The sequence below is a fragment of the Zophobas morio genome, unplaced genomic scaffold (genome assembly GCF_036711695.1).
Source record: "Zophobas morio isolate AGI-343-1 ecotype UQ-CSIRO unplaced genomic scaffold, CSIRO_AGI_Zmor_V1 ptg000308l, whole genome shotgun sequence".
Classification (NCBI taxonomy): domain Eukaryota; kingdom Metazoa; phylum Arthropoda; class Insecta; order Coleoptera; family Tenebrionidae; genus Zophobas; species Zophobas morio.
The window spans coordinates 10,248-154,426 of NW_026972412.1; the positions used below are offsets into that span (position 1 = coordinate 10,248).

The window sequence follows — 144,179 nt, forward strand, 5'->3', positions numbered from 1 at the left end:
GCCGAGATACTCTTCGTTATTACAGTTTGAGTTGTACGAGGAAGATAATTTAAAAACTGAACCAAACTTTTTCCTTAGGCTAATTTACAACGGTGTAGAAACTCCTTTTCCTTTTTGCGGAAAGTTTTCTATCCAAAACTCGCATCATTTGTGTCCTTGGGAAGTCGTTAGAGACTATTTAGATAAAATAACTCCTACTAATATTAGTGCTGAGTGTCAGAATGATAGAAACCCAGGCGAAAACGACACGAAGGAAGACTATTCTTCTCGAGTTTATAGTATTAACAAGTGGGAAGTGGTGACTATATTGCTTGCTATACTACTGAGTGTAGGCTTAGGGGCTTTAATTGGTTATTATTTTTTCAAAAAAAATAAAAACATTCACCCTTACAATGACGACCTTGTGGGAGAATCGGAAGAAAGTTGGGAAAATAATTTAATTTAACTAAAATCCTACGAAGAGTTTCCACTACAGAAAGTTTTCATGAACTTGGAAAATATTTACATATCCTATATTGATTGTACCTTTAATATGGACAGACTTGCCAGTCCTTATACTTTATTGGCTATAATAAAGTTTAACAAATTGTATTATTTATACCTTTGTTAGTTTCCAGTATTTTCTTATATGGCACACTTTTTAAAACTAGAAATTAAAAAGTTTATCTTTTTTTGTAAATAGTCAGATCCGTTACGGCGAGCACATCTTCCGAATTATACAATTTTTTTGTAATTTTGCTTCTGTAGATGCCCCATTTTGTTCGCACAAGCTTTGAACCCTTAATCCACCTGTTCTGCCGCTTTATTGTATAAAATTCTTCACCTTTCGTATCAATTAGATTTTTACCCATAATATCTTTTAGATTAAACTTTGTATAACCGTTACTGGAAGAGTACTTAACTTCCACGTAAGCTTGAATCCACTTCCCTGAAAAAGCGGACATGGGCCCAAGTTCATGAAAGTTACCAAAATCCGTATAGTAAAATTTGTCGGCGTTTGATTTTTGTTCAATTGTTAAAGTAAACATGGGCGTCCCATCCACGTCACCTACAACTTTAAGCTGAAATATATGAAAAAAGTTTTTGCTTGCTTTTACATTTCCGTTTATTTTAAACCACCACATGTATACCATAGTTTCATCTTTTAAAGCAATAATCCTTTCAGCTGATTTTTCGGAAGCCTTAAACTCAGTTCGCTGTCTATCTTTTAGGTCTCCGCTACCATCCCCGTCTAGATCCCGGTGCATTATAACGTTAAGCACTTGTTTTCTTATTTGTGGATCCCACACAACTTGCAAGTGGTCGTAAACGTGGCCTGGGTGTTCTTCTACTTCATTATTCCATGGGTATTTATATAAAACTTTATAAGGGTTGGAAGCTTTGGGAAATGTAGCGTGAATGCCTTGCTTGAAATCAGTAGTTGAGATGTCATAGTTAAAAGTAAATAGGGTGACACAATGATCCTCTTTTAGTTTGCTGGTTTCATTACAACCACAGAACTTTACTCCATCTCCTATTAAATTATTTACACACTGGCATCCAGAAGTTTCACAAGAGGCTAGGCTATGGCATTTAGAGCAGTCCTTTTTTTCTGATAGTATTGCAAGTTCAGGGCACCGATGTACGCAAGCTTCCTTTTTAGTTAATTCAGGACATAAAGCACCGTCGTTAGAAGGGTAGGTCGTTATTGTTCGTTCAGAAACTACTGTTCCATTTACAGTTCCTGTACCGCAGTGCGCTTTGCAGGATCCTGTAACCCATTCAGTAACTTCGCAGTCAATAGTGAGACACCTTCCTTCACACTCCTCTGTTCGTTTTAGCAGGTCCGGGCAGGGCTCCCCACCTCGACTCGCAGGTCTAATGATAGTTCTAGTTACGTTTCGAAACCCTTTGACTGTGCCCCTTCCACATTTAAATTCACAAGGCCCATGGAACCAATCTGATACTCTACAATCTTCCGGGAGCAAGGGACTGTCATCTCGAAACTTTTTGTATACTGTTAAGTCTGTATAATAAACTTCTTCTAGTTCGTCGAACTTTCGCTCTCTGCTTTGGATCTTGTATATCCCCCATCGAGGTCTAAAAATAATTAATATAATGCAACTGCAGCCTTCATGATAAGAAATCAATATAACCTTATAGAACGATAATTATCTTCCCAGCAGTTGACGTGGTTATCAACAAAGCTTAAATCATCTACAAGTTCCAATAGTCTGTTCCCTTCCATGTCTTTTAAATCAAATTTTATGTAGCCGTCTTTTTCATATTTAATCTTGGTAGTTTAGATCGTTAAAAAAGATTACTAACTGTGCTGAGGTCTACATACTTACCTCAACATATGCCTGAACCCACGCATCATGATAATTATTTAATGGTCCTAAATCGTACATTGAGTCAAACCTTCTGTAAAACAGATGGTTTTCACCGTTAAACTGATTAAGTGAAAAAGCAAATATTGGTAAGTCATCTTGTCCTGTGTCCTCTTGAGTTGCTACGATTTGAAATATGTCAAAAATATTTTGAGACAAATGTGTAAGTCTGCTAACTTTAAACCAAAAAAGGTATATCATGGTGTCGCCTTCCGCGGCTAATATTGTTGTATCATTATTAGCTGTACTTAAGATTTTGATGCTGAATTCTTGGTTATATGGTTGTATATAGGAGTTTAAACTATGATTTACGGTCATTTTTAATACGGGTTTTTGCAGATCATCATCGTAAATAATCGATAAATGATGATTGTTGTAATCTTTCCAAAAGTTTTCCTTAGTTTTGAAAGGATACTTCGAAAGTATTTGGTAAGGGTTAGACCCCTCTGGAAATTCTGTCCTTATGCTTTGATAATAAATACTGCTATCGAGTTCATAATTAAAAAAGTCCAGATCGTAGCATCGTAAGTTACTCATTTTTTGATCTTTAGGGCAAGAACATTCGCTAATTCCATCGCCGATCAAATTATATTTGCAAATACATTTAGCATTATCTACGCATTTGGCATGTACATGACACATAGAGCAAGAAAAATTCTGATTCATCATTATATTCAAGGAATTTTCCGTTAAGCTTGCCTCCGTTCTTTTGTAAACTTCTATACTGGAGTATGATATATTAACACTATCTTTAGTCATTTGTTGCTCATTGAACGACTCGTAAACTCCCCAAGAAGGCCTAATTTAAATAAAAAGTAATGGAATAATGCCAAGCGATAAAAGTATTATACCTTACAAATTCCTCTGGTATAGCTAAACTGTATGCAAATTGATCATAGTACATTTCTTGTTTATCATTAAATGTAAATATTTGTTTATCATAAATGTCACGGAAGTCAAATTTAAGATAGCCAGAGTTTGAAAAATTAATTTCCACATAAGCTTGAACCCATTTATATTTAAACTTCTCAATTAATCCCAGGACGTACATTTTGTTTAATTCTATAAAACTAAAGTAACGATGGCCATTGTTTTCCCTTTTAATTGTAAATGTGATAAGAGGCCTTTCAGTAATGTCATTGATTGATTTTAGTTGAAAGATATGAAAAAAGTTATCATTTGCATGCAATTCTTCATTAATCTTAAACCACCACATGTAGGTCATGGTATCATCCTTGAACCCCAAAATTTGAGAGATTTTTGAGTCATAATGCTCTAAAAGTTCTTTAGGCTTCACAGTGTTATTACTAATATACCTGGTAGAAACTTTTAATACATGTTTCGCAAGCTCATCATTATAAACCACTGTTATATTGCTGCTATCTATAAAACTGTAAATTTGTTGGTTTAAGGGTAGTTGCCATATAAGTGCTGCCAAAGAATCGGATTCATTGAATTTAAAGTCAAGTAATTTTAATGTGTTTGTTTGATTAACTTCGTAAAAAAACTTTTCCCTAGGAACACAAATCCCTGCTCTGTTTTTTTCTACAGCTGAACAGTGTTTTTCATTAATTAAACCGAAGTGTTTTTCTTCAATGGCTATTTTCCCATCTCCAGAGCTATAGCTGAATAAATCTAAGTCAACTGCATCATTTAAACCTTTATTGTTAAGCACATTTAACTTGTAGGGCGTTGGTTTACTCCAAGACATAACGTCGCCATCATTACTTGTTGAATAAACCTTGTCCTGATGTTTATAAAAACGTTTTATACTTAAAATAAACTCTTTTTGGGCACGGTTAGCTTTGACAGACCTATTATAATTATGTTGATCTAAGGTAGCCAAAAGTTTAGGCTCATTAGTATGCTGTTTACTAAACTTTTCAATATGCTTAGTGGATATAAATTCTTTTTTTTCTTCGCGATTAGAAATGTACTCGGGTTTATCACTTATGTTTTTATGATCATAACGTTTTGCATGCATCACTTCTTCTTTTTTCTTACGGTTTTCAGTGACAGACCCTCTCAATTCATGTATATGCTTAGCGAATATGTTTCGTCTTTTATTATCGCTATAAGTGCTGTATCCGGGATCATTACTACGAAAATTATGTTTCGCATCCATGACTTCTTTTTTTTCCTTACGATTAACATTTTGCATATTAAAATTTTTTTTTATGTCACTTTTATAATTTTTATGATAACGCTTAGATGCTAGAAAGAAATTTTTCTTAACTCGATTATTTATATAATTGTTATTTACAGAATCGTCATCTTTAAGGTATCCGGAATAGCGTTTGGCTGATAAAAGCGCTTCCTTTTTAGCACGGTTACTATCCTGCGACTTTTTTAAACCATATCTTATTGCTGATATAGCTTGTTGTTTTCTTTTATAATGATCTTTATTATTTACTTCATCAATATCTTTTGATATTTTTTTTAATGCTTTCGTTTCAATATTATTATCGTCCATAGTAGGAAGATAATTTCCGGTAAAGGATTTATTATTATTGGGAATATCGCCTTGTAAGAGGGAGGCAGATTTTCTTCTAGAAAGTTGTGGTGATTTACTTCTAGCATATTTTACGGTAACAATAGTTAGTGCAGTAGTTAAACCTACAATTAACACCACTAACACAATAAAAAGTAAGATCATAACCCAAAACCTATGGTTAGAGGAAGATTTTTTACTTCCACTTTCTTGGTTTAGTGCACTGGAAGAAGTAGACATGTTTAATTTTATTAAATAATTGGAAAATATTCACTGTTTTTTTAAACTTAGAAAAGTAAAATGTCTTTAAAACATAAACAAAGAAACACTATAAGCCTTAGTTAATACTAATAGTATCAAATATAGTAGCTGTTCCCGTACCTGGCTTATGGTCTGATAAAAATTTCGGTCTCTTTAGCTTTAATTAGTAAGATATTAACCGAAATTTTCTATTTAGACATAACTTGATGCTAAATTTAATTGTTCAAACCATAAACAAAAATTATATCCCTAAAATAGAAAGAAAGTAAATGGTAACTACCACTTTTGGAAACGGAAAAACTAAAAATAGTTTCATCTTACCTACGTTTAGAAGATATTAAATGTCAGATGATAAATTTAATAGCAACGATGAATTTTTAGAAGCCTTACAACTGCATATATTATATATAATATTATTTATAAACGAGCTAACTTGGGAGTATCTATCTTAAGAAAATGGCTTCTTCTGTAGTGCAACGTCGTAGGTTACAGAGCTTTAAATTAACCTTTTTATAATTAAAATGCACTGTATTGAACGCCATTGTAAAAGCATACAGTTAAATAGTATTATTCCATAATTACTAAATTCTATCTTTAAATCAATGCTGTTTTGTGGCATATTTGCTTATAACCGTAGCATTAAATTCAAAGGTTTATATTTTTGACTATTATTAATACGCTGTGTAGTCCGTAATATAAAAATAGAGACGTTTTACATTAATTAAAAAAATTAAATTTTAATGCACACAATAAAAGTTAGCTAAATTACTATTATACAGCTTAACTTAAAATATATAGTTAATTAGAGGGGGGTCGAAGAAGGTCATAATAGCGTCGAGTCTGATAAACTTATAAAGGTATCCTTGGAAAGGAACTGGAAAGAGAAGAGAAGAAAAGGTGAAAAATTAAAATAAAGTAGAGGAGGGTCTTTGAACTTTCTTATTTAAGGGAAAAGTTTAAAGTTGCGCATTAAATTATCGATGCTAGTTTTGACTTTCTGTACTGCCATCTAAGTTGTGTTGCGCAAAATGTTGTCATCAGCAAATTCTAATCGAGATTTCTTATATTTTTTAAGTGATGTTATTAGCCTCATTGGGGCATTTAAATTACTTCAAAACATGCTTATTGTACTCTTATTAATGGCAGCTGTCCTTACAGCATGTGTGAAATTGATACTCGTGACACGGTTTTCTTGCAATAAAAAAACGTACATTTTTAGCTCTGCGCTTTATTGTTGTATTGCATATTATTTTTATCTAAAATTTTGTTTATCCAAAACATATTTTTACTGAGTTGTTGTAGGAAAATATGCATAAATAAGCAACTAAGGAAAGTTTAACTTTACTGTATTTTGCAACCCGCTAAAAATAACAAGTCAGACACCCTTGGGTCTTCAAAAAAAAATATCCATATATCAAAAATGTTGTTTAAGGGATGCGCTTGGATTTGCAATAAAACTCTGAAGAGCATAATCTGAAGAGCATAAAATTCTGTCGAGAGTTATTGCGACTTTAAAAGGAAGCGTTCCCAGTTAGGTGCTGTTAATCTGTTATAAAGATATACATGTACGACATTATGACGGGTAAGTTTTTCAGGTTTCTCTTTAATTACTAAACAAGGGCGTAGCTCAGAATCTAAGGGCGGTCTCTTCTTTTTTTCTTGGACCCTCTTTTGGTCCCGGGAGTCTTCGACATGACCTTCAAGCCAGTTAAGAGGTTCGAGTATTTCCTCTTTCCGGAACTCTCTTGTCCTGAAACTCTGACCCTGTCAGCCTCGAACACGTGCCCCTATAGTGCTGGACTTAATCTGTCGAGATTATCTCAACTCTTTAATTTCATTATGCGCTTTTTGCGTGCTGTCTTGTAGAAATGTATAGAGATAAACCGCAACATTATTAGAGGGCGCCCCTGGTTGTGTTCAATTAATCCGATATAAGCGAAAGAGGTCAAATACAATAACTCAAGTCCCTAAATAAATCCCCTTTTCGAAAATAATATAAAAAATTAAAATACCCAGCAAAAAACAAAGAAAGTTAGTTACAGCCCAGAAATTAAAAATCATTAAAACATTTATTTTCACGTGCACTTAACTATAGAAAAACAGTTTTATCTCCTGAAAACAAAGATTAAACCAAGCAAAAAGGAAACTGACTAAATATATTCAAAAGGCGAGAAAAATGACCAACAGCTCAGTTAGATACGGCGAATAAACTAATATCATAACTGAACTTTTTTTTTTTAAAGTTTGCATACACCTTTATACGGATTTAAATAATTTTTAAATTTTTTAATGTAGGCTAAATATTTAGGTTTCTTTCTTTTTAAACCTTTATGCCAAATTGAAGTATCTGTTTGGAGATGTTTTAATATATGAGTTCGAAAGACAACAAGAAAACTAGAGAATTGGGCAAAAAAAAGTAATTACTTCCTATACGTACTCTTTCCCTAATTAATTGTAAATAGTACTATTTGTATTAAAAAAACCACTAATATAGGGCTCGCCGCGGCATTCTAATATATATACTAGCTAATAACACTATTCTCATAGAGTGCCTGTACCATATATCAGACTATATACTATAGGAACAAGTACTATTGGATCGAGTCTAAACTCAGCCAAATTCGTTGAACATAGCATAATCTAATATAGGATACAAGCACTATATTTCAGTGGCGAGTCATCTGAACTAAGTACTATGCTATGCACATAGATCAAACTTTCCTAGAGCTTGCCACCGGCTACAGATAATAGCTAGTGCCATTCGATTACTCATTACATACGCCTTCCTAACAAAAGTCTTCGCAGGCAGTTAGTGACTTGCAAGCAGGAGCACGGATGTAACTTAGTTGCTAACCTAACCAGTATACAATAGTTAACTAGTTAAGTGTCACAGCTCGTTCATTGCTTTTCACAGAGGATTGTCTCTGGACGGCAATCGCTAGTATATCGCACGAGAGAACATGATGTAATTTCGTTCCATAGGTCAGCCGGCTGGCTATTTTCTACAAAGCTCGTACCGTCGAAGATAGCACCTAACTCACATTAGGCTCGGGGCAATAGCAAAAGACCATCGAGTACAGTAAGATATAACCTGCCTAAATGTACCTATCTGATACGGTGTTTTTACCAATATTAAGAGCATGTCTTCCGACACGTAACAATAAACCTTCGTCTCTCCACAGTATTGCGCGTACCTCAACGTGGTTAGATCAAGCAGGGTAACCATTTTCACCACAATTGTTTGGTAAGGAATCTCGTAAGGTTCAAGTACTATTACCTTCGTCTTAGCCTACAAGACCTAATCGTAGTAGAGTGATTACTAACCACCACAAGATGTTATGAAGTCTGCACACGAGCGACAATCCTTCTGTGGATGGCAGTTTCTTTTCTTCATTCTGTGTCAAACACGTACTAGTAGACTTGAGGAATAACAACACGCATCAGTCGCGCTAGAATGGGTACGATCTTTTTCGTACGCTATACGATAACTAAATAACTAAACTCTGTTAAAGTGTGTTCACTAATTGACGAAAGCATCGAGATATTGCTAACAGTCGAAGGAATTCCAATACTCCTAATGCCTCCACATACAAGCAATGACCTACCCAGTTTGCTTTAGTTGTTCTATTGATTGAACAACATAAGACTAACCTGCTGAAATAACAGTCACTTAATGGAACTTTTTAGGTTCGAGATGAAGTCAAGCACTCGATTGACTAAATTATCCAGAGTTATTCAGCACGCTATTCTATATACGAGTCAAAAAGCTCCTTAAATATGTATAGTAAAGACACTTATTTGACAAAACTCGTTTTTTGCAAAATTGTAAAATGCAAAATCGATGGTGTAATTAGCTCATGGCTCTTGCTAAGTACATTAACTTAGATAAAGGAAGCTAAGTTAGTTTCTCCCTTAATAACAAGGCTAGGTAAGATAAACCTTGATGCAAACTAAAAAAGATCTGTTAGAGGTGGTTAGAAATAGTAAGATATAAATTTAAATAATTCATTACCTCTAACAGATCTCTCAACCAATAGTCAATGTTAAAAAAGAAGCACTAGATTGCTACACGTTAGCTTCGCACAGTAGCAGAGTCTAGATTTTAACTACGGTTAAAATGCTAAAACCAAGCTTACTTCCTAGTTTAAGGTCACTAGTTTCTTCCTACTCGATTTAAAGGTAGTTTAAGTAGGTTTTTTCACCTTGGTTTATAAACCCTAGCACAGGAGACTAGAAGACAATTCAAAGATATTAAAAATATTACAAATAGTAATCTCCTATGCTAGGGAATAAGGTTCTACTTTGGTGTAACAAAAATAACTACCACTCTAGAAATGGTAATTAAGTCATTATACCAAAGTGGAAAAAAAAAGTAAGAGTAAAGATTTCCTCTTTTCTAGTTCTAGTGATCCCAGGAAAGGCTTTAGCCTCGGGGGCGACCTTAAGGCCACCTAGTACTTCGCTCCACTAGGTCATCTAGCGAAGCAAAGAGGAAACTTTTACTCTTACTTTTTTTTTCTACTTTGGTATAATTATTTAATTATCATTTCTAGAGTGGTAGTTAGTTTTGTTATACCAAAGTAGAAATTGCTTAAGTAGTTAAGTGGTATAATCTTACTTCTTTATCGTAAAGTCCATGGTTTGATTCCATTCTTAAGCATAACTGCCTAAAGGAAACTTACTTAACCTTAACTTATCCTTTGGGAGGCTAATTGACTTTTAAACCAAAATGAAACAACCTGTTTACAAACATCTAATATAATCTAACAGGAAGAAACTAGACTAGTCATCATTTTAACCAATAGGAAGTAATCTTGGTTTACTCAATTTTACCATAGTCAAAATATAGACTCTGCTACCTGTTTATGAACCTTATGTGAGTTGTACTAATCTAGTGGCTATTTTAGACCATTGACGATTGGTAGCTACTTTGTAGCTCAGGTTAGAATAAAAGGGTTAGCTTAAGTTAATACACGAATCAGTTTAAGTTTATCTACTAATAGACCAAAGTTGGTCTAATCATTTAACTTTATATACTAATATAATAGACTAGAGTTTAGAACATCAGTCGCTTTCGACTCTGTCACCGAAGCTCAAAGTAATAATATAGATATTTTATAGTTATATACTTTATAGTTGTAATTTAAATACTAGCGTATTGCCTACTATGTTAATGAGTTGTACAAAGTAGCATTATTGACATTGTATCTAGATGTTAATTAACTAGTTGGAAACTGGTAATGTGTTATATTTATAGAAAAACCTTTACATGCCCTGCCTGATCTAAAAGTTATATATAATTATACACTACACACGCACAGTAGCGCTACTTACTAGTATGTACTTTATTTTTATTCGTTACTATTAAACAAACAAAACTGACAATCAAGTAATGAGCTTAGTGAATAATGAATAAATTTAAATAAAATTTTATAAATAGTTATAATACAATACAATTAAAAATAACTTTTGTTAAAAAAGTACCTTTATATAGAATAATTAAGGACTCAATTGACGCGTATATAGATAGCGAGTTGATTAACTTGTTATCAAACAAAACAACCGATCGTGTGCATGAATTCATCACGAAACTGTGACGATTCCTTGTCTCACTTTGATTCTAGCAGGTCAGTCTTATGTTATTCAGTCAATAAATAACTAAAGTAAACTGGATATATACGTGCTATGAGTGGTAGCATTATACATTATGCTTTCGTGAAACATTGTACACTCTTTGAAGGAGCGAGGTTTGCTGTTTGACTCTAGGCTATTATCGTACAAGTGCTTGTGACAGAGAAGCCTATATATACACGCTGGCTGCGTATGCCTTGCGTCTCATGGTACGTGTTTGACACAGAATTAAGATAATTGGGAGCCATCCGTTGACGGATTGGCATACATGTGTACATGCGCTAAGGTCTTGTGGTGTATAGTAATCACTCTATGATTGTAGGGTCCTGTGACCTTAGACGCATTCATAGTAATTGAATCTCACGGGAATACTCACCAAACTACTTTTATGAATATGGTTATCCTGCTTGGTCGATGCAGGTCGAGGTATGTATGCTACTGCGGAGAGTCGCAGGCTTATCGCTTCGTACCGAAAGGTACCCTCTTAATATTGGTAAAAGCTGCGCAGCGAACAGGTACAGCTAGGCAGGTTCTATCTTACCTGTGCCGAAAGACTATTACTATTGTCTCGAGCCTGACGTGAGTTGGGTACTAGCTTCGACGCTATGAGCTTTGTATAGTATAGCTTGTCGGTTTATCTGTCGGACGAAAGTACCTAATGTTTGGCGTGATGTATACTAGAGTCGCCGTCCTGCGACAATCCTCTGTGAAAAGCAAGGGACGATCTGTGTAACTCCACTCGTGTAATCGACAAACAGGTTGACGGCAGCAGCTAAGTTTCATACGTACTTATGCGCATAAGTCACTAACTGCGTGCGAAGGTTTCTGCTATAAAGGCGTATGTAATGAGCGACTACACTAACAGTATCACTGGTCAAAGGGATGCCGGTGCTGGTGCTACATGCTACTAAAACGAATGTATGTAGTTAACTAGCAGGTCGTTACGATCGAGCTGGGGTGGTATAGTACTGGTACTATATGCTTGTCGAAAGCTATTAGTGCTTGTAGCTATAATACCTACCTCGCGCGAGCGTTGGTTGGGTCCTAGTGAATAGTACTAGTTGCTATAGACTATTGGCTGTAGTATGGTATCGGTACTATACTAGATAGTGTCAGTACCTAGTATATATATATATATAGCGGGCGAGCCCGTATTTTTATAATAGGAAACGCTATAGTATGAAAGTAGGACGTATATTTTCTAAGTCAAATTAACGAAATTCTCGCAACCAGTAGCTATGGTAAATTTTCCTCACGTGCTTCCGGTTCTCAAATGCCTTTAAATTTTTATTTTTTGTCTTTACTGATAAAATATGTGTTTATCTTTCTCATGCTAAAAATATAGCTATTTCTATTATTTGTTGTCATAAATTGAAGTAATAAAAAATGTTAAAATTTTACCATTGAGTACGTCAGGACCTTATTCATAATAAGTTCTCATGTTATAGAAACGTACGACCTTTTATAAAAAGAGGCTACTTCCAACACATTGTCAATAGCCAGAAAACAGATGTTGCTCAAATAAGTAAGACCACTCCAAACTTGGCATCTATTTAAGTTTCTTAATTAGCACATTTCCGGAAACATAGGACATACTCTAGAAGAGAGAGATCAGTACATTGAAGCGGTGGCTACAAAGTTAAAACTGTCTTTCTCACCTACATAATGGATACTAAAGTCGCGTTAAACGGTAAATCATTATAATGACTTAAAATGCAAGACTCTTTTGTTACTAACTAGAGTCTTCCTCAATTTGGACGTCTACCATCCCACTATCTCTCATCGTATGGGCAAAATAGCGAGACAAATAGCCATAGGATGACTGCAGAAATCAAAAAAAAATACTCGTGGTACATCAGATTTTAAAGGTTTAAAAACCTTTCTCTTACTGCAATCACTACCTTGCAAGGAGCATTAATTTAATTTTAAATTAGATTATTTTCCGTTAAAGTAACAACAAACTGAAGTTGTTTTGTTCCATGAACACTTTCCCCAAGCTATTAGAACTTGTTTTTGAAAAAGCTTAATCATTACCTGGAAGTGCGAGCTGCACCGACGAGAACGAACCCGTGACATTAAATTTGCAAGTCAATGCTTCAACTACTGACGGTGACAAATCGCACTTCTAACTGGTATAAGTTTTGTTTCAAACAAATAATGACTATTGCACTGTAAGCTTGCTTTCCTACTAGGAAAAGTCGCAGAAGCCGTGTTTTTTTAAGGTTGCAAATGTGTTGACGACAAGTAACCTACTCCGGTTTTAGTTTAGGTTTCTAGATACCTTTTTATCACTCAACAAATCTTAAGGTGAGCGAGAACCTCAAGTAACGCCCTCAACTACACTTATAAAGCTAAAGATATTATGTAATTTATTCAAATTATCAAGTCAATTTTCTATTAGTACGCATTACGACTTGTGCAGGAACAAAACCAGGGTATTTATAATCACCTATTTTATTCTCCCTATACGTTAATGGTGCCCTCTTCTACCGCTTAAATCCTCTTAACTTTATATGTCGATAACAACGTTATTTACATTAAGTTAACTCTTTACTTCTTGCAATTACTTATTCTACTTTATTAGAGAGATGGTTCACAAACCGAAGAGCCCCATGAAAAACCACGCCACGTCCAACTGACCGAAAAGAAAAGATAGTAAAAAACTTAACTCTACTTAAGATACTTTTCAACTGGAATAATCTAGCCAAAAACCTCACTGTCATCATAGGTAGCCAACTAAATTGCAAGACCCGCCTGAAATACTTGGCTAGGAAAAATTAATACGACTCAAGACCTACACTATGACTCACCCAATTTTAATTTATTCTTTTATACTGCAGATGTTGCATAAACTTCAGCTAATAGTTTTTTTAAAGTGGTATGTATCAGGAGCACTTATAGGGGGTTTGTTTATTTATAATGAATTGTGGGAAGAAGCCCTAGTGTATTGGAAAACGTTCAGAGATTGCAGCTCTACACTGGGAAGGTAAATCAGTGCAGTACACCGCCGAAAAGTTGGAGTGAAAAAATCTACCGCCATCTGAAGATCCGCCGATTTCAAGAACGCGGAAATCATAAAGATCTCGATCGCCCTAATCCATCTCGGCTCACCTCAGCAGTCGACGACCGAAGAAACAAATCGAGAAGTAAGCGTAACAGACGTCTTTCGGCCCCTGAAATTATTGCAGATTTTTACTCGATGAGAATGCGAAGTTTTTATTAATTTCATAAAAAGGCGCTTACAAAAAACCATTTACAAGGTCGGTGTGCTGTACAAAAACCACTACTTCGACGAGGGAAAAAAGTAAAAACGTCTTCAGTGGGCCAGAACACATGAAAAATTGGATATTGGATGACTGGAAAAACGTGTTGTGGACTGACGAGTTCAAATACGAAGTCTTCGGCCAAAAAAGTAGAATTTTTGTACGAAGAAACCAGGAAGAAAAAAAGTGTTACTAGCATGTGTAGTTCCAATAGTAAATTATGAAGGTATCTCCGTGTTAAAATGGAGTTGTTTCTTTTATGCCGACGTCGAACATTTGATCAACATTACTGGGATTATGGTTAATGAAAATTATCTCCAAATCTTAAAAATCAATGTGCAGCTTTCAAGAGGGCGATTTATCGGTAAAGTTTTAACTTCATGCAGGACAAATATCCTAAACACACCGCTCGGGTGTGCAAAACGTCCCTTGCCAGCAAAGAAGAGGAAAACCGCATCCAAATCATGGTATGCTCCCCCCCATCCCCCACCCCACCAAAGTCTGGACTCTAATCCGATCGAAAAATTATGGTTGAACTCAATAGAAAGTAAGAAAGGATCAAAGGATAAGTGTAGAGTTCTCCAGAGATTGGAGCGATATCTGGCAGGTATTCTTTGAGGAAACCAAAATTTAACTTTTTTTTTTTGATTTCCACAGTCTTAAAAATACGATTTTGCTGTAATATGGTTATCTGTTTATTAGAGAATATAACACAAGTAAACTTTTCTTTGGCTTGATTAAATTGCACCAAGTACTACCGCGTTTATTAACTTTTATCCGTAGTCTATACTTCCTTGAGCGATAGTGCATATCGGCTAATATGCAAAATATGCGCTTAACCTTGATAACAAATTATTTTTAAATCTATTTTAAAAAATTGAGTTACGCTAGTTAACTTATAATAAGGACTGCAATTAATACAAAAAACAGCCTTTTTAAAATGTTTACAGACGCTTCTTGTTATAAGGACCAAGCAGATTACATATGGGTCACAAATGTTTAATCTACAACACTTGCGGGGGTGTGTTTTACATAATCAAAAAATTAGTTGTATAAGAAACTATTGTTTTAATGTTTATAGGGCTTAATATGATTATATAGGTCAATAATGCTTTTAATCTTAATCACTTTAAAGAGAAAGAAGTACTGTAATAATCCTTTTGATAACCTGAATTTCGGCTAACCTGACTAATTACTAATAAAATAGTAAAGGGTTGGAATAACTTTAGTGGCATACAATCTAATGCTACACCTCGGATCCTTATGCTTCAATTTAGTTTAAAATATTTTTTGTTTTTTGTTAAAGTTTTAATATATCAACTGTTTCTGGGTTCTTGAGGGATCATGTAGTATTTAACAGGTTTTTCCTCTTTTATTGTCTTTAATTTTATTTCATCTTTATTTTTAGTGAAAAGTGCAGTGATATGTTTAGATTTAGCATCATAATAACATATTGGTAGTCAGCAAAAGAAGTCAAAACCCATCGCAAAATATATACATACAAAAGTTGACCAGGTAATAGAGTGCGATGGATATAACTAATTTGCTTACTTTCTTTTTTCTTCATTTTACATTTGACATGTATTTCGTACTGATGGGTCTTAAAGTGTTTAACTTTTGGGACAATGTTTTTAAGATACTTCTAGCTAATATGACCATAATTCTAGTGTTCTACGGGTGTCTTGGACTGGGTACAAGAAGGCCTTGAATCTAGAGGTTTGTTATTAGAGCGTACAGATCCCATTTTTAGAGATCCTTCTGCAACTTATATTTTGTTTTTTTTTTTATCGTAGCACGCATCGAGCCTAATTCTGTAGTGTATCCATTCTTACCTAATTTTCCTCCTGAGATTAGATGAAAGAAAAAAGGGCCGTAGACTACCTTGCCCTTATCTAGAACTTTTAATTAACCAGCTTGGTAAGATTATAAGTCTTCCATATTTTAAATGAATTTTTTTCAGTGTCTATCTTAAACCAAACAATTTTTGATAAAATGTGTATACACCGCAGAGACAATAACTAAATTCCGATTAGGGTTCGTGGCTTCTGGGCTTTTTAATAAACATACTTTGCCAAGGTGGCCTATCGTGCCACAAAAGGTGCACTGAGTTTTTAAAAAGGGACAATTACTTCGTAAACGACGGCCATTACAACCTTTGCATATGTAATTAGGAGACACGCGTCTGACAGTTGAATTTTTCTGTACTGTAAGGTGACGTTACCCTAAGTTATTGATTTCAAAGATGTAAATGCAGTTCCTTCTACCTTTTCTAGTCTCTGCTTGTAATAACGAATCTAAGGCATAAATATAGCTCAATTCGTTGGAATTATTGGTGTAATGTTGCCCTTGATATCTTGTCGTACTTGTATTCACCTCCACACCTGTAAATAAAAGTGGTTTGTATATAATCACGTAGTTTTATAGATATAAGGTGTTTAATCTTTTATAGTATAGTGCTCCTGAATTTCTCGAGCTAAGTGATCAAATCTATTAGCAAAGTGTTGAATAGTCTCTTCTTCTCCTTTCAAGTAATACGAAGGTTTCCCATTTTTACCATAACTGTAGCAAGTGATCTACGGCCACAAGTATTTTTTATTGCTTCAGTGACTGTTTCAGTCAGTGTAATATCGATATTGCCTATTTTGCTTTAAAATTCTTCATGTACGCTACCATAAAAATTAAGTCAGGTATGGTATGCCAAAGAAGGTCAAGGCCAGTTTGATGACAATTAGTCATTGACGAAGTTTTGAAGGTTCCCGGAGCATTTGAGCATTTCAGGTAGTAGAACCTGCTGGTGATTTCACATGCTTTTTTAATCATTGTATTAAAGATGTAGAAGCATGAGTTAAAGAATAAAGGCGCTAAAGATTGGAAAGAGTTTCAATTATTTAGTAGGGATGTAAAGAAGAATAAAAATAATAAATACGGAATTATTTGGAGTTTCACAAAAGAGTAGAAATAGAGAAAGATTGAAAGACAAAGTTATCCAGTAAAATATAATATGGAATGGAAAAGGAGATAAAATAGAAAAAGACAAAAAGAGCAAGCTCGTGCTTGTATTGTAATAAGAAGGCAAGCGAAAAAAGGCAGAGTAAGATTAAAAGGAAAGACAATAATTGAAGAAAAATCTGTTAGTACTTGCCTTCTCACACTCTTACGCACAAAACCCAGAAGGAGAAAGCATAAGAGATCGACTAAGCTACTATATACGCTTGCGTTTCACGCCTTTATATTTGTTGAGGTTTTACGTCAAACTATTCAATTGTTCACATTGCTGTAGTTTTGTTACGAGCTTCAAAGCTCAAGTAATATGACTTTGACTGTTATTACTTTAAACTCCTTTAAAAGAATTTGGGGACGTTATACTGGTTTTGGTTTTCATACTCATAAAAGTACTGATACAACAAATAATTTAGTTTACAAAGTTTGAAGTTTTGTTAGAGGTTACTTTTGTACAGAATGTTATTAACTTTCTTTAGGTACTTTTTCTATTGGAAGAACTCTTTCGCCTAAACTGCATTTAAGGTAAGTTAGCTCTTTAAATAAAAATTTTAAATTAAAAATTAGCAATTACCGGCAGGAATTTACATCCCGAGTCCTCTACATGCGAAGTAAACAAGCCAATTCCTTTTTCTAAAACTAAAGCCGCTTCCTTTAACATAACCGATTTAACTAAAAGCGACCGCGAAAAGTTCTTCGCATCTTTCCTCTTTTTTATATATATAAAAAAATAATACTTGTTTTTATCACAGAAGAAGAATTAATTGGGCCGGTTGGCTAAACATTTCAATATTGCTGCTTGTTTGTTATTGTATGTACTACGGCCAAGATCCTGACTGCGATCTTTTTCCTTTCATAACAAAGTTTGTTAAAACCGGTAGTTACCTGTGCATCTTGTCTAGAGAATACGTTTATAACTTGTTATGAATAGATTTGGAGCCTGAAATTTTATTTAATAAACGGGAATAAAAGGAAAATCTTCTTAAACAATAAAAATAAGAATGGAGATTTTTTTTGTAAGTATACTACACTTTCTTTTTTGTAAACACGCTTTTCTTGTAAAGAAACTAATTTGAATTATTAATAAATCGGTTTTATATAATTGAAGTATTGCTTAATTCATTCCGTTAAGGCTGCTTTATTTTGCTTTGATTATTTTAAGATGGGGAAATTAAGATAATTAAAAAATATAATCCCCAGCTTAACGAGTAAAAGAAGGAACCATTTTTTATTAAACGTAATGGTTTAAAATAAATAAATTTCATGAGTTGGTCCCTTTCAGTTATCAATGCAATTAATTTATATAGAAAAATTTATATGTTAGCAATTCTGCTTTATATAAACTTAGAACTAAGATATCCGTTCTTCTCAGGATTGGTATAAAAATCCAATAGTTTGTTTTTTGTAGGTGGAAATTCCTTAGGAAGAACCTTAAACTACTTAATAAGATAGTTAATTAAATCAAAATTATAGCGCAAAGCTCCGTAATCAGCACCTTTTCAGGCTTAAGCAAAGCCCGTAGCGTCAAGGGCGAGTAGTACTTCGCCACGATACGGCCTGCATAAGAGTAATTTAATTAAATAAATTTGAAAATTATATAAGAAGAGGGAGAAACCTCCGTTTCTTTCAACAGCTTCAATCGCTGTTTTAGAGGCAGCGGAAATTTCTATGTCTATTTTACTAACAAAGCCAAGAGCGCCGTCTCCTACAGACAAAAAGGTAACACAGAAGATATGTACTTCGTTAGAGATAAAAAAAAAACCTAAAAGTTTAACGCCATATTTTGTTCTACTACACAACTTGGAATCCTGCAATGTTTTCAAAGTTATTTTCTTCGAAGGATCAATCTTTCCTCTATCAATCCAGACTTGTAATTTCCTTGTAAAAAGTGTAGAGATTTAAAAGATAAAAATAATATTGCTCCATTCATTTAAATAGAGCAACCCGACATTAAGTCGTAGAAATTCTCCTTCTCTTGGTTTAGGCGAACGCATCTTAGGGATCAGCCTCCAAAAAGGGGTGTTCCCTCCTTGAAAACCAAGTTTATTTTTATGGTTAGGAGAATCTCCTCTACCACACTTTCCCCCTATACTAAAAAAATATATAACTTCTTCAACAAAGAAGGCATATTTGCAACCTCTGTTCCCTCTTCTCCTTATTTTCTTTTTACATTTTAAACTTGGAAGATTATTAAGAGCAATATCTGGAAGTTCTCTCAGCGCATCAATACTAGGTGGGCGCAAGGGAAGACGCATAACAAGAAAAATGGGAATATGATAATTTTCTGTATAAAAGTAGGTAAGTGGTATAGAGGTTAACAAAATATTACGTTACGAAAAAGCAAGGGGGAACGGGTTGGATATCATGTTGAGCAAGAGGACCCAAGCTACTTCTGTCCCATTTGAACTTTATCTCAAAAGGTTAGTAGCTTTTATTAATTATTATATAACCGTTAAAACAAAGTTCGAGGGGTATTAACATTAATTATTCCTAGAAAACTTCCTTAGTAACCTTTATGCCGAAACTTTTAAAACCATGTAATTCCTTAGTTTTAGTTAATATTGGTAAAAAATTATTCCACTAGTCAACAGCTTTGAGGACTTGGGGAGCACAAAATTTTTTACGAAAAGTTGTGTGCTTTCTAAAAATGTTTGGCTAGTTAGTTTATTCCATTATGATTATCTTTATAAAAAAAAAATTTATGTATATATTTTAATATATATAGTATGTTACTGAAAAGTACTAACTCTTCGTGCTTCGAGTTTTCTACCTGGCTACTTCGAACATAATAGAAATAAATAAATTTAATTCCATTGATTTTTTGTCCTATCAACTCAACATCATAAAGAGCGTTAATATCTAGTATATCTCTACCTTATTAAGATAAAACTTTTCAAAATATCCTTAAAAGACTATTAGTAACAATACTGTTCAGTACTAATTGTACGACATTAAAAGTAAAAATTATTATTAAGTTATAATGATAGTAGTAATAACAAAAATAAAAAATTATACAAAACAATAAAAATACAATACTGTTCAGTACTAATTGTACTACATTAAAAGTAAAAATTATTATTAAGTTATAATGATAGTAGTGATAACAAAAATAGAAAATTATTCAAAAAGAATAAAAATACAAGTGAATATATTTTATACAAATATAAATTTGATCAAATAAGCCAGAATTTTATACAATAAACCATCTTCATGAGTGCGATATGTATTGTGTGGTCTCAGTGCCTTAGGTCTTACCCCTTTTAAGAATTTGTGTATAATTACCACAATCAACAGAGTGCTCAACGCCTTACACCTTAAAAAATATAAGCGCATTCCATTCACTCAATTAAAAGAAAGTTGGTTAGAAAAGAAGTTAATAATCTTGATTGAGTTACTTCTCGGATAATTAATTATTTCTAATTATGTTCTTAATAAAGGGGCGCGTCTGTAACACTAAAACCGCTTATTTAAGTACATCACTCATGTTGCCGTGCCTTCATATCTAAACCTTACTGAAATTTTTTAACAATAATAGAGCAGCGAGTATATATGAAAAGATGAAAGTAAAAAAAAAGCACCTCTTTTACAATTTTCTCGTTCGACCTCTCTAATTATTAAAGTACACAATACATTCTTTACATAGAGATATTTATAAACCTATTAAAGGTGGATTGTACGTGCGCATTGTAATGTATCATTTTCTATAATTAATCATCACATACATGACTTGTTATTATATGCTTTGCGCACTTAATTTTTATATGAACTAAACTTACTTAACAAACCTGAAGTAAATATTTGGAAGTCTGTTTTCCCATGTAATTTTGTTGATTGCAGGATGCATTAGAGATAGGGCATTCGTGTTCTCTTCAACTATATGCCTGTTTTCCGCTTGTAATAAAGCCTTTGGTGCATAACGTTAATCCAGGATTTCTGGATTATTACTGTAATATTATTCTAGTGATATAACATCGTATTTAAATTCTTCTTAAACCCTGTGGTAAGGGCTATGATTTTATGTAAGTTCGTAATTTCACCAATATGCGGTAACAACCTCTTGGTTGTGCACTGTCCTTCTATTTGACTTGAGATGTGGTCCATGGTTGGCGAATTGTTATATATGGAATCCTCATCTTTCTTTCTTGCATTGCATATTTCATGTATTTTGCTCATGAATGTTACGAGTGACTTCCTTCCAAAAGCATTTACAACGTTTTAAATCATTTGTTCTGGAGCGGTCATTAGTAACTTTTCAGTTCTAGACTTAAGCTCGGGGTGTAGACTGTTCATTATGATTTGTATACTAACAACCGCCTTTTTTAAGTTTTTCTGAAGGAATGAGTTCAGGTTTTCCAATTTTTTCGTAGGGAAGAATATGTTATGGGTCCCTTGAGATATTAATGCTAACTTCACGTCTCAGTTACTGTCTTTAATGCGAAGCATCCCATAGAATTCGTCCATTACATGTTGCAGGTTGAAAAGAATTGCGTTTGTACTGCATAATTATAAATATCACTATATAGTGTCGCGAATAATAAAAGGTAAGTTAGCGGAAAAAATTAAAAAAATTAAAAAAAATGAAAATTTATTTAGTAAAAATTATTTTAAAGAGAAATAATTAAGGATTTATATGCAAATTGTAATATATATATATAGTCAAAAATTGGAAGAATAGATAAAAAAGATCCATATAAACATAGCTGAAGATCCTTAAGCCATGTGGCGGCTAGGCGCTGATAACGTAATAGAATGAAACAAAGAAACAAAGAATAGGGGTTAACTTTGTACACAAAATTTATTAAATTTTTGGGAAAATTAAAAAGGTTCGGAAGTATTCTTAATTACATGTAATTTGAGATTTTGGTAAATTTTTAGTTACCTTATTAATTAAGCATGTAGCATATTGTTATCTTCCTTAGCTTCTATTCAACCTATTGGTGCTACTTCTGTGTCTTTGCTACGATGCTTGTACTAAATTTTTTTAATCATATTAAATTTACCTAGATAAAAGCACTAGCATAAAATGTAAAAGGATATAACTAACTTTATGAAAACAGTGTACTTACTATAGGTATTTTAAACGAGAAAAACCTCGTATATAGAGACAGCTTCAAACCGTCTCGTTGCTTTCGCACGTCCTGTGCGGTCATTTAACTTACACATCTTACCTTTATTTTACTTTTTTGGCGCGGGACGTGCGAACCAACCTTGGCTCAGCTGTAACTGCAGTTATAGGTCCCTTGTGTTATATAGTTATACACATTGGCAGCTGCATAGGGCGACTACGTTATGGGTAGTCTCGCAGCTGGAGCAGACTGCTCCGTGGCGTACTTGAACCGTTGTGCAAGGTAGTGATCGGGACCTATCGGCCTTCGTTGAGTCATGTACATACTTTGACTTTAATAAACGATCGCCAAACCGCTTTCTTAATAAACAGTCATCGTACAAGCGCACGAACAAGATCGTGCCATGTAGTACGCACTCGCTACGTATGTTATTCCTAACGTGCTTTGGTAAACGTTCTATTATAATTAAAGTTGCTTGCCATATTGCACCAACATATGGAGTGCTATTCGGTCTCGCTAAGCAATCGGTGTTGCTTCCAAAGAATTAATATAATTTCGAAAAAAAGGAAAACTCTTACTCTCCCAATGAAGCGCACTGCACACCCACCACTGACGCTAAACTTTACAAAAAAAGTACATCGGTGAATAAACTGTCATGGCGTCCTCGTGTAACTACGTAGCGTCAAAGGTCTAGGTTGGGACTCCAACTTTCTATCGTTTACATTGTGCCCCAAAGCAGACCCTGGTTGCTTAACAAACGACACTTGTACGTTTGTTCACCGGCTAACCACGATATAAGCGTTTCCGCCTGGCCTACGTTTCGTAGGCAAACAGTCTCCTTGCTTTAAATGAGAAAAAAAGATACTAAGTGACTATTTGAGCTTTTAGTCTCTTTTACACACGCCCTTTAGATGTTAAGCATCTAATAAACTATCCTATTAAGAATTATTGAGGACACTCTGTTCGGCCCTGTAGGCCAAAATAAACATATTAAACCTGATCTCTAATCAAAAAAGCTTAAACTTCTTACAACAATACGGACTGAAAGAACGCCAAAAACAAAAGAACAAAACTTGTTATTTATTAAGGTTAAAGTGAAATATATATATAATTTTAATACTAACCATGATAGATTAAACCTACCAGTTAAAATTAATTAAACCGCAAAGCGCATCCCCTCAGTTGTATGGAATCTATCTTATTTAACTGCGCACTGAAAGTGCATCATACCATCAACCCCCCCCCACCCAACCCTTACAATACGCACAAACCCTATTGACTCCGTTAATTTCTGTTAATTTTTAAATCGCTTAAGGTTTTAGTGAGCGCGTCAGCCAGCATCCTCACTTCTTCAGTATCAAAGAAATCACCTCATCAGCCAACTATTCCTTAACTAACTGTAATTTCACGTTGCAATATATATACAGGGTTGATTACCTATCTTAAATGTTTGCTGGTGACAATAAAACCACATTTCGTTTAAATGGGTTTGTATCCACCTAACATTGCGGACACAGAAAAGAGAGCGAAATATTCCGCTTCCGCAGAGAAAAAGTCAGTAATTGTTTGTCTTTTCGATTCTTAAACAACTGGACACCCGTCTAAGAATATTAAATCCCTTCCTGCTTCTTTTCTCATTTTCAGAGGCAAAACTAACATCTAAGGATATATTGAAAGTAAGCTCACTCCCTTTTAAAGCGATTAATATTAAATCCTTTTTTTGTCCCAGAGATATCTAAGTATCTGCTTTCCTGACTTCCAGTATTCCACGCCATAACCTTAAAATGCTGAGCAAATTTACAGTAAAGCAATGTCGGACATAGTTCCATTATCTAAATATTATAAAGATCTACAAGTTCAATTAAGGACAGAAGAAGGTTATACTTAGACGTCACCCGAGGAAAAAGACGTAGTTTAGAATATTTCAAACTCTCGCCAAGTATAGTCAATAGCGGTTTGTCTGATCAAAACTTATAGGTGTAGATGTTTACGTTATGCCACCTTATGAATTGTCACTATTTCTTTATAGCCAAACCCAATATTCCCAACAATTCCTCGTTGGTAAGGATGCGGAGGTTATCCACGTAAAAGATAGCAAGATACCTCAGACGCCCCTAACCCTTGTAAAATAAGCATAGCTCAAGTTCGGATTACGTGGGTTCACATTTTTTCGACCCTTTCGCAATGAGTTCGAACCAGAAACCTTCCAGGTTGTTTTGTCCCATAAAGAGCCCTATTTAATTGTAAGTGAAACCCTATGGGTATTTTAACTGCAAGGTCAACATTATTATAGGCATTTTTTAAGTCAAATTGTATTTGTCGCAACCTGTTAATACGCTACTGTCATTAATAGCCTGATAGTTTTCTTGGATACAAGGAGCTCGTGGTCTCATATTAACCGACTCCCCTAATTTAATTAATCCCCCCTAAAATCATATCCTTGTCTTGTACGAACCATTTTTCTATTGTTATAGAAAAACACGTGGTACCCTTTAAATTTTTCTCATTACAGTATTATGTTCCACGTGTTTTGTCTATTTAACACAAAGTTCGTGAGTCATCGCTTTGCACCACTTCTCGTCCTTCAGAGATTCAAGTGTTACTAGGAAGGACACAGGATCTTATAGTCGCAGTTATTACTATAGGTTTTATTTCATCTGGCTTAATATCCTCATAAATTTCTCCGCTACTGAAAGTCGTTTTCTTTTTATCTAAGTTATAGCTTCAATGAATAACGTAGGCTTTCCAATTACGTTATACTCTTCATGAACCTTTTTGTTCTCATAAAACTTGGAGTCATCACTAGAAGATGGTGTGTCTTCTTCTTCGTCATAGGCTCTTATATTGCTCCTTAAAAAGGGCTTTTCTAAGTTTCTTGAGATTCTTCAACTTCGCTTTTCCAATTCGCTACCTTCTGAATTATCGGAATTGTAGCAATCATCCTTGCAGACCTCATCGCCCTTTCCGAAACTATTATTTGGCTTGCAACTTGATGCTGTTCTCTCAAGTTCCTACTGCTGACAAGTTTGAGCTTGTAATGGCTATAAATCCTCTACAAGTTTCGCAGGCTTTCGGTGTGGGACCTAAAAGGATATTCTGTACTATTATTAGTAAGCTTGAGGCTTAATCTCGGGATAATAAACTATCGAACCAAATTTCCTTAGCTTATCTTGTCTAAGAGTCCTAGAAAAAAAACCTTCTCTCGCTTTTAAAGTCATTTATAATGATTGCAGGTTAAGTCATTGCTTTCCCCCGAAAGGCTCAATTGCGCTCCTGTTTACAAGGTCTTAGTCATTGACTTTTTTAGTATATTTCGGCTATCGCATTGAGAGAGGGAGTATATAGCGACGCGTATGTAGGTGGATACATTCAATTTTTTACATTTTTCACCCTATTATTAGAAATAAATACTCTCTTTTCTAAACATATTCGCTTAACGCCCTACCTACCTCCTAGGACGTGATCTAAAAACTCGCCCATTTTAACATAAGCTTTACTCTTATCCTTAAGGATCAAAATCCAGGCAAAGCGTGTACGCTTACAAACTATCGACATCGCATATTCACCACCGTTAAGGGAAGAGGGATAAGGCCCATGAAGGCTCAGATTTAATTCTTCATATGTTTCTAAATGGCTTTAGTCGAATTTTACATTTCTCCCTACTTTAAATCTTAGTCAGATTCGATTCAGCCCAAGCGTTACATACAATAATAACCATACTATCTTTACATTGAAGTTTGCTTCCTTTTATTACTTTAATAAGTTCAATAAGGCTCAAATGTATTAGAATTCATGACGTTCATACTTTTTTTTTCAAGCTACGTTAACCAATACTACCATTACCTTTTCTCTCGGCGGTAATTTTTAACGATAACCTAAACTATTTCGATTAATCTTCACAGTCATCCATAAGTAAAACTTTTTATTAAATAAAACTGCCTTCTTGTATTACGCAGCTTACCAACACTCAAGAATTAACGAAAGACACTTTTTTGACCCAAGAGCTAGTGACCATATCCTTAAAAGCAAAATATATTTTAAAAATTTTGGGCCCCCTCTAAAGGAATAGTCAAAAGCTTGACAACTAAAGTTATTCCAGTCGGCGAAGGAAAGTATTGCGAGGCAAAGACTTTATACCACCTAGGTCTTCTAAAAATTATTGAGATAAATTGTAGACAAAATAAAATGATTCCCAGGGTTTTTATGAACTATAAACTAGAACTGCCTGTGTAAGTGCGAAATGTGGATTAGAAATTTTGCTTTTACAATGTCTTCCGATTTGGCTAATGTTTCTGGACTTGAAGCATTTCTCGCCCTTAAAAAAGATTGTGTCTTCTCTGTGGCCAAGCTTTCTATATCTGTAACAGACTTCACTTTTTTTTTAAAATAAGGTCGTTACCCTTATTTTTTTTTTTTATATTTTGAATTGGTGTTTCTCTCAAAGTTGTTAGACTAAGCGAGTTTGATCAGAATGGAATAATTTATATTCTCCGCAAAAGTACTCTTCTGTATCAATGTATTACCCTTAAAGACCTTCCACAGTCTCCTTATAGTAATTCCGTTATAAATCGATCAAATTTCACTGAATCAGTGACACATTATCGGAGAATATGCTACCCACCAGCTTATTGAACCCCTGTCTTCATATTCAATACTCTCACGTGCTTCATCGTAATATCAAATGATTCCCTTTTTAGAGCAATTTTGCTCGCTGGGTTTTACAATCTAAGACGACTCAACTGCCTCTCATAAAAATTTTACTTCGTTTATTATGACTTCTATTTCGTTTTTATCTCTTTTTCTCTAAGTTATTCCTATCTAATGCTGCTAACTACAGTACCCCTAAAAAGAACCTTTATTCTCTGTTCGCTGAATGTTGAAACATAGAGCGCTTCTGAGGCTTCTTTTCTATTAAATTAAGCAATAAATTGAATTTTTCAATTGAGATAACCTTTTTGTTCTATAAGTTTTTGATTTAGGATGAATACCCATTTTTTTATCGGTTGAGCAACAGAACTCTTCTTGTGTCTAGATTTACCGCCACACCAATAGAGGGCCCCCCACTTGACGAGCGATTAATCCTTTATAAAGAGGGGCGTTGCAACAGGAGCGCCGTTTGTTCATTACAATGCTAGGTATTAAGCAATTAATTATAAAAGTAGAGCTCAGGTACAAACCATAGGATGGTGCACGCTAACGTTGTCCGCGCAGTGCACTTAAAAGTTTATAGTATTCTTAATAGCGTCAGAGCTTATTTTAGACTCACGCTTGCTTGTACTCTATCGCTTTGTCGAGAGTTCAATAACCCTTTTTTTTTTTTACCGTTCGAGCGCCAGGAGGTACCTTCTATAAATAATTAATTAAAAAACTGTTTACTTTCTCAGCGCGTGTAACGCATGCAAAAGTTTAAACTTACCATGTAATATTAGTAGTTGAGAAGTATACCTTTGATGCATTATAAAAAGCAACATTAAAATTATTAAAAAAAGGATTATATAAAAAATTTATAATATAAGTGACCTGCAACCTTATGAACCTACAATGAAAACAAGACAACTATTGTTAGACTCTAATAAATAGTAGTCATTAAAATAAGCGCTGTTGCGTAAAAACAGCGATGAGGTGATCATAAATCTTTCTTACTATTGCTGCATGCAAAATAAAAGAATTTTTTTCTTATTGCTGCCTTCGTATTGCTTTGTCCTTCTCTTTATACATTAATCTCTGTGATCTACTCAAAATTTCTAGAGATAATGAAAGGATGAGGGAATTGTTTAAACTCTATTTGAGTACGGTTGCAACTTTTTCTTTGCTATATAGTTGTAATACATATGCTTATTATAAAAGTTATGGTTAGGGTTATAGTTTGAACATTTTAAAGTAAAGAAATATCGTTTATGTTAATCAGATTATTAGCTTGTTTTATGGCCTTGTATACTCAGAAAGAATGCGAATTCTTAACTAATTTTTAATAAGTAACTTAAAAAAAAGTTTCGTTTACAAGGCTCTTTTAAAAAACTCAAAGTAGGGCTCATACAACTAGCTCCAGAAAAATTCATATCTTTTTTGGAAACAAAAAAAAAAAAGTTTTTGTTTTGCTATAAATCCACGAGGTGATGTTCAATTTAAATTTTATCGTTTTCCTTACTATTTGACGCTTCAAGTATGAGAACAAGAACTAATTTAAAAATCCCCTACAATTTTTAATGCTACTCAGGCTGGTCATGCAATAATTAGTTATTCAGCGACTGAAATAATTGCAAGAGCAGCGACCACAACCGACATTCGGCAACTACTACCAGTTTTGGAACGGACCGTCAAAGGATCTGGAAACCATCTGTAATAGTTTTTTAGCTTACTACGAGTCGCCACGTACAAATATTGTTCTAGATGCTAAGTAACACTAATTAATGCTGCGTCGTTAGTGGAATCGCAGCACTAAATAGCACTGCAAACTCAAAGCTAGTCTAGTTGAGCGAAGTGGAACCATAAGTTTAACAGGGGTAGTGGCTTGATTGCATTACTTTTAAAACCCTGTTTTGTCATTCAATGTTGTAATATTGTCCTTGAATACTATGCGCAACACAGTCGAGTTACACGACGAACGCGGACGGAGAGTTCTAGGAAGCACCTAATGAGGCATAATGGACATAATAGATATTACCTTTTTAAAGGATATTATACGCCTTCTAAAAAGTATCGAGGCGAAGAGTCAAAGGATCACTTGTCTGTCCCGCTCGAATTGAGCAAAGATAAAGAGGCTTAAAAGACACGAAGATTTTCGTGCTGTTTACTAAAGACACCGCGACCGACCTCTGAGTCTAGTAAATCACGAGTCAGCACCATGTTGGCGGAGGTTGACGCACATTCCTCCTTACCTGAGTTTCATATAAGAAATAAAGGTCAGTAAATGATCCAGCAACTTCTTTGCCTGGACGAGTAGAAGTCACTATCGCTGACTATAGATATCAAGAAGACTTCTAATTGAGTATGGCGCGAAGGGTCTGCAACGCAAACCGCAAACAATCACTAGGAAAAGCTATTTCTTAAGTTTCTCCCACAGAGGCCGTGAAGCTACTAGTGAAGAAAAACCTTCGTAAGTTTGTATTTATTGATTTAAAACAAGAGTTCGATTTGCTACATTGAATAGTAAAATAAATTTTTAGAGTGCTTAAAGCTTCCCTTACGGGGTGTTTACTTTAATTTTAGCTCCACAAATTTTCGGCTTTCTTAGAAGCTTCCTCTTAGTGTAATGGCATATTTGCTAAAGCAATAGTTACTGCTTTAGCTATGCAACAACAAACATTTTAATCAACCGGATATCCCGTTTTACTTAATGTCGGTTTATATTTTTATAACTGAGGGAAATAAATCTGGTTGAAAAAATTGTCGGTAAAACCACCCTTATAATAGTTTAACCTACAGAATAAGCTTTTTAACTTATAAGATGAATGAGTGTTGACCTATAATATTATTAAAAAACCTTTTTTTTAAAAGCCTACAACTTTTAATTTAATAATTTCTACTTTTAACCTCTTTGCAACATAATAAGAGGCTCTTGTAAGTTCTAAAAAATTGTTTGTATTTTAGTAATAAAAAAAATTATATTAAAAAAGATTAATCAGATAAAGTGGCCAGTAATAAAAATCATTTAACATTGGCTACAAATAATAAGTTATATTAATAATATTTAATCTATCAGTTAGAGAGATAGTATTATATAGTAATTATTAATTTAAGTAAAATATAATATTTTTAAAATCACTTTTTTAGTTCTAATGCATTCGACCTAGTTTTATAAGGCTAAAAACAGTTACTATTATTCAATTTCGATTAAAGTTAGCAAATGTTATAAATTAAGACAGCCAAAAATATATATAACACTAGTTAATAAAATAGATGGATTATTGCTTATATAAGGATTTTAATTGTTTTATTATTAAATGGTGATATTATAACTATATCCATTCTTTTTAAAAATTGTTTCGTTCTCTGTAGACCATAGAAAGTGATAATTTTTCACGGTCCTATAAAAAAATTTAGTTATTGTTTATCCCTTTTATCACAAAAAAAATTACTTAGCGCTATTGCTGGGTCAAAGTCTATGCCATCCTTTACAAGATGTACGCTCATAAAAGCTATAGAGTGCAAAGACCAGAGAGCTCATGTAATATATGGACTTAAAATTTAATAATTTGCTTTTCTATATTGTACCTTAACTGACTAAATAAATATTTACAGATATTTATTTATTTATTTGCATATTTTTTCCATGTTTATTTATTGAAATTTTTTTTTTAATCCAATAACTCTTTTGTTTTATATTGATTATTTTTTAATATGTCCGCCTCGGGTCTACAAGTTAAAAATATAAAATTAGAAAAAATTATTTTTTAAGGTATCTTACAAGTTTTTTTGTGCTAAACTTTCACATACCTTTTGGAAAATAAAATCTATTAAATCTCTTCTCATTACCATTAAACTATATTAAAACGCTTAGTCATGAACTGGATAACCGCAATAATATATAACAATTAAATTTTTTAGAAGGCTAAGCTCAATCACCCATATAGGTTACTTCATTACGTAATGCGTTCAATGTAGGGGTTTTGAAAAATTTGCTACCTAGCATTTTTCATATATTGTAATAGTTACTACTATAAAAGAAATAAACAATTTAGTTAACTATACAATAATATTATAAATAAATGTTTAAAATATATTCATGTAAAGCTTAAAAGGTATATACGCCTTTAGTATATAAATCAATTCAACTCTCTTATAAAAAATTCAAGTTAGCATTTCGACCAATCAGAAGGTCAGCTACGCAAATATTTTCCAGATAATTTAAATTTCTACAATTGCTTTAAATAAATATCACTTTACCAGGAAAGATAGATTTTTTTGTTCGAGATGACCTCGTTGACGCTGCTTCTTACCTGCTCAGTTATATTTGCATATAGCTTCTTGAGTAAAGTACTTTATGAGCAACATCTAAGTTATTGCAGGAATAATTTAAAAAGTTTTAAGAAATGTCTTGTATTGTAAGCTTTCTAAACGTATATTATGGATATTATTCTATTATATCTATTTTATTAATAATGGTATAAAATTTTATACCCTTAACTGGTACTCCTTATTTCTGCATAAATTTGTTTTATCAACAGTTTTACTAAATATTTATAGAGACTTATCTAACAAGGGTATAAATTTTATTATGCCAAATGAATTCCAGGAATTTGTCAATTTAGAGGAGTTGTAAGTATTTGTATATTAATATGCGAATGTGGTTACTACAAAAGATAAAAAAATTCTTTAATTAGTTTTTTACTCAGTTAGTTTAAAAGTAGGAAACTATTTTATTATTATAAGTTATTTTAATTTTTTGTTCTAAAAATACATTATTACACTATTTACTTTAATATATAAAACTACTAAGGATTTCTTATAAGATGGTGTATTTTAGTATTATAAATTTCTTTCTACTTCATGTTATAACAAGTTGAAGTTAAGGACAAATTTGCACTTAAAGCTGCTTTCTCTGTAGTGCTGTATAATTAGCTAAATGTATCGCTATAAATAGTTTATATAACACTAATTGATAAGATATTGTATAGAACTTTAGAGCATAATAATATAAAAGCCATTTTTTTGACGCCTTTTGGAATCTTTCGAAGTTAAAGATATTGTAAGTTTTTAATATATTTAATAGTAATATTTAGAAAACCTTATATGGGCTGATCTAATTAGTTTAGTAATGCACTTTTAAATTAAAATTAAAAAATCTTTAAGAAGTCCTTTTTTACTATTTTAAAAATAATCAAACTTTCTGTAACAAAGAAAGGATGTGGGATACTTTTGAAGTTGCGGTATTTTAAATAGACGTTTAACTTTCTTAGAAAGTAAATGTTTCTCAATGATTGAATTTATACTCTCTTTACGAATGGTAGAAATTATTAAATTCTCTAAATGAAACAGTATAATGTTTTCTTGTTATAATATATGTAACTTACTATAAGTACTTTGAAAAATTTATTTTTAAATTTAACTCCTTCTTTATTTTTTAAGATTGTTATTTAAATTATAATTGTACTTGTAACTTACCTTTAATTACTAAGAGTATCTATTAAGTCGCAGTATTTCATATAAATGTCCAACTTTTTTAATAAAGTAAAAGGTTCTGCATGATCTTTTACAACGGCAAAATAGTTAGTTTAATAGTAACATCCATATATAATAATTTAAGCTTACTAAAAATTTCCAGTACTATACAAATTATTTATAACCCCAAATTTGTATTAATGTCCTAAGATTCTTAATTATATAATTAATAAACTTTTAACAACTAGTTTTCACCAATCAGCTCATTTTTAAATTTTATAAGAAATATATTAGATTTCAATATTTAATAGCAAAATTATTATACTAAAAGAGAATAGTGTGTACAGCTTCAATAAATTTAAAAGCTTTTTTAGTACAGAAATCTTTTTTTAAAAATTTATGACGCTTTATTAAACTAGTATATTTTATTACTATAAATAGATAAAGTAATTAAGTTCTTTATAATTCCATTTATTTAGAAATTTGGCTCATAACTCAATTAAAACTCTTCCTCCGAGCATATTCCGCGATCTCTACAGCTTAAAAATATTGTAAACACAATCAGTACAATAACAAAATAACTTTACTAACTGAATTATTGTTAAAAAATTAACTAACTTGGAATCTTTGAAAATTGGAACTTGACTTATTTTTTGCTTATTTCTATAACTTTCTTATTCCTTTATAGGAATTTATCTAATAATTACATAAGTTCTCTAAGCTCACAGGTTTTCCGAAAACTTAGTTCTTTGAAGTTTTTGTAATAAACAACTATTATAAAGCGACTCTTTTTACTTTTTATCACATTTTTTTAAGTAGAACTTTAGCCAAAAACTCACTTGAAACCATTACCCCTTCATCGTTCTCAGCACTTTCATCTTTAGAAGTTTTGTATGTTTTACTTATAACTAACCTTTCTCAACTCTTCAAAGACTGTAAACAATAAATGCATTCGGCTGTATGTTTTTTTTTTAATATAAATGAGTCTAGTTGTTATACTTTGTGGCTCACACTTTAGTGCTCTTTCCTTCTAATTACTATTTGTAAAAATTTATTATAATATACAGTTAAGTATGAGTAAAATAAGTTATAAAATTACTATAACCTTTTAAGTGTTTAACACTTTTGTATATAATTCCACTTTCTCTTAACGCAAACTAGTGTTTTAGTATCTTAAATTTGGTCATAGACAAAATAAGCTGTTTATTTTTATTAATTATATTCAGAAATCTTTGTGAAAATCCAATAACTTCATATTCTAATGCCGATTTTGAAGGTCTCACATCGCTTAACTCTTTGTAAGTTTGTAACAACCAAAATTCAATATTTTCATTATTTAAAAAAAACCTTTTTCAGAACGTTAGCTGGAGAGCAACTAATCTCCGTTGAAAAAGGAGCTTTCGATAACTTAAAGCGACTAGTGGACTTGTAGTTTGCAATTGTACATTTCTTTTTATTTCATTATAAATTAACTTGTTTGCAGACGATTGCATTTGGGCCCACGGTTTTCTTGCAATTCAACGATTGAAAACGAAATTCTATTTAAAAAGTTTAAAATTACCGTTAATTCCTGCTTTGAAGAAGGAAGAGTTAAAGAGTTAAATTTATTAAAGAATGACACATAATACTGGAAGCGAGAAATATAAATAAAATTATTTTTATAAAAATTTTTTAATAAAAATCATTTAAGATTCGCATTAATTATAAACCAAAAGGAAATCCCCAAACATTTATAGTAACTTTAAAGGTATAAATAAGCTAATGCTCAAATTTACTCAAATCTTAATACAATTTCAAAAAGATATTAAGGAAAGTCGTAAAGCACGTACGAGCTATTTTAAAAAAAAACTTTATGTTCCTACTGAGTATTCAGGCGATTTGCTTTAATTAATATAATAACTATAAATTGCTTATAACGAGCTTCACTATAAACAAGTTCCAAAATATACTTATCGTAATTATAAAAGAAAAACAAAAAAGAGACCAGATTAATATTTTAATGCCTTTAAGTCAAAAAAAGTTTTATAAAAGAGCTGATCTATCCAGCTCATATATAGGGTTTCTTTTCATCAACTATTTAAGTTCATAAGTACTAGACGGGAACAAAAAAAGGTTCGAAAACCAAAAAAGCGTAAAGAGTCTTTGCTTAGATTTTTTAGGTTAAACTAATTTATTATGAAAAGTTGTAACCTTCGATTTATATTAATAACTTTATCCCTACACCGGAGAAGCGACTTACCACCGCCCTCCTCTTTAAATAACAAATAGTATATCGCAAAAGGAATACTTTTCACGGATAAGAAACTTCACAGATTTCCAAATATCATGTAATATATTTTGAATTTGTTTAGAAAATATAATTTATAAACTTTATTATTTGCATTTTTAGTTTATTAAATATTGGAGGTAGCATTTATATTTTTTATGGTACAAATGCTTGGTACTTCTATATTACAATTACCAGCATTATCTAAAGAGGCTCGACTACATATAAAGGTTTAGATATACATTAACAATTTTTCGCTGTATTTTTCTTCAATTAGAAGTAATAAAAAAAATTTTTTTTGTTAATATATAAAGTTAACTTCGGATGTCTTAAACTTCGTCCTACGTACAAGACTATAAACTTTTTGAAAGAAACAAACAGAGTAAAATTTTTAATGAAACTGAAAAATATAAAATTACCTGTTAAAGTTATGGAACTCTACCCTTTCTATTAGAAATTCGTACATACTATAAATTATTATTTTACTTTACTATATAATACCCGCTGTCTCTAAGACTTTGCAAATTTATTAGGGACACACAAAAAGTTATAGATGTTTTAAGCATTTTTTTAAAAAATAAATTTTACTCGTAATATAATATAAAAGTGACATATGCTACAGTAGTAAAGTAAGGGAAGTTCGAATAACGTAAGAATAAAACATAATGCCCTCAGTTGTACTGATTTTGAAAAGTTAACACTTTTTTACTAAACTACAAATATTAGTTTTTTAAGTGTATATAAAAAAGAGACTACATTTATATAAAAATCATGTAAGAGATAGCGGAGCTGGAGTTTAGATGCTCAAGCAGATAAAGATCTTGCGCTAATTGCGCGACCATTATAGAACAAAGAAGAGTCACATCCGTGGGAATCAACCCACGATTAGAAGAGTTTACGTCCCTAAGCTTGTAACCGCTGAGCAACCGCTACAAACTTTCTATTATGCATATGATGACATAAACATTGTTATTATTCCTTCACACCTGTCTTTAGCTGATTTTGGGTACCTTTATGTATTTGATTTGCTAAACTCTAGTATCACAACTTAAAAAAAATAGATAAAGTTGCGCTTTTCCTTTCAACAACCGTTGCTCTTTGTTACAACCTTTTCTCAGTAAAGTAGTTACCAGTATAAGAATGTATAAGCGTTACATTGTTATAGTCTTTTAATTAAGTACTCTATCCATAAATATATTAAATTGTTTTCTAATAGTTGAAGTAGATAAGAAACTTAAGTTTTGCGGTATCCTCTTTTTGTATAACTTAATTAAAAATATCAATTTGAGCTATGCTCAAACTTAACATTGTATTAAACAAAAAAAAATAAAAGACTGCTTTTCATTCTAGAAACTTATTACTTACTTAAGTAAGGGACTAAAAACATAAAGAAGTAATCTATTTCAAATATAGGACCTGAGGATACGCCAGGGTAGTTATCATTTCATACTTTAAAATTCCTATTAAGGGTAAGTATACTTTTACGAAGGAAGGACGTTAATAATAGGCATTTTGTAAATTCTAAATAGACATTTCAGGCAGGAAGGGGCTACATTGGCCTGCTTTATCATATTGAGTCCTCCATGCCTCCTACATAGAAGTAGAAAGGGCTTCACGTTAGGAAAAGTGGAGCTAGAATTTAATATAAATGTAACTGATCAATAAGTAGTATTACTTTTATGGTGTGGGGTGAAGTTTTGTAATATAATAGAATTTTTTATGATCTTTATCGAGACGGTTAAACGGACAAAATTTATTAATAATTAAAAAATCCTAGAGCTCGTAAATAGAAAAACACGTAAAGAGAATAAACGAACTTTGGGATGCTAAGGTAAGTCAAAATGCATATATATCCATTAAAAAAAGTGTAAAAGTGATTATGCAAGTGTAAAAGGCACAGAGGTTGAAAAGATAAGGAGTTCAAACAAAAATAATAAGTAGGTATCCTAATCGCTTAGTAAACTTCCATTGCTTTCTACTTTATATATCCTCTTCTAAAATATAAATTTATAGAAAAAAAAAAAAAAGTGTTTTAATATAATATTTTTTTAAAATAAATTATATCTTTTTAAGGGGTCAGTTGGAAGCAGGCATGGTTACTTTTTACCATTGGCGTTGCCGAGGTTTAATTTTGGTCCTTTTTTAAAAATAGCTGAAATGCCTTATTAAATGTCGATTTGCTATTCTAATAAATTCTTAACACTTATCTTTTGACCATTGACGCATATAGTTAATAAATAATAAAAAAGATGAGAGTAATAATATGGATAAAACTCTTGCAACCCGCCGTCTAGTGGCAAATTGTTGTATTTTTGTATATATCCAACATTACAATTGAAGCAGATATCATTTCCAAAATTTAACATTTTGCCGACAATATTCAATTTGTATTAGTTTATTATTGTAAAAAGAAGATAGTTTTAAACCTCGAAGAAAATGGTTTTATTAAGCCAAATAAAAAAAGAATCATTTGCTCGTATCTTTGCAACTGCTGCTGAATCTAATTAATTGCTTTTTGAAAGTCTATGAAGGACTTTTTGCTTTCACAAAGACAACCTAGAGGGAAACAAAAGAGTTGACCATTTGAAAGTGGTGATTTTTATAGGTGTTATTCCTAGGATGGCACTCTCGCAGGTAGTGGCTATAAAAGCGTAGATGTAAGTATACTCAAGGTAGAAACAAATGTATAAATAAATATATTAGGCAAATTATATATATAACAGGTAATTAGGCAGCCCCTCTGTACCACAACACTTTCCACGCAGGAAACAGACATGCTACAGCCAGGTTTCTCTTTTTATAAGGGCTCAAATTCTGCTTAATCTAATTTTTTTGCGGCGTAACATCGGATGAAGGAGTACTCAGGTTAATTAGGTGGTCACAGGAGCATCAGACGAAATCAAATTGATGTCGAGGTCTCCTGTATTTCTTGTATAAACTCTTATCGTAAGTCGCCCCCTTCTTGAATAAATAACGGATTAGAATGAGCCAAAAACTTTACATAATTCTCATTGACTGTACGTTGAAAAAATTACGGTAGAGCTTCAATATTTAAGTCGCGGTGAAGAATTAAGTTTGGAACAAACCATTGCTCACCTAAACTAGTTCTCAGCATAGAGTTTTGTAAAAATTGGAGTGGCTGAATAATGGCAGGGGGACAATATGACCACGACACAGATGCGTAGGTCATCTTGTGTCTAATAGTGATGAGATTGGATTGAAACCTATTGCCTTTAAAGAGGCGACTTTTCTGGAAGATAAGCGGGTATACTAGTTTGATCTCTGGTTTAGCCTTTTTCGTGAAATGTTCAATATGGTTGCACCAAGAGAGTCTGTTTCCTATGATGAGGTCCAGATAATTTATGTTAGTGCGCCAGGAGACTGGTGTACCGTGAATGACGATTGGTTGAAGATAAAGTCTTTTACATCTTTTAGTAATGATTATGGCTGCGCTCTTTGAAGGGTTAATAGTAAGGTGGCACTGGGCGAACGAGAGCTCGATCCATTCGATGTATGCTCGCACATCTTACTGCTAGCGGAACTAACTTAGAAATAGCAAAGATTGTTATGGCATCAGCGAATTATGATAAATATGATGAGGTATTGGTCGATCTGGTAAAAAACCTTCTAAGGTGCAGAAATGATTGAATAAGGGAGAGGAGGTAATCTGGTATACTTAGGATGTTTAGTTTAGTTATGAGACCCGCATGCCAAACTTTATCAAAAGCCTTTTCAGTATAGCACATGTGCACTTGTTGCTGTAAAATCCCTTTGTCACGTGTTCCGTGAACCTCAGGAACTGCTGCGTAGTTGAATGGTGGCCCCTTCTGAATCCAAATTGGTTTTCAGGGAAGATATGGTTTTCTTCTACATATTTCTGTAATTACCTGAGTATATCTAACTCTGCTACATTGCCAGCACAGGATAATAGACTTACTGGGTGATAGTCCACTTGTTTGAGGATTTTTTAATTTGGGTAGAAAAATAAGTGGCCACTTTCCATCGATCTGGAAATAGTTAAAGACTAAGAGTGGCGATAATGATAAGAGTGTGAGTTTTTAAGGCTGACTTTGGTAAATTTCTTGCATGAGGTTTTTTATGCTGTCCGGCCCTGGTGAGTTAGTTGGGAAGGTGTTAATAATTGACTGTACCTCTTGGAAGTTTGTGTGATCCTTTAGCGGTACTTGCTTACTAGAGGATAAGAGTTGTGTGAGGGTAGTTGTCCTATTTGCAGAAATCGTTAAGGATGGGCACTGGGGCAGAAGGTACTAAGCAAAGACTTCCACTTTCTCTTTGTCATCATAAACAGTCCCGGTCTTCAAGTTTAACAGGAAGCTGTGCTGTTTATGGCGGTTCTTTACCGATTTAATGATATGCCGATAAGAAATCGAGGGCTTTGTTATTTCCTAGATTAGAAAGCTTATACTCCCATTCACGGTTGTGAAAGGTGAGGAGGTTTTTTTTGACCTTTTTCTCAAGGTTTTTAAGTAATTGTTTATGTCAGGGGGGCCGAGTTAACGCAAACTTCCTCTTTTGCTGTTTTTGGATTGAAGAAAGGACTTCAACTTTAGCGGAAGGTGTGGTTTTAAATATGATAGTTTCATAGTGATAGAGACCTTTTGGTGTGATTGAATGATCGTGCTTTCACAGTTAACTATTGAATCACTGAAAAGTGGGGGCGAATTAGGTCTCAAGGGGTTGTCTTTTAGTTTTTCGTCTTGAACATTCTGAAAAAGTTTCGAAGTGAATTTACGTAATAAAGGCGAAAGACCTACTTATGGGGAGCTTATTTTAAAAACTACAGGTAGGGGATCTGAGGAGAGCTCATATAAAATCGCCTATTTAACTTGGAGAAAATTTTTTTTAAAACTGCAAGGCCTAATACATCAGCAGTACCCCACTTGGTAATGCGTGTTGAGTTGGTTGGGCCTAAAACAGTTAACCTCTAATTTTCGGCGTACTTGTTGATAAATTCTCCATTAGGGTTCCCATTCTGCTATTCCATAATGAATTTTTGCAGCTCAGCTCCCCACATAGAATTACGGAGTTATGATAGCTCATAACGAAGTTCATTTCATAATTTACTAGGGGCTTCCCAGGAGCTTTATATGTAGAGACAACCGCTACGTCGCCTTGACCGTATAGATTTAATTTAATTCCAGTTGCCTCGATGAAAGCTAACTGATTAAACAAATCTCTGAGTGGGCAAGGTGTGTGTCTTCTGACCAATACTGCTATACTCCTTTTCTAAGGTTAATTCTGTCTTTACGGGATAATGTGGTTGAGCAATTTAAAGATATTTCCGGGTTTTGGGTGGATTTCGCTCCCAAGGACTATATCGATTTTTTCTCTTATTAGAAGCTCTTCCGGCTCTTCTCTTTTGGGTCGCAGGCCATCTGCATCCCAGCATAGAATGAGTGTACTTCAATGCGTTTTGCAGCACAAACATAACGATTTGAGAAGGTCATTAAGCAATTTGGCTGTAGTGAAAAGTGTATTTCTTAAATTTAATTATATGTAACTTTACCTTCAGAGCGGACCCTTCCATTCGTTGAGGAGGTAGAAATAGTTTTTATAAGGGATGCTTCTGGTCCAGGTACAGCGGTGGTGGGTGTAGGTTGCATTTTTTCTTAAGTATGTGCTTTTCGGATAATATATACATTCCCTATAGTTTGCGGAGTGATAGCCCTGACAGTTAGCACATTTTAGTAGAGTCTCCGGTGTTTTTGTGCGCCGTATAGTTTAGTGATTTTCACCACATTTGACGCATTCGCGGGCTGAGGTGCACTAATTGAGTTATGGTTGAAAAGCTGGCAGCGATTGACCAAAAACGGTGCTGATATTCAGGCTTTTTAAAGAGATTGAGAGATAACAAACGGAAGTAACTTTAAAAATTGGATATTTCAGATCTTGGTAGATGCACGAGAACAAGAGTGGAAGCAGTTTTTATCTTTTCTAAAGCTTTTCAATTGAGCGACTTTTAACGGGTGGAATCCCTTCGTCGCGGATCTTCTTTGATCTTTTGGCAGTTCAATTCTGGAAATATACCTCTTAAAAATACTTTAATTGCTTTCTTTTCCAGGTAGTCGATAGGAGTAAAATTTATAATTTCTTTCAAAGAGAAGCTTTGTGGTTTCTCGAAAGTCGTCAAAACTTGAGAGGAAAAATTTAATGCCAGTCGAGAGATCCTTCAAAGTTAAGTCGTTGATGTGACTGTTTGATAAAAGAGAAACTACTTCCGGTCATTTATGCTTTTCACATGTAATTATGGGTGTTGTTTATTTTTAGGGATATGTTACTAGTACTGTTACTAGTACTTTACTAGTACTGTTGCTAGTGGTGGCTTCGATTTTTTATTTTTGAAGGTGTTACCACTACCGCTACTGCTCTTAGTAGTAGGGGTATAACTGTTCTTATATTATTATGGTCCTAATCACTATTGTTAATAGTATTATACTTACTACTATCGTTGCTGTTACTATATTTGTTATTACAGCAAGTAATTTTATTATAGTTATTACTGTTAGTAGTGATATCATTCTCGTTATTAATGATAGTAATTTCGACTTCATCTTGAGCGCTGAAAACTTATTAGAATTAGATTCCCTACAGCTAAAGAATCACCCTTTGTTTTTTCGAAGCATTAAAAATGGGGTTGTTTACCCTACTTTCAAGTTTGGAAATCTTTTTGTAAGCAAAATCTAGTTTTTTAGTTAGTTCCACAAAGGTAGCTAATAATTTGGCCACCATCTCAGGCGAGATGTATATTAACATGGCAGCTTGTTCCCCCGGCCACATCTAAAAACGGTGAGAGGACTGCGCAAGAAAAAAAAAAGAACTCCAACAAATCCGGTTTCCACTATACTATCTCTATTTATATCAATGACATGCTAACTAGTGGGGACCAGTAGCTAGCACAAGCACTAAAGAAAGTCCATGTCAGCACTTACAGTTACTCCATGTCAAAAGCAATACCAACTTGCCGAAACGTAATATTTACCTAAAAAGCTTTTTTCAAACCTTTAAAAGCCATGAGAAAGGTATCTAAGCATAAAAAGTAGGTACCACATAAACTGAAAAGAGCTATCGAAAGAAAAAAAGCTATAGCTGAAATTCTACTTGCCAGGCAAAAAGAAAAATATTTTTATATCAAATTGTTACTAGCTATGAAAAATGAATCTATTTTGATAACCTCAAACGCCGAAAAACTATTTGCGAGCCAAGACAACCATTAACAGCTACGGCAAAACGCAATGCACATGGGAAAAAAGACATGATTTGTATAAGGTAACCTGGCGAAACAGCTACAAGGAATCTCTACTAACAAAAAAACGTTCCGTTTAAGCCAAGCATTGCGAGAAAAAAAAGAACAGAGTATGAAACAAGACAGCATTAAGTAATTTTGGCTTTATGATAAAGCTCAACAGCACGTCAATAAGGCTGTTAGGGAAAACACGACACACTTCGCTGGGAAGTACTACCCCTTGCAGCTTATTTACCCGACTTTGTCCCTTCCGAATATCACTTGTTTCACTTAATGGACTCGCGCTTGTTAAAAACTATTTGACTCTCAAAACCTCGAAATATGGGTCTTAAAATGTATAGCCTCCTAAGATGAGTCTTTTTTTTTTTTGGAAGGAAAATCCGTTTGTTTCAAGGAAGATGAGGAAAGACACGGTGCTTTATAAATATTAAATTTTCGCGAAATAAAGCGGTTTTAAGTTATATACCTAACATAAAGGCGAAAAAGTAAGAGGTACTCGCAAAAAGGCTTGGTGTAATTAAGCAAGTCTAGAATTGCATAAAAGTCAATATAAAATAGTAACCTAACCCAAGTGTTAATAACAAATGTTAAAGTTTTTAGTTTGCTTTACAATTTCGCCTAACTCGCTATGGAATTTTTAACCCAAAGGTAACCTCGTCTCCTATAAACAAAGCGGCGGGGGAGTAGTGATTTTCATGCTAGAGTCAATAAGTGGTTAGTAGGAATATTGTCACAAGTGCGTTAATACTGTCCTGGAATACAATAAAGCTATAGTTTTTCCATATTAACTATATATGCCCTTACCTTAAAACTTTTTGGTGGAAACACATAAGTAATAAGCAATTTGGCCATGTTTAGGGATGTGCAATCTTTTTCATCTTCCATCCTTCAAGTTACTTGTGTTGTTTTCGGTTTTTAGAGCTGAAGCACGGCCAGCTCAAGAGCTTGCGGTGATCAAAGAGAATATTTGTGAGGATTCTGTGTTTATTAGCACTATAGATGGTACTTTTTACGCTGTAGAATTGCGTTCGGGTAATATGCTTTGGTCTTTTTCGCTGAAAAGTAAGTTACGTGAATTTTAGCTGTTTTAGCTATATTTATACTTTGTTATTCTAAATGAATTTATTAAGTTGCTTATACAAATTTATTAATTGTGGTTTGCTCAAGAGCCTTTGCTAGTGACCGTAAGTCAAGCCAGCGATATCAACTTCATACCAGATCCTTCCGATGGCAGTTTGTATTATTCTGAATATGGACGTTTAAAAGTATTGTTTACTTGTTAGATAGAAGTTGGTCAAATACTAGTTTCTATATAAATAAATAAACCAAAAATTAAGCTTATAAGTAATAAAAAGTTATTTCATTGATTCTTCATGGATAGGTTGTAAACTATATAAAACTAGTTTATTTTATACTTCTCTTCAAAAAAAAAATTTTAAACATAAAAAATATATATTTTCTTATTAATGGATAATACTATAAGAAAATGCCTCTGAACATTCCCGAATTAGTTTCCTCAGCTCCTTTTAGAGCAGAAGATGGCACCGTTTTTTTAGGTTAGACCTTATGCAAATAAGATACTAATATTTATAAACTCTACATATATTTTTAATTTCATATTTTTACCTAAAACTCTATAATTTTCAAAACTTATTTATAAGTTATGCTATAATTTAATTTTTATTTTATTAAACTCTTTTTAGGTAGTAAAAAAACAGAGCTTATAGCACTCGAATGCGCTTCCGGTGTTCTTCAAAGAAAGTATAAATTAAAAACTTTTTCAAATCTCGGCAATTTTACGCTGAATACGATGTTTATTGGATTAGTTGGTTTTAATATAATAGTCAATTTTAAAATTTAATATTTTAACTTTTTTAAAAGCTTTACAAAACTATAATATTTACTATATAAAACTTATATTTATTATAAATTGCCTTAATAGTTGATATCTCTTTTCTTTTTGTATTTTTCTATTTTTAATTCACTTATTTTTTGATTAAACATTTGGCTCTCTGCTAAAAATAAATTAATGTAATTTTGAAAGCGAATTTTTAAGAAATGACCTATTTTTTTTTGTTAAGTTTCCTACTTTTTATCTGCGGGAAAGTTTTAAAGCTATAAAATCTTTAAAAATCTATTATATGTTAAATTTTGAGATAGGAAAAAAAGCTGCATGGGTTGTAAATAATGAATAATATATCATAGTTTAACTACTTGGAATTTAAATTAAATCTTGTAACGTTTAAATTTTCTAAAAAAATTAATAAATTTAAGTTTAATTGAACTTAAATAATATTTTTAATTTCACCATCTTTTTTTTAAAATTATTTCCTTTCCTTTTTTTGAAGATTTTTCTTTAACAATTCGAGATGAAATGGGGAATCAAAGGTTAGCCTTTTTATTTTTTTATAAAAAAGTATTGCGTATTTATAAAAAAAAAATTTATATAAGCGTTAAAAAAGCTAACTTACAGTGAGTGAAAAAAAATATTATTACTTGAATCTCCTTAATTTTTTTTGTCTATTATGATTATATTACACTTCTGTAAAAAAAACTTTAAGGTGGAACGTTTCGTACATCCAGTTTTCCTCTGTTAATTTTAAAAATCTCACTTCGGAATCGTTAAATTTAAGTAATTTTTCTATACCAAATACGGGCATCTTAAATTATTTTTTCAAAGCTGTGGATTTTCTTTCTTCAAGTTCGCACACCCTCGCTGCAGTGAAAAAATCTTCTGGTATTTTTCTCGAGCTGTGATTGGCTCTTGTATTCACTGACTAGCCAGTGATCTTCTTTATTTTATCTGCTTTGTTTTTTAATTAACTTATTGTTGGTCTGCGCTGCATGGAGTCGCACAGGAGTGGCGTTATATTCAGTTTTATTAGTTATCTAGATTTCCTTTTTTTATAAATTTTTTTTAGGGAATCTCAAATGGCTGCTGCATTTCGCATCACCCGTCGTTTCCACTTTTTTATATAGTCGAGGTCGTGTTAATTGTATAATTCATATAATCTATATTGTTATTTCTGTTGAACAGCCGTCTTGCTTAAAGTTCCTCTAAAACGGCTTTCCATGCTTTCCCAAGACAAGAGTTTTAGGTCGCTGAGTAATTCATAGTAATCTCTAAAAAAAATTGTGATTTGTAATTTTAGTTTTTATGTAAAACTGATCCTTGGATACTAAGTACGTGACTTTTACTATTTACTAAATAACTGTTTTTTGCATCCACTAAATGACGGCTTAAATTTCAGCGTTTCCCTTAATTTTTTTTATTTCGCTTTATTACTCGTGTGAATGGATCGTTGCAAAAGCATATTTTATTTAATCCAATAATTCGACACAAACAATTCTTTGGGCTTGTATTTTTTATCCAATGACAATCTTACTTACAAATATGGATTGACCAGTGAGTTGACCATCCGGCGGTACCTGGAAACGCTGTACTGCACAACTTCTTTATGCAACCACGTGGACCTTGATTTATCGAAAGCTGTCTATGAACACGTGTCCTTTGACCTTTTTTTAAAGAATCTCTTGCTGTTCTTACTGCTATTAATTTTAAAAGTTTATTGTCCTCTGCCCCACATGAAGGACCCAAAAAGTCGATACGGGCTGTATTGCCTACGGAATGCACGCGTTCTTCTTCCAGCTACCCCAACTGTTTGCTAGGCGCTTACCTCGTGGTTTCTTGCCCACCCAATTAGGGCAAACATCTATACATACAACTGCCAATAGCAGGGCCCTATTGATTCTAGCACGTTTCCCCCTCGTCTTATTGAGGGTTACTCCCGCCCCCGAGAAGCCTCGCCCCTGTCCTCAACCTTATACTTGCATCTTCTTATAATTCTTGTAACTTTACTTTCAAGTTATGTCGGTAACTTTGCTGCATAAAATAAGTGGTAGTTATGTGTATGGTTAGCGCAGGCTTATTGGTGCTCTCTCTTCACTTCTTCTGTCTTTCACAACATTGCGTTCCTGCCTCTCTGGAGCGCGTGCCTGATATGCTGGAAGTCCGTAAATTTACGGAAAAAGGCAAACCCAAGGTATTTTACTGAATGCTTATTGGTGTAGAAGGTCACAAGCACAATTTCAGAATCCCGAGCTGATTGGCAAGATCAGGCTAGCTAGTGACGATATTTTGGGTTCTCTTTTTTAATGAGACTCAGACTATTATTATCTATTATTGCTATTGGCGTAGGCCACGGCAGCCACGGCACAGTGGTGTTCCGAGGGTTTTTTGAGAACCGGCCAGTTGCAATAAAGAGGCTGTTAAAAGAAGTCAGTTTGTTGGGGGTTCATTGTACTGGATGTCATTCGTTGCTGATTGGTTCATCGGGATAGTTTTACGAGATTGCCAATCACGAAGTGGATTTACTGTTGCAGTCTGACAATCATCCTAATATAGTTCGATATTTTTGCAAGGTTTTTGAAACTACTCTTGTTTTCTTTATTTCTTAAAAAATAATCTGTTCTGATTCATGTACAGGAAGAAAGCGAGCAGTTTTGCTATATTGCCCTAGAGTTATGCGAAGGTTCTCTGGTAGATTTCGTAGAGCAAAAAGTTGCTGTTGCTCTCTCTCATCTCGATATAGTTTTTCAGTTATTAAATGGTAATGATATTAATTATTAACATAATACTATTAATATTAACAATAATATAATAATTGGTTTCTAAAGGACTGAATCATCTTCACAACTTAAATTTAGGTTAGCTTATAAATTTCTCACGGTGGTTAACTTTTTTTTTTACGTTTTCTTTTTCTTTTTATTTACTTTAGTTCATAGAGATATCAAACCGCAGAATGTTTTAATAACACGGCAGTTTGGTTTAAAATAACTTATTAACTGTAAACAACCAAGTATTAAACTGATTTACTAAATTAATAAATAACAAAGGGGTTCAGAGAATTATTATTTCAGATTTTGGCTTTTCCAAAAAGTTGATAGAAGTATTTATTGATAATAATAATAATATTTTTGCTGTTATTTTATAATTTACAGGGACAAAGCTCATTCGCAACTCAATTTTCCGGTAATATTTATAGTAACGACTTCACTATGTTTCATGCGTGTTGTAGTGTGTTTAAATTCGCGTAAATTTCTGTCATAATAGCTTTTTTTCTGACCATTTTAAAGTATTTACTACCGTATTGAACAATAGGTACGCAGGGGTGGGTAGCCCCCGAAATGTTATTCGGTCAGCGAATGGTTTTTACTAAATTTTTATCCCGATGTTGTGATTAATTAAAACGCTGTTGCTATGAATTTACTATAAATTTTTTTTTTACCACATAAAACTTTTATATACTGTTATACTTTATTTTCCATTGTTGTAATTTTTTTCTTGTAAATAAGACGAAATTTGTTGATGTTTTCTCCACCGGATGCGTTATTTATTATATCTTGTCAGGTGTAAAACTTTTTACTTATTACAAATAAATTATTTTCAGATATATTAAAAAAAATATTTATTGGTTATGATAATTAAAATACTTATAAAGTTACTATTAAATATATTTATTTTTATTAAAGTTTTGTAAATATTATTACAAATTTAATAAAAGTAGCACGGGGATTCACGTTAACAAAGTACACAAGAAATTATAAATGTATTTTCTGCTAAATGTTTATGCAATACATGAAAAAATCAAAAACTTATAATTTTTTAGCTTTGAAACCTAGTAAGAATATTAGAATTTTTACTTTAAAATATATATATATATATAAATAACTAATATAGATATAAAAAACTCACTGAGGGTATAGCAGAAAATATTTTTTTAAATTTTAAGTCCCCTTAGTATAATTATTATAGTTATTTAAAGTTTATATTTAGTAAATAAACCTCTATATGGTAATTAAAGGAATAATATTTTGCAAAAAATTTTTATCAATGATAGACAAAAGTTTTCATTAGTTGAGGTTATACAAGACCTCGTGCTTATCTTTTCTTCTTGATAGGCGGTTCGCATCCCTTTGGCCGGTCGTTTGAAAGAGAATGTAAAATTAGAACTGGTATTTTGGTTTTTAATATAAAAAACACCTTTTACATTACTTAAAACCAATGAAAATCGTTTAATGTACTTTTTTTTGCGCCATCGCTTTTACCCAAGGAACATTACTAAATATTTAGCTAGCCTAACAAACTTGACATTGGTGAATCATAAGTAACCTTTTTATTTTTAGGGACATACGAGTTGTCTTGTGTGGAGAATAATCCGGAAGCTTTAAATTTGATAGCTAAAATGATTAGCCTTGAGTGTAGTGAACGGTTTATTTACTAAAAATTAAAACTTTAATAGTTAAAATAAAAAGTTAATCACCATAATTAGTCCGACCATTAAAGAAGTCTTAAAGCATCCCTTTTTCTGGTCTAATAAAAAAAAGTTACAATTCCTTACGGACTTAAGTGACTGGGTGGAAACCGAAAAGTTTGAATCGTCTTCAAATTTGTTATCGCTTTTACAGAAAAATGCCTCGCAAATATGTGCCTTTTAATAGATAATATCACCGTTCTCTTTTATATTTTCTTCTACCTTGTATAGATGGCGCAAACTGGAAAACTTTTTTACATGAAGAGCTTGTTGAAAATTTAGAGCAGTTCAGAAGCTATCACGGTTGTTTATTTATTGTAATAATAATAAAAATTAATCTTTCCAAAAAAAACTACTAAAAAACTTTGAGGTAAAGTTTTTTTCTTAATATAGCTAACATGTAATTTGAATAATTCTTTAAGGCTGGCGCTTACGGGATCTTCTTCGTTGCATACGAAATAAAAAAAGTCATTACTCTGAACTCAGTATTGCTTTGCAGCAAATTCTCGGACCTATCCCGGATGAGTACAGTCGTTACTTTACTTCGAGGTTTCCTTATTATTATTATATTTACATTATTGTTATACGCTTATTTCTAGGTTTCCAAAATTACTCATTTCATTGTATCTTTTTATCTTGGAGAACAACCTAGCCTCGACCGCGAAATTTGAAAGATATTTTTAGTGCAGAAATTTTTAATAAAATAATATTTTTTAAAAACTTGATATTTATAATAAAAAAGTGTATGCTGAACTAATTTTGTTTTTAAAAAAAAGGAATTATAATGCCATTAGTTGAATGTCACTTAATTGGAATTTAGTTTAATAAAATATGCTTATTGGATATAGACTGACCAGTTAATACTCTGTTCTTAGCTTTAGCCCAGTTGTGGCTTTTTTATAAAGTATTTACGAAATTCCTAAAAATTTTAGATTATAAACACAGTTATTTGTAATAATTTTTAATAAACATAAATAAGATTGTTTTTAATTTCTTTACTTTTACTATAGCTATAATTAAAATATTTTAAAAAATTAATATATTGGAATTATTTATAACAATTTCGTATAAAAAGTTTTGTATTGTAGTTGTGGCGCTGAAATAGATGCCAGCATTCCTCCTTTTCCCTGCGCAACTCTTTTTAGCCCTGTGAGGGAGCCTTCCTGCTAGAATGGGTATACAATACTTTTAAGCATTGAAAATAAGGCTGTTTTTATAACTGAGAAAGAGTGAGAGAACTGAAGGAAGAAGGAAAAAGTAAAGCTATCATAGACATATTTTTCAACCTCTTTTATGAAAATTGGTTTCCCTGTGTGAATTTAGCTCAGTTTTAAAGAAATTTTGAAAATGAATGAAGGGAGAATAAAAGGGGAGGCGTATAATAAAATAAAAATATACCAGAATTATTTGTTACATTTTTTCGAAGTTATTTTTTTCTGGGACTTGCCAACTTTACAGCGCAGAACTAAAATCTTGCGCATCTAAAGAGAAATTAAAAAAAGTATACTTTTCAGGAAGTCGTTTGGGAGCTACTCAATTATAAAAATTTTCTTTGTTTTTAGTAAATTTATTGGCTAAAGTAATATTTTGGTGTAAAGCAACTTTTATAAATTGTTTTTCCTTCGGCCTAATTTTACAATCAGTAAGCTTTATAATCTAACCTTTACTACTACGCGCAGCCAAGCTCAATATCAATAAATAATTGAACTAATTTACCCTTTTAAAGGAAATTTTTAAAGACTGTTTCTATATAATTTATTAGTTTAATTTACTTATTTTGGTCAAATGAACTTAAGTAAAAAATTAAATAAATTTTTTCAAATTTTGTTTTTTCTATAGTATAAAAAAGATTGTACAGTTCACTGCTCAACCGTACTGCCTATATTAAAGCCATGATAAAAGGGTGGATTGCTATTAACAATATCAACTTGCTCTGCACTCAGATTAGCAAAGATGTTGAGGCTAACTGTGGTAACATACATATATTTCATAATTTTAAAAATTTTAAAAATTACAAGTCCACTGTGTTGGTCTACATTTATATTTTAAACAAAAACGTCCCAGAATTCCGGAAGCTACCACTTTTCTCTAATAATTAAAACAATTCGTTTTAAAAGTTGCAGACCTCTTTATCAATAACTACAGTCAAGTCTACGAAATAAGTTATACGCGTTTTCAAGTTGTATTTACCTGTTATTGAATTTTTCTAATAGATTAAAGTATTTAGTACATTATAGTAACAACTTCGAGAGTGGTAGTGGCGAAATATAGTAAGTGTATACTAACTGACATACGAAAATTCTTATCGTAGTTATTTCATTTTGCAGCAAGTGCACAAGTTTCAATCTAAATTCTTAAATTTTGTCTACATGTTTGCAATAATAATAAGTTCCACGACTGACGGTAAAGAGACCGTTATCTTTATTTAAGGCTAAAGCTACTATTAGTTACTCAAAACTAAATAATTGACAATCAAACAAGCTTAGTAAGTTTAACTTGACATTAACCAAGCTTTGATTATTTCTTCTCAGAAAAGTATAGTTTTCCCAAAAGAGCATATGTCCATCCAAAAATCCATCCCATCATGAAGATTACAACAATTCCTACTACGTAAACTACGAATTGTAACTGAGGAGGATCGGATCCGCACTCCGTAGTAATATTTTCAGGAGTAATTATATCTAAGTAATGTACAACGCGTGCCCAAGGACAAAGCTTACCCGAATTATAATTTATAATGGAGAAATTTTCGCAGAAAGGCAAAGTCTCTTCCTTTCCATTGTAAATCAATCTTAAGTAAAACTGTGAATCAATTTGATGTGCATTTTGATAAAGCTCCAATTGAACAACTGAAGAATAAGCAGGCCAGCTTATATTTTTTTTAAAGCCTAAAGCCGCTAGTAAGGCAAGAATCCCAAAATCATGCCCGCTATAGACAGCAAGTTTGTGAAAGGGATTATTCCCACCATTGACCACTAATTTCCAGCGATCGTACCATTCTTTTAAGATAATTCCAAAAGCAACGCGAGATCTTTCTTCAAGAGAAGGATAATTATAATAAAGTAACATTCTTTCTGCGCGAATCGAACCAAATCGATTAATAAAATCTACTTGAAAACTTTTATTTAAGGGAGTTTCATAGTGATGGCAATTATAAAAAATCATGCATTCCCATAAATGTAAAAGCTAAAATCAAAATCTTTTAAGTAAGTCAAATATAGATTAAATAATGTACATCATTATAGTTTATAAGAGTTCTCATCGTGTCTGCCACTTGTGATTCAAGCTTATCAAGTTCTAACTTTCTCGAAATAGCCGCCCTCTGGAATTCAGCAGAATATTTGTTGTATTTGGGACAAAAGAAAAATGAGTAAATGGGATCGGCATCCAAATCCATCACATCATAAACAAAAGCATTCGTTTGGGATCCAGGAAACAATCCATTCATTAAGCCTTGCAAAGAGCCAATAACACGAGATTTCTAGAGAAAAAAATTTCAAAAATGCATATAAGTAAATAAATAATGAAGACCTCATCTGCTCGTAAATAAATCTCAGTGGAATTGTAAATAGGAGAAACAAATCTAAGTGGGAATATAAATTATAATAACGATAAATTCGAAAATAACTTACTTTAGCTCATTTATTGTACATATAAATTTATTAAAATACTTGTACAAGAATATAAAGATCATAAAGTAAAATTTTATTAAAAAATTAAACGCAAAAGTTGAAAGAAAAAACTTAAGGATCATTAAAAAGGAATTTGTTAGTAACTTATAACAACCAAAGTCAATATAAAACTTATAAAAAGCGCATAATTTGTATAAATTATTTATTGAAATTCATGCGAATTTTACTTTGTGGCCACATAACTTCGGCGCAACATGGAACCAACACTGACTTGAGTTTCATAACCCATCTTAGTTAGTTGTGCTTAATTGTACAATTAACATAAACGAGAAATAATTACTTAATATGCGTTAAACCTGGACGGCATCCTTTAGAAGAAGTGGAATTTACATTAATATAGTTCTCAATCATGGCTTTGTGCTTCAGCGATATATCCGGGGAAGGGAAATCATAAATCATCCCGGACCGAAAGTTGCAATCAATACTTTTTTCTTGTATATCACTCTCCCAGCATTTTTTATTTCCTGCTGGTACTAGAAAAGATGAAACAAATATAGAGATAAAAGTTAAAAAAATATATATATAAATAGAACATCTATCTCCGTGCCTATGAAAAATAGTAACTTGCTTTAAAATATAATCTGAACCCAAAGGTACGACTGTAGAAGAGGGATAAAAATCACACTGTGCTAAACACAATTGTTTCAAAATAATTAATAAATGTACTAGAAATATAAGCATTTTGACCAAGTATGTCCTTTTTTTTAACAAGGAAACCTTTACCATACTAAAGGAAAATGAATAAGTTGTGCACATCACGTGACTTGTGCACGCAATAGGCTCTGCTTATTTTTTTTTTTTTAACTAATTAAAAAAAAGAAAAACGTTATTTTACAGTTATTATAAATTTAACATTATGTAAACCTTTAAGTTTAACAAAGTCTTTCAATATTTACTTGTTTTAATTCTGATAGGATCGCCAAATTGCTGCTTTTAATAAAGCCATACTTAAAATTATGTACAACTGATTAAAGTTTACTTTTGTAGAGCTCGTTGTAACTGTTTAATAATGTATCGTGAAGTGTTCCATTGTGAGAATGAAAAGCCTTAACTGCTCCTTAAGAAAAGTACTTTTTGTTGAGAAATGGTGGTGAGGAGTTTATACCCCATAACTCCTTAATTGTTAGTATAAACAAACCAAATAAAAGACAAGAAATAAGCACAGATAAAAGACGAAACAGGGCGACATAAATATAGGGAAGTATATTGTATTATATTCGACCACACGCCGTAGTTCTTTGAATGATTGTAATAAAGAAGCTTGATTGTAAACAAGAAGTATTGACATTATGGGCCAACACAAGTATTTACACAGCCGTTTAGCTTACAACAAAAAATGGCCTAATAAAAATTAACAAATAAAAAAAGGTTATTTTAAAAATATATAAAAACGATTATAATTACGCACATGAACTGTAAAAAAAACTAATTAATACCAGGAATTAAAAACTTCTATGGAGGTTCTATGTTAATTTTAAAAAAAAAATTTGGTCATGATTTCCGTAAAAGTATATAAATAGACTAATAGAACTGTTAATAAATTTTATTGCTGGCTATTTTCCTTACTTTATAATAATTTGTGCTACAAATTTTAAAGCGCTAAGCCGTGATACGGACGGCATTTATATAACTTGTTCTGAGTAATTCCTAGAACACTAAATAGGTATTACAGATTAGATGCTCATCAATGAAAGCGTGTTACTCTTCTGTAGTTGCATTATAGAAATATTGGCTAAGTTCAATACTAGTAATATTAATTTTACAAACTTTTTTTTAAACTTTAATAATAGTTCTTTTAAGCTTGCTATAGAGATTTTTATGCTAAGTATTATTATATAGGTTAACAGGCACTTGGGTAATAATCAAGTTTAATTTTACTTTAATATTCGCTTCAACAATGACTAAATTTTCAAATTTAGCACATTTTAGTTCGATATGGATTTAAGTGCAAAATTTAACTTTACAATATCGTTCGTTTTCTTTTATTAGATTTATTTTTTTCTTTAAGAATAAAATTTACGTCGTGTATTTCTTCTGCTAACTTTCTAAGTTCTTTAAATTTTTTCCTTTTTATTTCCTTTTTTTTTAAATAAGAACTGTTCAACTCGTCACATTTCTTAGCAGTATTAGCACATTCGGCGGGAACTATACCTTCGCAAGCTATGTGGTAAAAACAAACATATAAATGACCCTTTTGAAGGATACATACTTATTATTACCACAAAAATTTTATATATAAAGAGTTTAAAATTTACTTAAGCATATATAATAGCATTAAATACACCTTTTTGAATTTCGTCGTAATACCCGTTAACCGCATTTTCATAAACTTTACATAGATCCTCAGATTTAAAAAACGCATACAAGGGGCCGAGTTCGCTGTATTTTAGATTCCACTGGTCCCTAACAGTTTGACTAAACTCTTCAATATTAAAGCTGATCTCGGAAATGGGGATTTCAGGGTTAACGCTATAATTACTAGCAGTAATTATACTATCTTTGCTATGAACAAGACTTCGGCTTTGGCTCATATTCGACTTTGTTTTCGCAAGAATTGTATTGGGTTCTGTGTATCTTTTAAGCTCATTATACTGGTCAATCAATTTATTATACCTTTTCCTTAAACTTTGAATGAACAAATTTTTTTCTTTTACAGTTTTTATTAATAAATTTTGAATTTCATATAAGTGTAGGGAAGTTATTGCTAGCGGAGCTATTAAATGTTGCTCGAGGGATTGAAGTAAAATTTTTTTTTTTTCTTCAGAATTAGTGTTACAAGGCTGAATTACCGTTTCAATTGTAAATAATTCACCTTCAAAATCCCATATAAAGTATATTGGACCTACTTTACATTTAAAGCTGAAGATACAAGTGCTTGTGTAGAAGGTAATTAAAAAGTAAATGCTTAAAGAATTAATTTTTTAAAGTTTATAAATATATTACTTGTAAGTAATTGTGTCACATATATTTTGCGTATCCCTCGGATTCATGAAATTTATAAAATATTCAGCACTATCCCTTTGCTCAATTATATGTTCACTTACAATATTAATGCAATCCTTAATTTTAACTTCTACAGCGGGATTTAATACCTAACAAAAGGTTAGAATGGAGAATAGGATGGTGCCGAAAAGTATTTATGATGTGGTAAACCTCTAATTTTATTTCAAAATCCTGTGAACTTAATTTTTGTACCCAAATGTTTTTAAGGTTTGTTAGCATAAAATAAAGTTCACTTCGCTCCAAAAAATATTTTGTTTTTATATAATATATGTCGCCACTTATAATAAAAGGTTTCCAACTGACAGAACGTAATTGCTCCATTACCTAAGTGATATAATAAAAGATAAATTTAAAGTTAAGTTAGGTAAAAAGCCATGTATAGGAACACCTAATTTTTTTTATAGTACGTGTTATTAAAAAAATAAAAGGTATTTTCTGAGCATTATTAATGCATTATATTAACTAAAATGAAAAATTAATATCACTGGTAACCTTAAAAAATATATATATGCTGAGATCTAAACGAGCAACTTAATGCTAACGGCGACAAAAGACTTTTATATTTTTGTAAAAAATTAAATACAAATGTATATAAAAATTAAAGTCTTAATTACAGCAATAATATAAATAATTTAAACGGACAACAAAATGAAATGCAAAATGACAAATTGCGAAAATATTAAATAAAGAGATGAAAATGACCATCTGTTTATAATATATTTCTACGTGTTACTAGGTGTAAGCATTAAAATAATAGAATTTTCTCTATGCAGGGCTTACATAGTAATATAATACCACCACCGTGAACAAAATATGTATCATAAATAACTTAAGGCACAAAAAACCGTCATTCCACCTAATTAAATAAAAGTTTCCTTATTGGAAAGGTTACAACGTTATCGTTTGTTTCTTTTTTTAGCTAACCACACCTGTTATTCTATACAGCTGAAAAAATTTTGAGTAAAAAGAAGGAACTGTAATGATTTTAAAAATCATTTATAGAACAAAAAATACTCTTTCTAGCTTAATAACGCAAGTTATTAAAAATGGCGAGTGTATCTCCTACGCCAAATAATTTAATAATAGGAGATAAGTTAGAAGAAAAAAGATAAAAATGAGTAGGAAAAGGCACACTAAACTAAATCAAAATTTTAAAGTAATTATCTAAAACGGTTTTAAATACCGCTGAGACAACAATTTTATATTATTTAGTTTATATACCGATAGAAATACTTACATTAAATCACATTAATATAACAATGACGGTATCACATGTCTAATAATCTCATTACATACTATATATATAACAAATTCTTGTAATTATTATCTTATTCTGTTTTTTCGATTACTAAAAGATTTCAAATTTTTAGGTTGTAATTTAGCGCAAATTAATAAGTGTAAATAAGAAGTGTAAATAGAACTTATTTCTTAAATTTTATTCGAATTATGAAGAATTTGTTTAATGAGTTAAAAATTTAAATAATAAAGCACCAAAGAGAAACAATTTTAAATTATCTTTTTATTAGTTAGTATGTTTTCAGCGTTAGCCTTATGTTAGTTTCAGTTCCGTAGACTTTTAGTTTAAAAAAAATTATATTATTAAATAAGAAAAAATAATTTTTTTTTTTCAAAAATTTTTAGTTTTGACTCATAGTTAATATGGAGGCAGAGATTTAATTTAAGTTCTTAGCGTATACTTCTTTTCAAACTCTAAATAATAAACATTGTAAACAAAATGTTATATAAATTACGTAATCATTCACTACATAATGAGACTTAGAGAGCAACATTATGTATATAAGCATTGTTACAATATACACACCAAAAAGGGTATATGAGAAAGCTTAAGCACGATTCAGTACAGTTTGTACGCTACCATTCTGTTGATATAACCAGGACACAGCATTAATATAAAAAACATATATTTAATAGTCCGAAAAGGAAATCTAACTTTTTGTTAATGTGATCAGTTCAGAAAATATTTTTTAATTAGAAATGAGATAGAGCCTATAAAATCGCTATATATGATTATTATTTTAACTTTTTAGGGGGTTACTTAGAATTAGTCTTACTATATTTTGTATAAGACAAAGCAAGGTTAGACGTTAGGGGTTCTCCTTGTGCCAATTAGCAATACATGTAATACAATTAGTAAAAAGGATTAGTGAAATAAGCTTAATTAGCCTAAGTATCTTATTCATAGGAAAAACCTCCTTTCGCCTTTCGCAGTTTAAGAAGTCATTAGTGAAAGGTCGTGTTTTGGGATTATGGAATTGGTTAGAAAAGAGATTGCAATCGTTAATTACTATATTAAGCTTAAAATGCGTTTTATTTACCAAAAATGCATCTTTAAAACCGCCCTAAGCCAGTTAGCTACGTCCACGTACTTCTCAAAAGCGTTATTAATATATATTTTTAGTGCAGTATTTAAATTTCAAGTTTAAGTCAAACATGGCATCTCATCTAGTAGAGGTATATAACTGGAGATTTTTTAATGACATAATTAACAGCTTTAAATTTATAGGAAATGTACGACGGTGAGGGACACGGTTATTCCGTCATCATTTTATTCCTATAACACATGCAATGCATTTAGAATTAAAATATTTTCGCTTCCATGGTTATTCATATATTTGTACCATGCACGGCCTTTTAAAATAAGTACAGTTGTCTATTGTTGTCGAAACTCTTCCTAACCAAACATTCCCCACTTTTTAAAATTTTTAGCATTTTTTATTTTTCTCCAGTGTTAACTTTGATTATAAAGGTCATAAACCGTTTAGTATTGCCTCTCTTTAATTCTGTGCTTCAACACCCCTTAACAACCTCTTGTAGGGGCGGGGCGCCTTGAAATGCTATATTCGCTGTGTTTTTACTAAATAATTGTGATTAAAATCAATCTCTCGCCTTTTATACTCTGCGATTTGACTCGCACCATCTTTAAGAAACCAGATAAAATAAAGTGATACATTGGTCTAAAATAATCTTACATTATTTTAAGATAAGGGCCCTAGTAAAACATATTTTCCCAATTAAATAGTTGTCATAAACAACTTATTATAAAACTCTTCCAATTACAAAAATTATCCCCTCACACCAATTTAGTCTCTTAGGAGGAGAGAAAATTTTTATGGATAGTAGAGAACAATAAAGAGCTTTTAATAACAAGAAATCAACAGTTTTGATATAACCTTAGATATTGAAAAGACTTTTAATAGAGTCTGGCATGAAGGACTTAAAAATTAATTACGTACAAGTTGCTAGAATACGTAAGGCGAGCGCTGTATTCGTTTTTCTGCAGTAGATCACTTGTGTACAAATAGAAGGCTGGTCCGCTCTCCGGCTTCTTAAGGTGGAGCCCGCTGGGCACTCTACTATCACCTTAATATCCTTCCTATAGACATGCGACATTCCCTCATCCACCAAGAAGGTATTCATTGTTTTATATGCTGACGACACTGCCATATATTATAGTTGGAAACTTCATTAGCTATCCTCCTACAGTTGATAAAAGTTTTGCAAAGTAAAAAGTTACGATAGGCACCAGCAACTGCCATTCGATGATTATTTCAAGAAAAAAAAAATTTAAAGTTCTATCGCTATCGCAAACATCGACATCCCTTAGTGCAAGCAAGTAAAGTACCTTGGCGTAATTAATGACTCTAGACTTAACAGGAAGCCTCATAAATTTTTAATTGTTAAAAATTACAAATTTAACTTTTGCTTTATATCCTCTAATATGCAGAGAAGCTATTTGAGACTTAAATACTTACATATAAAGCTATAGTTAGACCATGGTTAGTTACGCATCTGTCTCATGGTCTTAACTGCTCGACTTTGGGTATAAACAGCGTTCGCATCCTTAAAAAATATCTCCTTAGAGGCGCGCGCCTTGGTTTATGCGAAATTACCAAGTACATTATGAATGTAAAAAATGAACTTCCTGCTTTACCTTAAACGGAGGGCTATAATATGTTTTATTCCTTATGAAGAATACCCTAACAATTTATTAACTAACGCCTTGTACTATATCTTTGAACATTTTTCAAAGTATAAATGATCTGAAAATTATTTGGACCTACTTTAGAAATGGGTGTATAGCAACGGCTTAAGAACATTAATTAGATTATAATAATACTTTAAATTTGGGAGGGTGGGTGAACAGGGGTAATGTAAAACGGTTAAAAAAATTAACTCATCGCTATCTTTACGTTATGGGAGATGGGTCGAGAGGCTTAAAATTATGTAAAGGAGGCTACCCTTCTCAACCCTCTCCATAGTAGATGTAGCGACTGTGGTATCCCAAAACGAAGAGTATTTAAATAAATAACTTTTGGAAAGCATTATTAAACTTCTATAATCAATTTTCGAACACTAGACTTTAGGTAAAGTTAAATAAGCTATTTTAATTTCCACTCAACTTATATAGTTTATTAAAGTTTTCAATTTATAATCTCCTCCACTTTTAAAGTTTTCACTTTTATTAATTTCTTATCATACGTTAGTTTCATTCTATCCTGATAGTATCCTTTTTCGCTTTTAAAACATGTTCCATTAACTTCAGTTTGCTATTAGTTCCTTTTTCAATTATTATATTTCATTTTTTGAGGAATTCGTAACCCACATCGATTATCTATGTCTTAACCTTAGCCTGTGACATCTACTATTTTTTGGTGTCATGGTTTACTTTCCTCGGGTGCAACTTCTCCTTACGTTACCCCGGAAAGTTACTTGTATTGCAACATGGGTTTAGAGATCCTACTTGTAAGACATAATTGTATATCTGTTGCTGGAGACTTAGCTCTTCTCTGGCTCTAGGTATTCTTTGGAATAGTGTTCTTACCCAAATATATATAAGTATATATGCACAGCTCCGCAGGGGAATAAGAAAATAACTTTCTTCTTTTACCTACACTTTACCCTTTTAGTAAGGCAAAAACTTAATTAAAAGATTAACTTTTTTATACAATAATAAGGAGAAAGTTATTATCTATATTTACCCAATGTATACAAGACTTTAAAAAGCAGTTGAACTTGGTTTAGAAAAACTTCATAATATAGCAGCCGGTACATGACCTAGAAAGTTATAATACTAGTTTTATTCTAATTATATTGTGCCTTTGGAATTTTAAAAAACGCAGGATAGCAGGTCCTCTGCAATGCTAAACACTTTGTTGCTTTATATAATATTGTTCAAGCCTACATGGCGTTGATCTTATTTATTTCTGAAATTTAATTATTTTCTTCACCACAATTAAAATATATATATAATAGCTTTACTGCAGGTAGTAAAAAGTAGCTAAAAAATAATCGAGGTCTATCAATTTATTTCTGCATGGCTTAAAAAACTTGTTCTTCTACTAATGTTTATAGTATGAAGAACAGAGGGCTGTATATGTTCATATGAATGCAGCTCATCCATGCTCTGCTACAATTTTTTTTATCTTGTTACCATTTTCTGTGGTTGGTTTAGTGCTCAAATAAATTTCTACAGTACTTTTAGTTCTTCGACCTCATAATTATATTACTTTAAAGTCTATATTATACTTTGCTAATATATTATATAACGTAGTATTTTACATTTACCCTAAACGACTTCTGGCCTGTAAAAACAACACTAGAGTAAAAGTAGTACACCCTTTACCTTTTTGCCGTATACCTGGAGTACTTAATATTATTAATCCTGCCCACGCACTTGAATTGTAGGATTGTTTTGTACCTGCCGTCAGTGTTGTGCCACTAATTGCAGTTCCTTGCTTGTCTTAAACTACCCGTATATATATAAGGGTTAGGATTCTAGGTAATTTAACAGTTCGACATTTTACAGTCTTAACTGGGCATAATGAGTTCTATGTACTACTAGGAAACGTGATTCTCTCCTGTACTTTATAGTGACAAGTTCCTTGAAAGTATAGTTAAAAATAGTTTATAAAAATTTTTATTACTCACTTCTTAGAAACAGTTAGTTCTTTCTTGTGTATTAACCTTAAACTCAATGTTCTACCTATTTACGCTTCATATACGCAACTTATTAAAAATAAACAAAAAAAAAATTTTGCCAATTTTTACCTTTGAGCAACTAATGTATAATAAGCTAAAAATTTTGAAATAAAATAAATAGTTTACCTCTTTTTTAGTTAAGTGTACCTTTTCTTTATATGCAAATACGGTAAAATTAATTTGCCCCACAAGTGCTAGGAAAAATACATGTAGTAAATTAACTACTTTAATGTTTCCATGAATTTTTTCCTCTAAACCTTTACCTTCTCCATATTAATGAAGTTAATAAGTTATTACGTTTGAACGCGCTGTACAAGGGTATACACAAACTTCCCTCCTTAATTTTTTGCCTCATCTGCCAAGTTGTTATTAACTGTTTATTTAAAAAAAAAAATCATTTAACTTTAAACTAGAATTATCCTAAATACTTATTTAACCTCTTTTTATCGTGCCTTCATAAAAACTGCTATACGTAATGTCTCTTAGCTTTCGCTGTAAACAATCTTTTCAGTATACTGGAATTCACGTTAACCCTCTTATAAAAAATTACCAACCGATGTAAATTTAATTAAATCTATTAAATATTTATAGGGTAATGCAAAAGTAATTAGAATGCGCTCTTAAAGAAAGGAAAGACAACCTCTGCTCTTTTACTCGTCAAGTTGCCTAGACGCTTAGAAAGAATCTATTATTTAAAAAGTATAGGGTATAAGGCCGTGTCGGTTGAACCCCTAAAAAGAAGCGGGAAGAGCGGCCATTGCCATAGTGTTAACTATTTGGGCATACAGAGAAATACTGTAAGTCATGCAACAAATGCATCAAATTCGGTGGCTTTCACGAGTCTAAGTCCTGCACTAAAAGCAAGGATGCAAAGCCTACCTGCGCCAATTGCCAAGGGGAGCATTCTTCAAATTATATAGCATGGAATGTACTACCCGAAAAACGCACCTATGAGGAAAATTATAAAAATATATCAACTAAAGCTTCCAAGAGTCCTGAAAGTTCGTTGAAAAAAATATAAGCTACGCACAGCGTACTAAAATGAACTTATCACTTGAAGCAACTAATACAGTTCCTCTAACGGCATGATTGAATAACTTTGTAGCAACAATGCGATCAGCTCTCATGTGGAAAAGCAATAACGGAGCTCAATTGTAAAGTTGAACAAATCGAGGCAAGCTCTAGTTCCTTAAGGATTCTGGCATGTAAATGCTAACGGCGTTCGATGCAAGAAGCAAGAACTACAGGAACTTATTGCCCGAATAGCTTACACATGATTCTCGTCTCTGAAATACATCTGAAGTAAGGTAACCGATTTAGAGTACCCAACTATGCTGTATAAAGGTGCGATAGGAAAGATACTGGAGGAGGAGGTTAGCTGTCCTAAATAAAAGAAAAATTAACCACCAAGCGCTCTATTTTTTCGACTCGATAAGTTTAGAAGCTATCGATGTAAATATAGAGCTCTTTTCACAATGGGAAAGTCGATATAATTGCTGCTTATAAATCACCTGATAACGTTATGCATAAAGTTTATTTTGATAAGATTTTTGTGGGTTCCTTCAGTAGCTTAACGACTGGAGTTTTAAACTGCAAAAGTCCTTTGTGGAATAGCAGGCGGGAATAAACCAATGAAAAGAGGTTTGCCGAAATATCCATCGGAAAAGGCTTAATAGTTATTGGTCGGAAGGACCCAGCGCATCGCCCGGTGAAAGGGGCTTGTGACGTTTTAGATACCACGGTAACACAAAATATCTACGTACCTGCCAACGTCTATACGCTATATGAACTCTCTTCTGGTCATGATCCCACCCTTAGAGATAGGAGATAAGTCGACCTCGAGTACTTGGATTAAAGAGGTAACTAGTTGACCCACATTGCGGAGTCACATAGACAAAAGCATAGATAACATAGGCGCACACTATTGAGAAAACCCCTTATTAGACACGGCTGTTGTGCAAATGGAAAGAGCTATAAAGGAGGCCTATACTAGGTCCACTTCATTTGAAGAACGCAAAAACCAGCAATATGACCTACCAGATCATATCAGATAGCTGATTAAGAGAAGGGAAAGTTGAGGACAAGATATATGAACTATTGTTTTCCAGGCGATAAAAAACCTTCCAAGATAAATACTCGAGTTAAGGAGGCATTAAAAGATTGATTTTACGAGAGTTGAGCAGAATAAATTACTCTTCGGGGCCAGAGAATAATTCCCTATGGAAATAAGCAAGGGCCGTCCGATCTACTGAGACTAGGGATATAATATTGCCCATCCGTGAACGCTGGACGCTCAGCGACGACACCCTCCGAAATAGTAGAGGCTACTGTCGACTCACTGGAAGCCCACTCAACTATAATAGAGTCCGACAATAACGAATAGCATCCCAAGGTCGTGCGCATTATAGTTACTGCTTACCTTTTAAGGCCTACCTATGTAACAAAGTTAAGCTTACCACCAGTGAGGAATCCATAACTATTATGCAATCCCTTAATACAAGGAAAGTCTCGATTCACAACAGTATTTCCAATTTAATGCTTAAAATATTAACTCATGAACTATTTCTCTGATTTCAAAATTAATTAATCAAAAACTCACCACTATCTACTTCCCTACACTTTGAAAAATAGCAGAAGTAATTTTTATACCTAAAAGTAGGCTCTCTAGCCGTTTTATCAAAAATTATCGTCCAATAAGCTTGTTTTCCTGCCTAGGAAGAGTGGCAAAAGCGGTTACCGTTTCTAGGTTACAAGAATTTTGTGGATGGTATGTGCGTCTTGCCTAACTTTCAATTTGGTGTTTGAAATAATTACTCCCCAATTCACCAGATATGCAGGCTTACGGAAGAAGCTAGGAAAGCTTTTAACCATAGAAAAGTAACAGGTGTGCTCTTTTTAGATGTTGAGAAAGCTTTTGATAAACTGTGATACGATGGTCTAATCCTCAAAACGATTACCGCCAGCTTTCCTTTCTACTTAACTGCGATACTTTACTACTAGGGTAAATTCTTTGAAGCCCCTTTAAAAAAAAAAGAGGTGTCCTACAAGGTTCCTTGCTATTCCCTTACTTTTTTCTATCTACACGTCCTATAATGCCACAATTGTCAAAAAAAACTTAGCTCAGTACTCTGATGGCACAGCTTTATTTTATAGTTTCAAATCTGTCTGGCTGGTATATTTTTAAAAACATACAGCAGTCTTATTTGATAGTATTTGAGGCATGGTTTTCAAACTGGAGCTTATATAACTAACGCGTCAGAAAAGTAGCTTAATCATAATAACAAGAAGGAGGTTATTCCCTCCGAACCCCTAATCTCTCATTAAACCAAACTGTCATTCCTCGAAGGGAGATAGTTAAATATCTCGGAGTTATCTAGACCACAAACTAAACTGGACTCCGCATCTTTCTTACGTCCTTTTTAAAACCAGACAAGCTATGGCCGTTTTATACCCCTTACTACGCAGGAAAAACAAACTGTATTTAAAAAAGAAGCTTCTGTTATGCAAACTGGTTATGCGCCCTCTAATTGCCTGGGCCTACTCCTTAAGCAAACATATGCACCGACTACAAATGCTACAAAATAGCGTCCTGAGAATGAAAGTGCACGCCCCTGGGTTTGTGCGCACCAGTCAATTACATAGAGAGTAAAACCTCGAGCCTATTAAGCAAATCTAAATAAAATTTTACTCAACTGAATTACTAGAGCCAGTACTCACCACCACATACTAATTAGGCAGGCACTTGATTATGTCTCTCGTTAGTACACCAAGTACCCGCGGTCAAAACATTTCCTAGATCTATTAGAGGGGGAATTTGGCTGATTATAGTTTATTTTATTAACTTATTATATATATATATCTATTTATTGTTTAGTAATATAACGGTATTAAAACTTAACTATTTTATTACATGTAATTTTGTTATTGCATTGCCGTACACCTTTATTAATGTATACTATTTAGCTGTAATGATAAAGCGTATCCGTCCTTCTCGTTGATGGCGCAATGAATCGTCAGGAAAGTTGTGGCTCCCGCACCCTCAGTTAATAGAGGGAACTTAAATTAAGCAGGAATTTATTATAGATCACGCCTGTAGAAAGCCATTGCTAAAAAATATATAAATATATAAAAACAGGTGTGTAGATGAGCCCCACCCTTCTGACGAGGAGCTCAAAACCAGGGAGACCTAGCTGGTAGCGGTGCTGGTCGAGGTCCCGAGATGACCTCGGGTCTTGTGTCTAAGACTGCCTCTCCCGGAGGTGGTGGTTTTTGGCGGTTTTTCACCACACTAGACAGAAAGGCGGGAGACCGGGCTCAATATTTTCCGCTTTTCAGTCCTTCGGGACAGCTATTATAGATTATAAAGAGCGTACACTGGTGAGCAATTGTGCCCCAACCCCTGCAACAAAGGGATTCAGATTAAGCGGCTTTAAGTTCTTAAGAAGACCGGCCGTAGTACGCCAGTTATAAAAAATAATCACGTGTGCCTGTTTTTCATTCTCCTCTCTTTTCTTCCTTCCTTATTCCTTTATGTATATTTCGTTATGAGCATACTAAATATACGTCCTTTAGATCTTAACTGGTTTATTACTTTTTTATAAACTTTTATTAGCCTTCTTAATTTTTTTTTTATTTAATATTTAAGCCACTATCTTTCACTTTAATCACGTCTTATATTATTACCTCTCTTCCACACTTTAGCTAATTATTTTTTTTTATTAAAAATTTTGTATTTCTTAAATTTTTTTATTTTAATTAAAACTACTCTATTATTAACTTTACTTTCATTACGTCTTATATTATTACTTTCTTTCACACCTTTTCTTTTGACGCAGAATACCTTTGATAAGTGCACCCAACCACCCTGGCAAGGACAATTATTAAAGGATACCTCTCAGCTTCGTCAATGACTCATAGACGTTAAACTAGCTTTATTCACTCAGGGAATCTTTGACTTCTTTTTTATTGAAGGAAAAGTAGTTGAACCGGAGTTAAGTTCTCCAGAGAGACTGAAAAAGTCAGCACTGGGTATTCAAATAATTATGAACAGACTCCATCACGATGGAAATAATAAAATTAACGAAATTAAAGTTAAAGCATCAGAGCGTGCTATCCAGGACATTAAGGATACCTTTGGAAGAAAATCACTTGTTACCTTTACGAGCAAAGTGCAGAATTCTGTAACGCCACGGAACCCCGTGATGAAACGGTTCAACAATTCGCCTATCGGCTTAACTACCTTTCAAATGAAATTGAAGAACAGTGTACAGTAAAAATTAATCCCTCATGGAGATTGTTAATCATAAAATTATTTCTCTCATTCATCGAACCGGAGATAATTTTAAATTAAGTTATAACTCTAGATCAATATTATAGCAATAACTCCAATTGCCTTGACTATAAATACGCTCTCAACACACTTCTCCAAGCGCAGACAAGATGTTCTTCTTTTAGTGGATTCCAAGAAAATAATTCTAAAAGTAAATATTTACCTAAATCACATCAATTTCATTGAAAAGACTGCGGGATCGCCGCTTGAGACCACAATGTCCTTTTATCAGAGAAACAAGCAAATTTTGCGGAAAGATTGGCATACTGAAACAGCATGCCCGCTTTAATTCGGACAAAAGTTTGAACAACTTGAGATAGTTGTGGACAGGAGCGCCTACCCCCACTTTGTTAAAGGCAAAGGGCAAATAATCAATGAACTTTAGACAAGAACGTTATTAACACATAGATGGCCTTCAAAAGCTTATTTAAGTAGATATTTAAAAAGCCTTGATCACGATAAAGCCATACTTAGTAACAACTTTAAACCTAACCTAATATCAGTAGGCAAGCTAATGAAAAAAAGTTATATTGTGTACTTTAAAGATGACCAAGTCTTTAATGGAAAAAAAAATAACATTGGAACTCAGAAAAATAATAGAAATGACCTGTATATTCTTAACACTGAGAATGCAAACAAAATTTTTTCCATGTCGGCAACGACTAACAAATCTGTTGTGACAATGTTCTAAGAGAACACTACGAGTTCGAGCACATTGGTCATTACTATTTAAAAAAAATTTGTCCAAACAGCTTATTTAAAAACGAAAATTGTGAAAAATATGCTTAAATCTAAAATGAAGAAAAAGAAAGTTAGCAAATTTTGCGGAATCCAAGGCTTTCGAAAACCTGGAAAATTGAATATATATATAGACACTTTAGACTGGGATATTACTTCGTACGAAGGGTAAAATTATTTAATTGTTTGCACTGACGCGAAATCGAGCGGTGTTACAATATTATTGCTAAAAACAAACAGGAAATTAAACATATAATTAAATGGAGTCAGTGGCACAATAAATTCTTAAAGAATTTTAACATAAATGGAAAAATTACGACGGTTATTATAGAGGAAATAAGAGACTGATAAAAGTAGCGAATTTTATTAACTACAAGCTCAATCAAGACATACAAGAATAGGGTATTAAACTATCAACTGTATTTCAAGATACCCCTCAATACATGCTAAGTGAAAGAAGCAATCAAAGCTTATATAACATGACCCCGTATATATTAAAACAATCTAACCTTCCTTAAAACTATTGGAAAAAGGCTATCTGTGATGCAGTTTTAATTCTTAATAACATACCAAAAAAGGGAGAACAACTTACAACTAACCAAATTTTTGATTCAATTTCAGATTTAAATCTTATAAACCTTTAGGCTGCAAAGTCTTATATTACGTTAGGGTATTTAAACCTTTACTGATCGTTATCTAAACCTCTAAGCTCTTTAAAATTAATTGTAAACAAATGTATATATAGAGAGAGACTTACATATGTGACTAAAACAAAAAAAGCACTGAAAAAAAAATTAGCATTACTGCCGGTTTATTTTTCGTGAACGTTCATTATACTGACAACCAAGCAATCAACAATCTAAATAATAATCATAAATTGCCTAAAATGGTAAGTTGCGTTAAAACTTATGAACTAGGATCTTTTCCTCAAAAATACTATAATTCAAATTAAAAAAGGAAATCTCAAGATCGTGCTTTCGTCTAAATTAATGATTCCACTGAGGGCGAATATAACATAATTAGTGATAACACAGGTAAATGTTGTAAGGAAGTGCTCCATTTTGGCAAAAGAAACATAATTGAAGCTACACTTAATCCTTTATCTATTCCTATAAGCACAAAGAACACGGCCTACCAAACAGCTTTTCCTGTGAACCCGAAAGTAATGTACAGACCTAATACCGAAATCAACAACGTTATTAATACAATTAACGAGAATAAAAAACTTGAACTAATTAGGAAAACAATAGATCATTTCGAAGAGCCTGACATCAGATTTTTTAAATAAACTCACAGTGTTCGGATCAGTAAATAACTAACATAAAAAAGCAGTTACCCATTATAATGCAAAATATAAACCTTACAAGAAACAGTCGGGTAATTTTAAAATTTATGAAGATTTTATAAATACAAATATAGTATCAGCTTTAAAAATGCTTTTGAAGATGAGGAAGAAAACGATTGCGAAAAAGAACAGCTGCTAAATGATATAGATATGCACTACAGTGAGAATAACAAACAGGAAGTGAAACAAAAGACTCTTTAAATGTGTTGCGGGCAACATGCTAAAGAAAACAAGGTTATCAAATACCTTATTAACTCATGATACTTAAACATATTCTGAAGCGATTGCATCAGCAGACAAAGACTTGTATAAATTAGCAGCTAAATACAAACTCACAACATTATTAGAACATTTTGGTTTCGAGATAATTATCATGGATTGTATTCCTGATGAAAAAATAATATTAACTGCAGGGAGTTACATATTAAACCAGATACTCAATACAAACAATCTAGCCTGGTCACCACGAAATATCGCTGACAGTACTAGACTGACATAACATATGCCACTTCTATACTTAGTTACCTACATTACAACGGTGATGAACACATGAGGTGGGCGTTTCAGACGTTAAAGTATTTTAACAAAATTAAAGAACTTTCTCTAATTTAAATTATAGAGATTACCATGAAAATAAGGTATTAGTAGAATGCTACCTTGACGCTTCATGGGCAGACACATGTGCTATAAAACCACCATGGGGTATATCATACTTATTAATCACTGCCCTGTTTAATGTGCCTTTAACTTAAAGAATAAACAATAATATCTTCCCGTGAAGCTGAAGATATCAAAGTAAACAAGGCATTGCCTAGCACGTTTGCAATTAGAAATATATTAACAGAGACTTCCTGTTTACGGAAATGATATTAAGATCTATATAGACAACGAAGCGGTTAAGGGCATAACTAGAGGCGATGCATCTAACAAAAGGATTATATCTATTGATAGAGCTTATCATTACATGAGGAATGCCATGCAAAGGAAAGAGTATGATATACACCAAATGCACTCGAACTACAATATCGCAGATATATTTACTAAACCATTGTCTCTATATAAGCGTAACCCTATTATGAAATATTTATTTAAGGGACGTGATAACATGGGGTCGTAATAAGTAAATATACGTGATCAAGTGAAAAGTCGGGAGCGATAGAAGTTTTTACAGAAGGAAATATGTTTAAACTAGCAAAAACTAAAACACGTGTAGGTTGCTGTTCCTTCTCCTCTCTTTTCTTCCCTCTAAATTCTTTACTGTCTATTACCATGCACGTGGTCGCTACACACGTGACTCTCGTTAGCGCTATTTTTTTGTCTGTTAATAATTGTCAAATATTACAAAGACATATCAACTAGAGACCTCATAAGAAAAAAAACACGCGGGCAAGAGGAAGAATTAAAAAGAGATAAATTTTATTGAGCTTAACGAGAAAAATGTATACTAGTATTGCGACTAACTTAGGACAAAATTAATTATTACTACAAGGATTATATGGTAGCAGTTATTGCTCTATGGTAGTTATTATCACAATTATAGTGACACCTTTTCGAATTGAAAGCCATTATGTAACAAGCCTGCGATCCCTCCTAATTGAGAGCTCGAGTACTCGACGTTTTTTGTCTCGGTCGTGCACCAGGAACTGTCATTCATAAGAAATTATTTCTAAATACTTTCTTCATTTTATAAAATAATTCTTGGCTAAAAGTAACAGTTTGAATAAAAAAAAAGATGTCTACGTTATTTATAAGCAGAAATGCGAGTTCATCTTAGTTTAGTTAAAATTTTATTTGTAAATTACTGTTGAAAGTTTACATTTTTTGGTCTTAGAGTTAGGTGTACATTTTAAAAATAGATTTTGATCATAACGAGGTTGAGAGCTGTTTAGCATAGCTCGGAGTTTGAGGATTGATAAGCATTTTCAGAATACTTATAAGAACTTTTGATTTATTAAAGTACTAGTATTGATAGGGTAAAGACTACGAGAAAGAGGCAGGACAAGTGTGTAAATATTAGTGCCATTCTCATTAGATTTCCATGAGATACTTTTCTACTTTAAATTGTGTTACTTATTACCAAAAAATCTATTATATGGCCTTATATTATTATTTAATAAAAGTTACTAGACCGCTATTAGTTTATAAAAGAACAAGATTACTAAATATAATTCAAAAACTTTAAAGTCCTTACTAGCTGAAAAAAAATACTCTCGACGCTTATAATATTTTTAACTGTTGTTCCATTCAAGGATTACCTTATAAAATGATTAAAAAAAAATTAATTTCTTGAACTTCACAACAATGGTTATTTAGAATTTAAAGAACTTTATTAAGGAAAATTGCCTTAATTCCAGTATAATTAAAAAACCACCGCTCTTTATAAGAGTTAACGATGCTATAAAATTAATTAATCATTTTATTAAGATTAATATGCAGCATAATAAAGTAACTAAAGTTTTTTATTACTAAAAATATTGAAGGTAAGAATTTACTCTATAGGCCACAACCACGTGCATACACATGAACATCTTCCGTAAACGTTAAAGCGCGATTTTCTGAAAGCCTTCATCTTGCAACTTCTACGATGGTGAGATATTTGACTCGTTCTTTATTTTTTTTTAACCAGCTGTTCTATATATATATTTTATAAATAATAGACCAAGGGAACTTCAAGTTTTGGTAAACGTCACACTAAGAGTCACGTACTTTGCCTAAGATGCAATTCTCGATCTTTTCACACCCAAAAGCATCGTTGCGCTTCTTGTGGATATCCTTCTGCTAAGCTACGCAAATATAACTGGAGTGCGAAGGCTAAAAGAAGGAGAACTACTGGTACTGGAAGAATGCGGTATTTAAAAAAAGTACATCGAAGAGCGAAAAACGGCTTTCGCGAAGGTACTCAGACATTATTGTAAACTTAGACTTTTTTCTTTTTATTTCATTTATCCTCTTTTTTAGCGGCAAAAGTAAAACCAGTAAAAGCTTAAGAGTTTAAATTCGTTTGCATAAACTTTTTTGAATTTAATAAATTATGTATTTCATTTTTAATTACAAGTTTTAAATATATCTTTGAAATAACATTTTACTCTACAGACAATTTTTGTGCGTGTTTTACACACACCTACATACTAATATGTAGTAATAGAGAACATTAGTTAAAATAGTTTATAACTTTTTTATAAGTTAATATTTTTGCTTAGGAGCCATCAGCTTTTCTCATTTAGATCCACTGTGTTAAGTTAATAATCTGAAATCTTATAGGTTTTGCTCTAAAGAAGTTTTTAAGTATAAACTTTTTTTATAAGCTTTATGCTTAACACGACATAGTTATAATATATATTTAATAAGGTTACAATAATTGTTTGTCAGTAATTATATTCTTGTAGCAACTAAAAAGGTTTTTTGCTTAATACTTGCTATTATAACTTAATGCACTAAAGCACCTGCTTTTACTTATAACTTGAAGGTTTGTAAAAAAGATCAGGTCAAAAGTGGTTGTGAAGGGATACAGAAATTAAAAGATAAACAATATTAGTAAATTAGCGAATAAATTTATTAAATAAATTCTTATTTTTCATAATTGCGGGACAATAAGCTGTGGTGTTGTATATATATTAAAATTTATAAAAAGTGATGAGTTGAACCTCGTGTGTAGTAAGTCCTTGCGAGACTAATAAGGTAGTTCTTGTTGAAATTGTAAGAAAGGTATTAGAAAAATAGCAACTTTTTTTCTTAGTACAGTCAAAATTTCATAGACATGTACATTTCAAGTGTATAGGGAATCATTTATTACTTTCCATAATTTTATTCAATAAATAAATAGAAGGTAATTATTCTTAGAACTGTTAAGGAGTAAATAATAGAAATTTATAGTGACTGCAATCTATACTTAAAATATATTTTTTATGGGTCAAGCACTGCGCATATTCACTTTTACAGTTGAATACAAAGATTCCTTGTACAGCATATTTACGCTTATTCGGTTATCTTTTTAAAAGATTTAGGTTTTACTTGTCCGAAGTATCTTTAAAAACATTATAGTTTAAGTATAATCTAACGAACGGTTGTATGAAGAAATAGAAGTTTGGGCTAGTCAAGATATTCTCAAGTTAAATGTATCAATTATTTAATTCTTAATAAAAGATTAGAACTTAAGATTCTTACTATTTTACAATAATAATATTTAGTTTAGTTATTGAAATAATGCAGTAACTTATTTAAAAAAAAAACTTATGAAAGGGGCATTCACCCATTTGACATTAGTAACAGGTTAAGAATAAATACTGTCATAACGTGCAAACTTAAATTATAAATTTATAATATGAACAGATGAAGTAGATTGCTTAAATCAAAGCAGTTGTTAATTATTATACCGGGATTAAGCAAAATTTTATTCACCCGTTGCCTTTTAAAACTAATCGCTTTTTGTCTCCTACCATAATTCCTTCTTGAAGAATCGAGGCTCATAATAAAAAGTTCTGTACGGCATAGTACAAACTTTTTCATTTATCTATTAGCTACCGGTAATTTAAAACTTTGAAGGAGTTGTTCCCCTACAAACGCTAATATTTTTGAAAGTTTGTATTTGTACTTGGTAGGTTAGAGTGTAGAAATAAATAACAAGCAAAAAAAACAACTAACACAAAAAAAGATAATAACGTTTTACGTTGGAAGGTTACCTATCTTTGTAAGCATTTTGAGTATACTACATACTGTAGAAAATTATTTTCAGCTAATTGTCCATAGCTAAGTATTACGTAAGAAAGAAGGTTCAATGACTTTAGCATTTTGTCGTAGCGCATAAGCGAGAATGCTACGACTAGCAAACTATAGTTCCTAGAAGAAGTCCTGCATTACTGAGAGTATTGTTTACTGCTTAACGATTGTTGCAAATAGAAAGATTACTTTAACCACAAAATCAATACAACTTATTGTTCCATATGCTCAATGAATATTTCGCAAGGAAAGTTTCACCGAACTAGCATATTGTTCAAAGATAGTATAAGTAGAGTAATTAGAAGCGAACAAAAGAGAGATAAAAAAGGAAAAGAAACTTAATCAAACTATTAAAAGTTATTAAAAAAATGATAAACAGATGAAACCCAAATAAGTATACAAATAATACCCTTTAGAGCAGAATTCCTACTTTATTACATTAATCTTTCCCCTTTAATTAAAACATGAATATGAAAATAAAATATACATCAGTAAATGATGCTTATAGTTATTGAAGTTAACAAACGATGCATCATACAACCCTGATGGCATAAGTACTTAATCGAAATATATTAGTGGTAGAGAAGAGAAGCTATTACAAAGATTGTGAATACAGCCAAACCGGCTGTCTAATAAAAAAATCTTGTCTCTCTGTGTTTCGTATGCCTTGTAAATGTAGAATAGATAGTGTCTCAGTGGGCGACCTTAACGAGGAGTAAAACACCGTAACGATTATCAATAAAGATAAAAAAACAGTAAGTTTTCTTGAAAAAAAATTAAGACTCAAAAAGTACCTTAAATGCCTAAAATTATAAAAGTGCTAATTTAAAAACTAGTATTTTTAAAAAAATGTTTAAAGCTATGGTAATTATAATAATTCCAGGTTTTCATAACTTTTTGTATTTTTATGAGAGCTTAATATTTTAGTAAATGCGTTCCAGTCCTCTTAAGGTTTGACGTGGTAAGGAATCTAACTTTATTTAATTTCCTTCGTAAATACTTTATATCTCTATTTACTTTATAATAAAGGAGACTCCGTATAAAGTGCACTAAATATTTATTTGGAGTTACCTTTACCTCTATCTGACTAATCAAATTTTTCGCACTTGTCACTGCTACCACTCAAATATCACAAAATTTACATAACGACACTCATTCAATTATTTAGGGTGAGGGATCTGCTGCGGACAATTAATTACAACAAATAAACTGGTCAAGGATAATAAAATTTACTTAAATATTTAGTTACCAATAAAAAATGAGTACCAACTCTAAATAAGTAATTACAAAAAACAAAAAACAAAAAAACAAATAAGTGAATCGAAAATAAGTTAATCACATACAAAATAAGTATAACGATAGATTAATTAGATAAGGAGTTTAACCGCACAACTTAAGCAGAAACAGATTTAGTTTTGTAAGTTGGTAGGAAAATGTTTTTCTTCGCGCAAATGAAAGTATTTACATATTTAAAAAATTTATATATAGAGTTTGAAAAATAATTAGAAAAATAATTTTATTAGTATATATAGTCTGAGTCAACTTTTAAAGTAATAGTTATAGTGTACGTGTACACTTTTCTTTATCAAATTTTCACGCTCTCTTACCGTTATTTAATGCGGTTTCCACTAAACTTACTACAACTATTTTTCTTAAACACATAGCTTAATAAGGATTTGGTTTCTATGATAAGTTAAAACTTCGAGAAATGAGAAGAGTTTACCTCGACAACCTAGTAAGACGAGACGACTGAGTTGCTATACTAGTGGGCGAGACCCTAATGCACCATTGGGTCCTTCTTCCAAAACTCAAAGGGCGTAAACACTTTAAAGTTTCATCTTTCGCATGCCAGGAGGAAGTTGAGAGACATGATTTCGTTTACAGCCTCTTATTAAGTCGCTGGCTACAACTGTTTTGAATGTACTGCTGTTAAGTAACCTTGCTTAGGTTTAGAACAATTAATTCTTTAATCTGAATATACTAAATTGTAAAATATGCCGAACGATACAATTAACGTGTGCACCGAAGCAATAGGAAGATGGATTCTGCAAAGGTTATTGATGTAGTCTTCCAAAACACAATTTATTGCGAACAAGAAGCTATTAACTGATCACATGTCCATTCTGTCGGATTTTGTCGAAGACAACGAACTATGAATGAGGTTGACACAAACTAGATACGCCCAAAGCAATATTTCATTTTGGTGTGTCTCCTCCTTTGATGCCAGCATTTGCTTGGAAGGGGGTTTATTTGTCTAAGTCATCGTCTGATCGCCTTTTACAACAGACGCCTGGACGAAAATGTATTACGCGACAGATGAAGGACAGTTAACATTTTTAACGTTTTTTCAAGAGAATTTAAAAGCCACCGTCGCACGCAATCCCGCCTTTAGAAAGCGGCGCGTGGTTATAGCAAAAAAGATAAAGCGCAATACTTTTCACCTTCCAGCCCCGCTGTTCAAGGTCAATTTAAGGAGGCTGTGAAGAATTTAAAGCCTAGCAAAAAAAGATGAGAAACTAATATAGTCTATATTCTACCATGGCGGACGGTGTTGCCATTGAGATTCTCAAAAGGATACCACATGTAACAACAATAGGGTTTCTAACCTTCCTCACAAATTTGGTCATGTCGCTGTCGTTAACTCTAAACCCCTGCGAATGCTGCTCGATTTAGTAAACTCTTGGCAGCACTGAGAATTTGTAGGAAACCTCAATCTTACTAGGATAACCTTTTCGGCTCTAAACAAAACCACTTAGCGACACAGCAACTCTAAACAACCCGTTGCTTTATATTAAAAAAAAAAAAAGAAAGGAAAGCCTTTTGCTTAAACTGCGTGTGCTGCGTCACTTACCTGCCCTTTACTACGTTTTTAAATCGTTCTTAAGCAGTCTTGGTCTCCTAATTACCACTGCGTTGTAAGCTGCTTTAGCTTGTTACAGAAATAGTATAAGAACTCTACTATCCCCACTGGTGTACTCACGTTATGTATTAGTATCTGCCAATCTATACCCGCTCATCGCACTTCATGCCAAAGACAATCGAGAAGAATATAGCTCAAGCAGCACCTGCTGCGAAATCTAAAATATTCGCTAGTTTATTTGCCTTTGTAGCGCTTCTAGGGAGTAATACTTACATACCCAGCGTATTGCTTATTCCTAGTACTATACGAACAAGCTTTACTTGTATTCCGTACGCGGCAACACTTTTAAACCGCCTTTACGGCTCCAGGACGTAGAAAGCTTCCTTTATTAATAAATAGATTAAGCAGTATTCTAGGGTCTTTTTTTCAATAAAGTCTATATAGTACTTCATAACTAAATAAATAAAGCAGCACAATTGTATTGGAAGCACTCCTTATTATCGCTTACGATTCACCTGCTTGGGTATTCGAGCATCGTTAACAGGTGTAAGCACTGAAGGAAAACTATAGTAAATTGCTGTGACTGCTAACTGATGCACTGTACTTTGTGACCCTCTGCAAGGTGATTCCAGTGAACCACAATTAGATTTTTTTTTTTTAAAGCGCGGCTAGAAAGATCACTAAAGAAGCCCGCGTCATCGCTTCAATGATGCGCTATAGGCATGATATAAACATAATATATAAAGCAAACTAAACTCGTTGCACGCATAATTTTTAATAAAGCCTTCCACGCAATTATTATTGTCCAGACTAAGCAGACTGCGTTTGTAAATATTATAAAACTGTAATAGTTACTCAAAAAATAGTACGGATTTTAATATATTAAAAGTTTTCGAATTACTTTTTAACTTTTAATATCTTAGACTCACTCTACAAGATCAACTCGGGCTACTTCTTTTCCTATTAGAATCTTAAATCTAAACCGCTTTCATTGTCTATAGTCTGATGTAAATTTTGCAGTTTACTTTCTTTCTTCTGCAAAACTCTTATTCCGCAAACACGATGTTATAATTTTATTTTAAAGTTAATGTGCTTTATTCCCCAAGTATCCAATTATTTGCCATAATTTAATAAAAAAGAAATCTAATTTTTTTTAATAATTTTATTGGAATGCTAATAACTGTTCATAAAAAGCACCATTAAAACCGAAGTTTCTCAAAAAACCTAAATTTAAAAAATGATTAATTCCAAAAAAAGAAAAGGAAAAATTTTAAAGTACCAGCGATACTGTCCCGTTTTATATTTAGTCTCAAAAATTTTTCTAAGTTCCTTGCGTATTTTTTTCAAATTAGCTGGATCTTTGGGATTTTTTTCCTTAATAACATCTTTTACTTGAGAAACTTCAAACTTATACCTCAAGTTTATAAAAATTTTAATGTTTTTTTTTAAAACTGCCTATAAATTACCTGGTTGGAAGCAAATGATTATAATTTATTGTTTTAATAAATGGCTTTATGCGAGAACGCTTATGAATTTTGCTTTTTGACATGCCTTTTGAAACTTTGAGTGGAGGACGTGCGATTCCAGCAATAATTGCATAGCCAAAATCCTTGTCGCTACCGCTTTCTGGTAAAAAATAAAATAATAATAATAAATTTTATCAAGTAACGCTGTTGAAATACGCTTTTCAACTGCTTTAACAATCACAGCTTTTTTCCCAGCATACCGTCCGTGAGTTACCAGAACAACTTTATAGGGTTGCATTATTTCAACCATTTTTTCTAAATTCTAATATAAACAGAACAAAAAAGTAAATTTTTTCCCAGCTAAATATTAAAAAAAAAATTGGGCACCTTAGAAAACTCAATCGTCTAGTGGAACGGGGAAATTAATAAAGGACCGGAGTTATTCTGGTTTTTAAAAATTAACGTCTCTTGGTGCACATTTATTGTGACATTTGCCAGGCAACCACGCATGTTTTCGATTTAGCTTTTTTCATGCTCAAGATTTATCTTCGTGTATTATTTTTATTAAATAATTAACTTATTATTACTCTGAGTCTGCTTTACTTAAACATTTAATTAAATTGCCGTCGTAAGAGATGTTCTATAAATATTTTATGCTTGTTATAAACTGCAACTCTATTTTAAAACACCACAAGAAGGTCTCAGTAATGTTAAGCATGCATCAAGTATGTTTTTGAAAATAATAATTTATAAACCATGGCAAAGTTTCAAGGATAAATACTCTTAAAGCAATTTTTATTTTGGTTATACTCTTAAAAGTAGTTTTAATTTTTATAAGGAGTTATTTTTGCACTGTAATGCCGTGTAATAAGCTTTAACTTTTTTATATTAAACATAGTTCTACAGGGGAGCTCCTAAAAATTATACTTTGAGCAGATATTTTTTTTACTAGTAGCTATTAATTTCTAATAAAAAAATTTTAAATACTAACTTAATTGGGAAATTACTATTGTTAGCTTTCCCTTCAGTTATTTTTTGCCTACATTCATATGATAGCTAATACTTTGAGATTTTCACCCTCTTAATATTTTTATCATTTCTGTTCTTTAAACTGTTTTTTCACATTGTTTGTAACTATGTTTAAACGCGGCAGTAATACAGTTGTTTTACAAAAACTCTTTATTAGTATATATTTTAAAATGTGTAATATATTATAATAAATTTGAATTTGGTATTTTCATAAAAGTGGTACCGGGATATTTAAAAAGATTCTAAAGCAATAAAAGAATAACTTTTATTCAGAAAAGGGTTATATATAATTATCAAATAGCCATAAAAAGTATTTGCACATTGGTGGAAAAGTCATCACGGTTACTAATTACATTTTAAAAATTTAAGATTTACAAATAATGTTAAGTTAAAAAAGAGTACTTAAAAAAAAAGTTTTTAAGCGCTCCCATTCCTCATTAAAAAAAGAATTGATAACTATACTACAAATTTTTGAAATAATGAGCTACCAAGGTAGTAGGAATTAATTAATTTATAAATAATAAGGATATATAAGTATCAAAGATATCGTAAGAATTTACAAAATTGTATTTTTATTTCTTTTGATCTACTGCGCCTGTTTTTCTTTGTCTTCAAAAATGGGATTTTCTTTTACATATTACTATAATTTTTTTTATTTAAGAAATATTATAGTCGTGTTCTTATCCTTCAGCAGGTTTATCAAACATCCCACAATATAAATAGAAAAAACTGTAAAAGTTATTTAAAAACTTAAATTTGCACTTCATAACACATTAGTTACTTCACTAAATCTGATATACATGCACGTGAACTATAAGGGTCTGCTCAATAGTTGTTAGTGACATTATTTGCTACATTTACCAACAGTAATAATCCAGTACTTTTAGTGTATGTTTTTTTTTTAAAAATATATCAGTAACGCAAGAAAATGACGGCCAGAGTTGCAGATTTTTGCACTCGTTTAAGAAATGCCTCCAGGTTTTGGCTGTGGGAGACCACAGCCCCGCATAGTCAACTTTTAGAACAAATTGCTAAACAGTTATTTATAACTGGTTTTATTCAAGGCTACCAAACAATAGAAGTTCGTAAGAATATTCGCGTTCTTAAAATAAATTTGAGGTCTTATAATATTGTAATACCCGTTTCAAGCGTAGTATATTTAATTAATAATAAACAGGTACCGTTTGAATCAGCCTGCAATTAACTCTATTAAAGCACTTTCCGTACCTTCTAGAAAGATTTTTGTTTCAAGGGCCGATTTAGCTAATTGGAATTACTTTAGCGATACTTCAGGTCTATTGTTTAAACATAGATTTTATGTTTTCTACTTTTATAATACTGTTAAATTAATGACTTCTGTTTATACAATCTTTTTAATCTTAATTTTTGCTTTTTTTTTACTTATCTTTTACTGCTAGTTTACTTAGTAAGTACTCAAGTAGGAGTACTTCAGCACACCGAAGCCATTGCTAGATGTTATGGCGGTATGTTGTTATTAAAAGTAAATTAATATCACTGGTAAAATTAATTTATAAGTGTTTTAAAATAATTACAGACTTAAATACAGAAAGTTGTAATATTAAAAACTATATTCGAAATTTTGTATCATTAATAGTTCTTTGTAGATTTATTTTAAATATAATATATTATTTAATATAGTTTTACTAATAAAGAGGAAAAGAAAAATTGTCGTATTTTCATTATTTTTAAAGTATTAATTTAGTTTTTTTTTAAAACTTCTTAAATTGTAAAAACAATAATTTTTTATACCTACTACTCTAGCCTTTTAATTTAATTTTGCATGGTACTGTTTTCAAATTATGGGTCTGTCAAATTTTATTGATTTTTTGCAACTTCCTCCGAAACTTTTGGATTTATTTCGGCTGATTCTTGTGGAAGTGCTTTTTCGTTACTTTCTTGTTGGCATTTTTCAAAAAGCGTTTCTTTAGTTTCTTCAGTGTTTACAGAGGGTGGCTTTTCTTTTAACACACCGATTTTATATAAAACGTGATCCATCTTGTCTGGATAGTCCTTAAAATTTATAATAAAAAATTGTAGAATAAATAATTTAAGTTATAAATTTGACAAATAAACATTAAAGTTTAAATTTAGATTTCTTAGTAATTTTGAGCGAACACCTCGTGCAGTAATCTTACGGGATTTGTCGATAATTTTAAGGCAACTAAAAAATCATGCTACATTCAGTCATTTTATTGGATTAGAAACAAACACGTGTCATAACGAAGGTCATATCATTAGCACACTGAAAACTTTTAGACGCTCGCTGGAACAAACAAATTGTGTTTTTCTAGCCCCTCTTTATAAGTATTGGGACGGCAAAGGCCTTAAATACTTTTTTTTGGCGCCAATAAGTTACCCGCAATTTAGTCTAGCCCTCACGCCACCACTTTCCCCGACAGTACAAAGTAGCATTTTTAATGATACAGCCAATAAAGGTAAATTGTACTTAACCAAGTTTCGTGACTAAGTACCTGCAGAGCTAAAACTGTGTCAGTCAAAAAAAAAGCTTTAAGTTTAATACCATATACACACATTGAACGAACTGCACAAGAAATTTTATAAACAGTTTTCTTTTAATATCAGTCCTTACTACTATATCACTTGTAAATATTTTATGCAAAATACAGCCTTCTTCTTTTTTTTGTTGATATAAAATAAATATATTTACTGTGTGCCCGTTCACGACGTCTGAGACATCCACGTTTTCCACAAGCGATTGTGGAAGATCGATGGGCGAAATACCCGCCACATCCATGGAAATGGACGTTACGCGATAAAACAGTCCAAGTACCATATCGTTTGGGTGATAGCAATTGGTTATCGTTCCTATTTAAAAAATTTTTGATGGCTTCGTTATCTCTATGAAGTCACGTGCTACCTGCAACTACGCTACAGGCCTTAAACCACGTGGACGGATCTATCGGCACTGGAGCGGCCATTAGATAGACGTTTTCGATGATACCCCGAAAAGGTTTCTGTGGGAATACAATTATAAAAATAACGTTTTTTAGCGATTCGCTTTGCTATAAAAAAATATAATATCGCTTGTTATTTACGAACAAATAACGTATAATTAAAAACTTCTACACCTTCCGGCTAGCAAGATCAAGCAACGCGAAAAAAATAGCACGTGCACCGAAACTGTGGCCAATTAGATTTACAGGCCGTTGCCCTTTTGTCGTATTATAGGAGAGGTGAGCAACCAATGTTTATCACATAAAGAAACTGTTGACCGTATTTCCTTTCTACAAGAGCATCTGCTAATACCGCGCCTGCTTTTTTTGCTCTGGACATCGCTCTTCATTTAAAGAGCAATGAGCATTGGTGAGATTTATAGACTTGGGATCAGCAGATGCCTGCTCCAGGGATTATCAATGGCTAGTTTTAAGTCCATCAGGGACATAGGCAGCGCCACAGCTGCAAGGAGAGCTGCTAGAGATGTTTGTGCGATAATCTACCCATTCACAGAGGAGGGTGAAAAGAGGAAAAAAGCTGAATGGCTGCATTATGAGTACTCGTTTCGCCACAAAAGTTGTTCCCATGTTGACTGCGATGTCCTTAATCGACTTGGTGACGTTTCGAAGATCTTCTCTTTCCCATATAATTACGTATCGCTCGCTAAAGTCGTCTAAGGAACTTTTTTTTAAATACCAATTCAAACATATACTTTAAAAAAAGGTATTTTATAAACCCCCATTGATCCTCAAAGTCATAATCTTCACTAATCCATCCAGAAACTGACACAAGCACACTCAAAGATCCCGGATTTTTCTTATACAATAATATATTTTAAAAACTAAAGAAAAATAAGTCTTAGGAACATACCGCTACACATTTAAACTCAAACTCCTGCAAATCTGCCACTCGGTTGGACCTGCAATTATATGACTATAACGCCTTCGGGGCTCAGTACTGCGGCCACTTACATGGCGCTACCAGCCAGACCCATTCCTGCTCCCGCGAATAATGTGGTTGTTAGTGCCACGCCTCCGGCAGTCGCTAAAAACGTTCCTGCCGATGCACCTAAAATAACGCCGGCCCCGGCGGCGACTAGCGGTGCTGCCAGTCCTCCTGTGACTCCTATTGCCCATTTATGAGCTTTCTCCAGCACAAAATAATTAAAAATGAACCAATTAAAACTCCGCCACCAACTGCAGCTGCACCAATCAAAGCGTATTTTTTAATTTTGCCTCTTTCTTGTAGCTTTTCTCTTTCCTCTTTCTGTGCCTGGACAAGCACGTCGTCTTGTTTGCTGTCTCGTTCGAGGATAAATACTCCCAGTTGTGACTCAAAGGCGAGCGCGTTAAACCTGTTATTTGTAGTTAGCGAGAAAAACTTTTATAGGGTTCTACATTTATTAAAGTAGGAAACACACGCTTAAATATAAACACTTATGTTATCTACTAACTAGGCATATAAACATTTATATACGCCCTGATTTATTTATGTTCTATACCAATTACTTTAACGCTATAAATTCAATTTTATAACATATTTTGGTTTAGAATTTTCAAAAGAAATGTTTCCTTTTTAACGTTCTTAATAAATACCTATAAGTTAGAGCTGTAAAGTAAATTTTGAGACTTCTTTTTATTTCTTAATTTACTTTTTTAAGTTACTAATAAAAGTTTATGTAAGACTATTATAATTTCAACTTTACTAAGAAAAAAGTTTGTTCTTATGCACAAGCGAACCAATTCAAATGAGGCCTAAAAAGGCTGACCATTTTCCTATACAGCGCTCTATACCGGCTGTCGTAGACTCCTTTATAGATACAAAAAAAAGGTGACGCCTGTTATAATAGTGGGAGCTCCCAACTCTACTCTAAAGCCTTTCCAGAATACCTAAACTTATAGCAGTAATAAGTAAATCCTGCATAAGAATCCAAAAAATAAATGTTATATTTTCGTTATCAGCAGGCCCTTCTTTTTTATCGCTGATTGTTTCTTCTTCGGGCTTAGTCGCTTCGGTTGGAAAATCTTTATTAACCTGATCTTCTGAAGTTTTTTTAGAAACTTTTTCTTGTTCATCTTGTAAACTCGACGATTTGTCGGGTAGATCAAAATTATTAAGGTAACTATCCAGTAGCGCAGCAATGTAGTTTTCAGAGGGGAGTGTGACGCAGGATTCAGGATCTTTTAAGGCCTAATTTCGTTAATTATTTTTAGAAAGGGTATAGCCAATTTAATATGTTCCAATAACTAAATAGTAGTTACTTGAAAAATTTACAACACTACTTTTTATAATTTAAAAGTATTAGTAACATTTTTCTTTAAAAAAAGCTTTAATTGAATAAGCCTTTTTTTACATACTTTTTTGTTTAGTATAATCAAATAAAGAGATGAAAAAAATAAAATTAAAGGAAAACTATAAAAATAATAGGAAACTTATACATTTAGATTATTACTTTTAATATTATAATAATAGTAAGAATTAAAAATGTTAAAAAAAATTAATTTTGGAAAATGATTAAAAAATTATAATGAGGGAAAGGAAATAAAAAATTTAATGATTTCATATTATATTTTGTATATAGTTTGGCAGGAGCATACAAGAAAGCGAGTGGACAGTGGGATGGAATGGTGGGAAATAATACTTTCAATCATCTCTTTAAATTTTTGTATTAAACTTTTATTACAAAATTTTATTTTATGCATCACGAATTTAAATATTTCCGGTGATTGAAAGGTTTCTTTTTAAGAGTTTTTAGTATCAAGTAGCATGTGTGCGGAGTAAAACTTTTCTTAGTACTCAGATTTAGATGTTAACGTTATTCTTTTATTTAAATATATTTTTATTATTATTCTTAAATAGTATTTTAATAAGAAATATAATAAAAACAGAACAATTTATTTCAATATTATAATTATAATCGGCAATAAAACTTAACATGTTATAATTTTAATAAAAAGCAATACTAAAAAAAATTGTGCCAAAGCACAAACTAATCATAACGCCGTAATTTTGGCGAACAGACCTATGAAAGCTTATTATTAACACCAGCTTTCTACAAATATGGAAATAATTGGGAGCTATATATAGAAACGGAATCAATTTATTAAATCGCAAGATTATTTCCTATAAAGAAAAAACAAAGCAAGTTCTACCATATTTTATATGAATTTTACAAAATAAAATAGTCAAATTATAAGTGTTAAAATAAATTTTATATTATAAAGAATCAATAAAGTTTTAAAAAATATATAATATCACATTTTTTAATGTTAAAAAAACAAAGTGGATAATTATGAAGTATAACTTTCGTTGCCGATATAATTAAATTTTTAAAAATTTACATAAGTTTAAAATGTTTATTATTTTTTATTATATAAATTTGTAAGTATAAATTGATATTTATATTTTTATTATTTATATTAGTGAAAGTAATTTATCAATTTATAAAAAAAAAGTACTTCTCTCAAAGTCGTTGAGTAAATTTTTATTACTGACTCAGTTTCTGCTCCAGGAAGTTCCACTCTTACGCACAAATTTTGAAGAAATTCCAAGTAGATCTTCAAAGTTATATGGAAATTAAATAATTTTGAACTTTTATAAAATAAATTTACATTCAAATTATTTGATTCCAACAAAAAAAAATTATTTTAAGTACTTAAAATTTTTAATATTATATATATTTAATATTTACGTTGCAAAGATCAAGTGATATATTTTTCAAAATTTAAAACTACATTAAAAGTTTTAAGTCCTAACTATTCTCTTCTTAACTATGAAGATTATTAGTAACTGTTAAAGAAATTGTTATATATATTTTTTTAACTTAAATATTTAAGATTTTAAAAATTAATAGAAATAGAGTAATCATAGTAAAAATAATAAAATTAATAAAAATATTTTTCTTAATTTAATAACATGGTTAACAATTTTTTATATAAATTGTGAAGTACTGTAGATAACTTCATCTATATTATAATAAAAGTCTTTTTATTATTTAGTTACTCTTAGAAGTTATTTTTTAAAATATGCTTTTAAATTTATTATTATTATACCTTAAAGATTACACGTAAACTCGTTTTACAAAATATGAAGTATCCTAAAATTTTAAATTATTTATATTTACTGGTTTTTTCATATTGCATTTAAAGTAAGTATTATAGCTATTATACAATAAAAAGGAATTTCTTATGCTCAATAACTTAAGAGTTTATAGATTTTAACACTTTAAGTTTATATAAAAATTTTTTATATACAGATATTAGACTAAAACTTTTTAGATGTAAAAGGGTAATGTCTAAACTAAAGCTTAAAACTTTTAACAGTACATAATTAGACAATAAAAATATCGTAAGCTATAAAGTGAATTATTGAATGGGATAAAAAAAATAAACACTTCTTCATCTGTTTTAAAATATAAAACTTCGGCTGCTTTTACATCCTCCTTTTCTGAGTTTAATGGAAATTGGTTTTTTTCTTCTAAATTTACATCTTCTTCAGTGTGTTCATCGGCTATATTTGTTGTAGTAAATTTCTCATTTTATAAAATTATGAAAAATTTTACGGGTGGAACCTTCTTCTTGCTCCTTAGCCTTCACATACTCTTTCTCATCAGAACGAAATCTGACCCACGTAAACTTTTTGTGGTGTTTACTAAGGTCTATGTGTCTCCTGCTACAAAGGTTGATGCATATACTCGCAACTAAGTTAACATACAGAAACCTATTTAAGAAATAAAAAAAATTAAATCAATTAATTGCATTATGTCATTTCGGTATTTAAATGAATTCAAACCTTTCTTCTTTACTTAATGTTTTTATTCCATTTGTTAATAATTCATCTAAAATTTTCCGGTTTTTTAAAGCTACTTGGCTTTTATTTTCTTTTTCCCTACTAAAAAGCTGACTCATATTTAAAAACAATTTTTTTTTGTGAATATGTTTGTTAAATTTAAAAAGTTTTTATATAAAAAGGTTAAAGCGAGAACTTTTAAAGCTCCGACTTTGGTAAGTTTGTTTCGTGCCTTCTTAAAGTTCATTGGCTAATAATGGTTCCATAAATGGATATGTAAAATTATTGTCAATATTGCTTAAGCGATTTCGACGTTTTGGGTTTTTTACAGAATGTGATGTTTTCGATGTTGAAGTTAAGAGTTTAATTTTTGTACAAAAGCAAAGTTTCCTTTATTAAATAAAAAATTAAGGTTATCCAGGGTTGTAAAAAATCATAGTTTCACCCTTTTAACTTTGAGCGTAAACAAAGGATTCCTCATTTTAGTTATATATCGTTTAAATTTCGTTATAAGGTTTGAAAATAATGAAATAAACAAAAGAAAAGAAACTTTTAAAAAAAAAGACTAATTGAGTACGAATTAGTAAAAGTAAAAATTTCTTGTAAGTATGTGCTGTTTACCTATAGTACTATTTCTTTTTTTTCGGAAATTATTCTCCACAAACGTCGTAAAACTAGAAAAAAAGGTTAATTTATACAAAAAAGTATCGATGGAAAAAGCAATATAGCAAACGTAAATTTAGTTTGGGCTATGGGAGCTTAGCTGTTTATTGAAATTAGTATTAGTTTCTGTCTGTTATAAATTTTTAGATTAATTTTATTGATCAAAAAATTGTACTGATGCAATACAACTTAATCTTGTTGCTGTATCTTTTCAAGAAATAATCCTTTTTAATTCGTTTATATATAATCCGACTGTAAAAGTTTCGTTAAGCCACAAATGTGAAGGTCGAAACAACATAAAGATTTTTTCATTTAACAAATATTCATCTAAAAAGGGCTCTTTAATTATTTCTTATATAACTTTAAAGTCTTTTCTAGAAACTTTCAATAAAGTAGCTTTTTGATAAATTTAAAATATATTATAGTAAAATTTTATTCCTCTTTTTGAACAATATTGACTTCACCCAAACGTTTTATAGTAATGAAAAAAAAACTTTCTCAATTATTCTTGGGTCAAACTATTTACTGAACTTTTTCGGGTGTTTACCAAGTGGGTAAAAAAATAGTTTGCTGACTAGAGCTTTTCGAATCTTTTGATTTTATGTCTAAAATGGTTCTGAATCCTACAAGGAAACTATTAAAATTTTAATAAACACTTTAAAAATTCTCGTTCAGCAAGTAAAAAAAGAAACCTTTTCAGATTTCATGCCGTTTAAAGGTTGCAGGGGAAGAGTTATGTGCAAATATTTAAATATACGTACACTGCCCTTCTAGTGTAACTTATTTTTACGAAAACCTTTTAATTGTCTGCTTTTGTTAAACCGCTTTACTTTATCTAATACTTTTTTTAACTTTTTACCCTTTTTAACATATTTTTTTATATATATTTAAAACTTATTTTCTTATAGTGTTTATTATATTTCAGAGTATTAATATTTCTTAAATATTTTTATTATCTGCTTTTATATATAGGACGTCCTCTACCTTTTAATATATATATAAATTTTTTTTATAATAGTGTTTATATTTTTAAAGTATTTAATATACTTTAAAATTATACATATTTTTATTATCTGCTTTTCTTATATTGCTTTACTTTATGGAACGTATTCTCTATATTTTTAACAAAACTTTTTTATAATTCAAAATTCTAACTATTTTATCATCAGTTTTTTTTATTTCGCTTTACTTTATAGAACGCCCTCTACAAAATTTTAAATATATTTCATTCATATATATTAAATATATTTTTATTATAACAATAAATATTATATTTTTAGAGTATTTGAGGTCCCTTGAATTTATATATATTATTTGCTTTGTTTAATTTTCACTTTACTTTATAGAACGTTCTTTACATCATATTATTCATATTAATTTTTATATATTAACATTTTTTCTTTAATATTTTTTGAACATCCCTTAAAGTTAAATATAATATTGTTTTTAATTTTGGGTTGTTGGCTTTACTTTACTTTATTAATTAATATTATCAACATTTTTTATAATTCATTTCAAATTATTTTATATGTAAAATTATAAGCTTTTAACTGGATGTATCTTTCCTTAGATTTTATTTGAAAGAAAACTGATTTTTTATTATGGAAAAGGAAAATGTTAATTTTGTTGATCATTTTATTTTTTTTGTTTTTTTAATTTTTTATCCAGTCAGTGTTAAGAGCGTCCACTCCAGTAAAGACTAAATTGCTTTCCACTCCGTTAAGTGAAAGAAAAAATATCCAACCTTTTTTAATTTATAAAGATGGTAGCCTTAAAAAAATTGTTTTTCCGATATTAAAAGATTTCCTTGTTCTCAATAGATTTGATAATAATTTAATTTTTAATTATTATTTTATTTAAGCTCGCAAAAGTTTAAATTTTGAAGCCTCTCGACGACTTTCCTCTTATGATAAACCACTTTCCTCTTTTAAAAATGATTATGATTTCCAAGAACAAAATTTACAACTTACTAAAGAGAACTTTGAAGGTTTCTTTTTATGATAAAAATTTCATTTTTTTTCTAAATTTTTTGTAAAGAGTTCTCAAGTTTAAAAAAGGCTTTAGAGCGTAGCAAGCAAGGTTACTTGGAATTCTCTACATTTTTTTATTATATATTTTTATTTTATGAATTAAAATTAGAAAATAATTTACTTGAAGAAAAACTTTCTTGTTTAGCAAAAGAAAATTTTCTTTTTAAAAATGAAAATTATAAACTTAAAAATGATATTTCCGGGATGCTTTTGGAAAAATTACAAATTGAAAATGAAAGTCAAAAATTGAAGAGACAAGATCTTTTATTTAAAAATAAAGATGACGTTCACTTGATGCTGGTAAATTTAAAGCAACAATTGGCTCTCGCAAAAGAACAAATCTCTCAAAAACGAAGTAAAATTTGTGAAGATGAAAAAAAAATCGAGTCGCTCAACCAACGCGAAGCCGATTTACTACTGCAATTAGCCAATAGCAAAAGCGAATTTGGTTATATATAATTTTTAATTTTATTAATTGTTAGTGGAGAAAATGATTTCTTTTAAATTTGAAACGTGAAATTTAAATTCTTTTTTAAAAACACAAAAATATTTTATTTTATAATAATTTCGTATTTTTCTTATTTGTGATGTTATTGTGGGTGAGAATCTTCTTTATATAAATATAAAATTTAAAAAAATAAATTTTATTTAATTTTTTTTTATATATCAGAATTTTTTTAAAAAAATTATATTATAAACTTACTTTTTGCTTCTATTATAAGAAGTAAAAGGCTTATAATCACTGAACTTTTTTTTTTATAATTTTATTTTAAAAGTGTACGGTAATTTAACTTTAAATTTATATATAAATATTTAAAAATTTTAAATAGTAAATCACTAATTTCAATTTTTTGCTGTTTCTGTATTGCGTATAAACTTTTTTAATAGTTGATCATTTAAAAAATTTTTATTATTTATTATTATTTTTTCTTTTTTTTTGTTAAAATTTTATCACAATAAAAAAGTTTGAAACTATTCAACAAAATTTATTTTGGTGTGACGACTTTTTTAATACAGAATTATAATAATACTAGTAACAAATAAATAAATAAAACAAATTTTATTTTTACAAAAGTTTTATATCAATAATATTATAAAGAATTTTATATAATTTAAAAAAAAGGTTAAAAAAGATTTTATAATTATTAAATAAAACGAAAAATTTTCTATTAAAAAATTTTTAAAAACTTATATACTAATTCTATAAAATTTATTTTCGTATATGAATTTTTTTTTAGTTAATAATCTTAAAAAATAGTAAAAAAAGATTTTATATATATAAAACAAAATTTTTTTTTATAAACTTTTTAGAAACTTTTTTTTTTTATTATTATTTTTATAAAAAACTTTTCTACTAATTAAAAGTAAATTTCAATATTAACAAAATAATTCTGAAAATCTCAAAAAAATAAAAAAAAAAGATTTTATATAAAATATATAAAACATAACGACTTTCATAAACTAAAAAAACTTTTGTATAAAAAAATAAAATTAAAACTTATTACAATAAATTAAAAAAAATAAATACAAAAAAAATTGAAGCTTTTAATAAACTTTAAAAATTATTAGGCTTTAATAATTAATAAAAAAAATTAAAATAATATTTCGTATAATAAAAGAAAATAAAACTTTTAATTATAAACTTTAAGTACAAAGAAAGAGATTTATAAGAACATTATTTTTTTTTATTAAATAAAATTAGACTGTTTTTACAATTAATTAAAAAGTACTGTAAAGAATAAAATAAAACTTTTATTAGTAAACTTAAAAAGGTAAAACAAAAAAAAGATTTATAATAAATTTAGATTTATTTTTTTTTTCAGTAAAATAATTATTTTTATAACTGATAAGAAAAAATAATAAAAGTTTTCATAATAAAATAAAAAACTTTTTTCAGATTATTAAAAAATAAATAAAAATATTTTTAGAGTAAACTTAAAAAAACAATCTCTAAAAAATTTTAATAATTAACAACTAAATAATAAATTTGTTTTATAAAGAAAAAAATAAAACTTCTTACAGAAAACAGAAAAATTGAGTCAAAAGAGAAACTTTTATAATAAGTTTAAAAATTTTATAAATTTTTTTTTTAAGAATTGATAAAAAATAATAAAAATTAGTTTATAGTAAACCGTAAAAAAATTTAAATACGAGATTTAATAATTTATTAATATTTTGTTTTATATTTTAATAAATAAATAACCAAATAAATAAATAAATATTTTGTTTACATAAATAATATAAAAACTTCTTAAAGTAAACCAAATAAAAACTTCAAGAGATATTTCATAATTAATTTTTAAAATTTAGATATTTTTTTTAAAAATGAATAAATAAATAAGTTTTCTTATAAAAAAAAATAAAATAAAAACATTTTATAGTAAACTTACAAGATTACGCCAAAAAAGATGTTATATAAAGATTTATAAATTTTCTTTTTAAAAATATTTTTTTTATAACTAATAAAAAAATAAATAATAACTTTTTTATAGTGATTTAATATAAAATATTATTTTTATAATAAAAACTTTAAAAAAAAAATTGATTATATTTTTTATGTTAATATATAATAAATAAAATATTTTTAATGAATAATAAAATAAAATTTAATATTTTTATATTAAAAATTTAAAAATAATTTATTATCAAAAAAAAATATATTTTTTTATACTAAAAACTTTAAAAAATATATTTAAATATATTTTTTATACAAAAGATTTTTTAAATAATATGAAATTTACTTATAAAAACTTTTTTTTAATTATTATTATTACAAACAAAATTTTAAAAATAAATTATTGTTATTATAAAATTTACTTATAGAAAAGTTGATAGAATAATTATTATTTATTTATTATTATTACTATAATGAAGAAAAGTTATAAAATATTTTTTATATTTATAGTATTATTATTTATATTTTTAAAATTTTTTAAAGATTTACTTTTTTACTTTTATTTTTTATTAATAATTCGCTAAATATTATTTTTCTCATATTTATTATATATTTTAAAAAACTGTTATTATTATATTTATTATTATTTTTATTATTATAAAAATAGTTTTTTAATATTTTGCTCAACTTATTTGAAACTTTTATAGAAAAATACGTTGAAGATCACGAAATTCGCTGCGAATATAGAAAAAAAACTTTTCAGCTTCAAGAAAAACTTTTATTTCTTCAAAAAGAAGTTTTTTTTTATTGTTTTTTTAAAAATAATAATAAGTAAAAAACAAATTTTATTTTCATTATAAAAATTTTAATAAAAAGTAAAAGAGTATAAAAGTATTAATATAATATTTTATAAATTTGTATTAATAATAAGTAAAAACAATAAAAGTTATATATATAATTAATATATTCTACAAAAAAGTAAAAATAATACTATAATATCTTAAATATTCTGCTAATAATAACAAGAAAAATAAGAAAAGTTATATTTTTTAGTATAATAATTCTAACAATATGTAATTAATAAAAATAAAAGGGGTTAAGAAAATTTGTTTATTATATATAATAATTTTAATAAAAAGTAAAAGTAATAGTAAAGTTTTTGTATTTTCATAAAAAGTAAATAAATATTATAAAAAATAATAATAATCTAAATTTTATGCATAAAAAGTAAAAAAAAATTTCTTTTAACTACTTTATAACAATTATTATTATTAAAAGTTCTATTACTTATTTTAAATATTTTATATGAAAAGTTTTTTATCTGATTGAAAAAATAAGGGAAAGTAAATTTTTGATTATTAATAGTAAAACTATTAAAGATTTTATTAAGATTTTTTTTGGAAAATAGTAAAAATATGAAAAGTTTTTATTCTTCTTTTAAAAAAGTAATAATAAGTAAACCGATTGTAGTAAATATAAAATAATATTCATTTATTTTTGATAATAGTAAAAGGTAAAATAGTTTTTATTATTAATAGTAAACTTATCGAAGAGTTTTTTAATATTAAAAAAAAAGTAGAAATTAGTAAAAATATAAAAAGAATTTATTATATTTTATAAAAAATAATACTATAAAGTAAATAATAGTAATAAATTTAAAAATTATTTCTTATGTTATATTTAATACTAGTAAATAGTAAAATTATTGAATTTTTTTTAATATTTATAAAAAATAATAATAAGTAAAAAAGTAGTGATAACTATAAAATGCTATTTATTTATTTATTTTAATAATATTAAAAAGTAAAATTCTTTTTATTATTAATTTTAAACCATTCAGCGTTTGTGAATAATATAAAAAAAAAGTAAAAAGGTAGTAAAAAATACAAAAAGTTTTTTATTCCATTTTAAAAAAACTTATACTAAAAAGTAAAAAATAATAATAAAAATGGTAAACTTTACTATATTTTTATAAAAAATAAAATAGTTTTTAGTATGAATAAGTAATTAAAAAGTATTTATCTCATTAAAAATTATATTCAAAGGTAAAAAAAAAAGTTTTTAATTTTTTTTTGAATTGAGAAAGTTTCTTCCTTCGAATATATAATAATAATAATAAAAAATAAAAATTGAGATTTTTTTATTTGTTATATAAAAAATATGATACATAATATAAAACTGAATTTTTATATAATAAATATAGTATTGAAAAGTTTTTTATTTAATAATTTAACAATAATAAAAAGTAAAACTAAATACTCTTTATGCAATATAAGAATATTAAAAGTTTTTTATTTTAATAATAAAACAATTATAAAAAGTAACTCTAGTTTTTTTTATATTAAATAAGTAATAATAATGGAAAGTATATTTATATAAAAGTTATTTCAATAGTAAAAAGTAAAACTGAAGAGCTTATTTTTTTAATTTAAAAGTTGTTATTATATATTATAATATTTTTTATTAATAATTATTATTTATTTACCATTATTATCTATTCTTTATAGCTTTTAAATATTTTTTTTACTAATCATTTTTACTTTTTGTACTTTTTATGTTTTATATATTAAAAGTTTTTCTTTATTGTTCTTATCAATTTGTTTCCTATATTTTTCTTATTTATTATTATTATTAAATCAATTTTTATTCTATTTTTATTTATATATTATTATTCTTGATATGTTTCGGTATTTATATAATATTTATTATTATTAATTATTTTTTAAAGCTTTAAGATAATATTCCTTTTTTTTTATTAATATATTTATATTATTTTTATATATATTAAAAGCTATTATTAATTATTAATAATACCTTTTTTAAGTTTATTATAAATTATTAATAAACTTTTTTACATTTTTAAGTATTATTATGACTTTTATTGCTAGAAAAGTTTATTTATACTATAGTAATTTTTTTATATTTAATTTTTCTTTATATTTTTAAGTTTTATTATTATTATTATTATTATTTTTATAAAAAAGTTTAAGAACAGTATTATATAATTTTATTTATTTTTTGTATATTTTAAGTATTATTTTTACTATTATTTAACTATTATTCTTAAACTTTTTATTTTTATTATAGTACTGTTATCTATTCTTTTTTTCTAGTTAAATTTTTATTATTTTTACTTTTTAACATATTTTGAAGTATTTTATTTATTATTATCATAATTTATTATTATTTATTTTATTATTTTATCTAGTAAATATTTGAAAAGTATTATTATTATATTTTCTATAAAACTTTTATATATAAAAATTTTTTATTAGACTTTTTATTAATGTTTTTGATACTATTCTTTTACTATTTTTATTATTTTATAATAATAGTAATAATAACATTTACTAGTTGTTATATGTTTATATGTTTATAATATAAAAGTTTTATATTGATGCTTTTTTATAAACCTTTTGTATTATTATTATTTACATTTATGAAATATTTCATTTATTATTATTCATTTCATAAAATAATTTTTCATATTATTATATTATTTATTTTTTCGAAATATTTTTATAAATTTTTATTTATGATTATGAATTTTATTATTGTTTTTCATTTTTTATTGAAATAATTTATTTAATAATAGTTATTATTAATTTTTATGCAGTATTATTTTTATTTTTCTTATTATTATGATAAGCAATATTTTTTTATAATTATTATATTTATGAAATATCGTTTTTATTTTTTTTCGGAATATTATATTTATTATTATTATTAATTTTTGTTATTATTCTAGTGAAATATTTTATTTACTGTTTTATTATTATTTATTTTTGTAAAATATAATTACTAACTTCTATAAGATGTTTTATTTATTATTATTATTATTATAAATTTCTATAAACATATTCATTTCCACGTTAATATTAATAAAGTATATATATTATCACTATTAAGAATGAAATGAAAACTCAGACTTTATTAGTAGAACTTGAAAAGTATAAAAGTATTGAAAAAGAACTAAAAGAAAAGGTTTATGTTTATTTTATATATTATTAATAAAAGCAAAAAAAACGTTTATAATAATAATAAGAAAATAATTTTAAAAAAATATTAATAAATATTAATAATAAGTAAAAGTATATTTAAAATTTTTATAAAAAAATAAAAAAAACAAAAAATATAACTAAAGATAATTAATAGTAAAAGTTTTCTTTTTAATATTATTAAAATAATAATAAGCTTCAATAATATATAAAAAATAAAAGCAAAAAGTTTTTTTTATTTTTGTGTTATTATTAATAGTAATAATAATAATAAATTATATATAAAAGTAAATAAAAATAAATAGTTTTTAATATTTTTTATAATTATAATAAATAATATATAAAAAATTATAAAGAAAAAACTTAAAAAAAAATAGAAAAGTAAATAATTATAAAAAGTTTTCATATTTTTTTTTATAATTAATGAAAGAAATTTTTATTATTATATATTTTTTGTATAATAATATTATTTTACTTTTATATATTATTATTATTATTGTTTTATATTTTTCATTTTTTTTCTATGAATTTCTAAATTGAATAAAACTTTTTTTTTAGTATTATTTGTAAGGATTATTATTTTTTTACGCACCATTTGACTTGCTTCTCACAATATTTATATATATTTACTTATTTTACTTCAATATTTTCTTATAAATAAATATAAATACTTTTTTTTTCCTATTATTTAATAATACGTATAAGCAAAAATAATAATTAAGTATCAAAAAAAAATAAAAATTAGTTTTTATATTTTTTGGTTTGTAAAAAAAAGTTTATACTAAATTTACTTTTAATTACCTTTTTTATATAGAAATAATAAAAGTTTATGAATAATATTATTTATTTTATATATATATATATAAAAAAGAAAAAAAAAGTTTTATTGTATATGGTATAAACTTTTTTATAATATATATACAATTTATATAAATACTTAATATAAAATAAAATAAAACCTTTCTGAAAGTATAAAAAGTGGTTTGTGTTGTATAATTAAAAAAGTAAAAAGTTTTGTTTTTTTATGATTAAAAATAATAAAAATTTTTAAAAATATGTAAAATATAAAAAATAAATAAAAAATATAAACTTTTTTTTATAAATAAATATAATAAAAACAAAAATATACAAAATATTAAAGAAAAATAGAAAAGTTTATAATATAATAAAAAAGTAAAACTTTTTTTTCTAATAAAAACAATAAAAAGTGTACAAAAAAATATTTCGAAGGAGGAAAAAATTTATTTTATGAAAAAAAATATATTTAAAAACTTTTTTATAGTTTATCAAAAATTTATTATTTTTAATATTAAGTAAAATAAAATAAAGTAAATAATTTTATATATTAAAAACCTTTTATAGTTAATATATTAATAAAGTAAAAGTGGAGAAGGTTATAAAAAAATTCTTAAAACTTTTCTATCGCTTCTAAAAGTTTATTTTTAAATTTAATGTTTAAAAAAAATAATAAAAGTGAAGAAGTTTGTTATATAAAAAATATAAACTTTTCTATTGTTTTTTAAAAAAATCTTAAAATGCTAAATAAAAAAAAGCTTTTTATAAGCGAAGCAGTTTATTTTATATAATTATATAAAACGTTTTATACGTTATAAAAAATATTTTATATTTGTAGTAAAAAGATAAAAAACGTCTGCTTTTTAGTGTTTTATTATAGTAAAATATAAGAAATATTTAGAAAGTAAAAAGTTTTTATACAAAAGATTACCAGAAGTAAGAAGTTTATATAAAAATACTCCTTAAAAGTAAAATGTTTTTATATAAAAATATTTCTAACTTTCACGTGGTAACCACGTGTGTAACAAAGAATTTGGCAGATGATTGGAGGAAGCAAGAATGTTACAAAGAATTCATTAAATTATTAAAAACTTGGTTTTATTATTATTAGTGAAAAATTGGCGTGTTAGGCTTTTATTGGTTTATTAGAAATTCTTTAATACTTTTTGTTGTGTTTTGTGATATAAAAATTGAAAAAAAAAGTTTTTTAATATTTTGGTTATAAAAATTTTCATATTTTTAATAAATTTGAAATAAAAATAATATAGAAATAATATATTCTTTTTTAGAAGCAAAAATGTTTAAAACAATAAAAAAAAACTTTTATACTTATTTTAGTATGGAAATGTAAAACTTTTTGATAGAAAAGTATTTAACTATAATTTTGTCATAAAAATTTTAATAAAAAGTTTAAGAAAATATATAAAAGTCAATAAAAAAGTTTTTATAATAATTTTATATAACAATGAACGTTATAAAATATATTTTAATAATTTTTTTAAGAAAAAAAAAAGTAAAATAATTAAGAAACTTTAAGTAAAAATATATTTTTACAAGAAAATATAAAAAAAACTTTTTAATATTTTTTTTATAGTAATAATTATAATAATAATAGTGATAATAATAATAATAATAATAATAATTAATATATATAGCTTGAAAATTTGGAGCGCCGATTCGCTACTATTCAAGAAGAAAAAGAATCACTGGAGTATCGTCTGAGCCAATCATTAGCAGAAGCATCACGTTTTCATAATGAAGTTATTATTATTATTTTATTATCATTATTATTATTATTATAAATATTATAACTGTACTGTTTTGCAAATTTTTATAATTTATAGAAAAATTATTATTATTAAAAATAATATTTTATAAGAAATGAAAAACATTATTATTATTATAAATACTAATAAAAAAAACTTTTTATAATAATAGTAATTATTATACTTTTTAAAATTATATAAAGAAAAATAATACTTATATTTCTTGTATATAAATAAACACTATAAAACTTTTATTATTATTATTATTACACTTTAAAAAGTAATTAAGAAAATAAATACTTTTACATAGTCTGTATAATAAAAAAAACTATTTATAAAACTATTATTATTATTATTATTATTCACTTTTCAAAATATAAACAGAATAATAACTTTTATGGTATATAAATAAAGAATCCTTAACAATCTATTTGTATTATAGATATAATAAATAACTTTTAAACTTTTTATAAAACTTTTATTATTATTTACTTTTTAGCATAACTTATAGAGTTTATGTCTTTATTATTATTATTTTCAAGTATTTTTCTTTTTTATAAATATTAAAGTTTATTTTTTTATGGTTTTCTATATTTTGCTTTTTATAAATTCTGAAGTTTATTAATATTATTTTTTTATAAAAATATATTGTATGTAAAGAACTTTTATTTACTTTAACTTTTTTAGTATATTTATCAATTTTTTCTTCACCATTTCTTCCTATTTTTTATGGCTAATGATATTTTTTTTTATATATGTATTTACTGCTTACTATTATTTTATATATATATTTTTTCCTTATTTATATTTTTATTATATATATATTTCTATTTTTTAAATATTTTTTAATTATTATTATTTTTATGTACATTTGGTTCTTTTTACTTGTATATATTTATTACTTATAGATATATTGATTATATTTACAAATTTTTTTCTTATTAAAATATTTATAATATTTACTTTACTTATTATTTTTTAAACGTACATATATATTACTTATTATTATTATAAATAGATATATGTATTATTATATATATTTTGCTTATTATCGTTGTTATGTATATTCTATTTTTCATACTACTTTATAATAACTTTTTTATTTTTTGGTTATTATTATTTTACTTTATAATTATTATTTTTATAAATATATTTTTTAACTTATTGTTATTTTTATATAAGTTTTTTGCTTGTTATTTATGTTATATAGTAATTTTTTTATTTTTAATACTTATTATTATTCAAATATTTAATTTTCTATATTATATATTTAACTTTTCTCATTATTTTAATGTATAATTTATATTATTATTTTTATTAATATATTTATATACAATTTTACTTATTATATTTCATATTTTTTGCTTATTATTATTTTTATTAATATATTTTTTACTTTTTGTTATCAATTTTTTTAAATAAAAGCTAAACGAAGCGAATGAAGAACGGTTGATGCTCCAAACTGAGAATCGCGTGCTTCAACATTCGCACTGCATCGATAATAATTCGCTGGAAAATTTGCGCGGAGGCCTTTCTAAAATCATTGAAGCTCTACGGTTTCTTCAAAAAGAAGAACTTTCAGAAGTTTTTTTACTGAAAGTTTATTCTTATTATTATTATGTTTACTATATTTTGTATTAAAAAGAACATAAATTCTTATTATTTTTATTTTTATTATCTGAAGTTAAAGTAAAAAATTTTTATTTATTATTATTATTATTATATAATATTCATTCCTTTTACATTTATATATTTTTTACTGAAAAATTCAGAATAAATCTTTTCTTATTATTATTTTATTAATATTTAACATATACGCTTTTTATATATTTTTTAAAAAAGTTTAAAACTTTTATTCTATTATTACTTATTTTATGTTAAAACTCTGCATATAAAGTTTTTGTTTTATAATTTTTTTACTTTCTATTATATTTTTATAAAAAACTATTATTATTATTTAATAAAAATCAGCAAAATCAGCATAAACGTTTATTATAATGTTTTTACTTTTTGTACATTATTAAACTTTTTATTATTATTATTATAGTTATTATTATTTTATTACTTTTTATATATAATTAAACCTTTTAAGCATTTCAAATTTTATATCATATTAATAGTTTTAAAGTGTATAAACTTTTATTATTACTATTTTATTCTTTATATATATTTTATACTTTTTATTATAAACGTTTACTATTATTATCAATATAATAAGAGTCAGCATATAATATTATTTTATTTTTATACTTTTTTTTAATAAGTTTACTTATTAATTATTTATTATTTTTTAAAGTTATGTAAAAGTTTTATATTGTTTTTACTTTTTAATAAAAAAAAAGTACTTTTATTGTTAAGATTTTTTTATATTAAAAAATTATTAATTTTACTTTTTATTAAAAAATATACTAAAACTTTTATTTGTTTATTTAAAAAAAAATAGAATAAAAAAATTTTACTATAAACTATTATTATTATTTTTTAAGTAAAAAATATATTTTATATTTTTATTTATATGTTATTGAAATTTTATTATAAACTATTTATTATTATTTTTTTCACAAAAAATTTTTTTTAAAACACTTTTATTTATTTGTTTTTGAAATTTTATTATTAAAAAAAACGTTAATAAAACTTATAAATATTTTTTTGTAAAAAGAAAATTTTTTGAATAATTTTATTTATTTATTATAATAATTATATTTAATAAACTTTTTATTATTTTTTATAATGAAATAAAAAGTTTTTAAATAAAATTTCATTATTGAAAGGAAAATAAAACTTTAAATATACTTTTAATATTATTTTTAACCTAAAAAATAATATTTCAAAAGAAAATTTTAACTTATTTTATTATTTTACTATTAATAAAAATATAAACTTACATAAACATTTTATTTTGTAACTAACTAATAACTGTGAAGAAATCTTCATTTATTTTTTTATTAAACTACTATTATATACTACTTTATTGAAGTAAATTTTTAAACGTAATAATAATAATATGAATATTAATAATCTTCTAAGAAAGTGCGCCAATTTTATATACGGTGCCCAAAAAATTTTAACGGGTCCTAAAAAAATTTGGTAAATTTTTCATTAAAACTGACAAATTAACTGACGTTCGGGTACTTTATCACTTAATAGTTCAGTTTGTTTTTATATTTACCAAATAAACTTCAAACCGATGACTTCATAATAGTTTGGTAGTGTTTATTTCTTATCCGATAATCTGACCCCCTCCCGCTTTTCCATTTGATTGGCTAACTAGTTTCAACTCACTTATTATCCAATATAAACACGTTTATAAATATTTGAACTTTTTTATAATTTATAGTAAAAGACCTTTTTTAATTACTTCTCAACTTTTTATTTTTGACTTATTATGAATACTTATTATTATTTGTACTTTTAATCTTTTTATAGATTTATGAAGAACTCAAAACATCTTTGAAAAACGAAGAGAATGAGACTACTTACGAACTTTTTAAGTATGGATATATAAGTGTTTAAATATATATAAGAAAAAAAAAGGATTAGTTATTATTATTAATATTTTTTATATTATCATTAGAAATACTTTTGAAACTCTGCAAAGTTTTTGTAAGCACGTTAGCAATCTTTCTCAAAAGTTAACTTTTGTGACGGAAAACTTTAATAAAGAAAAAGAAATGAAAAATAACGAAATTGAAATTTTAAATTCTACTATTGAACGGTTCTTTTTATTATTATAAAAAATATTGTTTTGTTTTCATTTAATAATAAATAAATATGCAAAAAAAAATAATATATAAATAATAGTATATAATAATGAACAGCTAATAAAGAAATAATAATAATAAGTAAAAATGTTAATTATTTTCACATAAGTTTTTTAATAATACTAATAAATATATTAATTTTTAATAATAATATAAAAAAGAAAGGAAAAAGAAAAAGTAAATTATAAAAATTTATATTAATAAGCTAAAAAAATTAAAAATATTAAAATATTTTAAAAAAAGTTATTATTATTTATAAATATTATAATTATTAAGTATAAAAAAGTAAAAGTTTTTACGGAATACAATAAAAAATAAATAAAAATTTCATAAATAATACTAAAATATAATAAAAAACTGTTACTTTTTTTAAATATTATTTATAATAAATCTATAAAAAGTAAAACAAAGTAACTAGAAAAAAAATATATAATAATTGAAACTAAATATTATTTTTTATAAATATTTTAATAATAAAAAGTTACAACTTTAATAAATATATTACAATAAATACTAAAGAGTTAAAAAAAGTATAAATAATACTAATATTATTACCTCTTTTCTAAAGTTATAATAGGAAAAAGTAAAAGCTTTTAATATATATTATAAAATATAATTAATATTAGTAAATATAATTATTGTTATGTCATTTATAATAATGATAATAAAAAGTTAAAGTTTTGTAATTAATATATTAAAAATAATAATAAATAACCTTAAAAATAAAAAAATATAAAAAAAAATAAAAATAATTATTTTTTAATAAATTTTAATTATAAAATATAAAAATAAGTTTTAATAAATATTATAAATAGAAATAATAAAGTAATTTATCTAATAAAATAGTAAATAATAATTATTTTTCTAACGGTTATAATGGTACACTATATAAATAGTAAAAGTAATAAATATAATAATTATTATAGTAACAATAAATCTATAAAAGTATTTTTTATAATAATAATGAAAACTGAATTTACATAATAATCAGATTATGAAATGAAAAAGTTATATAATTATGATAGAAATGATTATAATTATTATATTTATTATATTTCTGTAATATAATAATAAGTAAAAAATTTTTATTTATGAATATTTAGTAAACTTTTTTATAATATAAAACCTTTAAAAATAAATTATTATTATTATTATAAAAAGTTTGAAAACGGAAAAAAATAATTTGTGGAAAGAGAATCAAAAACTTGAAGAAAATGTTATACGAATGGAGCACTTAAAAAAAGTTTATGAAAAAAGTAAACTGGAAATCGACGCCCTTCAAGTTATTATTATTATCATTATTATTTATAAATTTTTTTCTTTAGCAAAGTAACAAAAAGAAAATGTTTATAAAATAAAAAAATTATGAAGAACTAAAAATATTGATAAAACAATTTTTTTTTAAATACTATAAAAGTTCGATTATAATAATAATAAGAGAAAAATAACAATATTATATATTAAATTACTAAAAATTAAAATTATAATATAAAAAAACACTTAATATTCTAAATAAAAAAAGATATAAGGAAAATTATAAATTATTCAACTAATAATAATAATACTATAAAGGAAAAATAAATATAATATATTAAGAAAATTTGATAATATATAAAAAAGTTTCAAATAAGAAGTATATTAAAAATAAAAAATATATAATTAATTAATACTACTAATAAAGAAAATGAAAATCATTAATTTGTAATTGTTGTATAATAATTATAAGAAAGCAAGTAATAATAAATAAAAATAATACAATTATAAAATATAAAAGAAATAATAAATACAACAAAATAATAATATAATAATAAAAAAAGAAAAAATGAGATAAAAGTTTTCTTTTCATTTATAGCTTGATTTTAACTTTTCTTAACTATAAAATTTTATTACCACTAATACGTTATATATAATTATTTTTCTTTTTTTATTGATATTTAAGTAAACTTTGTACTGTGCTTTAAATTTTTATATTTTTACTTTTCCTTATTATATATATATATATATAATGTTAAATACTTTCTTTAACTTTTTATTTTTTTAACTATAATAACTTTTTACTATTTTCCTATTATATTTTTAAATACTTATACTTTTCATATTTATATATATATATATATCTTTTTTACTTTTCTTTTTATATTTATACTAACCTTTTTACTATTTTTTTATAATATATTTATTATCACTTTTACTTTTTATATATATAAAGTGTTATTATTATTATTATAGAAAACTGCAGAAATTCACAAACAAGCACTCGCTACGGCCCTTTCCAATCTCGACACTCTTCAACAAAGAAATAACGAAAAAGTTTTTTTTTGGAGCAGTTTTACTATTATTGGCACACTTATTGATTACAGTAAAAACAACGCAAATAGTGGTAAAAACGGTTTTTTGTTACAAATTCCGCTAAAGTCCATCCAATAAAGTTAAACTGCTACCTTTTAGCGCTTCGCGGCGGCAATTTAGATACACTGAGCCCACGATTTTTGCACGCAAAAAAACGCGCCTCGTACAAATTATATTTATTTATTAAAGAAAATTCTAAAAACCTACCAATCAATTAAAAATTGACACTTTCTTAGTCTTACTGTACAAATTAACACTTTATAAAGAACCTGTAGAAAACAAACGTTACTGGCACCCTTTACGTTTACTGAGCCAAAATAAAGTTCATCTTTTAGTCTAAAACGCTTTATAAACTAGTTTGGTGGCGTTTTGGGGTTTTGCTTTTTTTTTTAAAGTTTGTTTCGTTTTACTATTTTATAAAATTATTATTTTTTCTATAAAACTTTATTAGAAACTTTTACTTTTACTTATAGATAAATTTATATATTAAGCTTATGGAAAAAGACGGGGAAATACTAAACTGGAAGTCGTATTCTTTACAACTGGAAAGTTCGCTCACTGAAATTCGTGAAAAAGAGCAAGTGTTGGGGAAAAACGACCCTAAATTTAACTCTGACTTTTCAATTCTTCTTAAAACACCAATGAAACCTTTGCATGGCGAACGAACGCCTTTCAAAACGCCTTTGCCAATTGTTGGGCGACTTTAAATTTTTTTGTTTTTTATTGGTTGTTTATACATGTTAACAAAAATTTATGGCATTTGATTGTTCATTATTGGTTTTTCTTTTTTTTATATGATTATTATCAATCAAATTTTTTGTTTCTTTCAAAAAAAATGGTTTTTATAATTATAACAATTTTTATTTTTTTAAGATTTATAGTGAATTTTGGATTATAACAAGAATCAAAACTTATCAATAATAATTTTTTTATATAATTAATAAACGTAGATAATTATCTTTGAGCTTGAAAGCTATTAATAATACTTTAATGTAACCTTTTCATTTAAAAAGCAAGGAGAAAAGAAATAAGTTTAAACACAAAAAAGTTTTTTATTGTGAATTATATTCCTCGATTAGTAAAATTTTTACATTAAAAAAACATAAAATAAAAAAGTTTTAAGAGACAAATATTTACTTTTTATTGGTCAATTCTCACGTGTCCACGTGTTATGCTGCATTCATTCTTTTCAAATTTTTTAGTTAATTTTGATAATATAAAAAGTTTTTAATATATACGATAATTCCGTTTTTATATATTGTAATAATGATTATTAAAATTTTTTAAAATATTTATTAAATTCTACTTAACAAGATTTTTATTACTATTTTATTAATAATAAATAATTTTATACTAAATTCTTCAATTCTTTTTTATAGTTGTTCAGTTTATAATTAAAATAGAAAAAAAAATTATTTTTATTTTTATTTCTTTCATTTACTATTTATAATTTTTTATTAATAATTTATAAATGCTTATTTTTTTTATATTAAAAACTTAAAAGAAGAAAAGTTTATCAAAGCTTGACGAACTTGAAAATAGAAATATTTGAAAGAAATTCTTTCTGAAAATATATTTATAATAAAAATTTTACTACTAATAAATTTTATATGAAAGAATAAATAATTTATCACTTTTTAGTAGTGCAGTTTTGTAGAGTTTTTTTATTATTTTCTGATTACACAGTGGTAAACTCAGCCTCTCCTCTAAGGAAAGAGCTGGCAAGTGGACCAAAAAAAGCTTTTTTATTAAAAAGTGATTAACATACATCAGAAAGAGCTCTAAAGTTATTGCCACAGGCTTAATATATGCAAGTAGACTAATAAAAATTTATCTGTTAAGAATTTCAAAGGGCATTAAGCATATAACTATAGCGCCTTTAAGAAAACGTTAGAGAATAGAAAATTAAATTTAATACAGAAAAAATAATGTCCCCTATATAGATTTCGTTAGAGGTAATTCCATATTGTGCTGACAAACTGGTGAGTAGATGTAAAGAGAAGTAATCCTGTTTCCTTTTTAAAATTACACTATTGTTATTTCCTGATCCCACGAGTGTAGTTTACTAGGATTTAAATATAGCGCCCGTAGGAAAATTGTGAAAAAGGAAAATAGATTTAACAAAATAAGCCTGTTTATCGATGGGCGAACCCTACCGCTAATATAAATAGGTAAATTTTAAGATTTTTAATATATGCACGCAGATGAATTAAACTACTATAGTAAAGGAAAATGAATTCCAATAGAATGCATGCCACTTTGCACTCGCTTTCTAGTTGAATCTGCCTAGTAGCCCTCATAATACTAAGAAAAGGGCGCCATAGAGTAATCTGGAAGTTTCATAGGAAGAAACTTCATTTATTATAATATTTACATACCAGTCTATAAAAGTGCTCATCTTTTTAGACTATAAGAAAGTCTTATCGTACAAATCACTCGAAGAAATTTATTAGAAAAAGTTTTCAAAAAAGGTCATTTCAGAAATTCTTAACTCTATGAGCGTTAAGGAGGTTTAAAAAAATAATTAAGTTGATGAGATGTTCACTTACGGTGCATAGTTAAAGAAGATAAATTCCACCGACTGAGGGTTGCACCACGTATAATTAATTTTAATTGGGAGATTTAATCTAAATAGATTTTTTATTAAATTGTTTATCAAGTATTCATTTTAAACTTTAGTAAATAACAAGATTTTGTTTATATTAGTTTTATGGTGTTTTTCCAAGTCTATAGGATTGGAAAGGAGTTTTAGCTTTATTATTTAATATAATGTTTTGGCCTATAGTGACGAGCAGAGTTTCTCGGTAACTGTCAATAGGATAGATTATTACGAACTTAACGTTTAGAGGAAGAGCATTTATTAAAGAGCTTTAAAGCTTAAAAGAAAATTTTAAAGGAGTACCTTTCCAAATAAACTAAAGAATTTAGTAAATTATACTACTTTTCAGTTTTAATAATAAAATGAAGTTTCTTTTAAATATTATATTGACTTACTGTTAAAATAATCACCTATCATGGCTTCCTGTTGAGCTCAATTAAACAAAACTACTTCTAGTACCCCATTTTCGAACCAAGAGAAAAAAAGATCAATAATCTCATATATAGAAACTGGTTGGTTTGACTTATAGGTCTTACGGAAGATAATAATGATAAGAATCTATTTAATCTTAAATTCTTGCATATGTATGGTTCCTATAATAGTTACGACGTTTTTGGAATTGCTCTTTGTTGCTCGACAAGTTATTTTTGGTTGTTTTATTTTATTATAAAGGGTAATTGGTACATAACGGTCCCTAGACAGATAAGCTGTGAAAATATTAATTTATAAGCGAAGACAACTCAGTCTTAAGATTTTCACACTTACTTTCCCAGGATGTAAGCCGATTTAAAATGACTGTTCTTTATAAAATCATGTTTTAAAATTTTTTATATGACAATTACTTCTATTAAAATCAATCAAATTTTCTATTTTTTCCTCAAAAGTACATCGACTGTAAAAGAGATCAAACTCTTCATAAATCATGCTGTTTCCTAGCATGGAACAACAGTGTAACCTTTCAGTTGACGTTAAAGTACTAAAAGAAAATTATTATTAAACATTTATCACGAAGTCATTACAAAACTAAAATATATTGCGGTTTATAAAAATGAGAAAAAAATATCTTAAATTATATTATAGAATTATTGTTGTATAAATATCTTACAAAGTCTCCAGTTTATCTAAATGAGAAAAGGAGTTCTTTTCAATAAAAGTAATTGGATTATCATCTAAAATTCTGAAAATATTTTACCAATGAAATTTTAGAGTTAGTTACATGGATGTTATTTTAAGTAAAAAAGTATGGAAATCTTTTCACACTTTTTATATCTTTTTTATTGTTGAGTATAATAATTTTTCGTTTATTTAAATTCAAGAACGGCGGAGAAAGAGAAAAGAAATGATCGATTTATTGCCCCGTAGAGGAAGGGTGTTTTTTATCTTCAGGGAAAAGACTACATGTACAAATTACAGACGTGGAAACACATGACACAGTCACGCGGTATAAAAAAAACAAAGTACGTATAGTATGTATATTTTAGACTTGAAGATATCTGACATAGAGTTTATTTAAGTATTTGTACATACAGTACTAATTTAATAAATATATGTCTGAAAGCACCACACCGAGAGCGAAACAATAATTATAAAACGAAAGTAACGTCGTGCGCGCTAACCCATATACATATAACATATAGCCTTCGAGGGTCGGATCCTCCTATCTGAAATATTGTAATAATGCGTTTATAACTAAAAGGTTTTTACAACTTACTAAAACTAAATAGTTTTGAAAAAAATTTTATATAAATGCTAGAAATACAAAAAAAGAGTTTTATAGGCTACAAAACCTCTGAACTGTTTTAATTATTGAAGTTTCTCTAACGGATTTTTAATATTATAAAATAAAAAAGTTAGTAATCTAAGTGAACTGAATAGTTCTTTGGAAATATACGAGAAATGTAAAGCTTTTTTTAAATAATAATATAATATAAAAAACACGCTTCTTTTGTACACCATTATTTGCCTGCAATAATAATTCTTGTACTTTTTTTTCTTCTTAAACTTTTATTTCGCTGCTGCACCCCTTTAAAATTTTATAATAATTTTATACAAATATTCTCCAGCTAATAATTATGCTTAATGTGCACAGTCACAATTGGGTGCGCTCTTTCAGTAATTGTTTTAAAAAAAAAAAAAGGAAGGTATACAAATTTATAAACGTAAGTAAATATATTACAATTTCTTTAAGTTAGTAAGAGAACTAAAATGAATTGACCCAACGGAACTTAATAAATTGTGGGATAAATATCTGCAGAAAACGAATAAAAAATAAAAATTATAAAGAATTTATTATAAAATTTATATAAACTTACAAAGTTACCAAATTGTGAAGATTTTGAAACGCATTTTCCTCGATAAAAGTTATGTGATTCGATGATAACTTTCTTAAAAAAAAAAAAGAAAATAAGTAATACTAAGTATAAGGAGCGTTGAATATTTAGGAACTATAACAATAAATTCGTAAGACTTCTGTACACTAGAAAAATTAGCATTTTAAATAATAAGGCTAATAATAATAATAATACTGACTAAATTATCAAATAAGGTTTACTATTAAGTTAATTTATAATATTAAAATTTAAAAAATATATATTAGTTATAACTTTAATAATCTTACAATGATCTTAGATTTTTTAAAAATTGAAAATGTCGGCTAGAAATTTTTAATATTTTATTATCATTTAAGTTCCTAAAATAAAAATTGAAGGAGAAAACAAAAAAAAAAAGCAAAGTGGTTACAGGTGCCTTAAGGAGGGGAGAGAAGAGAAGATAGTAGGCGGTAAGGAAAAAATCGCATTTTTTGCAAGTTTCCTAGTTTTTAAATTTACAGTTTTAGGCGAAAAACACAAACTACGAAGTAAATGGTACAGGTATGTTAATTGATTAATTCTAGGAAATTGTAGGTATGAGTATAAGGAGATATTATTTTTCTTTAAATTCCTGATTAAAAGAGTACTGGATAAAAAATACTAACAAAATTTTTATAAATACTTACAAATATTTTAGGTTATTAATAGCTTGAAAAACTGTTAAACATGTGAAAGATAATAAGTTGAATGATAAATCTCTGTTTAAAGTATTGAGAAGATAGATTGGTTTTTATCAAAATTGTTATTAGGAGAAACCCTTTAACAGATTTAAAAAAGCGTCAAATTGATAATATTATAGTTACTTAAACTAGTGTTTTTTCTGATATGTAAAGAAGAAAAAGAGAGTTACAATGTTTCCAAGTTGTGAACATCATTAAATGCGTTTTCGTCAATAACGGTAATGTAGTTAGAAGATAAATTTCTTGAATGTTTATGAAATAAAGGATGAAAGAATAACTTTGCAACACTATATTTGAATTTATAAATTTAACAAACAGTTCTTTTATACTACTAAATAAGCAGATTAAAGCTAAAAATTTCCTAAATTTATTGTAATGTAAGACTTCTGATAAAAGTACTATTAAGTACTTGAATTTGCTAGAATATGAACCTAGCAGGGAGGTTATAGTAGGTTTGATATATACTTATTACATATTTTTTTTGAAAATAGAACTTACAGAAGTTTCAAGTTTTTATACTCATTGAACACACTAGAGGGCACATGCGTAATGTTTTTATTTGTTAGAGTTCTGTGCAAAAAGTGTACAAAAGTACCAGGAATTAAAGTAGCTTTTCTTTTTAATTTTTACTTACAATCTCTCACACTCACAAATACTGATTTTTCCGCAAAGGTTGGGCGGTTGTAATACAAGAAAGTTCTTCGATAAAACAGTTCTAAAAGCAACCCATAGAGAAACATAGAAAAAAAACATCAATAAATTGTAATAAAATAAAGTTTATTTATTAACATTAACGCTATATAATATACTGGGGTTAGTCAAAATATAAGGCTAAAACTATGATTAACATTTTTAAAAAATTTTATCATTAATAATTCAAATAGAGGGGAGCATAATCAAATTTTGCTAAATTTTTAAAACTATTTTTAATACAGCTTATTAACGGATCTAAAAGCGATTTTTTAATTATTAAAGTTGATTACGTAATAGATTTAATCTAAGACGTAGCTAATATTAAATATATTTATAAAAGATTTGCTAACTTGATTAAAAATAATCGAGATATATTTTGATTAATAGCTGCACTAATTAGACATGGAATACAACATTTCATAGTTTTACTAGTAATATTGAAATCAACTACACCTCCAATAGGAGCTTATTGTAGTGGTTAGAATCTTTAAGCTAGTATAGAAAACCTCAGTTTACTATAATCCAGAATGGACTAAAAAACTGTGGTCTTGGTCTAAAAACTTGTACTGCTGTAATGAGACCTAGTATCATATTCTATGGAGGCTCTAATAATAAATAACTGCTTGGCACCTCAACGACTAGTGCACATACAAGGACGGGCCCATTAAATGGGCTCGAGGTAGCCCTTTTAATAATACCTAGCAACTTTAATCCAAGCGCTCAGGACTCGTCTTGCTCCAGTCGGAGGAAGGCAGAACGATAGAAAAGGCAGGTACATGATTGTACACAGACGAATGAGATTCTTTGCAACGCTGGAAGCAGTGATTTAAAGCTGCTTATTTTGTAAGTTCTTGTTCCACGGGGGATACAGTAAAAGCTTAAAGGTCTTCTAACTATTTTCCACCCTGCGGCGAGATTAATTCTTGATTCTTTTAGTTTAATGTAATACTTAATGGAATCTATTTGTAAACATCAGTGAATAATATGTGTTAGGCGTACTTTTAATTCAAAATAAAGCTAAATTGTTTTACGTAAAACAAGTATTTGTCAAGGGCATAATCTTTAAACTTTGCTTGCCTGTAAAATAATACTACTTAAAAAAAGCTAAAAATAAAATTCCGCGCCCAGTTATAGTTTTACTGCTGTTATTTTAATTTAATAAATTAGCAGACGTTTAACTATATAATATGGATAAAAGATTTTTATATAAAATGCTATAAGCTGGGAATAAAACTTTTTTTTTTTAACTAAAGTTTTAATCAACAAACTATTTTTAAAATGAGGTTCTGTTATAGAGAAAATATTAATCAACTTTTGATAGAACTGATCTCGATGACGTAAATAAGCTAATATTAGTAAATTGAATTACAGAAACGGATCAGAGGGTTGTTGTGAGAATAGACCTGGACAATTTAATGCAAACGTATGTTTCTATAAAGGAACGTTTTCCAAATTATTTATATTGTAAAAGGATTTAAGCAAATGCTGGATAATCATTGAAGGTATGTATAAAGCATATACTGACTTTTCGAATAAATATAACCCTTTACTCTTTTTTCTTCTTTTTTTTTTTTCCTTTGTTTTTTATCTTATTTGTGTTCTTGCACTGTCAGAAAAACACATCTTTTTATGTATTTCACTTTTAATTTTTGCATTTGCGACGTAGCACCATCTGCGATAGCTTTGCAAGCTTAGTGATACGTAGCTTTAAACACCGTCCATAATTTATATTAGTTTTTCAAGCTATTGGAGCATTTTCTATTCGCTCTGGTTTGTTAGACATCGAAACGCCTTTCGTACGTAGCAAATACTTTGCATAGAGCAACGGAGCCACAAATTAAAATGGTTTTGTACTCGAGGCCTAAGTTGACTTACTAGAACTGAGAGTTCTCGGTTACCTAAGCCACACCCACATTGAAACTAAGTGAATAATCACTGCTACTTCTATAAGTATGTTTTGCATATTGTAAGACCAGAAGAAAGTATGATTTATAAAATAAGTACCTAATTTTATTTAAAATGAAGTACACAACAGAGGAGGACAGGACTAAAGATAGGTACAACATCCACTATGAAAAATGAAAAATGAAAAATTAATGAAACTTGGGCTACGCACTAGTACCCCGGAAGACAGTATAAAAATAAATTAGCGTGACATATCGAGAGAACTCAAGGGTTGTTATAATTATAGGATCTACGAAAGGGTAACAAGCCTTGCGCTATAAAGATGGATATGAAAGCATGATAAATATTGCCGTCTTTAGGGTATTTAACTTTTAAAGAGCGTTCATTTGTAAGCATCGCCGCTTTATCCTGGCAGTCAAGGCACCAATGTGCTCCATGGACAACTAAAGTACATAAAAAAATGCTGATGGTGCACCTCAACCGCTAGATAGTGCTGGTGGATGGCACTATTCTAGAAGAACTACTCACCCCCGATGTAACGAGGCAGCATTCTTCGTTAATAAATTCGGAGTTGATCAGACCCCACCGACTGACTCGTTAACCGTCCATAAGTGCATCATGGAGGTATTATAGCGATCATCAAGGCGCTAATGAAGGAAAAGACAACCAAACTTTATGTTATCATAAACCTAGAGAGTCTAATATATACCGCTGATGACCATGATTTAGCTGTGCTTCTTTTGTTTTGTTCACCACCAGGGAAAGTAGCTTATTTTACCATTTCAGCCATTTGCACTTGCGCCTAGTAATTACCTCCCCAGCAACCTTATTGAACGAAAGTTTGACGCACGCCACGCTTTCCTCAGTTTAAATTCCGTCAAAAATCCTTAAAAAATCCACAGTTTCTCCGTCTAACCGAGCGTGCTCACAGTGTATTTAACTGGAAGTTTTATATTGAAAGCTTACTTCTCTAACTGTTCACTGTGGCCGTCTTTTGTAGCCTTTAGTGTCAATCATATGGTCTCCTTTACAGCATACAAGTTATCAATAGAACGACAATTTATTTATTTTGGGACAAATTATATGAGGATTAATAAATAATTTTATAAATTTTCTATTAATTTGGTATCAGTGTAATATGATAATAATAACTATAAGAAAACTAAATAAATAAAAGTTTATAAAAAGAAATTAATAATATATATATAAATTCAAATTATTCCCTTGGTTTCTGGTTGAAATTCTCTAAAAAATGTGCAAAACACTACTTTATAATATTTACAGCTTTTATAATTAAGTTTTTTTTCACTTTTCCTTTAATATTTAAAAGTATGACTTACAATTATTTCTCGGGTTCATGAGTACTTCCTAAATAAGTATTTTTGTTAATAACAGGATTCCTTTATACAACACACAAGCAATTATTACAATAAGAGGTTAACAATAATTTGATATCCTGCTCCAATAAATCTTTTAAAAATAACACACACTTCTAAGACAATAATGCTGAAGAAAATAAACACTAAGTTATAATAACAACAAAACCAAAGAGTGAAATAAGTAATCAGTAGATTGTACCCCCCGAAGGTTAAAGGTTTATGGGTAAATAATAAACTTATAAATTAATAAATGAGTGTATACGAAAAACACAAAAACAAAAAAGCTAATAAGTTAAAGGAAGCAGCCTGTTATTTATTACTAAGTTAACCTTTTTAAAATTATATGTAATTTTATTAAAAAAAAATTGAACAAGTAGCTTTTAGTGTCTGCAAGTATCAAAAAAAAATTGATTAGTAAAGAAACTTTAAATATTTCTTAGTAAGAAAAAGCAACTAACAGTTTAAAGCTTTTTACTTATTTTAATTTATATCATGTCTTCCAAGTTTAGTTGTATCAACTTCTATTAAAATATTTTTGTTAACCAGAACAAATTTTTTTAACCCATCCGGAGAGTTTAAATCGAACCTGTTCAATGAAAAAATTTTTTAAAAAGCTTTGATACAATGAATTTGTCTTTCATAACCTTATACCAGCCCATATTTACGGTAAAAAATATATTTCTCGGCACTCTATCTCTTAAAAGTACAACTTTATGTCCGGTTTTAACTCTAGCAAGAAAATTTCTAAAAACTTACTATGATTCTCCTAGCATAAGCCTCGGTGAGTGTTTTAAAAATAACTCAAATGGACAATTTTGCTAAAACCTTATATTTAGAATAAAAAGCGGTGTAGTTTATAAACTTTTACCTTAGTTAATAATATATTTTAAAATGAATCTTTTAAGCCAGAAAAATAAGCTTTATTACCCTTACACTAAACAAATTATAATCCCTTTGTCCATCATTCCTTCGTTTATATTTTCCTTCCATAAACGCTAATTGAAATTGACTGCCGCGCATCACCCTTGAACAAATTTTTGTTTGCCCTAAAACTTTCGTTTAAATTCTAAATGTAAACTAAAGGTGCAACAACAAAAAAAAATTAAATACAGTTAGTTAGAAGATATCAGCAACTCCTGAAATTTTTTTTTTAATTAGTTAGATATGCGCGAGCACTCGTCTCCATTGAAGATCTTGTGTAATTATAACCAAATAGAAAACGAGTGTATGGAAGATGCATACTTTTAAAATTCATTTTCTTCCAATTTAAGTATATATTTTTTTTATTTGCGTACATTGCATGCTTAAACCTTAGATTCACCGAGTTAGTTTAAAGTTTATAAAAATGCCTGCCCACTAGAGGAGTTAATCCTCCGGTACACTAGCGCAGCCTATTTTCCTATAGGCACTATAGTTAAATTCTAGCTAGTAAACTATGCGGTGAAATCAGAAAATAAAGATCTAAAGGGTAAAAGGATATTGTTTTTGTGTATATCTACTAACCAGTTTAAGTTAGCACAATATGGAATACATTTAACTGTCTTTTACCTGGGCAATTTTTTCTATTCTTATATGATCAGCGTACCTTAATGATATCTTTTAAAAATCAGATATACGGGACAAATAAATAAAGTTTGGGTGATTAACCATTGGACTTTATTACTTTTGTTTATTTTTGTTGCAGGAGTTATAAAGTTATAAAAATGTCGCTAAAAACTATATTACCCTATAAAGATACTTATTTTCTCTAGTCCATTGTAGAATCTAGTTTAACCCTTTTAACGGGCAAAACTCTGGACTTAAAGAAGATTTTTTTTTTACTGAGAAATTATCTCCTATGTTGAAACTATACTTTAAAGTTCAATATTTGTTTTCAAAATTTAATTCTATATATCCCAATTAATATTTCAAAATAAAACAGTTGGAAACAAATGTTTACTTACCTATCTAATCAAAATAAACTTCTTACATCCAGAATGAACACTTTTTTTTTAAAAAAAGGGTCGCGCAACACATGCTCAACTTAACGTTCACTGGTAAATTTACCACTCTTTTATATTATATTTTTTGCACCTTATCCTTTGGAACATGGTACGCAAACTTATCAAAGATTGTTTCAGAGACTGAGCTTGTGGTTTAGGGTCAATTTCCACAGATCTGCTCTTGCAACTTAAACCTAGGGGAGAAGTGGTAAACATAGTAACCAGTTACCTACAAGGGGTTAAATAAAGACAAAGTAGTATTTGTAATAATCGATTTTCATCCCCTACCTCTGCGCCCCCACAAAAAGCCCTCTTTGTGTTAAATAAGTTTTAATCTGACTGAAATTTCCAGTATTACTAAATAATAAATTATTTACTTAGACCAGTGTTAAGCTACGATAATAAAGGCGCAAACCTTTGACAAACACCAAGAGAGTAAAAAAACGCAGAGCAAAGCAAAAAAATGGACAAACCGCACGTTTTTATTTATTTGTTTATAAATATTGTTCCTGGTGCTTGATCGAGAGCTTCAGTTAGGATAAACCGCATATATTTTCTATCATTCCCATTTTGTACATTCGGATATATGATGGAAGAGCGCAGTACCTGGTAGCCTCCATAGTACCCAACCGCTGTACTAACTAGGCTCCTGGGAAGCCCACGTCTCAGCTCGGAACGAGGTAAGGTGTCTTTCGCCGCAGCGCAAAAAAATAATCGTTTATACTTTACATATCTGGTGTCGAAAAGTATAAGTTTACAGCTACCCACTTAATATCAATTGGCTAACTCTCCCATGCTTATATTGAGCCGTAAGGAGCTTGAATTTTAAACACTCTTTACAATCGTCTGTCATTCTTTGCCTTCTATTCTGTCATGTTCATGTCATTTTATATTTATTAAATTATATTATATTATCTGTTATTGGCAGTTTCTTTTTAACGCTCTTTCCTTTTCATCAAAGTAACAATTTCTATTTAATGCGTTACAGCATTAACCATTATTCTGATTGACTATTGAATAAAAAGTCATTCGTACTTATTAAAGACTAAGAACAAAGAATTTATGGAGACGGGAAACTATATTTTTTAAAGGTGATGCAGTTCCTAAAGGAAAACTTTTTAAAGATTTAACAACAAAAACTTTCTGTATATTTTGGTTTTGTTACATATTATAAATTTCTTATGTGGTTCAATTAATCAAGATTTTGGTCACAACCCTTATATACATGTAGTTTTCGAATATTTTATTAAATCCCCAAACTTTCTAGAAATTAATACTAGCAAATATTATAAGCTCATTAAGGTAAGTGCTATTATCTTATCTATATATTCTTCAGTAATTATTTGTTAATTAAGAAATTAGTGTTAGTTTTTCCCCCCTCGCGTAGTTCTTATGGTTGAAATACAGCTAAGTAGGAATGATGGACTATTAAATTGCTTACAATGCTTTTAACAAAGAGACTTAACACCGGCACTAGACTTGTGTACTCTCCAAATAGCAAAGTTTACAAGTTATATGCCAAAAAATCATGGTATTAAAGGAATTTAACAGTGCTTCATTAGAAGTCTTAACTTAGCAGAGTTCGAGGTAAGATTTAAAATTTCAAATAAGTAAATTCAAAAATAAAGTTAAAAAAGATTTTTAGGTTATTTTCCTGCTTTACTAACATACTGCAATTTGGGTTATGTATTGTCACTAACAATAATTCATAGTTTACCATAATAATTTAGCTTGCTATTTTTAATAAAAAAAAAATTAATTACAAATAATAATAAAAAATCACTAAACAGATAAGCTTTAATTAAAAAATATTGATAATTTAATTTTAAAAAACTCTTTGATTTCTATTTAATTATATATTATATAATTATAGCTTTTTTGTCAGTAACCTCAAATCCTACTTCTAAAGTAAGAAAAGATTCAATGAGCCTCACGCACACAATGTTTACCGGCTCATAAGGATATACGTCCATATAGGACTATGGCATCACGTCAAAGGACATTGCGAAGATGGTTGTTTTTGGACTTAAACGATAGTAGATGCATATGCCTTGCTTACTCGTTTAAGAAAAACCGCGTGCGCAGCTGGTTTCTTAGAATTTTTAAGATAGATACCATTATAGCACCCATAATGTGATGTGATTTACTTAAACAACTTAAAAAAAAATTTACAAATTTTATAAACATAATATACTCTATACCTTAATAATAGTAACAAAATTTTTGGGTTAAACAGCGTAAGAAGTAGTCTATTAATAATAAAATTTTACTTTAAGATGCATAACTTCTATTCTAGTAACAAAGGTTTTTAAGTTAATTATGACCGCTTACACTCTCCTGAAAGTGAACGTAACTATCTTATTACCATTGCTTGTCAAATTACGCATTTTCGCCATAAAAAGTTTCTTCTTTTCGTAGTTATAATTCCTTTTATAATTTTTTTTTAATTATTATGCGACCAAGTTGAGCTTTGACAGTTTATAACATTATTTCACTTTTTAAAGAACACTCAGTCTTTATTTCTTTAAAAAAAAATATTTAAACGAGCCCAAATCATAATAGTGTTATTAGATTTGTTGTATGAGCTCCAGGCCTTTTTAGTATTGAAACATTTTATTTCGTAGTCAAAAGACTATTCTAATTTTTCATCGTTGCTTTCTCTCAAAAGATAATTTTCCAGAATGTATGTGACTGCTTACTTGCTTGATAAGCTCACGTTAATACAGAAAGTAAGGGACTATTATGTTTCAGGGTACGCATTGAGTTTAAAGTCTGTGTGAATAGCGAAATGGCGAATTAAAAACTTAGGTAAATAATTGAATTTCCCAACTGTTTTGGAAAAAATAAATCGGTGATTGTATATAAGAAAAGCGAGGCAATAAAAATTATTTCACTTTTCTTTGGAAAAATTTAGCCTAACCTTTTTTTTGTACTTACCTCGTGGGTGAAACTATAAATAAAAAATTTTACTACAGGCTCCTTTTAATCTTAGCCCTACTACTTTTTTCTTCTCAAATATTCTATTACACTTCTAAAATTTTAAAGCATTGTTAACTAACGAAAACATTTAAAAAGTTTTAATTCGTAATTGTTATAGTAAAAAAAACCTGTCGACCATTATAAAGAAAGACCTTTTAATATATATGAATGGAAAAATTGAGTTCTAGGAACGAAAATTATTTTATATTAAAAAGTTTTTTTTAAAAATTGCAAATTTATTATCTCCTTTGTATTCGCTGGAAGTAAACTTTTATATAACATAAGTTGATTACAAAAAATATGGTACGCAAGTTTTCTTTTTCACAATGCAATTTCTGTTACTAAAAAGTAGTTGTAGACGTTTACTGACTTCTAACTTTGTTATAACATTGAATATTTGTAAAATTCAAGACTTTATTTCGTAAACTTTCTAGTTTTATAATCTTAGCACACGCTTTCTAACTCAAGTTTAATTGCACTATAAAGGATTTACGGCGTGACAAATTTGAATGTTTTAATAGAAGATTGTTTAAAAAATTATAACAGAACGAATTTAAGCTCTTTAAGATAGCCAATATCCTATTATGCCGAGATATCTAAACTTATGAAGCAGTTGAAATAGGCAACTGCCTAAATCCTTCACTGGTAACATCTAACTGACAAAGAAAAAAAGCGTTTTATTCCGCCTCACAGGAATTTGAATTTATAAAGAATAATAATTATTACTTTTATTGAAAAGTAAAACCATTTTCTTATAACTTGTCAGAGACAGACCGACATTATATTAATTAAAAGTGCCACTATCTTCTGACTATGACCTCTCCAGTAAACAACGGTCCACGAGTTGCAAATTATGCAGGTAATGAACTCTAAGCTTTTTACTAATAAGGAAAACATCTGTTCAGTTAAACAATATTACTTCTAGACCAGTTGCACAAGTTCGCAACACCAATGAACGTTTTAAAGAGTCCTCAAGTCAATCTTAGCTTTGACTGAAGTTTTAAAAAATTTTAAGTCTGAAACCAAGGAAGAACTCCTTCTTTCTCAACTCAAACCGCTTCGAAACCCTAAGCAATCATCAACAAAATGTGAATAACAATCCTCTTAAGAGGCCATGTTTAAAACACAAAAGCAGGAACACAGAGGAATAATCAAAAAGTGTTGGTCAGAAAAATTTAGATAAACAATTATTTCTTTCCTTTTGACATGGCTTTTAAATAAATGTTTACCTTAGTAATTTTTTAAATAAAATACTTTTGTGAAAAGCAATATTTATTTTATTAGCAAGGTTTTTATACCTACTTTTCTAAAGGGTTTATTGACATCTTTCCTTTCTATAACACTCTGACTAAATTTTTACAATAATAAAAAATTGTTTAAGTGGTATCTATACTAAGATTAATGGAAGTTCTTAAATAACTTTAAGAACAAGGAATTAAAGGGAAAATCTTTGGTTTTTATGTAAAAGTTAGAAGAAGATGTGTAATACTATGAAACTAGACGATATTATTAAACACGACATGAAAATGGCTAAACTTAGCTATTTTTATACGGTGTTAGACAAGGCTCACAAAAGGTTATCAGAGAATTGAACTTGATTTCAAACCTTAAGATGCATGTGCTGGTAAACCCAACTCTGGTCTATCTATATAATAGCTACACTAATATTTTCCCTCAATACTAGATACCGTCTTCTCTGATAACTTTCATAATTCCGTAATTTGAATTTAATGACAGCCTTAACGTACAAGAAAAGGGTTAATTTCTAAAAAAATCCAGCCTCCTCAAGTATAGCTACTTTATACCAAGCACTATGAGGCTAGCGAATTGATCCTTAATGAAATCAGATCTTTCATTTTACAAAAGACACATGGAGAACACCTAGTAACTTAAAAACAATTACTCAACAAAAATATTCTGGTCATCTGTAAAGTATTTTTACTGTGTTATTGGTTAAAGAGTCAATCAAAAGGGAAAAAAAATATAATTAATGGATATTTGTATTAAACACGAAGGTTTCATATAAATGAATCCCCTTCTGCAACTAAGGTTACAAACCTAATTTTTCCATCCACAACCCTTTTGGCACGTCAGTTATTCCTAGAATGGCACTATCAATGGTAGTGGCTATAAAAGAGTAGATATATGTGAGAACCTAGCTAGGAATGAAGGTATAAAAAAACTAATTAGACAAATTATATAATAACGCAGTAATTAGGCAGCCCCTCTATCCACAACAGGTCACGCTGGAAACAGAGCAGAAAAACTAGATCCCTCCTATAAAGACCGGGGGTCTGCTATCTCTATATCCATGCGCACGCAAATCAATGGGCGCGTGTGGCTAACTACTTCGAGAATTGTAAAGATTATTCAAAAAACGGTAGCAAAGTACTTTAAACAAAATTCTTTTAATGAAGATTTTGTCAAGTATTGAATCAAGTTATAAGCTCGTTTATTAGATAGGGATTATAATAACAGAATGCTTTAAATAATATTTCGTAAAGCTTTTTCCATGTTAGCACAAGAAAAGTTGTAACCACCATAATACTCCAGAAGTGAAACGGCTCTCTATTTTATATGATTCTAACGGTCCCATGGAAAATATATAAGGGAAGCTACCTTCACAAATTCATACTGATATTGCAGAAGATATCCTATTACATCGCTTGGCTTAAACTCATAAACAATTATGAGCTTCTATATATAAATGTCATTGTGTCAACTGAAAAGAATGACTATATAGAAGATATAGAAAAATATTCTTGGTTTTAATACCCCGCTTATTTTTTTTAAACTCTGACTAACCTTTGACCTTCTTGCATTCATGCGTTAATCACTTAAAAAATTCTCTCCTCCCTTATCTCAGTCACAGGTTCTCAGGGGAGTGTTGTTCAATCCGTTGAACAATTTTCTTCATAGAAAGTAAATTTTCATTATATCAACTTGTAGCAATAAGTAAAGCCTCAGTTAAGGATATTTATAAGCAGTAATCTAATAGGCAGGAAAAAGACATTTCTAAGTAGTAATACCCTTATCATAAACTTTCAAAATTCTTAAATATTAAAACATCCTACCCAACAGCCCAAATCCTTATAAAATGGGTATTATTCTTAGTTTTCTTAGAAGTCATAGCTCATCTTACTTTCGTTAATTAAAATTTATAATAAATGCAGATTCTCCCTCAAAACTTGACGCGTCTAAAAAAAGACAAACGGCTTAGCACATCCGTGTTGGTAAGGTCTTTGGGAGAAAGACTAAAATAAATTAAAAGATATGAGTACTGTAACGGGGGCGCTTGACGATATCTAAAATAATTTCAATCTCTGTAGAAGGCATTCACTTCGTTGTGGGAAAAAAACTAACACCTTAAGTTTATTATTTAAGGGCAATATAGTAGTACAACCGCTCCAAGTCACTTGTTTTTTATAAACCATTATATAAGTTCTTCTCTGTTTAAATAACTTATTAAACTGAGTAATATTAAGATAAATTTAAATAATATTTCTTTTATTCTCGGCACCGCACAGAACTTTTTTTTACAAATTTTTTTAAATATAACCTCGCCTAAAGCTCTTTTGTAAGGCTAAACAAGATACATTTAATATAATATAAAAATTTTTCTTTTAAAAAAACATTGGTTTCATTCACATTTAACTTTTACTTATACGCCTTGAAGAACTTTATTATCGCGGAATTATTTTATGTACTTTCGAGTCAAAGGGGGTTTTTATAAATAAAATTATTTTTATAACAATTTTAGGTTTTCATTGTTTAATACTCCTTAAGTTTGATTAATATATTCTTTTACTATAAGTTTCATTAGTACATAATTATCAAATAATTTTTAAAAAGATTTTAGTTAAGGACAAGCCATAAAGTGATATAATTAAAACTACTTTCAACGACATGTCATGAAGATTTTTGAGCTACTGCCACTAACAAACTTAATTTTAAAAAATAAAAAAAACGCTGATAAAATACTCTTATAGTATTGATTTATCTTACATTGATTTACTTTTTCCAAGATCCAATCACGTAATCATACCTGTAAAATTGAGTTTATTTCTCGATTGAAAGTTTAATTTCAAGAATAAAATTTCTCTACACTTGCTAATTACTATGATATCCTTTCCATTCTATCTTTTTGTATATATTTGTGTTCATTTTGTTTTCTCTAAGAATGCTATAGTATTAAGAGCGTTTTATATCTGCAGAAAGATAAACAAATGCGAGTGCGAAGAAGTGTAAGTTTACAAAACTTTTACATGGTTACTTAATTTATACTGTATAACGGTAGGCATATATATATATATATTTAAAATTAACAACAGAATATGAGGCAGAAACTTTTTTTAGCTTGTGAGAAATTATTAAATGAAAAAACTTTATTTTTTCGTTTATCTTTACTTAAGTTTAATCATTCTCATTTACAATATATTTTTTTAATGTTGTACATAATAGCTTCATATTTACATCGTATTGTAGAACTTCAACGCATGAAGGTTTAACTTCTATTCCATCAAGAATTTTCAGTGGGTACAGTATATTAAAATTTCTGTAAGTTCTTTATGTAGTGATATTAAGTAAATATATAGTGCATGAATCTATATTTTACTTTTTAACGTGAAAAAAAAGTTACTAACTCACCAGAAAGTTTATATAAACATGCCTTAACCTAATAACGCGCCATATAGGGTTAGGCAACGCCAATCCCCAGGCCAGTTCGGAGTTTCTCACACGTTAATTGCTAACTAGTTTGTAGCTCTTCCCAACTATTTTTCCAAATAAATTTCTATAATGACTTGCAATGGTAAATATTTCTGGGTTCTTTGTTTTGCTTACAAAGAAAAGAAAAAGTTATATAAGTAAAAACAAGTAAAAAACTTTTTTCCTTTCAACTACGGAAGATTTTTAGTACAGTATTAGTAATTAGGAAATTTCTTTGTTAAACACTTGCAACTTACTTCTTACTCTGCTAAAGACATATAAAACTAGATTAGCTAAATTTAGTTAAACTTTTATGATAAGCGAATTTGAAGTAACGATTATATTTCTTATTTATCGTTAGAAACTTATCAGCAAATGCTATAACAGCAATCGCCGAGGACGCTTTTAGTGATATTCAACATTTGCAAATATTGTACTAAACTATATCGACTGATATTTATTGATATAAAAATTTTTATAAGTAAAAACAATTCTTAAGTTATACGAAAAATATTAATTATAAAAGATTTTAAAATCCTTGCCGTTGAACTACTTTTTAGAGACTTGTCTTCAAATTTATTATCTGATTCCTGCATATTAACTTTTAATTTACTCCCCAATCTCAAATATTTGTAAGTACGTTGGTTTAAAAATATCATAACTCTAGAATTATAAGAATTCTTTATCTTTCTATAATAAGGGAGCTAAAGAAAAATACAATCTATTTTCCAAACCGCCTGCGCTTTATAGGTCTAGAAAAGTTGAATTATTTGTAATTTGATTTTTTTTAAATATATGATTAGTAAACTTTTTACGATGCGCCTTTACTTTTTTAAGGGGTCTTGCAAATAATGCAATTTTCTCATTGACTCCTTTTGTTTTTTCGTCTCTCACATCTTTAACGGAGTTGTATGACATATAGGCTTTTTTTTATAAAATTTATATAGCTACAAAATTCTAAATATCTAGAAATCTTAATGATAATAAAATTAAAAGAATACACGGCAAACCTTTTGAGCAAATAAAAAATTTAAATTCCTTGTAAGTTTTTATATACCTAAATATTTTCGATGTATTGTATCAACGGTATTTATATTTATTTCTTAGCAGATCTTTACGTAATGAATATAATGAAAAGTAAATTTATCAGTTACTCAAAAACATAACTAAATAATTAAATTTTTAGTACCATTTTTATTTTAGTTTAATTACATTTTCAAATGGAATACTAAAAGCGAATTTCAAAAATGTTGCTAATAATTTAGACTAATAATTTTTTATTTGCCAAATTTATAATAACTTAAAAAGATCTATAATATGCTACTGCAAAACAATACGCACTTAAAGGAGAAGAAGAAAAAATACATAATATTGAATAAGGCTTATTTTATGTAACTGACGTTAAAATTGAAAAATTTCAATACATATAACGTAAATATATTAAGTTATAGAAGCTAGATAAATTAAAAATTATTTCGTACTAAATCTTAAACAATTTATTAATTTTTTTGTTGACGGTATTGTAGTTTTACTAAATTACAAACACTATTATTAATTAAGTATAAAACTTATAGGTTCTTATCCGGCAATAAACTGAGCTTCATCAGCCCTGACAGCTTTTACTCTCTAACTAATTTGATGAACTTGTAAGGCAATATAATATAATCCGTAAAAAAAATTAAATCAAAAAAAGTTTGAGTTAGTATATAAAGTAATTATAAGGCTACAAATTAACCAGAAAAAAATAAAAAATTGTATAATTTTGTATTTAAGAACTAAATTTTTTTTTAACTCCAATAAAGCAAAAAACGATTATTTTTAAAAAAGGTCAATTTCTAACAACAAGTTAAGCTCAATTCATCCAACTCTCTTCAGTGCTCTTTTCAACTTGAAAGAACTGTAATACTTTGATATACAAACCCTTTTATTGATATTTAAATATCAGAAGTTATAAACTGCTTGGTTATAGATAACGTTTAAAAGAGGTTTTTTTAAAAGTTCACTTAAAGATATAGAATTTCTGAATTTAAAATTTTTTTTCTACGTTTCTTATACAATTTTAACGGGTGCAATTATTGAATTATGAAAGAAACGGGCTGCTCGCGAGATATCTATATATAAACTAGGTAATAGGACTATTCTATATAGTACTAGTACCGTAGTATTTTTATATAGATATAGAGCAACAAGTACTATATAACATTGGCTAATATCCATCAAGATTTGACTTTTATAAATTTCGAAAGCCCTGCTTTGTAAAAAAAAAATAAAAACATCCTGGTTTCTTGCTAATTTTAGAAAAAGTTATTAATTGCTGGTCAGCACAAATAATATATACGCTAAAATCTTTTTTTTCTTATATTTCTTATTCTGTATAAAATTTATTACTTTCTTGCCTTCAAAAAATAAATTTTTTTAATAACTAAGTTTCTTCTTTTTTCTTTATAGTATTTACCCTTATATTAAAAAAAAAATTAGCAAAAAGAATTTCTTTACGTCCCCTATTTTAACAAATTCAAATTTGCGCTTCAATTTAATTGCAATAAATTTTATTTTTATATAAAATTTAAGGAACTTATCAGTGAATTTTATAAAAACAATCGAAGAAAAGACGTTTAGCGAAATTTCTAACTTAGAAATATTGTAATTTAGATAATTTAAACTGCTTTACTTCATGAATGTAGAACAAAGACTAGTTTTTTAAGAGAGTAGCAAAATAATTATGTATATTTTATTCTCATTTATAGAAATCTCTCTCTCAATCTTTTAAGTTCGATAGCTTCAAATGCTTTTAGTTCCCTTACCAACCTAAAAATATTGTAAGAAAAACTTTATAAATTTCGTAATAGGTATAATTAAAGAATTTTATTTTTCTCTTTTAGGTTTCAAAGCTAAATTCTTTAAATGTAATTATCTATATATATACATATAAGGTGTTTATCCAATAATGAACTGAAATCAATAAACTCAAGTATTTTTACGGCTCTTACGAACTTGCGTGAATTGTATAAAAACATTTTATACTCTCAATTATCTCTTCTTTGAATTTTTTTAAAAAAAGATATTTAGATAAAAATCCTATTACTTTTATTGAAAAAAATTCATATTTAGGCCTGGAAAAACTAATTACTTTGTAAGCTATACTTTTAATCTATGACTATGATTACAATTAAGTTTATAATTTATATAATTTTAATATAACAAAAAAAAATTAGGTTTTTTTAAGTTTTATTAAAGATGGTTAAAAAAATTCTTCTAAATTATTAACGTTTTAGTACGCTTTGTTCTACCGAAAAGTTAAACTGTTGCTCCATCTTGAGAAGCGGCCGAAATTTCAGCGACTTTAATCTTTTTTATAGCCAGTGTACCTTTGAGGAAAAATTAGAGAACTTGGAAACTTTTGATAAAGCAAGATGCTGAATAAATTAAAATAATTAAATTTTAAACTAAATGGATATCTTTCTTTTTTTTTTTAATATTTAAATGTAAGTATATTTATTTACTTGTAGTGTCTTTAAAAAAAAATTTTTTTTTGAATTCAATAAAATTAATGTCAGGTTATAATAAAAATGAAAAGTAATTTATTTTAATTTTAGTATATTTTAAGAGTTAATAATGGAAATGTAAAAACTTACCCGAGAAAGTCTTACATATAATACATCTATTTTTTGTGAATGATTAGTCTTAAGAACTATAGATTTTTCACGTTAAATAAAAAATTTCTTGCGAGTTCCAAACATTTATATATATTAAAAGTTGTTTATTTATTTGATACACAAACATTTCACGTCCATTTTATATTGGTATATTTATTCTTTAAATAAAGTATCTTAAAGGCCTGCAGACGAAACTAAAAGTAATATTCCCTTACACATAAATTTTTAATTATTTTTAAAGTTCTTAATCAAAAAGCAGCCTCAGAAACAGAAATTAGCATTACACAAAGTAAAAATATTAATAATTCAGTAACTTAATTCACTTATAAATATAGCGCAGGTCCCCCTTTAAAGTAGCTTAAGAAGACCTTAATTTTTTTAAGAAATATGATAATTGCTTCCGATAAGTTTTCAAAATATTACTCTTTTTTCGGAATTAGTAAAGCGTAGTTAAAAGGGTTATAGATAATTAATTGTGTACTTTTTTATTATGTTATTACTTCTTTACATTTCTTTATTTTTTCACTATTATTCAAAACAAGTTATAATAAACTTTCAATAAATTTTAAAAGAAAGTAAAAATATATAATGGGCAAGGCTTTTCCTGCTCTAGCGCGTTAAGTTTGCTTTATAAGTGCTCTAGTAGTTAATGAAATTACGCACTGCAAAAGTTTTACACCAGGAATTACTTAAAATAAGTTATAATCTTTAAATTTTCTTTATTTCTTCTCAAAACTTTTTGAAAATTTTAAAAAGGTTCAGATCATTTATTATTATTAGATATTTTAAATAAGAGAATTTTGACAAAAAAGTTTTACACCAGAAACTACTTAGAGATAGTAATAATTTTTTTTGTCGTTTTTTAAAATTTATATAATTTTACTAGATCGTTATCAAATTTTAATTTTTTTTTCCTCAATTTTTGTATATCCTATATATAAAAAATTTAAATAAGAGAAGTTTTGTATGTCTTTATTCAATATAATCCAAATCAGCGGGAATATTAAAATGAGTATTAATGCTTTGCTCTTCCACATTAAATTTCTCTTTGGCCCATTTTCTTAAGCAAAAAATATTATCTAAAGAAAAAAGTGTATGAATTATATATAAAAGAATAGGATAATGACGTAAACATTATATAAAAGTATAAAAACTTTTGTAAAAGTAAAAAAACAAAAATATATAAACCTGTCCATCTATTGGCTGCGTCTTGAGCTACTTTCGCCTGGCGACCTAATGAACCAATAAAAAGACGAATAAAATTTTCTCAATTTTATTAGCGAATTGCTATAAAGTAAGAAGTAAATTCCGAACGCTGATTAGTGTAAATCAAAAACTGAATAATAAACAGAATTATGAATAATAATAGAAATAACTAAAAATTTTATTATAAACTTTTAATAAATATAAAAGTTTGAATAATAAAGCAGAAATGATAATACTTATAAGAAATGAAATAAATAATCTTTTAATTAATATAATTTAAAGTTTTACAATTTATTATTAAAAAAATCTTTAATGAAACTTTATTAAGAACCGATTAATAATTAATAATAATAAATATAAATAATTATATATTGAAAATTTTATTAGGAACTTATAATAAAACTTTAATATAATAGCAGAATTATTATTAATAGAAAATAAATACTAGAAATATTATAATAATCTTTAATATATAAGCAGATTTATTATTATTCACTTATATAATAATTTATTATTAAAAATTATTATAAAATATTTAATAAAACTTTAATATAAAAGCAAATTTATCAGTAATATTTACTAAATAAAGTCTTTCTGAAGTTATAATAATAATTATTAAAGAAAAGCACAGAAGTATAATATTAAGAGAAATAAATTATAAACACGAACACTAATAACTAAAAAATATTATAAAAAAGAAATTTTAGTAAATTTTTTTTAATAATATTTATTGAGAAGTATAAACTTCTTATTTTACAAGCATAAGAATAATAATAATAGATTCTTTAAAGAATAATAATAACTAAAAATATAATATAAAAATAACTATTTTTAAAAATATATTGTAATAATAATTATAATAGTAATTAAGATTATAAATACAACCTTTCTTAATATAAATAATAACAATAATTGAAAACTACAAACTTTTTCGTTTTAAAGTAAAATAAAAATAATAGATCTTTAAAAGAATAATAATAACATTCAAAAAATATTATATAAATAAGTTTTTTATAAAATATTTTGTAATAATAATAAATAACTTAAAGATATTAAAAAAAATTTATATAAATAATATTAATATAATAATATTATTAATAATAATTAAAATATAAACTTTTATGTTTGCAAGTATAATAATAACAATAATAAATTATTAACTAATAATATTATTATTACTAAAAGTAGTATAAAAAAGCTATTCAAAAAAAAAAATTATATTATAAAATGTTTTAATAGTATTATAGTAGAAATAATAACAGAAGAGTAAAGAGCTTTCATTAAACATGATAATAATCATAATAATATTTTTTTCACTTAGGAAGCTTATAGTAATAAAGGTTATAACAGTATATTATATAAATAATAATTAAATCTAATAACAATAATAAAGTTTATTTAATAAATATAAAAAAATATAATAGTAATAAACTTATTATTAAAGTTAAATATTTAATAAAACTTTTATAGTAAAAAAGTATGACAAATAATAGAAAGTAAACAAAATTTTCTTAATTAAGTATAATAGTAAATAAATATAAAATAAGAAAATGAATAAAAACTTTTAGTTTGATATATTTGTAATATAAAAGTTTTGTATTATAAAGTATTATTATATCATAAATATAAAAAGTTTATTATTAATAATAATAAAATATTAATTTGTTTACCACAAAAAAGGTTAAGTTAAGTTTCATATATTTTATATTTAAAAAATTTATATTTATATATTTAAAGTACTTATATAATATATTATCTTTACATATAAAATTTATATAAAAAAAATAAAAATGTAATTTTTAAACAAGAAAAAGTTTAGTTTTATAAATTTATATTTATAAATTTATATATTGCAAATATTTTATTATTATTATTATTATGAATCGTAATACATAAACAAGTTTTATTTTATATATTTTTATAAATTTATATAAAATATTTTATTCTATAGTTTGAAGTATTCTTTTTAATAACATATTATTAAGTAAAAAAAAAGTTTAAAAAAAATAAAAAAAAATAAATTTTTTTATAATAGTAGTAATAATAATATTATTATTATTCTTTTTACTAATTTTCTTCTTATTATTATTAACCTTTTTCCTGAAGAGTTTCTGGATCGTTCATACGATAAATTTCGTATTCTTTTTTCAACTCTGAAATTTTTGTTTCGAGATTTTTTATTTTTTCTTCCAATACAATTCTGGCCTCCTAAAAAATTTAATCAAAAAAAATATAAATATTATTATAAATTTAAAAAATAAATTTTTTTAAATATAAATATTAATAAAAGTAAGAAGAAAATATATATAACAAACTCTTCATATCTTTTTTTATATAATAATAAAAGAATAAAAGAAAAAATATATATACATTATATAATTATATTTATTACAATAATTATTAAAATTATAAATAAAAAGTTTAAGGTTTTTTAGTTTTAATGATATAAAATCTTTTACATAATATTAATTATAAGTTTTAAATATTTTATATATAAAATTTGATATAAAAATATAAAAAAGGAAAATTTTAAAGGTTTGTATATAAAAAAATTAAAGTTTTCTGAATATAAAGTTAAATATTGAACTTTTTATATAAAAACAATATTTTTATTATTATAAATTTAAGATAATAGTATAAAAGTAAATATATTTAAAATTTCAAACTTTATTTATATAAAAAATATAAAAGTAAACATACTTAAAGATTGTAACTTTTTTAAATAAAAAATTGCTTTTATTCTAATAAAATTAAAAAAAAAATAAAAGTAAATATAATATTAACCTTTTTAATATAAATGCCTTTTTTTTATAAAATGATGATAATAATAATAGAAAAATTTGAACTTTTTCATATAAAAAGAGAATTTTATTATAATATAATTATAAATATTAATATAATATATATAAAATTTTTATTAAAAATAATAAATACATAAAACAATTGCATATAGAATATTTAAAACTTTAAAAATTATATATTATTAAGGGTTAATATTATTATAATAATAAAATAATAATAAACGTAATAACTTTTTATAATATTTATATAAAAATAAATATAAATATATAATTTATATAAAAAATATTAATAACATAAAAAATTATCATAACAAGAATTTGTTGTTACAATTAAAATTAAATAATAAATAATAATATACAAAAAAATATTAAGTATTTATAAAAAAATTATTAAACTTTATAACTTTTTTTCTACCTGAAATTTTTTTACGATGAAATAAAATTAATATATGAAAAATTAAAAATTTAAATTTTCTTTATATGAAAATATCTTTACTAATAAAAGTAAGAAATAAAATAAAATAAAAAATTTACATATATAATATTAGTAAACTTTTTCTAATTAAATAAATTTTACTATAAAACTAAATTCTTTTCATTATATTAATAATTTTTAATAATATTAAAAAATATAAATTTAAATAAAAAAATAAATAAACCATAAAATTTTTATTATTATTGTGTTTTTCTGTAAAAAAAATATAATTATAATAATATAATAAATACACAAACAAAATATGTATTAACTTTTTATTGACAAAAAAAATTCCGTATAAAATATTATTAAAACTTTAACACATTATTATAATTATTTGTTTTATTATAAATATAAAATAAAAAATATTTACAAATAAATATTTAACTTTAACTTTTTCTATTAATAGTTCGTTTTTATTTAAAGTAATAATGAAATGTTTACAAAAAAATAATAACAAAAAATTTATACAAAAAATATTTATAAATAAAAAGAATAACATAAATAATTATACGTAAAATATTTAATAAATAAAAAATATTAAAATGAAAGTATACACAAAATTTTTTAAATAGAATAAATAAAATAAAAAATTCTACAAATAAATATTAACAAATAAAAAAATAATAAAATTTTAAACTTTATAATTTTTAATTAATAAGAAGTTTTACCGAGTCGTCTTTTCTTTTTTTTAATTCCATAATATTTTTAGAAAATGCTTCAATTTTTATTTTCGTCTCTAAATTTTTCTTTTCGTATTCCTTTAACATATCCACTTTCTATTGTATAAATGAGTTTTTATGAAATAAAAAAAAATTATAATAAAGTTTACTTTTATTATATATAAACTTTTTTAGATAATAATATAATTCTAAAAAATAATAATATTATTAGTTTTTTTTAGCAAAAATTTGAAAATATCATAATTTATTATTAAAAACTAATAAACTTTTACTGTAATTTGTATATATTTTTAATAATAATATATTATATTTATTTAATTTTATAATAAATTTAAATATATAAAAAGAGAAAATAACTTTTTATTAAAATTTATATTGAATAACAAAAAATTAACTTTATAGTAAATATATATATATTATTAAAATTTATAATTACCCAAATAAAAAAGATATAAATAGTAATACAATTTTTAATTAGAATTTATAATAAATAAATAACTTTTTATTAGTATTGTATATAATTACTTTTAATGATAACAAAATAATTATTATATATAATAAAAATAATAAATACAAAAAATTAATATAATTTTTAATTCATATCTTGTTAACTATAATAAATTTTAGCTTTATGATATAAATTTGTATATAAAGTATTATTATTTTAAAATTAAAAAAAAATAAACTGAAATTATATTAATTTATAATAAATATAATAAATTTTTATTAAATTTATATAGAAATATTTTTAATGATAATAAAATAACAATTATTAAAATAAAAATTAAATCCAAGAAATAATAATAAAATTATATATTTAATATAAAAATTTATATTAAATAAAAACTTTTTTCTTGTATGTAGACTTGTATATGTAAATATAATTATTATAATAAAAAAATATTATAAGTATATAATAAATTGTAATTTATTAAATAAAATTCATATAAAATATAATAAGTCTTTACTTTATTATATTCAGTTTTGTTAATGATAATAATTTTATTATTGCAACAAAAAAAATAAGTTTTTTTTAAAATTTTAATATATATATATATATATATATATATAGATATAATAAACTTTTTTTAGGTGTATATAAATATTTTTAATGATAATAATATAAAAATTAAGAGTTTTAAAGAATTGTTAAAATTTATATTTAATATATTAAATTTTTACTTTATTGTTTACAAACTTTTAAAAAAAACAATAAATTATTATAATAAAAAAATAAGTTTTATGAATATTAAAATGTTATTATTTAAAATTTAAATTTATTATAAATAAATAACATTTTTTATTAAATTGTATATAAATATAATATAATAATTATGTAAAATAGTGAAAAGAAAATTATAGTAGAGAATAAATTTTTCCTTCATTGCATGTAATACTATATAAAAAAATATTATAATTATTATAATAAAAAAGTATTAATGTATAAAATATATTTTTTTTTAATATTTCATATATAAATATTTTTTAATATGAATATTAATGAAAATAGAAAAAAATTCACAAAAAAAAGAAATTTAGGAATTGTTGAAAGTATAATCTACAGAATACATTTGTTCTTTATTGAATATAAACTTTTTAAATAAAAACTATAAATTATTATAATAAAAAAAATAAAAATTTATAATAAAGTAAAATATAATTATAATATAAATTTAGAAAAATATATTTTTTCTTGAATTGTTTCTTTATATATTAATATGTAAAATTTTTTAATAAAAACAATTAATTATTGTACTAATAAATTAAAATTTTATTAAAATTAAAAATTACAATAATTTTAAATTTATAAAATAACAAATTAAATTTTTTTTTTATTAACATTGTGCATAAATATAAGATAATTATGAAAAATAAAATAAAAGAAATTTATAGAATTGTTAAAATTTATATTAAATAAAATATATTTTTACTTTATTATATGTAAATTTATATAACAAAAAAATATTATAATTATTATAATAAAAAAAAGTATCAATGTTTACAAAAAATTTAAAAATATATAATTTTTAAAAAAGTAAAATTTATAAAAATTATAATAAATTTTTTCTTCAAATTTGATTTTATATATTTTAAAATAACAAATTATTATTATAAAACAAATAAAAATTTATAATATTTAAAAAAACTATAATTTAAAATTTAACATAATAAATAAAATAGATCTATTATTAAATTGTATATAAATATAATATAATAATTATTAAAAATAGAAAAAAAAATTATAGAAATTTTAAAATTGATATCAAATATAATAATTTTTACTTCATTGTATTTAAACTTTTTATAGAAAAACTATCAATTATTATATAAAAAAATAAAATTAATAATTTAAAAAATTATAGTTTCCGATTAATATTTATAATAAATATAATAAATTTTTCTTTATAATTCCGTTCATATATTTCTAAAACTTTTTAAATGAAATTATTTAATTATTATAATAATTAAAAAAATTTATAAAAAAATAATAACTATAAATTACATACAAACTCAATAAATATAATAAAAATTTTCTTAAAATTGTTTCTAAACATTTTTAATAATATATTTATTATTAAAAAAATTATTTTAATTTCATTAAAATTTAAATCTTTAATAAATTTATACTTTTTGCTGTATTTAAAGTTTTTATAAACTTTTAATTATAATTACCAAAACAAAAAAATTATAGTTTATAATTATATTTAATATAATAGATTTTTTACTTTCTACTATTTATAGACTTCCTAAAAATATATTATTAAAAATAATATTATAATAATAATTTTCTAGAAAAAATTTTTATTTCACTTTTTGTAGTATTTAAAGTTTTCAAATATCCTATTGATTAAAATAATTATATAATTTAAATAATCATTTTAAAAATAAAAAAAAATTATAGTTAATAATTAGAATTTGTAAATGATAATTGAAAGTTTTACTTTTTTTTATTAGAAGTTTTTTAAAATATTTCCATTATTGCTACTATTTCGACTAAAAAATATTTTTGTAGGAAATTTAAAGATTTAAAATTTAAGATCAAAATTTAAAATTACTTCTTTTAAGTTTAAAGGTTATATATATATTTATTAACCATAATAATTTATCTTATTAAGAATATTAATTTTAAAAAATTAAAAAAATCTTACAAATTTCAAATAAAGTTTGTAAAAATAATTTTATTTTTAAAAAGTTTATAAGAAACTTTAAAAAAGTAAAATTAGTATACTTAAAAAATATACTAAAAAATCCTCATAAAAAAAATTAACTTAATTGAATTGTTAATTGGTTTTTTTATTTTAACTTAAAAATAAATTATTAAATTAAAAATTAATTTCGTAAATAAAAATAATCTCCATAGAGAAATTTAAATAATAAGTTTTACTTAAATCTCATTATATATAAAAGCATTAAAAATTTTTTTACAAATATACTTAAAAAATTTCTGATTTAAAATTAATTATTTTAAAAAAAAATTTTAAATTTTTCTAAAAAAAATTAAAAGGAAAAAAATATTATAATAAATTTTTAATAAAAAATTAATAAACATTTTAATTTTTAAATATTATATAAAAATATACACTTCGCAAACTTTTAGAGGCGTTATAACAAATAATATAAAATAAAAAATTTAATTAAAAAAGTCATTATATATAAATATTAAAAATTGCTAACTATTATTTTTCATTCTACCATATGCAAATTGTTTCTACTAGATTATTTAATAAATTAATAATTTAAATTTTAAAAGCTAATTCTTATAATTAAGATGAGGAAATTAAAAAATGAAATTTTAAGGCATCAAGCTTTTTAGGTTTATTGTCTAAATTTACTTTTTTATAATATACTTTGTAACAAAAAAAAAGAAATTTTATAAATCTTTGAAAAAATAAAAGTTAGCCAAATTTTGTGAAAGTCAAAAGGTTTTTTTTAATGAATTCAAAAAATAAATTTACATAAAAAATAATTCTAATAATAATTTTTACAAATTTAAGAAATTATGGAAAAATTTAAAATAATATAATAATTTCAAAATCAATTTATTGTAAATGCAATTATACATTTTTAAAATTATTAATTATAGCTAAATTAAATCAAGTTCCAAGTTTTTATTTAACTCTATAATAAACCTTTTTCTATTTTCTTTTTTAGTAGTATACACATAAAAAAGTTGAATACTTATAAAATTTTGATAATAAATTATTAAATTTTTAGTAAAAAAAAGTTTTTCAAACCTTAATTTTATAAATAACAAAATTAATTTTTTATAATATTTTTTAAGAATATAATGATTTTATAAAGTAAAAATTAAATTTGTTTATTTTTAAAATAACTTTATAACTTTTTTCTATTTTACAAATAATACACAAACATATAAATATATTATTTTTTCCACTTTTATTTTCGAAATTTTAAATTGCAAGCCTTTTTATCTAAAATTGAAAAATTTCCAACTTGAATACTTTAATATATTTACTATAACAACAAATTTATATATATTGAAAATATTAAACTTTTATTCTTATAATATTTTTTCTGTAATAAAATTAATTTTAAAAGATTATTTCATTACAATTCAATAAAATTTAAATCTTTGAAAAAAAAATATTAATTAAAAAAAAACAGTTTAATATTTTACGCTTAAACTTTTATAAGTATATATATTAAAAAAATATTTACAGTTCGAGTTAAATTATTCCTTTTTCTTTATCAAATTTTACAACAGAAAAAATAATCTTTTTCAACTTTTCTTTTACTTTTTTAAAAACTTTTCCAGGAAATGACCAATAATAATTAGAAGTTCCAACTCTTTCAGTTTCGACTAAATCGTCATCCAAAAGCGATTGAAGAACATCTTTGACGGTATTGATGACTTCAACGGCATTAAAATAAAATTAATTTTCAATCAATTTATCTATTAAAATTCCTATATAATTTATTGTCATCATATAATAGTATTTAATACCTTAACAGTAATAAAGTAAATTTACTCGCAAAATAAAATCTCAAATTTTAAAATTTTGTTTTAATTGTTATGTTGAAAAAACAAAAGTTAATTAAAACCTATTCCTTTTTGGCTGCCCATTTTCTCGACTTCCTTTATATTAAAAACGGATTTCTGAGGCAACATATTATAATATATAAGACTAAAAGAAAACTTGGAAAAAATATTAATAGTCCTTTTTCAAAATAAAAGGTAAAATTTCTTTTTAAATGTCGTAATATTTATATTCATTACAATAATATAAAACAAACTTTTAAGAAACTTCTTTACTTAAGTTAAAATAATGGAGGAGAAAAAAAAACTTTTAGAAGTTTTAAATGAGCATAAATCTTACTTTATAAATATTACTTAAATAATAATAATAAAAATATCTTAAAATAGCTAGCAAAGATTACAATAAAGTTAAAATAATTATACTTGTTATGGATAAAACAAAATTAAATTAAAAATTTTATTCTTTGATAGAATAAAAAATTTATTTGCTGAACAAGTTGTTTTTGAATTAATAAATATGAATGTTATACAAGTACGAGAGAAAATTTGGATCTACCGAATTATGGAAACAATCCAGAAGCCTTTTTCTTTTTTCTTCAAAGCTTAATCCTTTCACCATTTTATTTAATATAATATGGCCTAATATGCGTAAGATATTTATATTCTCTTAAAAATAAAGAAATAGCACAAAAAAAATTTAAATTTCAAATAATTACTTATACCAACTGAAAGTGTTATTTTATCATTAATAGTAAAAATATAGAATAACTTAATTTGAAAAAGTATAAACTTTTTAATAAAATAATACAAATTCTTGGCTTCCCCACATTAATATTGCATTAAAAATCATATATCACATTGTCAAATCTTTTTTAATTGGTAGTTCCTGTCGCTCGATCGGGTGGCTAAACACCGAATTTTTAAGCTATGATACTATTATTTATTGTTAAAAATGGTTTTATAGCGCTGTATACTCTATAAATGATACGTATCCTTCTTTAATATCAATATTGGAAGTAACTATATACCTTTTGTACATCTTTATTGCGAATATTATTTATTTTTATGTTTTTTTTCTCATTTGCAAGACCCTAACCCCGATGGGTTTTCCAGCGGCGCCAGTAGTTTTTCTCTAATGCGCCGGTGCAGTCAATTTAGCAATATTCATCTTCACTGCTCTGCGACTGTGTGGCCATTCGAAAGAGACCTCAAAGCTCGAAAATAAGCAACATCAAACTCTACAAGAACGGTGCCTAAAAGGTTTTAAGATCTCACCCAACTTGGCGTTGTTACTACTGGGATTTGAGGGCGCCGAGGCCATAATGTATCACATGTCGAACGTGTAGCCTTATAACGGATTAACCGCACTCAGCTGTAACAAGATTTTTAAATTAATGAAATTTAGAGCATTTTACTAAAAAAAAATCTATTTAATACCCCATCAAAAATGATTTATGGGCCAATCTAGATGTTATAGATTACTTTGACTATAAAACTTTTTTAAAGAATAAAACAAGTACCCCATCGGTTAATCTAGTAATATCTCTTCGTCTCTGTATTTTTTTTTTTAATTTTATTTCTTTACTGTAGTTTTATTTAAACTTTTATATATATTTATATTTGTTCATCCTTTTATATAATTTTTTTCTAAATTCTATGGAACGGTGGGCCCCCTCTTCTAGAGTTGCGGTTAATTTTCGACACCTCACAGCCATTACGACTTGTGAAATTGAAATTCACGTTTTAACCGCTTTTTTATTTCAAGTATCTAAGTAAATGTGGCCTGTGCACTCAACTTCTTAGAAGTTGCGGTAAATATTTAACTTATTTACATAGTGATTTATTTAAAATATACTTATATACATTAGAAAACTTAAACTACTTAAATTGTAACTACTGACCTTATATGCAGACCTGTATATATATTATAATTTTAATTTTATTATATTTTTATATATATAAATATTCCTTTCAATTTCTATTTCTTTTTAATAATATACATTTATCTTTATACTGATTTATTACTTTTTCCTCTGAAGAAGAGCTTCGAGCCTTCATTGCAAAAAAAAGAACACAGAGAAGAGTTAGATTCTATGAATTTACAACTTCTTGAAGTAACGAAAATCAACAGGGCTAAAATAAGTTTAAAAGGTAAAAAGAGCCCTTTGATAATATAACTAACAATAATGTATTTTTTTGACCTTACAAATTCTAGATCAACCAGTTGCTTCCGAAGTGGTACTAGTAGATAGGGAGACTGTAAAGGTTACATAAAACGCATCTATTCACAGTGAGGATAATAATAGTAGTAGCAGTAATCTCTATTTCTATTAGCCCCATAATAGCGTCATTAATAATAATATAACTGTTAGCAACAACAGTAATAGCAAATATAATATATAACTCCAGCAGGGTGACCACAACTGAAAGTCATTAGATACTCAGAGGAGCCCTCAAGAGCTTTACACGACACCGTTGGCATAGAGATGGGCAGCGCTTCTGGCACCGGCTCTATTACTAATGAATGACCATCTACTATGGCGCCCCCCTGCGAATTCGTAAAGAAAAAAATCCCTCCTGTTATCCTCTGTAAAAATTAAACTGGTGCCTTCTATTTCAACTTTTACAATCCAACGGCGTCATGATACGAGGTCAAGAGGTACGGGTCTTATTAATAAAATATTTTCGACAACAGCTGATTTTGTTTTTCAAGGAAAACAACTCAATTCCTAACATTATGTTACCTAAACAATCCTTTTTTTTTTTTAAGTAAAATTTTCAACTTAGAGAGACAGTGAAGGGACAATTGGTAAAAAGAGGAAGCCACCTAGTACGAGGCAAGACAGAAATACCTGGAAGCATTCAGGGATCGTTCTATTAACATTCAGAAAGCTACAATTTCATATTATGAAAAGCAATATTATACACGCTACTAAATGTTTTCCGAAGGAGCTGAGAGATAAATACTGTAGTATTATTAAAACTCATTCCTAATCGAAAATCCTGAGCTGGATCTCATGAATTTCTTCAACGAAATTCATGTTGAATCTTTAAGTCTCTTTGAAGGAAGGATTGGGACCATATATATGGTTATATTTTCAAACTGGAAAGGGATCGAGGCAGTGGTATTACCTTTAACCTGACTAGACCGGGGCCCATTGCTGTAATGTCAATCCATAAACCGTCCAGTCAGCTACTCGTTTTGTTCTATCTTGACTCTCTTCTAGTGCATGACTTTACGCCATTCTATGTGGGAATTTTAACTGTAAACATCCCGCTTGGAACGGCCGGGTTGTAATGCAACAACTACATCCCTTGAGGCATACGCTGAAGAATGCGGGTTGAGAGTTCTAGAACCACAGTTGCCAACACACATGGCGAGGAATAGTCTTGTGGGGTATCGGCGTGTTAAAAATATACCCCTTCCAAAGGCTATTGAGGGCTGAATGAATTACCCTCGGATCATTTGCCTCTCCTACTCGAATAGGGCGACAAAAAGGAAGCAATAAGAACATTCTTCCGATCATGCACGAATTGAAACAAATTTACAGAATTGCTTGAGAAGGCGCTCCCATCGTTTACGACCCACTCGTAACTTAAGATAAACTAAAAAGTGCTGTTGTCGAATTTGAACTCGCGATGAGAAAATAAAGAGTAGGGATTGTCTCTTCTTTGCTGCTTTTTTCTTCCTTTTGAACAGTATTCGCGATGTACAGAAGACAAAGTAGCGCTAGACCACCTTCATCGGCACATCAGGTAAAAGCTGATGGCGCATATAAACTGCCAATGGGATAACAAATTAAACGAAGTTTCGGAAGCTGGTGACATCGGTCGCGCCTCTTTCGTAATTTTGTCAAGCGAGTTAGAAATTGCAGGCATTCGACTCGGCCACTACTTCGCACCAGCAATACCGTAGCCGAAAGCGCGAAGATAAAGCGAAATTTTTTGCTGATCATCTAGCTGCCCACTGTTCGCCGTCTAGTCCTTCAACCGTCGACGATGCTTCCCTTATGCCGTTTATCTCTTCTGATACCATTGTTTTTCTTGAGCTATCTACCACAGAAGGGATCAAATCAATTATCCAATTACTACCCGAAGCAGAAAGGCGCCCAGCCCTAACGGCGTCGCTAACCTGGTGTTAGAAAAACAGTTGTCATAGGCTGCTATGAATCATCTATGCGGCCTCCTCAACTCGGTGTTGACCTTTGGCTATTTCCCCGGGCGTTGAAAAATGGCGGTAGTCGTGATGTTACCAAGGACGTCGCAACTGGCGTCTGAGTCTTTCAACTATCTACCCTTCAGTCCCTTTGTCGACAGTTGGTAAGATAGCTAAAGCATAGATACTTAATTGTTTGAAGGCGGTTGTGGACGTTCATGTAAAATTTTTTTTTTTACTAGAGTTTCAGTTTGAATTTCGCAAAAGACACTCAACGACCCAACGAATCCTTCGCCTAACCGAGTGGCGATCAGAGCCTCTAATTTCATAAGTCACCAGCGCTGTCTTTCTCGGTGTTGGAAAGGTTTTGACAAAGTTTGACATGGTGGCCTGTTATGCCAACTACATGCTTCGGCGGTACCAGGCCGCCTTCAAGAAGTTCTTAAGTCTTACCTAACCGGCTGGGTCTCTAACGTGCGAGTAGGCGCTGCACCCTCGTCGCCTCGCTATCCTACAGCGGGAGCTCCACAAGGCACTCCTCTATCCCCGCTGCTATTCGCGCTCTCTAAGAGAGACATTCCTCTTCCGGTCCAACCCGCACACGCGGGTCTTCATTACGCCCGATAATACGATTTATTCTTCGTTCAAGACACCCATTTTTACTATGTCAGTACTTACAATTTTATCTCGAAGCGCTTGCTAGCTGGTGTTGTCAGTGAATCCTCTCCGTTAAAGTAACAAAGAGCAAGGCGCTTCGTATAACAAAGAAATGCCATTCGCTGCCGACTCCTTTAACTTTTAACGGCATGGAAATTCCGTGATGTTCTCAGGTAAATGCCTGGGGGTCATAGATTCTAAGTTGTGGTGGCTTCCAACGTAAATTACGTGGCGGCGAAGGTTAAAGCAGCGGCCCAGATGCTATATCCTTTATTATGCAGCAAAAGTAAACTTTTTTCGTTTCGAAAATAAGCGTATGGGCATCCGGCAGAGTGTAGCAAATTCATCTCCTGCCTGGGCCTACTAATTATCGGCAATAACGTCATCGCTTCAACTTCGACAAAACAAACTGGTGCGCCTTTTAACAAATGCGCGTGGTTTGTGGGCAATGAAACACTTCGCCACGAACTACTATTGAGCAGCTGACCACACTTTGAAAATGGCACCGTCGCGCTCTACGAACGGATAGCTGGGCACGCTTATCGCCTACTAGCGGAAGAACTCACCTAGGAACTGTGGGATGGCGCGCAAAATCGCCGTCCACGCAAGACACTCTAGTCACCCATGAGGGTTGAAAGCTAAATTGGGGTCTAAATTGACGTGAAGGACACATGTTAGACTAATAAGTTTACTTGCAACTCGTGGGCTACTAAAAACCAGTGAATTCGAAGTTGGTAAAGTCGATCGAGCACTAGTACGCCTTTAATAAAGAAATAAAATAAATCCAAACGATTAAACAAAGGAATTAGATTAAAGCTATTATACAGTAGATCCACGCCTGTCATTGGAGGTTTTACATTAGACACTGCCTAGACTCGATATCATAGTCATAAACTATTAATACATAAAAATAAAATTTTAGTTAAACAGTAGATGATTACTTTTCATGTACTCTAGGCGAACACTAGACAGAATTAAAAAAGACAGCGAATATGAAACGTATTGGATGGTATAGGGGTAACAACTATATGGAGACTTAACTCTTAATACTCCGCATGACTATAAATTAAAAATTTAAATTCTTTTGAAAATCTTTTCTTTTCTTAAATGATAATAAAAAACTATAGTGTTCGTAAAGAGAGAGATTCTGCATGCACCTGATTAGTTATTAAAAACTTTTAAATATTTGTTATAAAAGTTTTTGTTTAGAAAAAAAATTTATTAAAGTATTATCATAGCACAAGAATCCTAGAAAAATAGAGAAATTAATTGTAATCCCCTGACAAATACTGCTTCGTCGATAAAAAAAATATATAATATAAAGAACTGTGAGGTTATCTATATAAATGCTAAAATTGTAGGAAATAGTCATAATTTATAAGAATAACAATACCCAAGTTTACTGGCGTTAACTAAAGAATTAAATCTCCATGACTTACAATTATAACTGCTTTACAAAAACAATTTTCTTGAATGCAAGTTTTAAAAGCACAAAGAACGGAAAACTGTATCCGTAAATGCATAGAAACCCTTCAAAACATTGCTTCTTGGTTAGCTCTTACCATGCTTTGAGGAAAGCTAGAAAAAAAAAAATTAATTTCTCTTGTGCCTAGGTCATAGTTCATGCAACTTAAAAACATATGGAAGCCAAATATTTTTATAAGATACAAAAGGAAATTTAATGATTATCGACGAGAAAAGCGTTTACATTATTACTGAAAACAATATTAAAAGTTATAACTATATCATTGCTCTAACGCTCTATGACTTAAGACCTTACGTTATATTCTTATGCCTTATGTCATGCTACCAAGATATGATTTCGGTGTTAAGTTTTATAAGACAATTGTAGAAAATTTTTAATAATGTTATTTGTAGGTACTTAATTTTCAAGCTAGCGACAACTTTAGGCAATTTTAGCAAGCTGAAGTTTAAAAAACCTGTATAAAACCACATTACAGGTATGCCAAAGCCTTTTTTTTACAAAGTTATATATTTGCGTCAACCAATTTTGTTATCTAGAGAAAACCATTCAAATATCTTGTTTAGCCTCGTTACATTACTTTACAAGCTTTTAGTTTCTTAGGAGAGGGTTTCCACTTTTTTGAGTGTAATTGCTCTAGTTCGAACCCTTTCAGCTAAGATGAATTTATTACTAAAGTTTTAAAAAAAAAAATTTCCGTCGTACCGCTAAAAAGCCCTGAGCACAACTTATACCCTATTAAATATAGGTATGATGGAGTTTTTTTTGAGTATTGATATAAATAGCGAAACGCTACTGCGGTTTCCTGCTTCAAGCTCAGAAAAATCAGTATAAGGATAAGGGTAAGTTAGGATACAACTCTGTGATAAGTGGAAAAGTTAATAGGCCAACATTCATATTGTAACATAATGGGATATTTATTTATTTACTTTACCCTAAAAAAAACTCACGAGCAAATTTTAATAAAAAGTACAAAAGCTGGTTTATTAAAGAACCATAACATAACATCACTTTGCGTTGCTTTGTAGTAGTATGACACAAATCA

At 28.1% G+C, this 144,179-nt stretch overlaps 7 protein-coding genes and 7 long non-coding RNA genes across 14 annotated transcripts in view; 9 read left to right on the forward strand and 5 right to left on the reverse strand.

The window, feature by feature from the left end:
- LOC135119832 (lysosomal acid phosphatase-like) overlaps nucleotides 1–445 on the forward strand; it is a 1,799-nt gene extending 1,354 nt beyond the window's left edge. Inside the window, exon 6 of the mRNA XM_064044217.1 lies at nucleotides 1–445. This exon is cut by the window's left edge and continues 404 nt beyond it. Coding sequence (XP_063900287.1) covers nucleotides 1–445 — 445 coding nt within the window.
- A 16,841-nt stretch (nucleotides 446–17,286) lies between these two features.
- On the forward strand, nucleotides 17,287–17,988 carry LOC135119816 (uncharacterized). Its single transcript, XR_010278377.1, has 5 exons — nucleotides 17,287–17,407; nucleotides 17,495–17,540; nucleotides 17,596–17,706; nucleotides 17,768–17,892; nucleotides 17,947–17,988. It is a non-coding gene; the product is annotated as an uncharacterized LOC135119816 (long non-coding RNA).
- Nucleotides 17,989–18,341: 353 nt separating this feature from the next.
- On the reverse strand, nucleotides 18,342–19,254 carry LOC135119817 (uncharacterized). Its single transcript, XM_064044209.1, has 6 exons — nucleotides 19,153–19,254; nucleotides 18,960–19,101; nucleotides 18,778–18,893; nucleotides 18,631–18,720; nucleotides 18,511–18,572; nucleotides 18,342–18,451 (listed from the first exon to the last, which is right to left on the reverse strand). The coding sequence occupies exons 2-6, from the start codon at nucleotides 19,007–19,009 to the stop codon at nucleotides 18,350–18,352; spliced, it is 420 nt and encodes a 139-aa protein (XP_063900279.1). The 5' UTR covers nucleotides 19,010–19,101; nucleotides 19,153–19,254; the 3' UTR covers nucleotides 18,342–18,349.
- Nucleotides 19,255–42,399: 23,145 nt separating this feature from the next.
- Nucleotides 42,400–49,196, forward strand: LOC135119833 (serine/threonine-protein kinase/endoribonuclease IRE1-like). The gene is made up of 30 exons (XM_064044218.1): nucleotides 42,400–42,774; nucleotides 42,880–42,977; nucleotides 43,196–43,268; nucleotides 43,416–43,541; nucleotides 44,061–44,100; nucleotides 44,274–44,344; nucleotides 44,393–44,449; nucleotides 44,634–44,696; nucleotides 44,750–44,810; nucleotides 45,120–45,218; nucleotides 45,278–45,395; nucleotides 45,451–45,577; nucleotides 45,637–45,755; nucleotides 45,806–45,854; nucleotides 45,911–45,990; nucleotides 46,054–46,134; nucleotides 46,199–46,322; nucleotides 46,390–46,419; nucleotides 46,491–46,538; nucleotides 46,609–46,661; nucleotides 46,714–46,744; nucleotides 46,874–46,920; nucleotides 47,068–47,122; nucleotides 47,674–47,727; nucleotides 47,899–47,983; nucleotides 48,045–48,199; nucleotides 48,258–48,329; nucleotides 48,449–48,575; nucleotides 48,626–48,709; nucleotides 49,115–49,196. The coding sequence occupies exons 1-30, from the start codon at nucleotides 42,573–42,575 to the stop codon at nucleotides 49,194–49,196; spliced, it is 2,511 nt and encodes an 836-aa protein (XP_063900288.1). The 5' UTR covers nucleotides 42,400–42,572.
- Nucleotides 49,197–51,028: 1,832 nt separating this feature from the next.
- On the reverse strand, nucleotides 51,029–58,159 carry LOC135119834 (uncharacterized). The gene is made up of 8 exons (XM_064044219.1): nucleotides 57,976–58,159; nucleotides 52,252–52,317; nucleotides 52,015–52,191; nucleotides 51,886–51,961; nucleotides 51,558–51,609; nucleotides 51,262–51,507; nucleotides 51,138–51,212; nucleotides 51,029–51,061 (listed from the first exon to the last, which is right to left on the reverse strand). Exons 1-8 carry the CDS (start codon nucleotides 58,157–58,159, stop codon nucleotides 51,029–51,031), a joined length of 909 nt encoding a protein of 302 aa, XP_063900289.1.
- A 12,536-nt stretch (nucleotides 58,160–70,695) lies between these two features.
- Nucleotides 70,696–71,166, forward strand: LOC135119827 (uncharacterized). The gene is made up of 3 exons (XR_010278382.1): nucleotides 70,696–70,720; nucleotides 70,791–71,028; nucleotides 71,092–71,166. It is a non-coding gene; the product is annotated as an uncharacterized LOC135119827 (long non-coding RNA).
- Nucleotides 71,167–76,890: 5,724 nt separating this feature from the next.
- Nucleotides 76,891–77,631, reverse strand: LOC135119828 (uncharacterized). The gene is made up of 5 exons (XR_010278383.1): nucleotides 77,563–77,631; nucleotides 77,392–77,497; nucleotides 77,176–77,335; nucleotides 76,989–77,123; nucleotides 76,891–76,933 (listed from the first exon to the last, which is right to left on the reverse strand). It is a non-coding gene; the product is annotated as an uncharacterized LOC135119828 (long non-coding RNA).
- A 1,471-nt stretch (nucleotides 77,632–79,102) lies between these two features.
- Nucleotides 79,103–79,673, forward strand: LOC135119819 (uncharacterized). The gene is made up of 3 exons (XR_010278378.1): nucleotides 79,103–79,323; nucleotides 79,382–79,497; nucleotides 79,623–79,673. It is a non-coding gene; the product is annotated as an uncharacterized LOC135119819 (long non-coding RNA).
- Nucleotides 79,674–80,034: 361 nt separating this feature from the next.
- LOC135119824 (transmembrane and coiled-coil domain-containing protein 4-like) lies at nucleotides 80,035–86,344 on the reverse strand. Its single transcript, XM_064044213.1, has 17 exons — nucleotides 85,972–86,344; nucleotides 85,751–85,899; nucleotides 85,574–85,689; nucleotides 84,639–84,737; nucleotides 83,070–83,370; nucleotides 82,920–82,989; nucleotides 82,356–82,534; nucleotides 82,152–82,305; nucleotides 82,051–82,099; nucleotides 81,917–81,996; nucleotides 81,741–81,861; nucleotides 81,582–81,679; nucleotides 81,459–81,523; nucleotides 81,315–81,397; nucleotides 81,104–81,200; nucleotides 80,894–81,051; nucleotides 80,035–80,235 (listed from the first exon to the last, which is right to left on the reverse strand). The coding sequence occupies exons 1-17, from the start codon at nucleotides 86,085–86,087 to the stop codon at nucleotides 80,041–80,043; spliced, it is 2,130 nt and encodes a 709-aa protein (XP_063900283.1). The 5' UTR covers nucleotides 86,088–86,344; the 3' UTR covers nucleotides 80,035–80,040.
- Nucleotides 86,345–88,201: 1,857 nt separating this feature from the next.
- On the forward strand, nucleotides 88,202–88,555 carry LOC135119823 (uncharacterized). Its single transcript, XR_010278381.1, has 3 exons — nucleotides 88,202–88,247; nucleotides 88,300–88,396; nucleotides 88,493–88,555. It is a non-coding gene; the product is annotated as an uncharacterized LOC135119823 (long non-coding RNA).
- A 455-nt stretch (nucleotides 88,556–89,010) lies between these two features.
- LOC135119837 (putative leucine-rich repeat-containing protein DDB_G0290503) lies at nucleotides 89,011–104,455 on the forward strand. Its single transcript, XM_064044222.1, has 10 exons — nucleotides 89,011–89,109; nucleotides 91,764–91,852; nucleotides 94,966–95,040; nucleotides 97,505–97,609; nucleotides 99,041–99,214; nucleotides 101,042–101,106; nucleotides 101,190–101,330; nucleotides 102,538–102,658; nucleotides 103,606–103,686; nucleotides 104,217–104,455. The coding sequence occupies exons 3-10, from the start codon at nucleotides 94,972–94,974 to the stop codon at nucleotides 104,430–104,432; spliced, it is 972 nt and encodes a 323-aa protein (XP_063900292.1). The 5' UTR covers nucleotides 89,011–89,109; nucleotides 91,764–91,852; nucleotides 94,966–94,971; the 3' UTR covers nucleotides 104,433–104,455.
- A 23,191-nt stretch (nucleotides 104,456–127,646) lies between these two features.
- Nucleotides 127,647–137,457, reverse strand: LOC135119835 (meiotic nuclear division protein 1 homolog). The gene is made up of 6 exons (XM_064044220.1): nucleotides 137,395–137,457; nucleotides 136,904–136,958; nucleotides 136,597–136,712; nucleotides 129,974–130,088; nucleotides 127,863–127,907; nucleotides 127,647–127,753 (listed from the first exon to the last, which is right to left on the reverse strand). Exons 1-6 carry the CDS (start codon nucleotides 137,455–137,457, stop codon nucleotides 127,647–127,649), a joined length of 501 nt encoding a protein of 166 aa, XP_063900290.1.
- Nucleotides 137,458–138,142: 685 nt separating this feature from the next.
- LOC135119830 (uncharacterized) lies at nucleotides 138,143–138,754 on the forward strand. The gene is made up of 3 exons (XR_010278385.1): nucleotides 138,143–138,212; nucleotides 138,521–138,649; nucleotides 138,707–138,754. It is a non-coding gene; the product is annotated as an uncharacterized LOC135119830 (long non-coding RNA).
- Nucleotides 138,755–138,883: 129 nt separating this feature from the next.
- LOC135119829 (uncharacterized) lies at nucleotides 138,884–139,784 on the forward strand. Its single transcript, XR_010278384.1, has 3 exons — nucleotides 138,884–138,989; nucleotides 139,054–139,497; nucleotides 139,628–139,784. It is a non-coding gene; the product is annotated as an uncharacterized LOC135119829 (long non-coding RNA).
- Nucleotides 139,785–144,179: the final 4,395 nt, after the last annotated feature.

Bases quoted from the DNA above. Each gene is read 5' to 3' on its own strand.
- LOC135119817 (XM_064044209.1), bottom strand. From the start codon at position 19,009: ATGCGTTCGCCTAAACCAAGAGAAGGAGAATTTCTACGACTTAATGTC. The intron at 18,721-18,777 runs GTTTTTTTTTTA...TTTTGTCTGTAG, and splicing joins ATATGGCGTTAAACTTTTAG to GAGACGGCGCTCTTGGCTTT. The intron at 18,573-18,630 runs GTTTCTCCCTCT...ACTCTTATGCAG, and splicing joins AGCTGTTGAAAGAAACGGAG to GCCGTATCGTGGCGAAGTAC.
- LOC135119833 (XM_064044218.1), top strand. From the start codon at position 42,573: ATGTGCAATCTTTTTCATCTTCCATCCTTCAAGTTACTTGTGTTGTTT. The intron at 46,921-47,067 runs GTTTTTACTAAA...CTTGTAAATAAG, and splicing joins TGTTATTCGGTCAGCGAATG to ACGAAATTTGTTGATGTTTT. The intron at 48,330-48,448 runs GTTGTTTATTTA...TAATTCTTTAAG, and splicing joins GCAGTTCAGAAGCTATCACG to GCTGGCGCTTACGGGATCTT.
- LOC135119834 (XM_064044219.1), bottom strand. From the start codon at position 58,159: ATGAATACCTTCTTGGTGGATGAGGGAATGTCGCATGTCTATAGGAAG. The intron at 52,318-57,975 runs GTACGTAATTAA...CCTCTTCTACAG, and splicing joins CTTACGTATTCTAGCAACTT to TCGTACCTTTGGGTTCAGAT. The intron at 52,192-52,251 runs GTTCTATTTATA...CATCTTTTCTAG, and splicing joins TCATAGGCACGGAGATAGAT to TACCAGCAGGAAATAAAAAA.
- LOC135119824 (XM_064044213.1), bottom strand. From the start codon at position 86,087: ATGAGTCAGCTTTTTAGTAGGGAAAAAGAAAATAAAAGCCAAGTAGCT. The intron at 81,862-81,916 runs GTTTATAAAATA...TTTAAAAAAAAG, and splicing joins GACTTTGAGGATCAATGGGG to TTCCTTAGACGACTTTAGCG. The intron at 80,236-80,893 runs GTAAATATATTT...ATAAATTTTAAG, and splicing joins ACGTCGTGAACGGGCACACA to GACTATCCAGACAAGATGGA.
- LOC135119837 (XM_064044222.1), top strand. From the start codon at position 94,972: ATGAAAACTCAGACTTTATTAGTAGAACTTGAAAAGTATAAAAGTATT. The intron at 99,215-101,041 runs GTTTATTCTTAT...ATCTTTTTATAG, and splicing joins CAGAAGTTTTTTTACTGAAA to ATTTATGAAGAACTCAAAAC. The intron at 103,687-104,216 runs GTTTTTTTTTGG...TTATATATTAAG, and splicing joins AACAAAGAAATAACGAAAAA to CTTATGGAAAAAGACGGGGA.
- LOC135119835 (XM_064044220.1), bottom strand. From the start codon at position 137,457: ATGGTGAAAGGATTAAGCTTTGAAGAAAAAAGAAAAAGGCTTCTGGAT. The intron at 136,959-137,394 runs GTAGATCCAAAT...ATGTTGCCTCAG, and splicing joins TGGATTGTTTCCATAATTCG to AAATCCGTTTTTAATATAAA. The intron at 136,713-136,903 runs GTTTTAATTAAC...ATGCCGTTGAAG, and splicing joins GGGCAGCCAAAAAGGAATAG to TCATCAATACCGTCAAAGAT.